At 46.8% G+C, this 144,179-nt stretch overlaps 2 protein-coding genes across 2 annotated transcripts; both read left to right on the top strand.

The window, feature by feature from the left end:
- The first annotated feature begins 68,620 nt into the window (after positions 1-68,620).
- Positions 68,621-133,240, top strand: LOC135376210 (uncharacterized). The gene is made up of 9 exons (XM_064608811.1): positions 68,621-68,720; positions 70,278-70,322; positions 70,811-70,855; positions 85,105-85,248; positions 96,194-96,394; positions 99,876-100,023; positions 129,163-129,272; positions 132,626-132,730; positions 133,024-133,240. The coding sequence occupies exons 1-5, from the start codon at positions 68,621-68,623 to the stop codon at positions 96,268-96,270; spliced, it is 411 nt and encodes a 136-aa protein (XP_064464881.1). The 3' UTR covers positions 96,271-96,394; positions 99,876-100,023; positions 129,163-129,272; positions 132,626-132,730; positions 133,024-133,240.
- LOC135376209 (uncharacterized) lies at positions 96,346-128,865 on the top strand. Its single transcript, XM_064608810.1, has 5 exons — positions 96,346-96,394; positions 118,653-118,726; positions 127,150-127,959; positions 128,096-128,377; positions 128,500-128,865. The coding sequence occupies exons 1-5, from the start codon at positions 96,346-96,348 to the stop codon at positions 128,863-128,865; spliced, it is 1,581 nt and encodes a 526-aa protein (XP_064464880.1).
- Positions 133,241-144,179: the final 10,939 nt, after the last annotated feature.

Genomic DNA, 144,179 nt, shown 5'->3' with positions numbered 1-144,179 from the left:
ATACTTCAGTGGAATTGCCGAGGTCTTTTTTCTAACGTGGATGACGTTAACGACTTGTTTGAGGAACACAATGCAACTTGTTTCTGTCTGCAAGAAACCTACTTAAATCCAGAAAATTTCAACCCCTTTCGTAGGTGCAATATATTTCGAAAAGATCGTGTAGGCAGAACACGTTCGTCGGGTGGTGTAGCTATTGCCCTTCCTCGCTCTGTACTTGCAATGAATATTCCGCTAACAACAGACCTAGAAGCTGTTGCTGTCCGTGTGTGTCTTGAACAGACTATCACTGTCTGTTCATTATATCTTCCTTCTTCAACTTCCGTCGGTCAGAGAGAGTTTGAAAAGTTAATTGACCAGCTCCGTCAGCCCATGATGATTTTAGGCGACCTCAATGCGCATAATCCCTTGTGGGGCAGCGCAAAGGTTGACAGCCGTGGAAAAATGATTGAGAGAGTTCTCTTTCAAGGTCACTTTGCCTCCTAAACACAGGGTCAACAACCTACCTAAACTCTGCAACACAATCCTTCTCTGCTATTGACATCTCTCTTTGCAGTCCTTCCCTTTTTTCCTCTTTAGATTGGAGAGTGGATCATGACCCGCGTGGTAGCGACCACTTCCCGATTGTTGTCACATTTCGTGGCCCCACCAACAACATTGCAACACGCCCGCCTCGGTGGAAACTACAAGAGGCAGACTGGGACCTCTTCACCAAAGAGGCCAATATCTTGACCCAATCTTTTCAACATCTTCATGTTGACGAAGCAAACACTAATTACAAATACTATTATAAATGCTGCTCAGCAGTCAATTCCACAAACAAAAGGTAACCTTCCAAGACGTCCAAAACCATGGTGGACGAGTGACTGTGAGAAGACTCGCAAGCAACAAAATCGGGCGTGGGGTATTTTCAGGAGATACCCCACAAGCACAAACTTACTTCTTTTCAAGAAAGCTCTTGCAAAGGCACGTTGGACAAGACGTCAAGCCAAGAAAGATTCTTGGAATAATTTTGTGTCATCCCTGAACTCAAGCACCCCTTCTAAAATAATATGGGACTGGGTGAGAAAAATTAAGGGTGACTATATCGGTTTTTCTATTCCTTTACTGCAGGTAAACGGTACTGTTTGTCAGAACATGGAGGAGCAAGCCAATGTTCTCGGTGAACACTTTGCAAATGTGTCAAGCTCTTGACATTACGCTGATAACTTCTTGAGGGTTAAACATCATGCCGAAAAACGGAACATTTCAAGTGGTACAGGAGATAGGTGTGCCTATAACCAGCCCTTTACAATGCAGGAATTGCTCAGAGCCTTGTGCTGCCGTAGAGTAGCAGCACTTGCCCCTGATCGTATCACTTACTCTATGCTCAGTCATTTATCGATTACCTCTTTAGGAAGCCTTCTTGAATATTTCAATCATGTCTGGCGAGAAGGATCCTTGCCTACCAGCTGGAAAATGGCGACCATCATCCCTATTCTCAAACCTGGCAAAGAAGCTTCGGATCCAGCGAGCTATAGGCCTATTGTCTTCACCAGCTGCCTTGGAAAAACCTTCGAGCGCATGGTCAATGCCCGGCTTATGTACTACCTGGAGGAAAATCAATGCCTTGACCAGTACCAATGTGGGTTCAGATCCTCCCGTTCTACCTCAGATCATCCCCTGCGCTTAGAGACTACCATACGAGAAGCATTTATTAGGAGGCAACACTGTGTTTCCATATTTTTCGATCTTGAAAACGCCTACGATACAACGTGGCGATATGGCATTCTACGAGACCTGCACTCCCTGGGAATACGCGGCTGGTTGTTTCGTTGTATCTCCAACTTCCTTCAAGGACGTATGTCCAGAGTCCAACTGGGAGCTACACTGTCTCGCCCATTCGTGCAGGAGAATGGGGTCCCACAAGGCTCCGTTCTCAGCGTTACACTGTTTATAGTGAAAGTGAATTCCATTGCGAGCGTTATTCCGCCATCAATCAAGTATTCCTTGTACGTTGATGATTTGCAAACGTCCTGCTCAGCTTCAAGTCTGGCTGTTTGTGAGTGACAGCTTCAACTGACTCTTAACAAGTTAGACAAGTGGTCGTGTGAAAACGGCTTTAAGTTTTCACCTTGCAAGACGGTCTGTATTCATTTTACAAGAATTAGCACTCACTCACTCAAAATGAGCGGCCAGGATATTGCCGTTCGGGATGAACACAAGTTCCAGGGAGTAACTTTTGATATAAAGCTCACCTTCTCAGCGCATATCAAGAACTTAAAAGCAAAGGGCCTCAAGTCTTTAAATATCTTAAAAATCCTGTCGCACAGGTCTTGGGGTGCTGATCGTGAGACCCTACATCGCATATATACGAGCACTGTGCGCTCCAAGTTAGTCTATGCATGTTTTGTTTATAGGTCAGCACGGCCTTCTGCCTTAAAATGTCTGGATACAGTGCACCACCTCGGCTTAAGGTTGGTGCTTGGAGCTTTCAGGACTTCCCCAGTTCAAAGTCTCTATGTTGAAGCATGGTCTCTAGAAAGGCGACGCTTCTATCTTGCAGTGTCGTATGGGCTGAGGGTCAGAGGGTATCCTGAACACCCCGCTTTACCCTGTGTGGAGGGCACCCGTTTTGAACGGTTGTTTATTAACAAGCCCAGTGCTGTTGTGCCTTTCAGTCTGCGGTTACAACGCGACACCGAACACTACGGTTTTCTGAGCTACAACTTGCCTTCTTTGCAATGCAGCAAAATGCTCCCTCCCTGGCAACCTGCTATAGTATGCGATATTTCATTGGTGAAGTTCAACAAACGGGAAAGACCTGCTGTTGAAATACAGCACGAATTTGAACTTCTCAAGGAGAGCTTCGGTGACTACACTGAAATTTACACCGATGCATCCAAGACCAGTTCAGCGGTATCATGTGCCATGGTGTTTGGTGACTGCACAAAATCCCATTGTCTTAGCAGTGTCTTGTCCATTTTCAGTGCAGAGATGTACGCCATTGTGGTGGCACTCAACCATGTCTTACAAATGCGCATAATATCTTCAGTTATATATACGGACTCGCTTAGTGCCGTGCATGCAATTAATACTAGGAAAACTCACAAAAATCTTCTTGTGAGGCGTGCACAATACATAGCGAGTATCGTACAGGGTAGAGGTTACACCTAGGTTACCTAGGTTACCTAGCCATGTCGGCATAAGTGGGAACCAGAAAGCTGACCGCGCAGCAGCCTCTGCCCAGGGAAGCAATGTCACACCTTTTGAAGTTCCCTTATGTGATCTAGTCCGTCAGTTAAAGCGAGACATTAATAAAAAATGGCAGGACTTCTCGGAAACAAGTTGCACACCGTAAAACCGCACATAGGAAAGTGCGTGCAACACTTTCAGAGCCGACTGCACGAAGTTTTGTTTAGTCGGCTCAGATTGGGTCATACTTTCTTGACCCATATGCATTTGTTACAAGAAGAGGACCCACCAGCGTGCACAGAGTGTGGAGCTGACCTCTCCATTTTGCATTTACTTATTAACTGTCCTTTTCTCGTTTGTGCCATTAAAACCATAATCTCTCTCTCTCTCTCTTTTTCTCGAGGTACATCGCCAACGCCATTTTTCTTTCCTTTATGAACGCTGTGTACCTCTCTATCCAGCATTGCTGCTGGGTGATGAGGCTCACGTTCCGTTTGAGAATGTTTTTAAGTTTTTCAGAGATGTAGGGATCATTAATGAGTTGTAGTATCACAGTTCCCCTTTTATGCAGAGATTTACACACCCTTTGAATACTTGAATATTTCTTTGTCCTTTTAAGACAATCAGTATATTTTTAAATTAAATCTATTTTACACATCAGAGTTTTGACGCATTATGATCTTTGTTGTCGTTGCGCTACTAAACTCCCAATCATCATCATCATCATGAGCTGTGGCCTATGGCCGCTCTATGGCCTTTGTTGCCTTTGTGCCATTAAACACATAATCAATCAATCAATCAATCAATGAGCTGTGTGACAGTGTATAATAGAATACATCCTGTGTTTGCATATGCATAAAAATTATGCATGTGTAGCATATAATGTGTATATGTTGTAGATGTTAGGTATTATATATTTGTTATTTTGTACTGTTTGAGCTAAATGTCGACACTTGAGCTGTTTGAGCATAGTGCCCACACCCTTGGTCGAGCCTGCACAGCTGAGGACTCTGTCCAGGTGGCAAATGGTAGTTATTTCACGAAGAAAGCAAATTTGCGCCAGAAGAGCAGTTTATATGAAATAGTATCAATTACTTGTCGTTTTTGTAATTGCAAAATATAGGGCATGCCACGTGACTACTGGGGCTTCTTGGTGCCTTTCAGTTACCTCAACTGTGTGAGGTGACTTCAGGTGACCTCAGTGACTTCAGACTTATGTAACACAATAATATAAGGTGACAATGACGCAGGCAAAGTGGTGTCGTTGGATTGTGTCCACCCCTCTCGGGATTAGGGATGTATTGCACAGTATTGGAAACATGGTTGAACAATAAATGTGTTAAACAACAAACAGTTATCAAAAGTATATACGATGTACATAATACGCTGCAGTTGAGTTTTTCTAGGCACGGTGGGTGTTAATGCTAAATGTTCAGATTTACGACGAGCTCGACATTGAATACCTCATAAAACATACATTCTTGCGTGAAACATATCCTTAGGTAAACAAGTCCCTAGGAAAGGAAGGAAATACAGTCAGCCCGTTCGGTCTGTAGACCAAGCAATGCAGAGTAAATCAGAATCGCTTGAAGGCGTGAAGCTGCTTTGAATAATAATAGTAATGGTGACGAAGAACACTGGTTGAAACAAAGTAAAACAAAACATTAGACCACCCAGTCTTCTACGACAATTCGTGCAAACAAATCGAGCAACAAAGGGGGGCATGTTCCAAATATCTGTCGCACTTCACAACGCACTTGTTGTCCCATTGCCAACATATACATATAACTGCAACGCCAAGCAACCACCAGACATCTTCCTCTGGTCAAGGCTGTACAACGAATACAACGTTGCGGTTAATCGCTAGAGTCCTACGTTTCGCGTCAGCAGAAACCTCATAGCCACGGACCGAGTTGGGTGCTTGGGTTCTGTGATGGTTGTGGGCACACCTGAGAAAAGGAAGAAGCTCGGGGGGGGGGGGGGAACGTAGAAGGTGTGACGTAACGGGCACGGACGGAGGTGCACGGGGGATTTTGTTCTGGAAGCAAAGCATTCCTGGCTGACGGTCGGCATCGTCTTGGGGGTCCTACCGCCTGGCTCTGGGTTTCAACGTCCACCTGGTCCTGGGTTCCTGGTGCTGGCTGCGGGTCTGCCCTACCAGGTTCTGGCTGCTGGTGTGCTCCACCGGGTTCTTGCCTCTGGCTCTGGGTTGCGTGGTTGCTGGCGTTGCGAGGTCCGCCCCCGAGGGTTACCCATGCTCACAGTAAAGTTTCTGATTACAACCTCGTTTGACTCTGTCTCATGCTGGCTTCTATCCGAACTACCCTGAGGGCTCTGGCGGTCACGTCCAGTGTAGGCACTGTGAATTGACCAGGTGTCACGTAGGTTGACTCACAGTCTGCCGCATCACAGGTTCCTTGTTGTGAACAGCCGCCGAGCAGAAGACGATGTCATTCCTTGAAAGGGTATAGCTCACATGTCATACCTGCCAGCACAAGTATAGCAAGCGATTCACACACGAAAAGCGTGTTATCCGAACGCCTTCAACGAACGAAGAGAAACTTCAGCCCTCAGACGCGACCAGAGACAACACAGAAACGTCCTGCGATCATCCTCGGGATGTCAACCCCGGATGACGATGACATCCTCACGAAGTCATCAACTGGTCCTCCCAGTATTTCCTCAGTGTTAAAGTGGGACTCCCGGTCACGTCACCTGCACATGCTCAGGGTGTCAACCTGGAACACTCGCAGGACCTTGTGAGGGCGACTTCACCTGCACCCACCTCTCCTTATTTGTGCTGCTTATAACCCTGAATAGTGTGTCTTTTTTATTGAATACAAAGCGTTTCACAGAGAGAGTAATAAAAGGAAACCCCAAGCTGTCTTCGTGGTACTTGCGAACACAAGTACCATGAAGACAGCCTCCGGTTTCCTTTTATATAAATGATACGAAACCACACGCAGTGATAACTTCAGTTTTCCAATATATCTTGAGTAACTTCCGCAATCCATAACGGACAACGAGGGCAGCGGCTTAAAAAGAAAGCAGAGATATATGAAAGACTAAAAAAAAATATTGTCACTGGCACTAAGTCCGACAAACCCATTCCGAAAGGTACTAGAATTCTCTTCGGAAGTCACAACAGATAGTATTTATTGCTTATAAGTTATAACCGCGACGATCCGTAAATTCGAGAGTCCTGCTCGCCTGCGACACAAAACGAAGCGTGAGCTGTCCATGTTTCTTTCGATTACGCAAAGAAAGAATACTCAAAGTGAGGAATTGATCGAAGTTTTAGGTCTGCATCAATTGCTTTGAGACACTCAGGTAGGACATTTGAAAATCAAGAGCAGTGCGACAGAATCGCGGCTTTCTCTCCTTTCCACGAGAAATGCTCCAGGTATCATAGACAGTCATCCTTTTTGGAGGCAGAGAATTTTACGGTGGACCACCCTTTATTTCAGAAAGAAGTCAGTCAGGTCCCAGGATCGGCCCAAAAAACAAAGTGTGTTTATTGAGTCTGAGCAGTTAAACTAAAAGTAATATTTATCGTCCCGCAGGCTACCCACAGGGACGGGCACAGGACGTACCTGAATGACTCTTCACTGACAGTCCGAGAGTGTTATCCTCAGGGCGTTATGGGGATAACCGCGAAGGACGAGGACACGATGACACTGTGGGGACATCCTGAGGACCGCGTGTGTTCTTGGGGTTGTGACCATGTAGGGAGGACGAGCAGGCGCCAACGCAACGCCGCTAACTTTATGCGATGCCGGTGACGTAACGGGGGCCAAAAAAAGAGCCCTACAACTATCCAATCAGCAGGAGAATTAGCGCGGGAGAGGAGGAACGCAGAAGAGGCACTTCAAGCGCGCGCTTCTCACAGAATGGAGCGATTTCACCCGGAAAAATTCTGGCATATTAGTTTCTCGACGGCAAGAATAGTTTCCAGCAAAAAAGAAAAAAAAACTATGAGGTTTCGGGAAATTTCATAGTCCCTTTAAGGCCAACTGTTGCCGATACCTCATCACTTTTGATCCGTGGAAAGCTCGGGGCGTACACAGTTTTGGACAATTTTGAATAAGTATCACGAAATGCGCACGCCTCCCGTTCTCAACAAATCAGGATGATAAACTGCGTTTACGATATATCGACTGAACGCCTGAGGTCGACTAATCCTAGAGGTCGAATGGCACTCAGGCCATTAGCTTAGTGGAAGAGCTGGATAAGTTGCATGATTGGTTCCAGTCGACAGCTGTCGTCTATAAGCTACCTCATCCTAGTGACTTGTTTTCGCTGTGTCGGCTTCCCTTTTAAGTCCATATGCGGCGGTTTACATGGAGAGGAGCAATTGACTTCTCTAGTCCAGTCGACTTTTCTCGCCTTCATGTAAACGCACCTATAGTTGGCTAGGAATGTGCTATGCAGTGAAGTTCATTTTTAAGAGCGTAGAATGTGATCCTAAAGAACGCACCAAACGGAATTTGGAGGAACGGTGATAACAACGCGATAACGGCAAGGGAGCCTACATACATCCGACTTCAGTGTGGTGATACGTCCAGCCGATGTCCCTCTTGCGGCCGCCATGTTGGTCCCCTGCTTTGTCAGAATCGTCAAAAGTATTGCCGAGATGAAATTCACCGCATGGCACGCTGCTAACCAACCATCATTGCCTTCTCCTATTTGTCGAAAATGGGAAGCGTGTATGTCGTTTTGTTTTAGATTATGTGGGGCATTATGATGATGCGGATTATGTGCGGTATTATGTGGGTATTATTTGGTGATTAAGTGTCACCAAAAAAAGGCGTACACCTCTCGTTTTAACAAATCAGGGCAGATAACGAGATTGTGGTTGACTGAGAGCGTGGTATACGGTGAAGTTAGTTGGTTTCTAAGAGTAAGAGAGTATGCTCGCAATACCACGCCGTCTAGGGAATGGGGACCAAGGTGGCCGGCGGCATCATGTGGTGTGTGAAAGATTGACACCACCCTAAGACGGAACCGCTGATGTAGGCACCCTAGATCACGCAGGAAATGAGACACATATGGAGCCATTTTTTATTTCTAACGCGAGCGATCCGCGTCCAGTCCTTAACCTTGACTAAGAACGCCTGGGCACGGGTTCGTCGGTATATTTTGTCGCTACCACCCCAAGAACACATTGTCATCCTTGGGCTCAGGAGGGTCAAATCTGATTCTCCGATTGTCCTCAATGTGTCAGTTTAGCGCTATACCGCGTCCCCATAGTATAATCAGAATGTCCACAGGCCATCCTTAAGGACAATTTTAGGACAGTGTGATAGCACATCAGCGACAACCTCTAGATTCCTTTTTACTGTACCCTATTTGTTTTTGTCAGAGACGAGTACATTCTATTTCACTGTGTCTAGCTGTTCGTTTTTCCCCAACGGACAATGAACAGGGCTCAATAAAAAGGAAGAGGGAAAATATAAAAGATCAACAACAGCAAAAAAGAAAAAGAAAGGAAAACAAATGAGAGTGAGAAATTCTCTTCGGAAGGTACCGAAGCTCCTTTCCATCCGCTGCACTTCGACGAAGCAAAGTGCTAGCAAGATCTGTCAACAAGGCCGCTCGTGAGATTATCGAGGCATAAAGAATAAACTCTTCACGGCAGGCCTAGCGTGTTACGAACAGTGTCTCCTATGAGTTCCGTGCGCCGTTTTTTCATGCCGCAGCATAAGACTTAAACCCCTACGATACCCGTTTCCTACAGAATCCAAGCGCACAGATGTTGGCAGACAAAACAAACACACTTCGCACACGGCATGACGCACGGAGCCCAGGGAAAGCCGCAGAGAGTTCCTTTGATTTGAATATCATTGAGCCTACCGCCACTTGCCTTCACACGTGGAAAGACCACGACCTACTGCATTTTATAACGACCGTGCCATAATCGGCAACCCCTATGAGAAGCCCGTCCGTACGATCCGCTAGGGGCTCTACTTGTCTGCCCGCGAGATCTACATCATGATTGCACAATGGGAATTTGAATTTTGAAGGTGCAGAAACCGTAGCAGACGATAGTCTCCTATGAAAACACCTAGAATGACGATGATAATCAACTTCTGAAATAGGCTCTTCCATGGGACACCTACCGCTAGAAGTGCGAAGCATTGCTGAAATTGAGGGCGATTCGAGGAGTCCCGCCACCGCTATGTTCCAAATGCGGCGCTGGGAAGGGGTACATATGACATGGTCGTTACAATTTAGGAGGTCGTGGGAAAGGCTGTGGCCGAATGCGGCAGAATATCGATCATGGCGTCTCCCGGACTTGGATGTTGAGAGAGGGTCTTGCGTCCGTACAACTCCTTTTCTCCCTCTCTCTCTGATTTTTTTTTTCTAGCCTTTCTATTACGATTTGTATGTTCATTTGAGAACAGTCCAATGAGACCATTCAACATTCACAGAGGAGAAGCTGAGAGTGCGCGCCAAAGGCTACCTACTGACCTACTTCATGGTGTATTGAAAGTGCGAACCAGGTATAAAACAGAACCGCAATGCATGCTCAGAGTCAATCATTCCTACACTTCCAAAACTGAGCTTCACCTCATTGCACGGTGTGCGCCGATCACTACCACGAATGATAGGGTGATCGCTTCTGATTTGAAGGGAGAGAAGGGCGTATGCCTTCTTCTAGCAATCAGGCAATTCATATTGCTACAAAAGGCGTACGCCCACTTCGCTCTTCGAATCGGAAGCAGTAACCCTACAGTACTGTGAGGTGGATGGTGCGGTGAGTTCAGTGGTGATGAGAATTTGCTATGAGGTAAACTCCTGCTCAGGTAGCGCACAGTTACCCCTCTGGTTCAACAACAGCAACAAGAACTGTATTTTATGATCATGGATGGGGAATTACACCACCATCAAAATAAACTTCACCACATAGCACGCTCTTAGCCAACCGTCATCCCGAATGAGAACGTTCTGTCCCTTGATTTGATGAATAGGGGATCGTACGCCATTTTTGTGGGAATTATGAACTGCATAATGCTACAAATATGACGTACATCTCCCGTTTTCAGCAAATGAGGTGAAGAATGATGCCAGTTCAGACGGTGCTTAGCTAAGGGCGTGCTATGTGGCGAAGTCCGTTGCTAAGAGTGAGCCAATTATTGTTGCTGAGATTCTGTAACATGACACAGCATGACACATGTGAGCATGTAAAAGCTGGAAACCCTGCGCATTCTTGTGCTTGTGGCAGCAATGCAGTTATGTTGCCAACAACATAATCGAAAACAAAAATACGCTAAAAATGCATAACGCTGAATAACAACCATTGTGCAGGACATTGCCCATTGCATTGAAATATGCCACTAATCTATGGAACGCCCTGGGCATAAGCGTTTTTGTGACAATTAACGTGACCACACAAGTGCCACAAGACCAGGTACACTTCTACAACAAGTAATGGCAAAGAACGGCTGTGCTCCAAACAGAAGGAAATAGAGCAAGCCCCAGAAAAATAGGGCTGAGCTAGCACGTATAAATTGTTATCGTTGGCGCGTTCTGAACGTCGTGAAACGCCACAGTCTGCAGATTTCAAAGAAGGCGTTGCGATTTTGACGTTTAACGAACCGCAAACGAGCGGAACACACAAGTTGACCCGATATCCGTAGCTTAGCCCACAGGTTCTTGTACCAATGAACACTAAAGTGACAAAGATACGCACGACTGGCATTGAAACCTGCTGTCCGGATTTATTCCACAGCATCACCGATTACCAAGCCCGTATAGCAGTGCTTACTACTAGGCAGCTTACTAAGCAACCGTACGGTATCGTATAATGACTACGATACGTTGGAAGAGCAGAACATCTTAACACGCTCAGAATCAATCTGCACACGACACCATTCGTTCTCGTGTCCTCACGTTTGAACGCTTACATAATATCCACATTGATAAGGCGTCAAAACAAATCTCGTACGAAATTGACATCGTTCGGAGTGACGAATCGCTCTTGCAAACTACGAAATTCGCAGACGAATACTCAGTTATAAATGGAGATCACGGTCGCTGTCACGAAGCACGCTCACTAATGAGACAGATGAACCGAAGAAGGGAACGAGCCTTTTTTTCTTCCTTGTCAATTTCAACGGTGTGCCCGTGTCTCCCCCAACGGTTCACGCCCACCATTCACGGTTCACGGTCCGTAATTACACCGTGATTCTGAATAATTCTTCATGCATAATGCTTCATACTTTCTGCATTCAACAATGAGAGGTCTACGCCCTTTTGTTTGTGAAATCGTAAATTGCCATAGTAAACAATGCCTTCTCCGAGTAACAAAATTAAGAAAAAAAAGAACAGCAAGAAGGGGGAAAAAGTACCATTCCGTCGAATTTTGAGAACTGCACCGGGAATAAGTCTAGGTGACGCGAGCTCCATGCCACGGGTAGCGCCTGGTAGCTGCCGCTACCCGTAAATTTTTATCTTCACCGCGCTGAACGCTTTTTATCACCTGTTTTCTCCCACTGCGGCCAGAATGAAGCAACCGAACACTTTTTGCTCATCTGCTCTCATTTTGGCCTACTGTGCCTCCAGGCACATGCCCCTTTGCGTTTAATTGGATGTCCGCTAACATCACTGCTGCTAGCATCACTCATCCCATACGGCGCCTTGTATCCCAGGCGAACATTTTTTTTTCAACTGGCGCTAGTTGAACGGTTATCGATCAGGGACAAGTTCGATCAAGTGGAACAAGTTGGCCCAACTGGTTCTATAACCAGTCCTAGTGACAAGTGGTACCAGTTGAAACTGGGACCAGCTGCAAATCTGATTGCTGAGAAGGAACCGGTTGAAGTGGTCTCTGTACGATAACACAGCATAGCTGATACCAGCCCAACTGGCATGTAACCGGTGGCTCTATGCAGGATTGCTGTTCCCAACAATAGGCAGGTCCAAGTCAAAAGAACGGTACCACAAAAATACATTTCGTTTGTAGTCAAATATTACACATATTCTGATGTACATGTTGAACAACTATATAACGGAACTAAATGATCGCAGCTGAGGAATTACAATGTTACATAAAATGCATCACACCTCCTGTTTGGTTGGTCGCTTGTTTGATTGCCTTGTGGACGTCTGGAATCGTGTGACCAGCAGAGTATTTGAGATGTTCCTAATAGCACACAATAATAAACGTTTCTGGAAAGTTGAAAAGGCTTAAGTAAATACTCATATATCTGCAACATGTAATCGTAGTGTGTGTCTGGACAGCCACTCAATTCGAGCACTCGTGGCCCCAGCAGGCATGCGAATCTGTGCAGTAGCTGTGCATTTCAAGTGAGAGATTTGCGTGCTTTCCGGGGCGACCAGTACTCTGGATCGAGAGCAATCCGTGTTTTTTCGGTGTGAAGGATCCGAAACACGAGGAAGGATGAATATATTCCTTACCAATATAACCTTACGAAAACAAGTTCATATTCAAAGCACACACACATATATATATACAGGGTGTCCCACCGAAAAAGGGCCAGGGGCTAAAAAAAAGACCGAGTGCTGAACACAAATGGAACCAATTGTACGTGTTTAGCAGTTGTGTGGTCTATCCAAAAATATTTTTTCATCGCCCCTTGTTAATTAGCGGTAATTAATTTTCTAACTTTTCAATTATAAAAGCTACGAAGTTGTCTGAATGAGAACATCTGATCTCTTCGGTCGCTTGATACCAAAGCCGTTTTCAGAACAAAAATCCGTTCGATAGATCGTTCACAAAAAATTCGTGAAGGAACACCATTTTTTTCTTTATTTTGTTCGTTGCGCATCTCTAGAGGCGCGTCTTTCCTTCACCCCAAAAAGGAGACTACGAAAGAGCACACTATCGCCTCTTGCGTCCTGGAAAAAGATTAAAAGAAAACAGAAATAGCAACCCAAGATAAGGGCAGTTGCGATAGAGTCACCACATACATTTCTTTTTGTTTTGTTTCCGCAAGTTAAAACTCATCTTCGACGCATGAGGCGGCACTGTGCTCTTTCACTCTTTCACATTGGGAATGAAAGAAATACGCGTCTTCGAGGATGCGCAATGAACAAAATAAAGAAAAAAAAAAGGTGTTCCTTCACGAATTTTTTGTGAACGATCTATCGAACGCATTTTTGTTCTGAAAACGGCTTTGGTATCAGCCGACCGAAGAGATCAGATGTTCTTATTGAGACAACCTCGTAGCTTTTATAATTGAAAAGTTAGAAAATTAATTACCGCTAATTAATTAACAAGGGGCGATGAAAAAATATTTTTGGATAGACCACACAACTGCTAAACACGTACAATTGGTTCCATTTGTGTCCAGCACTCCGTCTTTTTTTTTTAGCCCCTGGCCCTTTTTCGGTGGGACACCCTGTATATATATGTGGCTTGAATATGAACTTGCTTTGGCAAAGTTAGCGTAAACCGGATGTTATTCGTGAAATTGCACGCTTGCAGGTGCCACGAATGTGACGCAGAAGAAAGAGAAGACGTTTCCGTGGAAGTAAAATTTCTAAACAGTCCGTCTTTTGATGAAATGATCGAAGGAAGATATCGGGTCGGGACAACGCGCTAGGGAACACGTTGGCAATTGATGTTCCGAGGCTGGAACACGTAGAAAGGACAAATACATACAAAGCCTCAAGTGCTTAAGAAATTAATGGTGAAAAAGGAAGTCATTGAAAAGCACAGGGGCGGCATCCAATGTATTGCTCCGTAGACGAAAGCGTGCTGGGCGAACGCAATGCATCCTGGACAGGTCCTGGTGCACGTCAAAGCAACCGTCAAGGCACACGTGACCCTAGAGATGGCAGCACCCGTGACCGGCGGCCAAACCGTTTGTAAACAATGCGGTTGTTTTTTCTGGACGACGTTTTGGATGTTTTTCGATCACGGTAATTATTTTTATCCGAGAATCTCGCAGTAAAAAGCTCAGTTTTACACATAAAGCCTCGTATTGTTGACAACTTGCAAAGGTGTGATGACGACCGCGCCTTAAGACTTACCGAGACGATGTGATGCACTTAAACTAAGGTGAAATGGACTACCACACCCAGCAAACATTGTCACAAAAGGTTGTCAAGTCTTGACTTCGTCATGCTAAAGAATGGGACCACAAGAGAACAAGGGAGGAGCCTTCATAGTCTTGTCAACAAAGCAACTAGCAAGTAACATTTCCACCCATTAAGCTAAGACAAGTCATGAAAACATCACAGATGGTCTTGCAAGATGAATAGAGGGCTCAGCAGACATCTGCTACATTGACTTACAAGCTAGCTTTTTATGTACCGCCTTTTGCGAACAAATGTGTATGGATAGCATTGATAGGAGACCTGGAAATATGGTCGTCAAGCCCTATCACGAAAGCAAGCGCACAGTATCAAATTTCTGCAATTTTATTTAGAAGTGAAGTTAGATGTCTGCTTAGATCTGTCTTCATTACACACATCATATTGATAGCTGCAGCACAAATGTGCAGTCGTCTCCCTGTATCTTAGCGTCAGAATTGCGTTACGGGATGTCTGCTGGCCATATATACCGGGCGGTCCACCAACCGTACGGCGGTCCACCAAAAAATATAGGCAGCAGAAAGACATGCGGTCGAAAGTATTTTTCTCCCAAGAACTTTTTCTACGTGTTTGTAATAGTTTTGTTTAATTTCAATTCACAAAAATTAAATTTCGTGAATTGGACTTCAAAACTTGTCAAGTCTGTAGCCTTTTCTTTTCTTTTTTTTTTTACGGAAATAGGTTTCGCGTGGTCATCACAGCACGAAATCTGTCTAATGCAACATCATTTGCAGAAATAAATTTCCTGAAAATTTGAGGAAATAAGCCCTCGGCTCCACCCACTTTATTTCATGAGTCATAGCTGTCTTATCAGGGCTGGGCTTCTCACCCTTCCCTCCTATGTGGCGTGTCGATTCACCTCCTTTCGTCACGCTTTGACGTTCAGACTAGTGCTGAAAAAAAGTGGGTGGTGCCGAAGGCTTATTTCTACCAGTTTCAGGCGAAATTATTTCAGCTATTGCTGTTGCATTACGGGACAGAATTCAGAGTCACCACGAGTAACCTATTTCCATATAAAAGGAAGGCTACTTTGTCTTGATAAATTTTGAACTTCAGGTTAAGAAATTCAATTTGCATTAATTAAAATTAAATCAAACTTGCAAGCACGTGGGAAGATGAGACAATTGATGTTCTGAGGCTGGAACACATATAAGGGACAAATACATACAAAGCATCAAGTGCCTATTTCATGTGCATCTTTCACCATCTGCATCTTTCACCATCTTTCAACACATGGGAAGAGTTCTTGGGAGAAAAATACTTTTGACCGCATATCTTTCATTGCCTATATTTTTATTGTGAATATTTATCACGGTTGAGGACTGTCCTGTATATCAAGTGCAAAACCGGCATCCATAGTGCCTGTGTAGCTTGCCCGCTTATTTTTAATGAAAAGCAAACCGTTCGTGTGTCTTTCTCTAAAAAGGATGATTATGCGTTTTTCCTGCCTACGTTAAGTCTGCTTGTAAGAGCAGTTTAACTTTGCTAAATGAACGCGTTAGCCAAATATAAATTGTTTGCAGTAGCAACGGGCTACGTGGTCATTAGATCTGACTTTTATAGCAGGTAACACATGTAAAAGTTTTCAGTTTTGTATAAATATGGCTATTTTTGTTATACTCATTTCTGTGCATATTACTTATACCTCTTGCTTAACTTTCTGTGACTCTTGTGGTGTAAAGAATTTTAGAACCGCCAAGTGTTTAGACTGTACTGTCATTTTACATTTTTAATTGCACGAGAATGACGTGCATATCTCTTGACTGTGATATAATGTGCCCATGGTTTTGTACTGCGGAGCATTTTTGGAAGTCCTAAACTCATAAGTTGTACTTTTTCTTTTCTTTTTTTCAGTGCACGAATGCCCTGCACATATCTTGACTGTGATGTTATGAGTGGCCGCGTTTGTATTGTTAAGAATTTTGCTCAAAACTCCAGAAGCTGCAAAGTGTGTGGTTCGCTATCTTGACTGTGATATGGTGAGCTTTTATTTATTTTGTAATGCACAAATGTGCACTGATCTTGACTGTCATACATGACGAGTGCCTGTATTTTTGTTTGCGGGGATTCGCCTTTTAATTGCACAAGTATGCTGTACAGATATTTAATGTTGTATAAAGTAAGTAGCGACTTTTGTACTTTGAAGAATTTGTGAGCCTGGAAAAACGTTGAAAATGAACACTGCATTTCACTGCATGCATATCCGCATTTGTAGCGTTTAAAAATATGTTGTTTCCTACGGTGTTTTTCCATATGATACATGCTGTTACATTAAATTGCGATACAAAATTGAATACGTCTCTGTTAAGGCTGATAATCCTGCTAAAACAGCTCTGGGTGTATGTGCTCTAACAGTCCCGTACGTGTCCCTGCTATGACCTCAGGACTTCCACAGGATACTAAAACTGCGGCCACGCGGAGCTGCACAGGACATCCTGTACACGTCAACTCCCCAAAATGGTCATATCCTGTGGACGTCCGGATCTCCACCTCAGGTTGGCTTTTTGCTGCTCTCCCAACCGCAAGGAAATAAAATTGAAATTGAATTGAATTTAAAAAAATTGGTTTTCCACGGGACATCCGTAGGAGAGCATTGTTCTATCTGGGACGCGGCCAGACGCACCTCGCAGTGATAAGCTAACCGGTTGGGTAACTGGACGCGGTGTGCCAGTTGAGATTTCGCAAGTCACGAGGCGTGAAGAGTGTGGTAGAGAGACATATTCGAACCGAAAAGAAGTGGAAGATGACGACCTTAGTGCCAATAAGTCTTCGTCATGACCTTGTGCCGCTGCTATGTCGTCCATGATTGGGATGGCAGGGTGCGTGAGGGCTTCGATACAAATGCGAGAGCGCGCGTCTGCAGCAGGCTCATCTTTAGCGCTGGCATGACGCATGGCGGACGTAAACTCCGAGAAGAATGACAAATGGCGTATTTCACGTGGTAAATGATTGGCAGAGTTGGAAGCAATGGCGAAAGTTAGTGGCTTGTTGTCCGTGCATATGAAAAAAATTGCTGTTGATGGCAAAAGGCTGTCTTCCGAAAGTACTGTACCGTGTCTGTGCAGGTTTCAGTTTTTGAAAAAAGAAGAAAATAGGCTGCCAGACGCAGTTCGATTGTTGCTGTAGGACAACACCCATAGCTATGTGGGATGCGCCCACCATCAAGCACGTGGGGGCGTCAGGAACGGGGTGCACGAGGAGCAAAGTGTGAGCCTAGGCGTCCTTGATGTCTGCGAAAGCTTCGGATGCTGAAGTGACCCATGGAGAACAGGAGAGCAGAGCTTCCAAACTGTGAATGATGGATTCACAGTGTGGAAGGAATCGCCTGTAGAAGTTGATCAATCCGAGAAACTCACGGAGCTTTCGCTTCGTAGCGGGCTGAGGAAATTTGCGGATAACGTCCACCTTCGTGTCTAGGGTTCGAATGCCTTGAGGTGTTACGCGATGTCCACGAAAATTGAGTTCGGGAACACCAGACTAACACTTGGCTGGGTTGACTACAATACCGAAGTGGTCGGGTCGTTGGAACAGCTCACGTAGGTGTGCCTTGTGCCACTTTATACTCGCTCTGGCTATCAACAGGGCGTTCAATTATGCAAAGCAAAATGGGAGACCTCTACAACTTCGTCTATGAAGCGCTGGAATATCTGAGTGGCATTTCGTAATCCAAAAGACAGGCGCAGATACTCGAACAACCCGAAAGGAGTTGTAATGGCTGTCAGAAACATGTACAGGAAAGGAACTGACGACAGTTCACTTGACAAGTTCAAGCCGAAAGCCCAACAGCGTCACCAATAGGCTCACGTTGCGGGTCAGCGAGTCACACCAGCCGCAATTGCACGCATGCCAATGCTACCTGCCACAAGAAGGGACACATCCAGCGAGCATGTCGTAGCGATAAAAGTAGGCGATACTACGGAAACAAGGGAGAATCCATGCGGACACTAAATGTCACTAACGCCGAAGGTTTTATCATGTACGAACTTGGCTCACCTATCAGCAGCCCGATTCTGGCGACAGTTTGCTTAGTAAGGATGTGCGATGGAAGTGGGATGAGTCTGGTTCGTTAGCGTCCCAGAAAATCAAGAAATTGGTGTCAGAAGCACCATTGGTCCAGTACGACTCTGCTCCACCGTTTTAGGACTTACATGCGACGTATCAATGTATGATGTTGGGGCTGTTCTGTCACATGTCTACCCGGATGGCACTATACACACAGTTGCGTACGCATCTCGTACTTTAACGGCCACAGTAGCATGTTCCAGCCAGCCTGAGAAAGAAGCATTGGCAATTGTCTTTAGAGTAAAGAAGTTGCACTTCTTCGTTTATGGCCGCAAATTTGTTTTGATTACAGATCATAAGCCGTTGCAAACGATCCTATAGGCGCAAAGACGGCTATTTCAGCAATTGCAGCCACACGTCCCCAGAGGTGGGCAGCCCTACTGATGGCGTACCAGTACAACTTACAGTGTAAGAAGTCGGAAGAAAACTTCGATGCAGACTTTTCGAGTTTTTCAAGACTACCTCTCGAGTGCCAAGAATCGCACGAAGAACAAGAACAGTTTTCTCTCTTTCGTCTGGACTCCCTTCCTGTCAAGAGCCATGACATTGCTCGCGAGACAGCGAAAGACCCTGTACTGGGGAAAGTGGTGGAGTACACGCGGAAAGGATGGCCGCCCAAAGTCTCCGACGAGAATCCATCAGCGTTTTCAGACGTTTTGAGATAAGTGTTCACTAAGGTTGCCCCATGTATGGTATCAGGGTAGTGGTACGGAAAAAGCTGCAAGATTTTGTCCTAGAACTGCATCAGGGATTCAGTGATTGTCCGAACTAAAGAAATCGCTCCGAGCTACGTCTGCTGGCCATCGATCGACACGGACCTGGAGCAAAGAGTTCGCGTGTGCCAAGCGTGTCAACTCCAAAGAAGCTTGCCATATTCAGCACCTCTACAGCCCTGACCAACGCGCCCTTGGCAAAGAATTCACTTGGACTTCGCTGGGCCTGTCAGATCCACTATGTTCCTAGTAGTAGTCAACGCGCACTCGAAGTGGCCGGGGGTATGTGCACAGTTATGTTGCACCAATAAACAGTTCGTTCCAAGCTTTTGGTTGCGGCGCCTGAGATGGGAGAAGAATTATTTTACAGCTCGGAAGAAGAAGAGAGCTCGTTCAGCCGCAACTTCTACTTGCGAGTGCCTTCCTCCTTCCTTACCTATAGGATGACGTGCTCTAGCCGGCTGACTCGTCGCTAGCTCTTTACCACACCCACAACACCATTTCCTGCCCTGGCCGACCGAACGTCCTTTGTGGCTAGCGACCACTGCCACCCTGGCTGAAGAAGAAGAAAAGTGGGTAACGGCCACTGCCCCGAGGCAGAAGAAGAAGAAGAGATCATCGAACGACGAACTGTGCATTTCTGAACACCCGGCGTTGTGAAGGAACCAGTTAGTTGGAATCGTGAGTAGAAATGTCATAATGCTCAGCTTTTCTTTGCCTTGTCTATCGTCTATGTTCTTTCTATTTGCTTGTCTATGTCTTCACTCGCTGCGTGTGAGAACGGCTGGAAACTTCGGAATTTGGGTGCGTTAAACGTACAATGCAAGAATGTTGGTGCTTTCCTGGAGCAGCTTGATGCACTATGCTACACTTCAGTGCAAAATCAAAATCAGTGGGGCAGTGTTTTAGAACTAGCCCCAGCTGTTGACTCAGATTTCCGGTGGCGCACGATGGCACATTTATGCGTGCGAAACCTGCAGGAAAATTGTGGAAGCCATACTCAGCTTAAAAAATAAACGGAACAACCAAAACGTCGGCTTCCGTGCATCAGAATAGGGCAACATGGTGGGAAACAGGGTGTATGTGAAAGGGCAACGTGGTGGACGTAGGAGAGTTGTGTTGAGTCCCGCTAGGGGAGCTATCGGTGCCTAAATCGAAACGATGTCCCACATGGATGCTCATCGGCAGCACCCCTAGCGGTGCCTGCACATAACTCTCGTGAGACCGAAATGCACTACCATGCACTGTCATGACCGCCCTATTCTAATGCATGAAAGCTCATGTTTTCGCGCTCTGGTTATTTTTTTACACTGAGTATGGCTTCCAGAATTTTTTTGTAGCTTTCGCACGCATAAATACACCGTCGTGCGCCACCGGAAGTTCCTCGGCTAAGTAGACAACGAGTTTACATGTAAAAATGCGGGTCACGTTTTTCTGCACACACCCTCAATGGGACTAATTTCCGCCATATTTAGTCAGGCACTGTCTGATGCCCGCACCGCCTAGTGGGTGCCTGCGGGGGGGGGGGGGGGGCGCACACCACCCAATCTGTGTAACCTAGCCTGACCTAATCCATGCCTCATACCTTTCACAACATTACCCATCCGAAGCCGTTAGGCTTAGCGTGGCCGTGTTTTTCTGTGCTTCAGATGGTGTTAATGAAATGCATGTAAAAAAGGTTCCAGACCACATCATTTTATAATTCTTATATTTTTAGAATCGGTATATGGGCTTCTCTCCCTTCCATGTTTTATTTCACTTTTAAACACACTCACGAACTTTTAAAAGCCACCAGTCCCAGTGCTATAGTACAGCCGTTGACTCGGATGTAGTGCTAAAGAGGAGCTAATTAGTAACGAAATTAAACAGGAATCACCTTCGTATATTGCGAGTCGCCATCTAGGACCTTCCGATCTCACCCGAGGCAGTCTCGACGCCCGCACCGCCCCGTGCGTGCCTGGGGGACTCCCTGCCCCCAACCAATCTGTAGAACCTAACCCAGACTAACCTCGCTAAGGTGAGGTGATTTAGCCCACTTCTACGACCCTACCTCTTGTAAGATGCCATGTTTCCAATCCGTTAGGCTTAGCATTCCCGTGTTTCTCCTGCGCTAAAAGTGAATCACATGGCGTTGTTGAAATGCGTATATATATATAAAAAAAAAACTTCTAGTCCACAGAATTCTTATATTTGGAGGTGCAGTATGACATTTTTCCTCTTCTATGCAATATTTACCTTCCTAACCCTTTCACTAATTTTTAAAAACGAGTGGTCCCGATACGATAGAGTCAACTCTATTGTGGAAAGCAGGATACTGGGAATTGGAATATTAGTACCCCACCGTACGCTACTAGTACTATTTTGACACTCAGAATCTGTCGTGTTAGCTGGAGAAGTTGTTAAATGTACTTTACATATTCCGTAGCCATCGGCGACTCAGTTTGTGCGAGTGCTCCCACATATTCTAAGAGAGCGCTCCCACGGAGGTTACAGAAAGGTCCACAGACTATGATCCAGCGACACTATGCTCTGGCCAAGGCAAAGGCAAGTCTACGTCCAGAATGTCGCTGAACAGATGGGCCCTTATTTGTTGTGTTTCACATATGATTTACGTATGCTCTGTTACTGCAATTGTTTTATAGCAAGCGATTGCTATATCCCAAGACCGTTATTTAAAAGTTCGTCTCTTAAGCCTGGTTCGCGCTATTCCACTGTGCGTCCGTCTGCGAACCGACGCTGGTCACTTCGAAAGGACGCATTGGTTCGCAGGGTTCAATTTTTGGACGGAGCGACGCGAGAAATGCTGGTCGTTGCCCCCGTAACCGTGCGTCTGGGCTCTTTTTCTTCTTGGTCTTCTTTTACTTCACTTCACTTCGCGTATTTAGCTGGAAGCTGTTTCTCGTAACGCAGCGTCCCAAAAGTTCGGACGTATGTACACTGCGACGGTACGTCTCCGCGCATGAGAGAAAGAAAATGTTGCAGAATGAGAAAGCGGCAAAAGGGATATTCGCAGACAGCCCACGACACTACAGTGAAAGATGAAGCAACGTGGTCCTGACGAGTGTAAGGCCCTTCTACTAGCACGAAGGGAAAGGGAAGAGCTGAGGGATAGCGCGAAAGGATCACCCGTACTCATAGCGTATTAGAAAGCCATGCGTCCGCGAAACAGAAATTGGGAATTATTAATGTATTGAAGCGCGGTAGAGCCCAACTGATGTAGAGCTGATGCACGGCACAGAAATTGTTTCCACGCTAAGCTATCCAATGTCGCTGCTTGACCATCGAGATGATGTAACAAATTCCAAATATTAACTTCAAACACCTGCGGGTTCCGAGCCCATAAAAAACGTACCCTCTATGGCAGCGCTTCGGGAGTGGTGTTTACCGGAGAAGCAAGCTGAAATTTTAAGGACGCTTTCTAGAAGGCCTACTGAACAAAACGCATGGTCTACTGAACACGACTTGGGAAAGGAAAGTGTAAAGCCAATCAGAAACTTCTTATATAAATTTGTGAGCCCTTTTCGGCGTCGGGAAAGTGGCGCCCCCATCGCGCGGCAGTAGCCGCAGTAGCCCCCTCCCGCATTTACGGTTGGGTCGCCGCGGGAGGGAGACCCCCACGCCTAGCTGTGCGTGGCTCTCCCGTGTCTGGGGAAAAGGGGACCCTGGCGGTTGAGTGGCCCCGGAGGATGTTTAGGACCCTTAAGGCCCCTCCGGGAAAGCAACACACCGCTTTGGCCCCAGCTTCCCATAGTCGGGTGGTCCTGGATGGCCCGGCCAGGGCTATGCAGCTTAGTCGCTGCGGCGGCAAGGGTCAACCTCGTGCAGAGCTACGCGCCTGCGCCTGGGTATAGTGTGAGGGCACGTGCCACCGTGCGGAGCACGGTCCCCTGGTTGGGCTCGGTAGTGGGCGGCACGGCCTCCGCACTGAATCACACACACAACACACATGGCAAACAAACCCCTTAAAAACCCCCATGATCGGCGCCTGAAGAGGCGCTGCACCGAAGATAATCCAGCAACCGAGTTTTTCTACCAGAAACAGCCAGCATGGTTCCCTAGAGTCCTTGTCATACACGCAGATGAATCGATCAAGTCACTGTCAAAGCTGTCTCCATTTGCAACTGCTAAAGTTCTGGAACAGACGATTGGCAAAAATTACACTGCTCGAAAGCTCCGCTCTGGTGACATCCAGGTGGAGGTCCAAGAAAAGGAACAGAGCGTGTCCCTCCAGTCCCTGAAGGCAATTGCCGACATACCTGTCACGGTCACTCCGCACAAGACACTCAACATCGTAAAAGGCGTCATTTCAGAGGACGAGCTCCTGATGTGCTCTGACTCTGAAATTGAGGAGGGTCTCAGAGAGAGCATGGAGTGGTCAGTGCACGGAGCATAATTATGCGTAGAGACGGCAACGAAATAACAACAAAACATGTCGTACTATCATTCCAACTTCACACTCTTCCATCTACAATACATGCTGGCTACCTCAACTGTAATGTACGGCACTACGTTCCGAACCCAAGGCGCTGTTTTAAATGCCAGCGCTTTGGACATGGCTCACAGACATGCCGTGGACAAACAACATGTGCAAAGTGTGCGGGGAAAGACCATGAGTCGCCAACATGTGAAAATGCCGTGAAATGCATGAACTGTAGTGGCAGCCACCCAGCATACTCCAGGTCCTGCCCACAGTTTAAGGACGAAAAGGAAATCCTGAAAGTTGAGCAGAATCTTTCTTATACTGCAGCGAAGGCACAGGTGGCATTTTATAGAAAGGGCTGGTACTCCGAGGTTATGCGCAGGGGAGTGGCGCCACCTCGGAAATCTGTGGAGTCCCCACACAACACTCCCAACACAAACGTTGGGGACACAGCTCATGTGTCTCCCAAGGGAAACGTGGCCTGCCCCAATCAGGCTGGCAATACCTCTTCCGAAAGGAATGGGGGCGGTGAGGGCTCGGTCCAAACCGTACCCCAGTCGATGGATGTCGATGACTGCTGCACGCCGTAGAAGTCATCGCCAACCCCTCAGAATTCCGCAGATCAACAGAAGGGGAAACAGCCGGGTCGAGGTAGAGGACATTCGCAGAAGGTGCCACCGAAGGCACCTCCAGCCGGGGTACAAGCGCCCTAAGTACACCAAACATGCTGAATACGCAAAATATTTTCATGCAGTGGAACTGCAGGGGAGTGCTTCCAAATGTTGATGATGTGCATGACCTCCTGGAGGCGCACAGGCCAATTGGCGTCTGCCTCCAAGAGACGTATTTGAACTCTGGACACACAAATCCGTTCCAACACTACCAAATGTTTAGGAGGGATCGCCCGGTGGTTTCGCGATCCTCAGGTGGAGTGGCGATTCTAGCATCCCGGTCTGTTGCTGCAGTTGAGGTGCCGTTGACAACAAGATTGGAAGCTGTGGCTGTTCGATTGAATCTCTCTACACCACTTATGCTCTGCTCAATATATCTTCCTCCTGCAGCAGATGTGCAGCGACAGGATATCGAAGATCTCTTAGACCAGCTGGCAGCCCCATTCCTCATTATGGGGGATTTTAATGCACACAGCCGTTTGTGGGGATGTTCAGATTTGGACTCGAGGGGCAGACTTCTAGAGGATTTACTCCTCCGCCACTCCATCACACTCCTGAACACAACACAACCAACATACTGCAGCACATCAACACGGACATTCTCTGCATTGGACCTTTCCATCTGTAGTGCGACCATTGCACAAGATCTGCAGTGGCACGTGATCCAAAACCCCTATGGCAGTGACCATTTTCCAACTTGGGTCGAGTATCAGTGTGATGATGCTGTGCTGTGTACGCGAAAACCCCGCTGGAGGCTGCAGGATGCGAACTGGGCGGTGTTCATCGTGCTGGCCGACCTGACCCTACACAACACTGACAACATGAGTATCGACGAGGCCAACGAATTCATAACAAACACGATAATACATGCTGCTACACAATCCATATCCAAGACGTCGTCATCTCTGCCCAAGCCTCCAAAGCCTTGGTGGAATGACGACTGTAAACGGACGCGCAAGGAACAACAAAAGGCGTGGGCTCGTTTGCGTCGATACCCGACAGTTGACAACATGATCCAATACAAAAGGAAGCGTGCTGCAGCCAAACGCACAAGGGAGGAGGCCAAGCGCAACTCGTGGGAGGAGTTTGTGGGTACATTGAACTCGCGAACTCCAGCCAAAGTTGTGTGCGTATCAATAAGATCTCCGGGAAATACAAAGGGTATACAGTGCCTTGTCTTTCACAGAATGGCGTTCCCTGTACGGCCTTGGAGGAACAGGCTAACGTACTTGGTGGACACTTTGAACACGTGTCTAGCTCCTCGCATTACAGCCAGCGTTTCCTGTCACACAAAACTGCTGCTGAAAAACGCATCATTAAACAACCTAAACAAGATACAGCACCTTACAATGTACCCTTCAACGCACATGAACTTCAGAGAGGCTTACAGGCAAGAAAGAACACTGCACCTGGCCCTGACGGCATACACTATGACATGTTGCGGCATTTAACACCCCAGTCGCAACAAATCTTACTCCACTTTTTTAACCGTGTGTGGAGAGAAGGAACTCTTACGTTGTTCTGGAAGCTAGCCGAAGTGGTTCCGGTTCTCAAGCCAGGGAAAGACCCGTCTGCTGCTATTACTTATCGCCCCATCGCATTAACCAGCTGCCTTGGGAAGACTTTCGAGCGCATGGTAAATGCAAGGCTCGTATATGTTTTGGAAGAGGCAGGCATCTTTGACAAACGCCAAAGTGGTTTTCGTTCGGGCCGAAGCACCCAGGACAACCTACTCCTCCTAGAATCACAAATCAGAGCGGCTTTCGTTCGAGGGCAGTTCTGCGTATCCGTGTTTTTTGATCTCGAAACGGCGTACGATACCACATGGCGTTTCGGGATTCTGCAAGATCTACACGCATGTGGTATCACAGGGTACATGTACAGGTGCATCGATAATTTCCTCAGAGATAGAAAGTTTCGTGTCCGTAAGGGCTCAACTTTGTCTGACATCTTTGTACAAGAGAACGGGGTTCCACAGAGGTCTGTGCTGAGCGTTACGCTGTTCGTTGTGAAAATCAACACGATAGCGAGAGCCATCCCACCTGGCGTCCAGTACGTAGACGATGTCCAGGTTTCCTACACAGCATCAAGTCTTTCGACAGCTGAGAGACATGTGCAGCTCACGATCAACCGTCTTTCTAAGTGGGCTGATGAAAACGGCTTCAGGTTTTCCGCGCAAAAGACAGCGTGTGTTGTCTTTACTAGGAAGCGAGGCATATTTGCTGAGCCCCCGCTGCTCCTCGGTGGCAACACACTACCAGTTTCTGATGAGCAAAAATTTCTGGGGGTGGTGTTTGACAAGAAGCTGTCTTTCGTGCCACACATAAACTATATAAAACAGAAGTGCCTGAAATCCTCCAACAAGTTTTGTCCCATCGATCGTGGGGAGCCGACACAGTCACACTGTTGCGGGTCTATGACTCGGTTGTGCGATCAGTAATTGAGTACGGGAGTGTCGTGTATGGCTCGGCGCGGCCTTCGGCATTAAAGGTGTTGGACCCCATCCACCACGAAGGCATCCGACTCGCCACCGGTGCCTTCCGGACGTCCCCTGTGAAGAGTTTGTATGTTGAGGGCAATGAATGGTCGCTCGAGAGACGGAGACCATTTGAACATGTGAAGGCTGCGCTAAAGTACAGATGCCAGTGCGATGACCCAGTTGTACACTGCAGTGTAAACCCTGCTCTGGAGCGACTCTTTCTTGCAAAGCCCTCTGGTGTACCCTCGTTTCCGCTTCGCGTGCAGGCGGCGAGTTCCCGTCATGGGATTCAGTCCCTTTGGCGTTCCCCTGCAGCAGGCAGTCCTCGATGCTGCGCCTTGGCAGAGACATCTCATACAATCCAATTTAAAGATGACACAGTTTGACAAACAATCCATTGCACACACTGTCATTCTCCAGGAATTCCTGGAGATTCACCGTAACTTCGGGAACCACCATGCAATCTACACTGATGGGACCAAAGTAAGCAATGGTGTGGCGGCCGTTGACCTTGAAGGTGATTCTATTATGACGGCACGCCTGAACACGAACGCCACAGTTTTCACCGCAGAGCTTTACGCGATTCTCCTGGCTCTGCGGCACATTCAACAAAACGACCTTCAAAATTCAGTAATTTATTCCAATTCGCTAAGCTATGTGCGTGCGCTGCTTTCATGCTATGACAGCAAGAATCACCTCGTCAAGCGAGTACGAGCGCTTGCGACCCAACTTTGTTCCCGAGGCTTTTGAATCTGTCTCTGCTGGGTCCCCAGCCACACCGGGATCCCGGGGAATGAACGATCCGACCGTGAGGCTCGGCGAGCGTTGGCACAAGAGTCACCTCTAGGACTACCCTACCAAGACATCCTGCCAGTGTTAAAGAGAGCTGTCTACACACAGTGGCAGCAGGAGTGGGACATGGAAGAAAATAACAAGCTACACCTCACACGGCCACACGTCCCCCCCCCCCCCCCCCCGCATCGGACTGAACACATCAACAGATCATCCGAAGTTCTTTACGCGAGATTGAGGATTGGGCACACATGGCTCACGCATCACCACCTACTCAGAGGTCAGGATCCGCCAGCTTGTGCGCACTGCGGTGACAGCTTGACTGTCTTGCACGTACAGGCATCCTGCCTCACTTCGAACACCAACGCCAACAGTATTTCACCGCATTCTACAGATACCATGTCCCACTCCACCCGACCCTTCTACTGGCTGACACTCCTCTTGTGCCGTTTGATAATGTCATCCAATTTTTGACCATGTGTGGATTACATAGTCAGATGTAGATGTTAAGTATTGCTCCGCTTTTATCCAATATCACCGAACTCCTCATGTAAATATCTCATCCTGGATCACCTCATCGCTCACACTTGTAGATACTCACTTGTTATCGTCCGCCGAGCACGTTAGCCTGTTCACCCTCCTCTCACCTTTCTTATCCTGGTCCATCTCATCGCTCATACCTGTAGATAGCTTTTAACTACCACACACTCTCACATCATCTCTCACACACTCACCGTAGTTTTGGCGCTCTATGGCCTTTGTTATATATAATACCATTATATATAACAATACCATAAGGCGCTCTATACCATAATATATATATATATATCCCCTTTTCCGAGTGACATAGATTCCTTCTAAAGTGCATATTTCAGTGAGAATTTTTAAAAGCGGTAAGAGGCCAGAAAGACTTGCTTCGCATGGAACTGAAGAGAACACCATATGTATGTGGAGAGAATAAATAGAACCTTTTAGAACTTTGGTGCTTAGTAAAAAAAAAAAAAAAAAAATATCGGTGGCGTACTTGCGACGAAGGCTTCGCAGCGCGGTCACCAAGTAGCAGAGCTTCTTGCTCCTGCTGACCTCGAAAAACGGTAGTATAAAACTGAGGTTCAAAATGCTCTTTATGCTTAACATAGTCGTCTGAGCCAGTTAAATGAACATCAAAATATGATACGCTGACCTCTTCAATGTCGGAGCTTGAAGAGGTCCCAAGCTCGCCTTTTGCCCTTTTATTTTGCAGCTAAATAGATTGTTCGTGGCTACTAGTGATCGGAAAAAGAAGGTCGGGTGGAAGTGTCGCAAACGGCGTGGTGTGTGCTTGGAAAACCGATGGCTGTCCTGTCGTAGTAACTGAATTGCGAGACGATCCTGGATTGCGAGCTTGGCTAATGTGAACTTTGTGGAAAAACCCGTGTTTCCACAACCTCGGTGCGTCAGTCCGTCCGTTCCGCGCCGATGAAGACACAGCAAGCAAAAGGTTCAAACCACAAAACAAGGATTTATTCCATACCTTTGACAAACAAGCCACCCACACCGCCAACCACGGAAGCCCAGGAAGATCTTTCCCTCCCGTCTGCACTGTTGCTTTTGTCTCACTCCCGCCACGCCCCCTCTCCTACGTCGCTCACACGTTCGCCACCTTGTGGCGAATAAACAAAAACGAAAGAAAGAGGTGCCTACAACTTACACCACAAACATCCGCTCCACCTGTTTCGAACTAATGAAGAATCCATCTTGTCTTCTGATATTTGGCTTAGTTACAGCACGGTCGGTCTTGCCGCAGTTCATTTGACCGTTCGATCAGTATTAAATAAACTTGATGAATCGCATTCTTTTTCGATGAATTCAGTTTCTCATTCACCTCAATAATGGTCTATGAAACGTGTCACAAAGAATCTTGGAAAATTTTGTACTTCCTCCTTATCGGCACTTCTCCCTATCACTTAAGAGAAGGGGCGTGCCCCTTCAAAGTGCTGATGAGATAAGTAAGATTATATTTGAATGTTTTATTATTACAGCACACTATGAAGTTATCTGTGCCCAAAGTGGCAAATATCCCAAGCAGCACAATGTACTGAAAGTCGGGTGGGTGGAAGGCCTTGAACAGACTCCTGAAGCTAAAGAACATTGATAAGACACATACCATCCACCCCTATTGCACTCGACTTTCGGTACATTGTGCTGCTTGGAATGTTTTAGAATGTCATATCGTCCGCAAAATTGACACCTATCTCTGCTAGTCATGTAATTCGAGAAGGTTTTCGCATATGTATCTGAAAATAATTATGTTATGATCATGAGTGGTGATTTCAACGTTCACCTTTTAGAATAATCAAGTGATGCACGTCTATTAAGCAACACAGTTTTTTGTTAGGAATTCCAGAATTGTATTTCTAATGTTGCACGTATATAACTGCCTCCCCTGCAACACTGCCAGGCGTTGTGATTACAAACTGACTACTTGCCCATTATCAACGGCACGATAGCATGTGATATAAGTTATCACTTAAGTGCTCGAGTAACATGAAGCGTCCTAACAGGTATTGACTGATCAGTTGTATACAGTCAACAACGCCCTGAGTCAGCATATGAGGCATGTATTAACTTAATTAAACAAACGTATCGTGAATATTTTCCTTGTCGTTCCGTATGCATTCCCAAGAGAGCACGGAAGCAATGGCTTACTCAGAGGTTAATATGAGGTGATTCGAAAAAAAGTACCTTTTATACAAAAATTCCTTAAATGTAGGAACGAAGATCCTCTACAAGTATTCAAATCATTTCGTAACCAGTTGACCGCAGAACTGACGTGCTCCAAGGTATATGACATGATTTTCAACGAGACTTGCATGAATAAGCCGAATGTGTTATGGCAGAGGCGGGGCAATGTAATTTGCAGCAATATAGAAAGTCCTGCTCCGCAAAGAATTGAAATAGATGGGAAAATTATATTGGAAGAAGCAAACTGCTTCAACGATTTGCACCACTAAGTGATTCTAGTTCCTACGCAGCCATATGGTAGAAAGTAAATGTGATGACTCTGCATATCTTGTTTCAACAGATTCGAGTACCCTATATGTGTTCGTGAACTTTCGTAGTCAGGATATTGGCGGATTGCAAATCAAACCGATTAAACATGCAATTGATATAATTGCAACGCCATTAAAACATATTTATAATCTGTGTCTCTTAGAGGGCGCATTCCCACGTCAGATGCAGAAGGCTAAAGTAATATCAATATACAAGGGTGGTGACAAAAATTCATACCTATAGACCTATATCGGCATTACCCGTGTTTTCCCGCCATACGAGGAAAGTTACAAAGTTTCTATTGTGATGGTTCAAAAAATCAAATGCTTTGGTAAAGTCTACACCTAGTGTTAATAATTTATTTTAAAATTACGAACTGCTATTTGTTTTTCAGTCAATAAGGCCAGTTCTCTGCACTCTGACTCTGTCATAAGTAAATTTGTGATAGTCATTAGCGAATATCGTGAATTGATAAGTGAGATAGTGAACGTAGCCGTCTGGGGGTGTATTTTCCTGTGCATTTTCCGTGGACAGCTATCACGGTCAGAGTGGGAATCCATACCATTGTCATGCTGCTGCTTGCAACTTCAGGGCCTCCCACACTGCAGTTCGCTACAATATAAAAGTTGCAATGCAACTCATTCAACCCATATCTGCAAACCATTACGCGCAATTTAAAATTATCCTTGTGTTTTCTTAGCAGTTCGATGATTGCTACTGCATTACACATCGTTCCATCAGCAGGCAGACCGCTTACGCTCACGCTTTTGACGGTTTTCGCAGGGCGTGCGACGCCGAGCGAAGAGTGCCGCTTTTTCACACCACATTTGCTCCATGGAGGTGGCTTCATCCTGCGCCTACCAGGTAAGTGATAACACGCTGTTCTGTATTATAGCATTGTATGTGGTACTTCAACCCAAGGCAGCCTAGGTTCATTGCCACACATTTTTGTTCCAACTTTGTGTGGAATATGAAGATACCGATGTTAGGCATTATGACAAAACAGTCCAGGACAGTTCTGCCGGACGACGATTTCAGTCACGCTTAAGGGTAGCGTTAGTGTTGAGCACGTTTGGTGTAACGTACCCACAAAGGCGGACTAAAGAACCCAAGCTCAGCACACTCCGCAAACTCTTCTTTGCTGCGCGTTGTTGGTTGGACTAAAAGAAACATAATGCAGCCAGAGAAGACTAAACTACATTCGGGTCATAGGACTTCATACTTCGCTTTGTTTCTTCGATCACAAGCAATGTAGCTGGTGCTTTACCTTGGTTTTGAGTGTTTGAAGGTTGACCACCGTGATCAGAGATGCTGTTGCCCATTTTCTCTGAAATGCAACACTCCGCTCGTGCCCAACGGAACAGTTTGACATGGCGCTCCGCTGAGCGCAATCCAACACCAATAACTAACACCAACCCTTTACTTTCCCATATACGGTGCATTTGAGAAAAATGCAGCACACATTTAGTGGATTTTACATGAACCGCAGAGCAGCTCTGTTGGACTAAAAGAAACATAATGCAGCCAGAGAAGACTAAATTACAGAGTGTTTCAAGTCATAAGACTTCATACTTTAGCTTTGTTTCTTCGATCACAAGCAATGTAGCTGGTGCTTTACCTTGGTTTTCAGTGTTTGAAGGTTGACCACCGTGATCAGAGATGCTGTTGCCTAGAGTCACTAAATAAGCTACGCTTCAGAGTATCGACACTGAGCCGCCATGTTGTTTCGGATTACCTCCAGCGCCATCCATTTAGCACTCTTCGAAGTGTTGTCTTCTTCCACTGCTGAACTTCACCTTCTTCTATTTCTGCTGCCAAAATAGAGGTGGGGCTGGAGGTCATCCGAAACAACATGGCGGCTCAGTGTCGATACTCTGAAGCGTAGCTTATTTAGTGACTCTACTGTTGCCCATTTTCTCTGCAATGCAATACTCCGCTCGTGCCCAACGCCACCGTTTGACATGGCGCTCCGGTGAGCGCAATCCAACACCAATAACTAACACCAACCCTTTACTTTCCCATATACGGTGCATTTGAGAAAAATGCAGCACACATTTAGTGGATTTTACATGAACCGCAGAGCAGCTCTGTTAGACTAAAAGAAACATAATGCAGCCAGAGAAGACTAAATTACAGAGTGTTTCAAGGCATAAGACTTCATACTTTAGCTTTGTTTCTTCGATCACAGGCAATGTAGCTGGTGCTTTACCTTGGTTTTGAGTGTTTGAAGGTTGACCACCGTGATCAGAGATGCTGTTGCCCATTTTCTCTGAAATGCAACACTCCGCTCGTGCCCAACGGAACAGTTTGACATGGCGCTCCGCTGAGCGCAATCCAACACCAATAACTAACACCAACCCTTTACTTTCCCATATACGGTGCATTTGAGAAAAATGCAGCACACATTTAGTGGATTTTACATGAACCGCAGAGCAGCTCTGTTGGACTAAAAGAAACATAATGCAGCCAGAGGAGACTAAATTACAGAGTGTTTCAAGTCATAAGACTTCATACTTTAGCTTTGTTTCTTCGATCACAAGCAATGTAGCTGGTGCTTTACCTTGGTTTTCAGTGTTTGAAGGTTGACCACCGTGATCAGAGATGCTGTTGCCTAGAGTCACTAAATAAGCTACGCTTCAGAGTATCGACACTGAGCCGCCATGTTGTTTCGGATTACCTCCAGCGCCATCCATTTAGCACTCTTCGAAGTGTTGTCTTCTTCCACTGCTGAACTTCACCTTCTTCTATTTCTGCTGCCAAAATAGAGGTGGGGCTGGAGGTCATCCGAAACAACATGGCGGCTCAGTGTCGATACTCTGAAGCGTAGCTTATTTAGTGACTCTACTGTTGCCCATTTTCTCTGCAATGCAATACTCCGCTCGTGCCCAACGCCACCGTTTGACATGGCGCTCCGGTGAGCGCAATCCAACACCAATAACTAACACCAACCCTTTACTTTCCCATATACGGTGCATTTGAGAAAAATGCAGCACACATTTAGTGGATTTTACATGAACCGCAGAGCAGCTCTGTTAGACTAAAAGAAACATAATGCAGCCAGAGAAGACTAAATTACAGAGTGTTTCAAGGCATAAGACTTCATACTTTAGCTTTGTTTCTTCGATCACAGGCAATGTAGCTGGTGCTTTACCTTGGTTTTGAGTGTTTGAAGGTTGACCACCGTGATCAGAGATGCTGTTGCCCATTTTCTCTGAAATGCAACACTCCGCTCGTGCCCAACGGAACAGTTTGACATGGCGCTCCGCTGAGCGCAATCCAACACCAATAACTAACACCAACCCTTTACTTTCCCGTATACGGTGCATTTGAGAAAAACGAAGCACACATTTAGTGGATTTTACATGAACCGCAGAGCAGCTCTGTTAGACAAAAAGAAACATAATGCAGCCAGAGAAGACTAAATTAGTGTTTCAAGTCATAAGACTTCATACTTTAGCTTTGTTTCTTCGATCACAAGCAATGTAGCTGGTGCTTTACCTTGGTTTTGAGTGTTTGAAGGTTGACCACCGTGATCAGAGATGCTGTTGCCCATTTTCTCTGAAATGCAACACTCCGCTCGTGCCCAACGGAACAGTTTGACATGGCGCTCCGCTGAGCGCAATCCAACACCAATAACTAACACCAACCCTTTACTTTCCCATATACGGTGCATTTGAGAAAAATGCAGCACACATTTAGTGGATTTTACATGAACCGCAGAGCAGCTCTGTTAGACTAAAAGAAACATAATGCAGCCAGAGAAGACTAAATTACAGAGTGTTTCAAGTCATAAGACTTCATACTTTAGCTTTGTTTCTTCGATCACAAGCAATGTAGCTGGTGCTTTACCTTGGTTTTGAGTGTTTGAAGGTTGACCACCGTGATCAGAGATGCTGTTGCCCATTTTCTCTGAAATGCAACACTCCGCTCGTGCACAACGTAACAGTTTGACATGGCGCTCCGCTGAGCGCAATCCAACACCAATAACTAACACCAACCCTTTACTTTCCCATATACGGTGCATTTGAGAAAAATGCAGCACACATTTAGTGGCTTTTACATGAACCGCAGAGCAGCTCTGTTGGACTAAAAGAAACATAATGCATTCAGAGAAGACTAAATTACAGAGTATTTCAAGTCATAAGACTTCATACTTTAGCTTTGTTTCTTCGATCACAAGCAATGTAGCTGGTGCTTTACCTTGGTTTTGAGTGTTTGAAGGTTGACCACCGTGATCAGAGATGCTGTTGCCCATTTTCTCTGAAATGCAACACTCCGCTCGTGCCCAACGGAACAGTTTGACATGGCGCTCCGCTGAGCGCAATCCAACACCAATAACTAACACCAACCCTTTACTTTCCCATATACGGTGCATTTGAGAAAAATGAAGCACACATTTAGTGGATTTTACATGAACCGCAGAGCAGCCCTGTTAGACTAAAAGAAACATAATGCAGCCAGAGAAGACTAAATTAGAGAGTGTTTCAAGTCATAAGACTTCATACTTTAGCTTTGTTTCTTCGATCACAAGCAATGTAGCTGGTGCTTTACCTTGGTTTTGAGTGTTTGAAGGTTGACCACCGTGATCAGAGATGCTGTTGCCCATTTTCTCTGAAATGCAACACTCCGCTCGTGCCCAACGGAACAGTTTGACATGGCGCTCCGCTGAGCGCAATCCAACACCAATAACTAACACCAACCCTTTACTTTCCCATATACGGTGCATTTGAGAAAAATGAAGCACACATTTAGTGGATTTTACATGAACCGCAGAGCAGCCCTGTTAGACTAAAAGAAACATAATGCAGCCAAAGAAGACTAAATTAGAGAGTGTTTCAAGTCATAAGACTTCATACTTTAGCTTTGTTTCTTCGATCACAAGCAATGTAGCTGGTGCTTTACCTTGGTTTTGAGTGTTTGAAGGTTGACCACCGTGATCAGAGATGCTGTTGCCCATTTTCTCTGAAATGCAACACTCCGCTCGTGCCCAACGGAACAGTTTGACATGGCGCTCCGCTGAGCGCAATCCAACACCAATAACTAACACCAACCCTTTACTTTCCCATATACGGTGCATTTGAGAAAAATGAAGCACACATTTAGTGGATTTCACCTGAACCGCAGAGCAGCTCTGTTAGACTAAAAGAAACATAATGCATCGAGAGAAGACTAAATTACAGAGTATTTCAAGTCATAAGACTTCATACTTTAGCTTTGTTTCTTCGATCACAAGCAATGTAGCTGGTGCTTTACCTTGGTTTTGAGTGTTTGAAGGTTGACCACCGTGATCAGAGATGCTGTTGCCCATTTTCTCTGAAATGCAACACTCCGCTCGTGCCCAACGGAACAGTTTGACATGGCGCTCCGCTGAGCGCAATCCAACACCAATAACTAACACCAACCCTTTACTTTCCCATATACGGTGCATTTGAGAAAAATGAAGCACACATTTAGTGGATTTTACATGAACCGCAGAGCAGCCCTGTTAGACTAAAAGAAACATAATGCAGCCAGAGAAGACTAAATTAGAGAGTGTTTCAAGTCATAAGACTTCATACTTTAGCTTTGTTTCTTCGATCACAAGCAATGTAGCTGGTGCTTTACCTCGGTTTTGAGTGTTTGAAGGTTGACCACCGTGATCAGAGATGCTGTTGCCCATTTTCTCTGAAATGCAACACTCCGCTCGTGCACAACGTAACAGTTTGACATGGCGCTCCGCTGAGCGCAATCCAACACCAATAACTAACACCAACCCTTTACTTTCCCATATACGGTGCATTTGAGAAAAATGCAGCACACATTTAGTGGCTTTTACATGAACCGCAGAGCAGCTCTGTTGGACTAAAAGAAACATAATGCATTCAGAGAAGACTAAATTACAGAGTATTTCAAGTCATAAGACTTCATACTTTAGCTTTGTTTCTTCGATCACAAGCAATGTAGCTGGAGCTTTACCTTGGTTTTGAGTGTTTGAAGGTTGACCACCGTGATCAGAGATGCTGTTGCCCATTTTCTCTGAAATGCAACACTCCGCTCGTGCCCAACGGAACAGTTTGACATGGCGCTCCGCTGAGCGCAATCCAACACCAATAACTAACACCAACCCTTTACTTTCCCATATACGGTGCATTTGAGAAAAATGAAGCACACATTTAGTGGATTTTACATGAACCGCAGAGCAGCCCTGTTAGACTAAAAGAAACATAATGCAGCCAGAGAAGACTAAATTAGAGAGTGTTTCAAGTCATAAGACTTCATACTTTAGCTTTGTTTCTTCGATCACAAGCAATGTAGCTGGTGCTTTACCTTGGTTTTGAGTGTTTGAAGGTTGACCACCGTGATCAGAGATGCTGTTGCCCATTTTCTCTGAAATGCAACACTCCGCTCGTGCCCAACGGAACAGTTTGACATGGCGCTCCGCTGAGCGCAATGCAACGCCAATAACTAACACCAACCCTTTACTTTCCTATATACGGTGCATTTGAGAAAAATGAAGCACACATTTAGTGGATTTCACCTGAACCGCAGAGCAGCTCTGTTAGACTAAAAGAAACATAATGCATCCAGAGAAGACTAAATTACAGAGTATTTCAAGTCATAAGACTTCATACTTTAGCTTTGTTTCTTCGATCACAAGCAATGTAGCTGGTGCTTTACCTTGGTTTTCTGTGTTTGAAGGTTGACCATCGTGATCAGAGATGCTGTTGCCTGTTTTCTCTGAAATGCAAAAACTTCTGCTCATGTTTCAACAGAAAGCAGTGCGTCTTTCACTCGAATTAATTCTGTCTCACTTTATGTATAACCGCCGCAACAAGTACGTTTCGTAAATGGACATTATTATCTTCACCTTTCAAGGGCCCGCAACTTCCTCTCTGGGAAACTGGACCTCAGGTGAGTAACAGACTTGCAATATATAATTTCCATATTCACATCGGCCCTGACGGCGGCATGTCGAACGCCGTATCCCCACCCCACCCTCTCATATCGGTAGAATAAGGGTGGTGGGTCGTTCGGCTCCGCATAAGTCGACCAGCGTACCAAGGTGAATGTCGGTGAATTTCATGGTTTCATGGAAAGACACTTCTGCTAATGTTTCAATAGAAGGCAGTGCGTCTTTCGCTCGAATTAATTTTGTCTCACCTTATGTATAACCGCCGCAACAAGTAAGTTTCGTAATAGCCTGATCGGTGTGCTGCTCGGTTTTAGAAAGGAGGCTGTGGCGGTAACAGCTGACATCCAGCGAATGTTTTATTCCTTCTTCGTACGTGAAGACGACAGACTACCTGCGCTTCTTGTGGTTCCGAGACAACGACACTAGCAAGGATATCATTGAATACAGGATGTGTGTACATGCGTTTGGCAACACATGCTCCCCCTCATGCGCACCGCACAGGGGGGAGAGCAGGACTTTGGAGCGGACGTTCGACACTTTATCGAAAGAGACTTCTATGTCGACGACGGCCTCAAGCCCTTACCGACCGAAGAGGAGGCTATTGACTTACTCAAAGGGACACAGCACATGCTGAAAGGAGCAAACATGCGACTTCACAAGATAGCCTCTATCGAGGGCGCCTTCCCATCCGGTGACTATGCCACGGGCATTAAAGACATGGACTTCGACGGAGGTCACGTACCGATGCAGCAGAGCCTTGGACTAAACTGGGACCTGAAGGCACCGTTCACCTTCAAAGTGCCCGTAAAAGACACTCCGAATTCTCGACGCGGCGTACTATCCACTATGAAAAGCCTATACGACACCCATAGGATTGACAGCCCCAGTGACGGTACAAGGTAGGCGGTTGCTGAGAGATATTTCTTATCCTGAGAATGGGATGCCACTCTCGACCTGAATGACAACTGGCGAACGTGGCGAGACTCATTACTGTCTCTCTCCGGCGCTCGTCGACGGGAAATCTGCGCCTTCTGCGATGCCTCAGAACAGGCAATCGCCGCTGTGGCTTGCATCAGAGCCACAGATGCTGATGGAATGCAACACGTGGGTTTTGTGTTCGGAAAAGCAAAGCTAGCACCACGCCCCTAACAGACCATTCCAAGACTTGCCGCACTGCTCGCCGTCGATATCGCTGAGTTTGTCGTCAGCGACATCGATTCTGCACGGGCAGCAAAGTTGTGCTCGGATACATCTTCAATCAATCGAGGCGTTTCTACGTCTATGTCAGGCAACCGTGTGAACCGCATACGAGGATCTACGAAGCCCGAACAATGGCATTACGTTCCCACTAGAGCTGTCGCTGCAGATGCTTTGGCTAGCACGACTTGGCTCACAGGACCGAAATTTCTTCGGAAAGATGGCCTTTGTTGCCTTTGTGTCATTAAAACCATAATCTCTCTCTCTCTCTCTCTTCGGGAGCAGAAGCAGCAGAAGCAGCACTCTCGTATCGGAAACGGACCCGTATTGTTCTGCTGAGAGGAGACCGCCGTTCCATTCTGCGACGCCTAGTGACACCCCTGGCTTCCCGCCAACGGACAACCGACATTCTTCCCCCCTCTATGTTGAACAGAGTTGATCCCACGGTCGCTTTCCGCATGCCACGAAACACCTCTCGTCAAGATGCTGCATTAATCCACCGAATGCTCCTCGATGTGGCCTTTACAGCTCAGTGGCGTTACCGCTTGAGGCAAGTTGACTCTCCCACCTGCTGCCACTGTGGTGCTCCTGAGGATCTGGAGCACATTCTTCTTCATTGCCGTCACTACGAACCTTCCCGAACCACACTCTCCGAGTCTCTTCGTCAGCTGGACTCTCGCCCTTTCTCCCTCTCGAAATTGCTTGGTCCCTGGCCCAATCCAGCCCAGCAACGCTCTGCGCTCAAAGCTCTTCTGACATTTCTGGACACCATCGGACTTCGATCGTTATTGTGAAGGGGCTCGTTATTTTATTCCCCCCATTCCATCCAGCAATGGGGTAGAGTATCGCCTGTGGCGATGAAACTCCCCACTCTCCAAGGTCGAAAATAAAGTTGTTGTTGTTTCGCTTCGGGAAAGTACGGACGCGCAGAGGAAGGGCACAGCCTTCCTGCTTTTTGAACCAGACCAGCACAAGGAAATCCGTCCTCAAGTGGCTGTCTCGGCAGCTCGCGTAGGAAATCAACAACTGGGGGTTCACCGCTTCGAGCGCTTTTCGAGATGGGCATCTGCTGGTCGTGGCATGCTTGGTGCATACCGCTCGTTCCTTTCATAACCCTTTGGCTGATTGTCACGGGTGGCATTAGTGCAGGAAACCTCGAAGCGCGGATGAGCTGAACGAGGCGAAGAAAGTCATCCTTCGCTGCGTCCAACACGAAGAATTTCCAGAAGCAGTTACGAGTCCCCGTGCGGACGCAGCTCAACAAAGTCGCATTTCGTCCAGCAACCCTTTGCGCAAACTCGACCCGACTCGAAAATCAGGGCCTGTTGAGAGTTCGTGGACGCCTACAAAACTCCGACCTCGACGATTCGGATCACTCGGATCAATCGGATCACAATCGGAGATCACTAAAGGGTAGTACACGCTTCTAGGACTCGAACTCGTGCCAGAAGCACAATGGAGCAATGTAATCCGGATTACTCTTTCCTGCTTTGGTGCCACTGGTATCATCCGCATACTGCATATCACTAAAGGGTAGTACACGTTTATAGGAATCGAACTCGTGCCAGGAACACAATGGAGCAATGTAATCCGGATTACTCTTTCCTGCTTTGATGCCACTGGTACCATCCGCATACCGCAGATCACTAAAGCGTAGTACACGCTTCTAGGAATCGAACTCGTGCCAGAAGCACAATGGAGCAATGCAATCCGAATTACTCTTTCCTGCTTTGATGCCACTGGTGCCATCCGCATACCGCAGATCACTAAAGCGTAGTACACGCTTCTAGGAATCGAACTCGTGCCAGAAGCACAATAGAGCAATGTAATCCGAATTACTCTTTCCTGCTTTGATGCCACTGGTATCATCCGCATACCGCAGATCACTAAAGCGTAGTACACGCTTCTAGGAATCGAACTCGTGCCAGAAGCACAATGGAGCAATGCAATCCGAATTACTCTTTTCTGCTTTGATGCCACTGGTGCCATCCGCATACCGCAGATCACTAAAGCGTAGTACACGCTTCTAGGAATCGAACTCGTGCCAGAAGCACAATGGAGCAATGCAATCCGAATTACTCTTTCCTGCTTTGATGCCACTGGTGCCATCCGCATACCGCAGATCACTAAAGCGTAGTACACGCTTCTAGGAATCGAACTCGTGCCAGAAGCACAATAGAGCAATGTAATCCGGATTACTCTTTCCTGCTTTGGTGCCACTGGTATCATCCGCATACTGCATATCACTAAAGGGTAGTACACGCTTATAGGAATCGAACTCGTGCCAGGAACACAATGGAGCAATGTAATCCGGATTACTCTTTCCTGCTTTGATGCCACTGGTACCATCCGCATACCGCAGATCACTAAAGCGTAGTACACGCTTCTAGGAATCGAACTCGTGCCAGAAGCACAATGGAGCAATGCAATCCGAATTACTCTTTCCTGCTTTGATGCCACTGGTGCCATCCGCATACCGCAGATCACTAAAGCGTAGTACACGCTTCTAGGACTCGAACTCGTGCCAGAAGCACAATGGAGCAATGTAATCCGGATTACTCTTTCCTGCTTTGGTGCCACTGGTATCATCCGCATACTGCATATCACTAAAGGGTAGTACACGCTTATAGGAATCGAACTCGTGCCAGGAACACAATGGAGCAATGTAATCCGGATTACTCTTTCCTGCTTTGATGCCACTGGTACCATCCGCATACCGCAGATCACTAAAGCGTAGTACACGCTTCTAGGAATCGAACTCGTGCCAGAAGCACAATGGAGCAATGCAATCCGAATTACTCTTTCCTGCTTTGATGCCACTGGTGCCATCCGCATACCGCAGATCACTAAAGCGTAGTACACGCTTCTAGGAATCGAACTCGTGCCAGAAGCACAATAGAGCAATGTAATCCGGACTACTATTTCCTGCTTTGGTGCCACTGGTATCATCCGCATACCGCAGATCACTAAAGCGTAGTACACGCTTCTAGGAATCGAACTCGTGCCAGAAGCACAATGGAGCAATGCAATCCGAATTACTCTTTCCTGCTTTGATGCCACTGGTGCCATCCGCATACCGCAGATCACTAAAGCGTAGTACACGCTTCTAGGAATCGAACTCGTGCCAGAAGCACAATGGAGCAATGCAATCCGAATTACTCTTTCCTGCTTTGATGCCACTGGTGCCATCCGCATACCGCAGATCACTAAAGCGTAGTACACGCTTCTAGGAATCGAACTCGTGCCAGAAGCACAATAGAGCAATGTAATCCGGATTACTCTTTCCTGCTTTGGTGCCACTGGTATCATCCGCATACTGCATATCACTAAAGGGTAGTACACGCTTATAGGAATCGAACTCGTGCCAGGAACACAATGGAGCAATGTAATCCGGATTACTCTTTCCTGCTTTGATGCCACTGGTACCATCCGCATACCGCAGATCACTAAAGCGTAGTACACGCTTCTAGGAATCGAACTCGTGCCAGAAGCACAATGGAGCAATGCAATCCGAATTACTCTTTCCTGCTTTGATGCCACTGGTGCCATCCGCATACCGCAGATCACTAAAGCGTAGTACACGCTTCTAGGACTCGAACTCGTGCCAGAAGCACAATGGAGCAATGTAATCCGGATTACTCTTTCCTGCTTTGGTGCCACTGGTATCATCCGCATACTGCATATCACTAAAGGGTAGTACACGCTTATAGGAATCGAACTCGTGCCAGGAACACAATGGAGCAATGTAATCCGGATTACTCTTTCCTGCTTTGATGCCACTGGTACCATCCGCATACCGCAGATCACTAAAGCGTAGTACACGCTTCTAGGAATCGAACTCGTGCCAGAAGCACAATGGAGCAATGCAATCCGAATTACTCTTTCCTGCTTTGATGCCACTGGTGCCATCCGCATACCGCAGATCACTAAAGCGTAGTACACGCTTCTAGGAATCGAACTCGTGCCAGAAGCACAATAGAGCAATGTAATCCGGACTACTATTTCCTGCTTTGGTGCCACTGGTATCATCCGCATACCGCAGATCACTAAAGGGTAGTACACGCTTCTAGGAATCGAACTCGTGCCAGAAGCACAATGCAGCAATGTAAGCCGGATTACTCTTTCCTGCTTTGGTGACACTGGTATCACCGCATGCCGCAGAACACTAAAGGGTAGTACACGCTTCTAGGAATCGAACTCGTGCCAGAAGCACAATGGATCAATGTAATCCGGATTACTCTTTCCTGCTTTGGTGCCACTGCTATCATCCGCATACCGCAGAACACTAAACGGTAGTACACGCTTCTAGGAATCGAAATCGTGCCAGAAGCACAATGGAGCGATGTAATCCGGATTACTCTTTCCTGCTTTGGTACCACGGGAACGACCAGCATATTGCAGATACGACAGGATTTCACGAATTCCGGACGATTCACACGGTTTCAGGAATGCAATTAAATCTCTCCCAGAAGCACAATAGAGCAATGTAATATGGATTACTTTTTACTGATTTGGTGGCAGTGGTATCACCGGAATATTTTCGATCAAAGGGGCGGTGCACACGCTTTTATGGTTGGTTCCTTTAAAGTTCTGGTTCGAGGTTGCTGGTTAGGTTCATGTTCGTATTCAGCGCAACCAAAATAACGGTTTGAACTCTTATTAATTGGATCGAACCGGATTACGTGTGCTATGCTTACCAGTGTACCATGTGAAAGGTAACACAAGGTTGTCCCTCGTTCTCTTACACGCTAGCCTCTACACTTCATAGGTACAAAGAATGATGCAGTTCATAGGAGATCATCCTTTACTGAACCGAAAAGTGCTGGGAAGTGGCGTACAGGATACAATTGAACTCCACTGCAAAAAGCTATCGCCAATTTCTAAAGAAAAAAGAGAGAGAGAGAGCTCCCGTCTTCTGGTTCGGCGGTTGACGTTGAGCTGGTGTCAGAGCTCGACGTTCTGCTCCATGCTCTGGACCGCAGGCCAACCTAGGGATTCGGTGTAGAAGACTGATTGTGCGTTGAACGGTTAGGATGAGGCTGCGCAAGGGGGTGAACACATCACCGCCATCTTCTGCCACGGAGCGCCTAACCAGCGCCTCCTCTATACTGTGGAATGCCTGTCGGATTGCGACAACGGCGAGTTCCAGCCCTCTCCCAAACCTCCTAGCACCTACGCCGACACTCTCCGCATGGGGCGCCACAGGCTGACACTTCCTTCCTTGACATTCGGCCGTCGGGTACTAGCGTTTGTATCGTCTGTATGCCGTGCTAAATCCAGAAAAATCGTGTCTGTGTGTTTGCTCTACGAAGTTATTTTCACTTGTGGATGCTACCTCGGGAAAAAGGCGAGAATGCGGTACTGCCTCGTGCCGTTCTGTACTTCGAGTGCGAAGGAGGAGGAGCCCGGCGTCTCGTTTCACGAGGTGCCCGCTGATGTCGACCTACGAAGCAAGTGGCTAAAGGTCATATCGCGTAAGAACTGGGTGCCGAACTCTACGTCGAACTATTCTGTAGTATGTAGCAAACATTTTGCAGCAAGTGACTTCAAGGAAAACACCAAAACCCGCCAGCTAAAGAAAGGAGCCGTCCCTTCGATTTTCCCTGGATATCCTGCATATCTGCAACCGGTTCCACATGTTGAACGTGATGACAAGAGCATCAGGAAGCGAAAGCGTGTTCCGTCTACTACAGACGCACGTTGCACTAAGCCCGGCCCACTTGTGAGTGACACAGCACGAAATGACTTTTGCAGTGAACAGCTGGAGAGAACGCCTGTCAGTGCAGTGAACAGTAATCCGACGACCACTGTCACGGCGACTCCGATTTCAGCCATTGAAGCAAACAGAGTGCAGAGGACGACTTCTCCAGTGAGCTGGAGGGGACAATGCCTGCCAGTGCACCAGCCAGTGATCAGGCAACCAGTCTCATGACAACTCTGCCCACTGAAACAGAAACCAGATTTGCCCCTCAGAAGAGCAAATTTGCTGAGGTACCCCATTCCACGTCAGCGGGTGCTGGCGGCAGCAGCGCTGGGTGTAAACTCCAGTCACCTCACGCATTGAGAGCTTTTGGCACACAGACTTCGTCACTTTATACCTCAACCTCATATTTTGACAGGAAAAGGCTGTTCCAGAAAGAAAGAAATCTACGAGCCCACATTCAGCACCTTGAACAAACCGTGGACAAATATAAGTCGGAGCTGAGGAAGTTAAAGGAGGACTGCTATGTCAGCTCGTTTCTCAGTGTCGTGAATGATGCTGCAGACAAGAATGTTCGTGCTACCCTCCTTCTAGACCAAGTTGTGAATTACAGCAAAAAGCGGCCAACTTGGTCAGAAACAACTGTGCGTCACTGTGTCATTCTAAGAACCTTGTCATCCAAAGGCTACGAATATATAAGAGACGAACTCTTCAAGATGCCATCGAGGACAACATTACAGAAGTACACAGGGACTACATATGGTGAAATCGGTTTTAGCCCCTTGGTCCAAAGCAGGTTGCAAGCCGAAGTACAAAGTTTGACATCAACACAGTCAAAAATGTGTAGCCTTGTTGTTGATGAGATGTGGATAAAAGAAAAGTTGGAGTACCACAAGCAGCGTGACACTTTTCTGGGTGATGTGGACATGAGCACGGACTTGGCACACATCCACAGATCCACGGACGACAGCCTTGCCAATTCTCTTTTGTGCTTCCTGCTGTGTGGCTTATCCACAAAATTCAAGATTCCGGTGGGGTATTTCTTTACCCGCGGCTGTAGTGGTGCGCAGCTAGCAGAAACAACAACTCATGTGATAAACAAAGTGGAAGAGTGTGGATTCGAAGTCGTGCGACTAGTATCGGACAATCATAAGATAAATGTCAACGCCATGGACATCTTGTCTGGTGGGCATGCGAGGCACTGTGTTCCCCATCCAGTTGATGCAAGTCGAAAACTGTTTCTAGCGTTCGACCAGAGTCATATAATCAAGAACGTACGCTCCCAGATGCTTTCCAAAGACTTCGGTGCAAATGGACAGATATCCTCACAGTACATCAAGGAACTATACAAAATGCAGAAACAGTCAATCGTCAAGCCAGTGAGATTTTTAACGAGAAAGCATCTGTATCCTTCCAACATAGAAAAGATGAATGTCCGGACAGCTGTGCAGATATTGTCCCCACAAGTGACGGCTGCACTAAGCTATATGAAGGACCAGGCTGGGCACACCTGTGATGTACTCTTTTCATCTGCTAGGCCAACCATTGAATTTATGAAAATCATGTGCAGGTGGTTCGTGCTTCAGGACGTGAGCAACTGCACCCAGAACATCCACCAAAAATACCCAGACACAAAAGAGTTCAGGGATATGAACGACCCAAGGTTGTTGTGGTTGGAGACCACATTTCTTGATTATGTGGAAAAGCTGAGGTGTGAAAGTTCACAAAACAATTTCTTCACCAAAGAGACACACCATGCTCTGGTATTTACAACACTTTCCAATGTAGCGCTAGATCCGTTTGCTCCTGACTCAGAAGCACTTCGCCTTCGTGCTAACAAGAAAATTTTCAAGTGACCCGATAGAAGCTCTGTTTGGATTTCTACGTCGCACAGCTGGGTGCAATGATGCCATGGATGTAAAGACGGTACTCTGTGGAATTGAGAAAATGCTAAAAGCTGGAATTGTGGCATCTTCTGAAGAGAGTAATGTGAAGAGCTCTGAGAGTTTTCATAGCACAACAACGGTCTCATACTGCAGCAGCAGAACCAGCACACCACAGGACTTCAGCAAGCACCTGCATGACGCTAATGAAATGCTGAGGGAGCTGGCTCTTTCAACTGTGCCCTATCTCCCTAATCCCACTGTTGCCAGTATTGCCTATATAGGCGGTTATGTTGCTCGTGTCATATCCGAAAAACTTCCCTGTGAGAACTGTATTGCACTAATGCAAAAGCCGAATGCAAATGCTGCTGTAGACGGGCTGATTGCTCACCAGGACAGAGGAGGCCTACTGTACCCCACTCAAGAGCTCGTCCGTGTTCTAATGGACCTGAAACGATACACGGACATTCTCCTACAACGTAGGGAAAAAATCGAGAAACCTCTATTAACTGGAGTCAGAAATGCAGTCGACGTGCTCATGGATCTCCCAGTCCTCATGTGCGAGAACAGAGACAAAGACCACAGGAAGATTCTTCTTGAGATGCTGTGCACGAAATTTATGCGCCCTCTTATGTCAAACTACGCGATTGACTTCAAAGACAGAAGCAGTATCGTCAAAATGTATACGCACAAACCACTTTCGCGCAAGCCCTTGAAGCTCTGAGGCTGAAGTGCAGTCATGCTCGCTTTGGTCGCATTAAAATTGTTTTGGAATTCTTTAGGAACTGGCATGCCTAATTTACTTGCATGCGCAGTCTAATATCACGATGTGCTTGCATGAGCCATGCTTGTTTTTTTTTGCTGGAAGAACCTTCGTATGTCAAGTGACGCGACGACACGATGATGCCGGAATTTTCTCCATGACGCAGCAAATAAAATGCATGTCTTACCCTGCAACTGAAATATGTCCGTTACGTATTTTTAAGCTCTACACATATCGGACGGAGGCTCAACTCAAACTTGAATGCGGACCGCGTATAGTTCCTCAACACTGCCCGCGAGCACGAATGAGATTGGCACCCCTGGCGTATAGCCAACGTAAATACGTGATACGTGCATCTACATGCTATAGTCAACGTCTCTTGTACGTTGACAATCGACCATTGACCAGGTACAATTTCCACATTGGTTAAGAGCTAGAATGTTGTATACAACGTTGTTCAACATCAGACAACATTCTCTGTTGACTACAAAGTTCACGGTAATGGTTCAGAAAGTAGTTTTGTAAGAGAATTCTCCATGTAACCTTGCACCTGCGACTGCGAATGACGGTCACATGTGCTTGACACTAGATGAGGATGCTAGATGACCTGGACAACCTCTTCCAGGGGACATGCCCACGATTCTCTCTAATCATTGTGCTTCCGTTTCAGATTATTAGACTTATCGTTGAAGACATCCGATTGGGTTAGTGCTTATGCAATATCTCATCCAGATGCGAAAGGCGTTCTTGCGTGGGAAATGCTATCCCGCTCCCCAATGTCCTGCGACTGGACTTGCTTCGTGCCACAAGACACATTGGAAGTGCCAGGCAGTCATTATTACTGCGCGAATTGTACAACACAAGAGGTCCCTGAAAGAAAACGAGTGAAGAAACGTGACCTACGCTTGAGATGTCCTCTCCCTTTTCCTCTTCCTCTTTCCGTTCTTAAAAAAAAAAAAAAATCGCGCAATAACAGACGTTGGATTTGCGTTATGCGCCACGGCTCTCGCATCACTATAGAACGTAGCGCTAGAATCGGTCAGTTTACTTCTGTTTGTGATTCTAGACACGAAGAAAACCTCCACGACAGCACTGGGTAAGTGACTGAGCTTCCACACAAAAACCATGACTTATTTCATTACTCTGCATCTTTAACCCGGAATCTTGCATGAGAAAACCTCCATCAAGGCAGAATCACATGAAACGCTCCGTGAGAACGGCGCGCAGGATATGCGAAGCTTCAATACGCAGGGCGAACAGGGTTGCCAGATGCCAAGCTGGTCTCTCGCCAAAAATTCACAAAAAAATTCACAAAATAGCCCAAATATAGCCAAATCACGCCAACGCATAAAAGAAAAAAAAAGAAAAGCCAAAATATCCAAAAGTTCACAAACCGGGAGAATGTACACCATAAGATTGGGGGAAGCATGCAACTTCTCCTGGAATATGGATACATAAGTTCGCTTTTAAACTTGTTCAGGTAGGATTCGGATGGCATAGTCTTTTCAGCAACGTCCCATGCCGCGGACTAATACGAGACGAAACGTCCCGTATTAAATGTTATTCTATGTTGTGTTAAGTCGCTGGTAAATGTTTTCTTCCGATGTTCTAAAGTGGAACAAACAAACCGCAATATATGTATTGAATCAGATATGATGCACCACGTATAGAACTTTATTGCTTATGTAAATAAAGGTCACTTTCAACGACTCCAAGCCCGAGGCAGCATGATATCAAGTGCAGGTCCCATATACAAGCGGCAGCTTTGCGCAAAGGTGCTCCCATGCTCGCCACATTGCGGGTTGCTAACGTGAAGCTGGGAACCTGTCCTTGAAGTTAACAACTCGCGTTGCCGCGGACCCAGCAAATTTTAACTAAACTGTGTTACTAAACAGACCTGTACATGGTCAGTCTTTAATATTCCAACAGCATTAGTTTTGGGGCGTTTATTAATGGAACATCAGCGAGCCCAAGGCACTACGTACTCTCTCCAGTTCGCACAACTTATTTAAACTCAGCAAGTTCAGAAGAAGAATACAGTCGCTCGGGAACTGTTTCCTTTGAACTTGGAAATTCTGATTGTACAGGAACAAAAGCTGCGTTGCAGTATCACCACCTGTGTCCGTCACAGAATTACCGAATTCCGAAAAAAGGATTCCGACTTTTCTTCGTATCTGCTCATATCTATTCTGCTGCCCATTAACACGCCCGACCTGGAAGCGCCAAAGGATCATTACTTTATTCAGTCTTGACAGACGGCAGTGCATTAATGTGTGCCGGGACACCAATGCAGAAACGAGGGTGACAGTCGTCGTGTGGTCGCGTGCTGTCATCCGAGCGCATGGCATGAAACGCTGGTATAGCCCAAAAATCGCCAAATAGCCAAGATGAAAAACACCCCGCCAACTGTCACAAAAAGTAACCTAACTTGGCGGTTTATAGCCCAATCTGGCAACCCTGAGAGCGAACCACAGGGCGCTTCGGGTCGGTTTCGTACAGCCGGAGCGATTCCAAAATTTAGCCAAAACTATCATCACGAGTACTGGGCACGTATACAACCGTACGAGCTTCATTCTGAATAATCAAGTGGTTTTGTAGGAATTTGTCGAAACGTGCCGTAATGGCGGACGGCGAAACCTGCGCTTCGAATCTCATCCAATGTCACGCACGACTTCGGCCTGCGGGTATGGCAAAAGGACCGTGCGCTAAGCCATCTCCTTTGCCCTACAAATAGGCCCACTCAGACATTTCCGCCGGCGGAGAATGTAGCTGCATTGACGATAATGCGGCGCATAATCCAACACGTGGAACCTAAGTCACGTGTTTTCTTTCCGCGTGTATTTAAGGCGGTTTTTAAATTACGTCATCAGCGACTCCCAAGGAAGCATCCTGTTGTCCAAGGAGTCTCCTAAGCAGTGTTATATGTATCGTCGTTGCAAGTAACACGGTTACAGTAATCGATACTTTTTCTATATCGGAGTGCGTATAGCGATACTTTTTTAAACCGGTATCGTAAAAGTATTTCCGTTGCAAATTATGGTAACGCGATTTCTGTATCGTTACCAATACCGATACTTTTTAATGCCCCGCTCCATAGTGCCGACCACATTTCTCACTCTTATTCATTGTCAATAGTCCGTCTAGCCCTCGACAAGAAACCTGTGGATACGCCTACGTGCGCTGCAACAGGAATTATGGAATTGTATCAAACATATGTTCACTGTTTTCCTTTGTAACTGAAGGAAATAACCACGCCGTGTTCAACAAGAGTGTTGAGGTCAACGAACACAGGTCAAGTTTTTGACAGGGCGCTCTGGATCCCACTCCTAATCTGCAGTGTCGTACTGAGTCACGCTCACATATACTGTGGTATTGCTAAGGGGGTGCAACACCCTCCTGGCTCAATGGCATTCCTCATGCATTTTTCAAACCCCATAACTCCGCAAGGAATTGCTCAATCTGCATAAAGTAGGTCTTGAATTGGAGATCACAATGGGTTCTAGTACTTAATGGTGCCAGAAATTTATCTTTTGTGTTGGAAATTTCCTTGCAGACGTCGGAAATTGCGTTTCATGCTTCGTTCATATTTGTTGGCTGGTCACAAAATAAATAGACCTAATGTGATAATTTTATTCCCATTAAGTACTAGAAAAATGTCGCTAAAATCAATAAGTCCCGAAAGAATTTGTTTATGTCGAAGCATAGAGTTGCTACACGGATTCTTGTGAGCAGTGGTTAGCGAATGCCGACTCGCTGGGATTTTGGCTGTGCGCGGTGGTGCCATCTATCTGCATGCCACACAAGTCTGCACAAGTGAAAAAAAAAAACCGGATGAATTGTCACAATCTGTCTTTTCGCATGTGATAATAAATGGAGTGTGGACGCGCAGCTGTCGCTCGTTATCTCGGAATCCTTCGTTCCGTGGTTGTGTTGTGCCTGCCAGTCATGGTTTTACGCATAGCAGGAAACCTGCCTGCGGAAAACGGAAGAGACGCAAAGAACAAGCCCTGAAATTCGACAAGAGAAGGCATCTGGATAATCTTTAAGTAGTACCAGACTCTCACGAATCAAGCAATCTTTCATCGAGAGCTAGCAGAAGCGACAGAACGCAAGACGTGTCTGCAGGAACGTCCGGAAACGGACCCTGTGTTGTTCAAGGACGAAGCATGTGGACAATATGCACTTGTTCAACTAATTTCAAGCTCTGAGCATCCACGGCCCATTCAACTGCACACTTGCTGTCATGAAGGTAACGTCAGAGAACAGAAATGGATTGCGGAATTTGCATTAATTTGGATTGCCAAATTAGGCTGCAATGCAAAATGTGCTTGCTGGAGGCCGTTACAGCTACTGAGGGCCAACCAGATAGCACGTCAGATCGTATGGACGTGAACAGAGTAGCTGTATCCAATGTGCTATCCACTGGGGCTAGGTATACTTTGAGCGGTTCTATAATGATTAGCTCCATCCAGAGTTTGTTGGCCCACGCGTACCACGCAGTATGCCGACCAGGGACCCTGACTACAAGAAGAAACACAACACGCAGGATAGGTCTTCGTAGTGCAACCATTTCGTCAGACTGTGTATATTCATACTGTTGTGCATGGTATATACACTATAATTCCCTTTCCGTCACAGCGTTCTGCATTGCTGTGCTTGCAGTTGACCCCAATGTGGCCTTCATCGTATAATCCAAGTTATCGGACCCAGTGGCCGAAGCCTCTGCTCCGCCTGCGGTGTCAGGACGAACATGAGCACATTCCCGTGGAGCGTGGACAGCGTCACACTGAGGGAGACTGTACCCTAGCTGACTTATCATTATCACAGGAAGCTTAATTCATGTATGTTTGTGTGTCCGTGGTGCTCCTGGTGTCCAATGGGTACCGTTTATTGTGGAAGCTTATCTCTTGTATTTATCTTTAGACTGCCCCCCGAACCCTTGTGCGAACAAACTCAGTTCAGCCACAGGTGTCTCCGATTCTCATAATCAATCTTCGTTCGTTTTTTTATCTACACATATTTGAGCTATTCTTATTCGGTATGCCGCTTAACTGAAATATGCGCATCCTGCACAACGCTGTAGTTGGTCAGCTTATTGCCCAATCCCGTTTGTGTGCGTCGGTCGCATCCTGTTATAGACAACACTCAAACGTTACGTTGTCTTGAATTGTCCTTGTGGATTAGGACGTGCTGATTAGGGATGCGTGAGTTTCAGTGAAATAATACAGCGTTCACATGCCTGCTTAGCTAAGCAAGCATGTATACGCTGTGTTAAACGCGTGTGTTGAAACCTCTGTTGAAACGCTGTGTGTTGAAAAGAAAACTAGTTTTCTTTTCATGGGGTAAAATACTACAGGGAACGGTTACACTAATGTGCCACAGGTGACAGTTCGGTGCAACAGGTACAGTTTCGATGTTCTGCATTCTGTGTACTAAAACATCTGGCAGCGAACAGTTTGGCTGACAGTTAAAACATTGGTGTAGAACGTGGCCTAGAACTTGGTATAGAACTTCGCGTACGCCCGATCGCCCTTCTCCGCGTGAGGGAACGGAGAGACTTGTTGCAAGCACGATGGCCGGTGGTCAGTGTCCGCGTCTCATTGGTCACAATTTGTGCACTGAGCTCACCTTAGAAATTCCAGTGCACAACTGTTAATGCATGCCACCTCGTTACAAAAGCATCTGGCTATCAAGTTATCCGGTTGTTACAGCCTACCCTTGATGTCCACCAATGGCGACCACCAACCTGTCCGACGCCCCCGCACGCTGTACAATCCACCACAAGCACTGTACCGCTGGCACTGTGCCGTGAAGATAACTGCCGCCACTGTCATATGCAGCTTCATTCCCTTCTTTTTAGACTTTGTGTACAAATATGAGTGTCGAACTTGTGGCGTCGGCGTAAATCAGTCGACAACAGCACTGTCAACTATACTGAGACATCCATCACTGCTCAGGTGATCAGATGCCGTCAAAACTGAGAATGAACGCCAAGTAAGACCGCACTGCCGACTACAGTAGTATACGACCTGTGTTAAACTACGACAATGAGAAACTACGGCACCCCTGCCCTGAGCCTGCGCGTATTTTTCCCCGCGCGGCGCGTGTGCGGAGGGTTGTCCGCGCGCTTATAACATGCAGACACATGCGAAGAAGGGTCATACACAAAAAGTACCCGTGAAAATACATTTATTAATGCCAATAGTAATGCCAATTTACATGCAAGTATAGACATGCAAAGGATAGCCATAGACAAAAAGTACAAGTGAAAATATATTTATTAAAATCAATAGTGCAAGGATTTATGCTGTGACTGTGTGTGGTGGAGGGAAACCCATGCTTTCTCATGCCCATGCTTTGTGCCCAAACCCATGCTTTGTCACTCAAAGGGTTGGGGACTATATACCTTCGTCCAGCAAACAGGGCGCTCTCGAGGTCAGATAAGATAGTTCAAAGGCGATATATTTTATTGTGCAGCGCAAATAGATGTCGATGTTATTCGCGGGGATCACTATCTTTTCGCATCCTTTCCTTGAAACGGAAATCTTTCGTCAAAGTGGTTGACAAGTCGAATAAGTTTGTACAGATCCGATATTGTTATTGAACATGTAGAGAAAGTCCAAATTATTAAATAGTAGCACTCAATCAAAAACGAGAAACAAATTTAATAACATCAAGTTTTGTAATATCTTGCAGCAGAAAGTTCTATGTAGATGAACCACACGGAAAAATCAAATGTGAAACACAACTCAGAAATATGAGGCATTCCCAACTCGGAGATTATCTCAATCGAGTGGGCAATTGAAACAAGTACGACACAATTAATACATCATGCATACATAATGTCCAACTCATAGAATATCAGTCGAACCTGAAACAAAACAATAATTAATTGAGACAAATCATTTCTAAGCAAGCAGCGTGAATACACCGTAGAATCTGTACTGAAACTTGTCATTTTCAATGAATAAACATGATCAACTAGTGGATTCAAGCGACCCCCAACACCAACATCAAGTTAGGGAGGGACGGGCTCTAGTATGGCCTTGTGCATACAATCATTGAAAGCGCACATTTTTTCTTACTCATCACATCTTTTTATAAATCATTTTCCATAATTCTCATGGCATGTGGATATTAATAACATTCTAAAAAAATTTAATCAATAAAATGAGCATGATTTTAATTAAGTGTAGACGCGCACTTGAAAACAGAAGAGACAACTGTTCTACATTGAAAAGATGGACAGATTTTGTACTCGCTACCATAAGTCATGGGAAGGTGTGATAAAACACTGCTTCGAAAAGGAAGAGCCGCGAAACGATTCCATTATCGCTGCATCTCAATACGTCCTAGACATGGTCGTATTCGGAGATATGGTACAAACTACACAACTGAAGATGCAAAAATGTATATGCCGAATGTACAATACTCATAAAAATATCTGCACATCAACGTCGGAAAAATGAGGAAAGAAGTCGACCCAGGCTGAAAAATGTGAGCTGGTAAGCGCGCACGCAGCCCTCCGGCCACGCGCCATCCACCGGTAAGCGCCTCCACCCGAGCGCCGCCCGCCGGGTACGGGAAAAAATACGCGACCCAAGCCGGCTAAGGCTCAAAAATGTCGAAAGAGGTCGGCCCAGGCTGAAAAATGTGAGAGGGTAAGCGCGCACGCAGCCCTCCACCCGCCGATAACCACGCGGACAACCCTCCGCACACATGCCGCGCGGGGAAAAATACGCGCAGGGCTCAGGGCAGGGGTGCCGTAGTTTCTCATTGTCGTAGTTTAACACAGGTCGTATACTACTGACTACACAACTTGGCTCGTCTTTACCGATCGCACTGAACCAAAATACAGCATTATATGTGCCAGCGTCAAAGCACCGTGATATCGCAGAACAGTCCACAATAATTTTATAGGACAGTGCCCTGATAATCTGGGGCTGACGATACTGCAGTAATTTTGCTGTTCACGAAATGATCCCGACGATTCCGAATACACAGAAGCACATGTGAGCTTGCCGTGAATTTCATGAAGTCATTGGAGCACCCGCAAGCCATACCACTTGATTGCTTTCTCAATAGGCCAGCAACTGTTTTTCAAATTAATATACGTAGATCGTCAGCGCAATCAGCTACTGTTCTTTCTTTTTCTTCTTCTCTTTTTCGTGTTTCTCCGCGGTTCCACAACGAGTGTTGGAAACATTTGGTGTGTTCGCGAGGTTCGGTTGAATGAAATTGTCGATCCGTCTGCTATCACACGCACAAATAACAGATAAGACGCGGACGCCGTTCTCAAGGTGATAAAGGGAAGCTAGAGGTCGAAGGTAAAAGAATAAGCAAGAGGAAAAGAGTGCCTTGTAATCCTTTCCGCTGATATGGTGGATCAGTCGCGTAATGTAACATGTAACCGTCTGTTTTGAGGCTTTGTTTGTATCTGTCCCTTCTATGTCGTTCCAGCCTCAGAACATCAGTTTATCTCTTTTCTCTTGTTCTCTATGTAACCGTCTGCCGCCGTAGTACCTGGAACCTCCGCAGTGAACGCTAGGTAATCAATTAGATCGTCCTATGCTCCATCTATTGAGCGGAATTGACGACACGCGGATCAGATTTCTTGGTCATTGGACTGCACGGTATGTGTGAGCCTGACACCAACGTAATTGTCACACTGGCCTCTGTCAGCCGTCGGAGAGACCATTGCCTAAGACGATGGCCGAAGACGACTTCGAGTCAAGCATAACGTGTCCGAGCTACATACGAAATATGCTGTCTTTTTACTGCAAAGCTGTTCACGTTAACAATATTTTTATGTTGCAAAATCTTCGTATTTCAAACAAAATTAACGCGCGAAATATCACGTTACTTTTTTTAGCAACTATAGCAGTACTCCGTTACTTTAACAAAGAAGTGTCGATACCGGTATTTCGATAATTGTCACTAAAGCAACGAGTATCGGTATATCGCGATACCATATTGCGCTAACGGGTACAACACTGCCCCCAAGGAAGTATTCCGAGTCTGACACTCTTTCAGATGGTGAATGCCGGCCTACAATCGATTTCGAAACATGATCACTGTGTAGCGGGGAGTATAATGGAAGCCCGCGTAATATATTTTTCGTAATTTTTCGAAGCTGTAATGCGACCGCGCGCGTCGATGGCCAGTGACTGCCCATTTACGATGGCTGGGGTTGTTCTGCTAGTTTCAACTTGTCCCTGAGCATTAACATAGTTGTTCTAAACCACCTTGTGTAGGGCACCGCTTAGAATATGCGCTTTTGCTTGAGAACTGATAGAAAATATACGAGAGTTGCCCCCCGTGGACCCCACTCACTCTGAAGGTCGTCTGCTCTCGCAGGTGCACTAGCTTGCGCAAAAGCAGACGATTCCTGTATGTTATTACGGACGACGGGCGACGTTGCCGTTCTTATTGTTGCCAACACAAATCGCGGCATGCTCTGCAATCTTTATCAATTTAATTCGGTTATTTAATAACCTTGACATGCTTTGTCGGGCAAATTTGCAGTATTCCATTTTCAATAATGGGCATTCGAATGGTACACTTCCTAAAGGGGCAGGGGTACTAGACCGTCCCTTTCACGGGACGACGTTCTCCTCAATGCGCGTAATAAACGAGCTGTAGAACCGGCTGCTGTTTATGCGTCACTCTTTTACGGGCTGTGAAATTCAGAACGATATTTTACTTGCGGATATGATGGGGCAAAACACAGACACGTTGTCTTTCCCGTACTCTCCATGCCCATATTGTTCTGCATCATCAAGATGAAATTCAGAAACCCTTTGACGGTCCCTTCCACGTACAGAAGACCGGTTCTGAACGCGCAGTGTTGTGTGTGTGCGTTCTCTTCTGTCCTGTTATGTCCGCTATATTAGGCAGCGGCGATTGCTAAGGCTTACACACCGGTCCCCGGGGCTCTCTCGGAAACAATTAGTCGCCGCATTCAGGACCCGGTGGTCATGTCCGAAAGGTTACAGGGTATGCCTGTCATTCTCCTGCAATAACCAGAGCTACCTCTTCTGCGTAAAACGACTGGCTCACTGATATGGTGTCTGACGAAATTCGGATTCAGAGAGCGCGCCGTGAGATCCTCGTATCATGCGAGAGAATTCTTCCAGCTTTCGCAAGTGGCCGTACGGGCAACTGTAGCGGCAAATTTGGTTCTGTTAATGTCGCGCAGAGCAGAATAAATGTTCCCTCAAGCACGCCAGAATACCGTGTAAGACATAACATAATTAAAAAGTAAGGTAAGAAAACCCATGAAAGTAGACACCAATAACTTTTCGAATTACTTGTACATAACACATCATTCGTGTTGCTACATGAAAGTAGTTTTCGATTCCGCCACTGTTTGTGTACGAAGCAAGGGACGCCTGTACGAAACGTACACGGCAGATCACAATTTCATTTTTTATTGTCCTCTGGAGCTATACCGGCTGTTAAATCCACGGGCTAAATAATTCGCGGACGGATGCAGGAACTTTTTTCCTCGCAAGTATCTGTCCCATTCTACCTACAACCTGCGCAGCGTGTGAATAAGTAGAGGAGCTCATTAGTTAAATAAATACAAATCCACCCTCCCCCCCAAATAAAAAGAGACATAGCTTATAAAGCAGGGCCTTGTCGGCATTAAAATGGGTGCTACGCCTTTCGGGACATTCAGTTCCGCTGAAGCAGGTCATCTGTTGCAGTAATTAATTTGTTTCGGTTCACATATTTTTGTCGTGGATGGTCGCAGTGAAGCGCAAAAGGAGGCTCTTCCACTTCGTACACCAATGAATTAGTCGACAAAATAAATGCGTCCGAAACGTAACCGTAACAACCGAAACGTAAACCGAAACAAATTAATTACAGCAACAAATGACCTGCTTCGGTGGCAGATTTTTTTCTCTAAAAGTTGTGAATGCCCCCTACTCATTCAGACGTCCCGCAGCCACGTAAAAAAATGTTCGCGAAATATTTATCCCGGGGATTTATCCCGGGGTTTTGTTACAATACCCTGAACGAACATTTCGTGCTTGTCTTCTAGAGCCGGCAATTGCCGACGCTTGCTCGGAAACTGTGCATGGTACGTATGCTCGTTTGCATGTCTACCACCAAACCATGAAACTATGCGTGACAAACTGTTTGAGATTATCTGCCTCAAACATACGACACGGAAGAATCCGCGGTTCTCCATGCTCGTTCTCCGTGCTTCTTGCGTACTGCATGGAGACACTGCTACTGGACCGCTCATATTCTCGCTCTCGTTGGTCCTGTTGCTAGCTAATGCAGACTGGGAAATAACTCGCGCCTTGTCTGCACAGAGGGCACCCCTTCCACTTACGCTCCAACATGCTCTTTCACTCTTATAAATAAACTTCAATGAACCTAAAAGTAAGGAAAATGGGCTACCATGTTGGGGAAGAAGCCCCGCATAATTTACGCTGGCGGAATACGTCCATCTCTTGGCGTTATGACGACGGAAATATGTCGGCAAGCGACAAAACGACATGTAAACAAGTCACATGACCTCAAAGTGCGTGGGTGCAAAGGGGGTTTGCGACAAACCCTGTGGTTACGCCCATTGGCCGTGTTGCACCTAGACGCAATTGGGCCTCGTTCATGCCCACACTACTTCGTTTGTCGATCTCTTATTATATTGTAATTTTGCTACCATCTTTGTCATAATGCAAACATGGTGGCGGCGGCGACATGCAGTATCTCGGCGGCCGCGCTTTACGAAATAGCCGCACAGTGGCGACCTATCTTCCTTTGTTCTACGTTGATTCAACCGTATTGGCAATTACTTCGGTATACCGCCAAGAAAACTGGTAGACACAATTACAGTGAAGTCCTCTAAGGCTGTAACATGTTGAACATGAGAGAACTGACGTTTTGAGGCTGGAACAACATAGAAAGGACAAATCCATCGTAACATGTTGCGCGTCTGAACTCAAGAAAAAAAATTAATGAAACGTCAATCCGTGTGATTGTCTGTTGAGGCTGGGATAACCCGTGTTTCCTTTATGGCTTCAGTTACTGTTCCCTGAATTCTGTTTCAGTTTTTTTGCAATAACAAATACAGATCCTCGAAGCCGCAAGAACAAATTTCCGAAATTATAATAGCCTATTTGACCGATATAAAACTGTATCCACGCTTGTATGCGACACGGATCGAGGAGAATATCGTGCGAGTATGGAAGGCCAACAAAACCAGAGAGCGGCTCATTCATGGCGGACGGTGCGATACTGATGTTGTTCTACTTACGGCGCATGCTCTGCTTTTCATGAGCTTACAACTACACGTTTGTGTGCCGGCTTATGCGGTGCCACATACCGCTTCAATGTACACTGACCGCAACACTTTTCTTTCAGCCACAATGGCGGACGCCTCAACTTCCACGGAGGGTAGTAAGTACGCTAGATTGCTTCTGTCGCAAAACGGTGTGAGCATACGAAGAAAGCACTATTTTTTTCTTTCTTTTTTTTTCAGATAAAGTTCGCCGAGAGAGGAAGTTGAGAAGTTGGTAAGCAAGACTTCATGCCACTGGGGTCAGGAGCTGAGCTTTGCCGTATAACACACCCTTAGTATCTCATAAGCAGGGTTGTTAAAGTTACTTTTCAAAAGTAACTAAGTTACACTTCCAGATACTCAGCTTCAAAAGTAATTAAGTTACAGTTAGAGTTACTGACAGGAAAAAATACTGAGATACAGTTATAAATACCTTGGAAAAGTATCCGACTACGGGTGGAGTTACTTTTTGCAATTCTGTACGCAGACCATATCTTTCGCCTTTGGCTCATGATAGGTGTCACTCTAGAGCCACAGAGACAACCCTTCTTGGGTAATCGTACATAATTGCAGGCAAAAAATTGAAAGGAACCTCTAAACTGGGGGTAACCGAGACAGGGACGGGTGAGACGCTCAGAAACTTCATCTTCGGCTCACAGCGGAGACACTTCAGCTCAAGATTCCCGTTCTCCTTCATTATGATGACTTTAAAGTGCTCTCAATATTGTGGCCACGCTCTGACAGAACGGAGGCGACTTTGCTCGGCGGGCTACTCGTAGCTACAGGCGTCCGCGCCCAAGGTGGCGTCGACGCCTTCAAACTCGGCCATTCTCTTCATTACCGACAAGGCTCCCGTGGCGAGGAACAAAGAATGTCACTTGCGAGCGCGAGGGCATGAGCACGTGCAGGAAGGGCGAGGAGGAGTGGAGCTCGTGCCTGGTGTCGGCAAGGGAGCCTCGACGAGTTTCTGCTGCTTCTCATGCGCATGGAGGATCCCTATAGTGTCGGCGCACCCTTCGCGCCACCTCCTGCTCGGCGACGGTGTTGCGTCGTGTTTACTCAGAAAATACTCAAAAAGACAGATACAAGTTACTGAAAAAGTAATTAATGTACAGTTAGAAGTGCGTGTTTGAAAATGTATCTAATATTTCCTCAAGATACATAAAAAGTATCTAAGTACACGTACTCAGATATTTTTACTCAGTTACTTAACAACCCTGCTCACAAGTGTCACAAAAAGGCGTGCGTCTCCCATTTTCAACAAGTCAGCGGAGAGAAGGATGTCACTCGGATTTGTAGTTGGCTAGGAGTGTGTTATTTGGTGGTGTTCATTTTTATGAGTGAAGGGTAAAGTGGTGCAAGGCGAGACAAATTTGCAATCGAACGTGAAATTTTTATTTTCCGAACTAGACATGGACACGTTCTGAGTGGTTTAGAACTTCTGACCTGCAAAAGCAGAACAGACGAAGCGGTCTAAAATACGCACACAACAAGAAATTCAATGTAAATAAACAATACAATGTCAATATCAATACACTGTCAATACATACAATACAATGCCATTGTCATTGCCATTGCCATTGTGTCATCTCCCCCAAACCTCGGGGGAAGATGAGACACGCCCTGGTAACCCAAGCAGTTAAGCCCGTGGGCCCCTACACAACCCTCCCTGATGAACAACCTCACATGATGTGCAATACAACCATACAGCACCCGGTGCTATTTTGCCCCGCCGTCCTTTGCAAACAAGACAATGCCAGTCTGTGTCGCTGGTCGTCGCTTCTGTGTGCACTTCTGCTTTGCTCAAGATGTATTTGAAAACAGGAAAATCTTCTGGAAAATGCCGAGTCAATATGATAAAAAAAGAAATCGTTTAGGAACAAGCAAAAAGCCACCTAATAGTTGACTTAACCGTCTCTGAATTGCATTAAATTTAATTTGCATTCAATGAAAATAACGCTAAATGGTCCCGTGTTGCCTGTTGCATATTATCGGATGCCTAAATTTTTCTGTTCAACACAGAATAACCTATATTCTGCATATATATCGTGTAAGTGGCCGGGACCCATCCGCGTAGAATGACGTCACGCGGACCTGCTCTGGCCTTGGCGGTATAACTTTTGCCCACTTTTCCCCCTTATACTTCCGAAAATCTTACTCTGTACGCTTCTTTCAGGGCCTGCCTTTTGCTGGTACTTCTGATTGGCGCAGCGCTTATTTGTGAGTATTTACTAGAGGCCCAGTAAGAATCTGTCCACTTACACTCGGTTTTTGATTTCTTGAGAGGGACTTGCTGTGCGTCTCATATACTCTGTGCGACTACTAGCTATGCGGCTACTACTAGTTGTACAAGCTATGCGGCGCATTGTCGGTAGAAAAAAGGCGTACGCCTTCCGTTGTCGACCATTTTGAAGAGGTGTCCCCACTATATCCCGTGTAATCACACGGTGTCGGTGGTGTGTCTACACTGGGTGATGTGAAACCAGTGTCGGTTTCGCCAAGACGGGCTAAAAAAGTGCAGTCTGGCAAATTCCTGGCGTTCGGCGCGCCACCTGAACATGCGACACTGCTACGCTTTGACCAATCGAACACTAACTCCTCTGGATCTGCAAAACAAGTGGCCACGCATTTTCGACCAACCGTAGTTGCCATATACCACTGTATTTACCATACAGGGTGTTTCATTTAAATCCCTGGTCTGAATAATCCGCGAACGGGTGCAACAGTTCAACTCTGTACCGCCTAAAGGCTGCGTACTATCGGAATGAGTGCCATGAGTGCTCGTTAATTAATACAAAATTTAAACCCGTGAAAAAACAGGGCTCCATTTGGCACTGAAATTGGTATTACACGTTTACGCATTTTCATTTTCTTCATTTGTTTTCCACGAAACTAATTAGTATTAAATGAGCACCCCTCGCTCATTCACACTTGACTCAGTTTGCAGGCAGTCTGGAAGAGGTACTTGTAAAGAAAGGTTCTTCGATTGTTGCAGCCGTTCGCGAATTAAAGGGACGGTAAATGACTTTTCGATGGCAATTGCTCACAGACACACGAAAGGAGGTTCCAAAGCCAGCCCACAGAGTGACAGTAGAAAAAGAAGCAGTTCCTAAAATAGGGAAAGCACTATCCCAGCGAAAGTCACACTCGATAAGCCATGCCCCTGTTCTTCCTTTCTCCGATGCTGTGGTGGGCTGGGTTTCGAAACTCCTTTCGTCGGACCGACAAAGATTGCGCTTAAAAATTCACTTTGCGCTGTCCTGTGGGAGCTCCGTAGAGCATGATGTTCGGGTATATTTTTTCCGGATGGCTAGCTCCTGAATATCACTGTCAATTATCATTAATCTGTGTATTAATCTGTAAATTATTCTGTCTCGTTTTAGCGGATTATCTCGCAATCCCATAAGAGGTTCACCAACTTCCAACTCAAGGGGGTACCACTTGGCCTAATGTATGTTGAGTCACTTACACATCGCCCACTGATCAGTGTCACGTGACGAAAGGTGGTGGTCCACCGGAGTGATGCCAAAAGCCACCTTCGCATCTTCACATAGCTTTACACATAAATTTGAGGCTTTGTATGTATTTGTCCCTTCTGGTTGTTCCAGCCTCAGAACATCAGTTCTCTCGTGTTCAACATTTTCCGCTTGCGTCGATCCCTGTCGTATGAATGTGTATATGAGTGAGCAAAACTGTAAAAGTGAAAGGAGGATGCGTGAGAGAGAGTGACTGGTTTGTTCCTTCAGATGACGCACCCTGGAAGTCGCTGAGAAGGCGTGCTAGCTTAGCTCAATTGGTAAAGCCCTGGACCGGAAATACAGAAGATGTGGGTTCGAGTCCTACAGCTAGCTAACCTTTTCAGTGACTTTCATCTTTCACCCAAAAACCTGTCTCTTTTCTTTTTTCATTCCATGTCCAATTCCTTGAGTCCTCACGAGACACAGACACGAGAGTCCTCACGAGACACCTCACAGTGTCCCTGCTAGTGATTCTCCAAAGTGGTAGCAGGACCATTTCCGTATCCAGTCTGTATGGAAACTTATCCTTGTTTTACGTTGAATATTCATCTATCCATCTATTATATTCTCGATAATTACTTATTTGGTTTTATTAGTGGTATTGCAGACACTTTCGTTTGCAAATGTAAAGGGTCCTCGTTTCGTACAACGTAAGGTCGTCGTCGGACGACCCCATTTATTTCTTGCACACGTCACTGTAGGAGCGGAGCATGTAAATAGCGGCCACTTGTCGATAGTACCGTTTCGCCTTATGAAAGTGCACCCGCAGCGCTCTTTTTGCCTAACGCACTCATCCCTCCCGCATCCTGAGTCCGATAATACGGATTAGGCGAAATGGAAATAGGCGAAAAGGCATGTAACCGACATGTTAACACTCAACCCCTGACACCGAATTCAAATGTGAGCTAGTATGGGCTCATGAACACACTGACGTGATATGAGCGCTTCCTGTCTTACGTTGAGAAACGTTCAAGAAACGTAATGCCTTTGTGAGGCCCTTGAGGAATGCACATAAATAAATACATCAATGATGATAAGGCCTTATTCTACGCAGAGGCATGATATTTGATGCGTACTTATGGGATGGCATTGAAAGGGGCTTTTTCAAAGTAGATCAGACCTTGATTTTCACATTTGCTGCAGGTGCAATGACATGAAAGGAATACCTTTGCTTATCACGTTGACAACCTCCTGCCACTTGTTCGAATGGATACTGAGAGTAGCTGCCTTCAGAAGGGGATCCTAGTCGCGATGCTTACGACCAAGTGCCCAAGCCCTGAAATTTTGGATGGTGTACCATTGCACACACATGTTTGTATGCAAACAAAAAACTGTGCAACAAAGGTACACCTTTACAGCCTGTGTACGTGACGGAAGGGCGAATTGTGCGGACAACACATCGCCTATTCCCTTAGACAAAGATACCCATTCTATAAACAATAGTGTAAGTTGAGAATCTCATGCCGGTTATCGTTCGATCCAGCCGCTGTATCAAAGAAACGAAGCGCAGCTGACACTGTTCCCGACGTGCGCAAAAATCGGGGAAGAGTGCATGTTTTGTGATGCAGCGTCATCCAGCGTCGTCACTGTCTACAGCCATAGAGTATACGTATGTGCTCGTGAGCCTCTTGCGGCGAGCGGTGGCTACAGACACACCTGCAACGTTTGTACAATTTAGAATTCAGAAGCGGTGTCACGATCAGGATCAGGAAACTCATAAAAGTGCGCATTTGTCGATGAGTTAATCATTCATTTCCACTGGCTGGCCATCGTTGTTGTGGCAAAGGGCCAGCTGCGTTAAGGTCATCGACGTCTCCTAATTCAGTCGGTCTGGCCTGATGAACTCATCTTCACCGCTCAGTGATATCGACCTGTCACTACCGCCAAATTCGCTGTCAGACATTGCGACGTGGCGCATGGCAACTTCCAATTGCAAACAACTCTTTCGTTATTCGGTCGCCCCAGCCTTCCACCGTGGTCACCACGATGTCACTCCCGTCGTTGCATGAGAGGGAGTTAATCGAGCTGCAGCTTCCAGCGTCTGCTATTACGGCATATTTCTGTACATTTTTCGAAAACCACGTCGTTGTTTTGGATGCAACTTTCGCGACTATGTTCCTGTAGCACCCGTGATATAGCTTCCGCTAAGTTTCGGAATCAGTCGATCTGTGCAAGACCATCCCTTAACTGGAACATCCTTTATAGCGCGCTTGTAGCCAATCATTCGGGGGCGGGGGGTTGTAGGCATTTTCGTGGCTCCTTTGTAAAGGGAAACCCTGTTCCACGGTCCCAGCAAGCTCAACGCAGCCTATACTGTGGAATGCGTTGTAGAGATTCCACGAATTATTTTTTTCACTCTTTCAGGCATCTTCATCTTCACTCGGGATGGGAGTATACCCGTGTACCGTAAGTATTTGTTATTCGATGGTTTGGCAGACCGTTGATAACGTGGCTAGCCTCTCACCGTATCAATCGGAACCAATCAGTGGATAAGATTCTGAGTCACGCACGAGTGCGATTGGTTCCGATAGAAACGATAACTTTATCAACGGTATACTAAAACTCACTATTTACTACAGGGCCCCGATAACGCTCGGAATGCTCGCAGAAGAACGCGTAGTGAATCACGGGCCGAACTGATGTGCAGTTAACGCACGTTATGGGATAACATGTTGAAGATGAGGCCCCAGGGCGTTCGTTTCTTTCGTCCTCCCTTAAAGCTGTGAAGGGTACACGGATAGAGTGTTCGGCGGCATCAGATGGATCGAGATCCTTTCGAAGAGAGCATACAACTACAACATTGCTAATTAGCCTTCAGTTTCAAAATCTGGGAGAAAAGCGCAGATTGCCTTCTGTTTCGCGTGCGCCCCTATTCAAACAATTTTTTTAGGTATTTCGTCGTAGAGTAGTGACATATTCTCTCCGTAAGGATGTCCTCCTGACAGCAAGTAATACGTGAAAACGAGCACACTGTAGCTTTGCCTCTGTGCGTAAGCTAATGTCTTACTAGAGATTACTAATTACCTTCTCATCGACTTCTCTGAGCTGCCAAAGATTCGCAGTCGAGTGCAACTGCCAAAACCGGGGCTGCTGGTAACATTCCGAACTTGTTGCCTGCACTGTTTGCAAGTAATTCGTAGCGATCTATATTTATTGCTCCGCTTTTGGGCTCTTTTGCATTAATTGATTATGCCTTAATTGATTAATACTTAAGGGGTGTACATCATACACCTGTTTTCAACCAGCCCTCACGATGTCATTCTGTTCCCGTATTGTCAATCTACATCGACGAATTCTGCACGAGACTGGTTGCTAATGATGTCAGACAATCAATGAAAAACGGACGCTTTGTGGGCGAGACTTCTCTTAGTATATATGCTTGATGATGAGGTGATGATGAGGTGATGATGATATAGGTGCTCTGCTCGCGGAAAGACAGTATAACTGCTTCGGGGAGTTTGTTGGATGTGTGCGCAGTATTTGGCGTTGAGCGCGTTTGCTGTGAAACCGGATGTTATTTTGTCACCAAAACAAAAGCGGTGAAAACTGCATGTTTACAATTCAGAGATCAACACTGCAGATTCAGTTGAATAGCATGCCACTGAGTCTCGCATTAGGCCCTTGCTCTAACACATCTAATATGTCTGCAAATATTTTACAAGTCCTTGTCGTTCATCCACCTGCTTGAGCTCCTCTAGCCCCAGTGAGTTTTGAATAAGTGCAGAATAGTAGAACCTAAATAGCGTGTGGTCGAATGAGTGAACTGCTATCCCCGCCTCCTACATGTGTAGTGTCATGTGTGCGTATGTCACACATATTGAAGTAGTGTATGGCAATTTCATATTACTGCGTATTACAACCTGAAGTCTTCGAGGTAAGAATAGGGTAAATATTAAACATGTGCTCTAAATTTCGGAAGACCTTCCTGTCTGCTAAATTCGGGAGCAGGTTCATTTACTCGAACTAGTTATGTACCGATTTAGTACAAACAGTGATGCAACTGCATTTCCTGCAAAACAACTTAGTGTGCACCCTACAAACGTCTCAGCGAGGTCAATTTCACCAAAAAGAGGCATCCCTCAATTCGGGTTGCCAATTCGAGGAAGAATCCGTTCAGCCGTCAAACATTAGGATCAATGCAAACCACAAAGTTCTACTACTGATGTAACGCCTTGTTAGTCGACAGCAGGCAAACGCACGAACCGTGTGTGAAACAAGGAAAAGGGTGTAGGGTTCTCCACGAACCTTATGTGTTTCCTGGCTGTTGCTCTTCTTCGATGCATTTGTGCATATTTTTTAAGTGTGATAATTCCTAAAATGTATTCGTTCTTTCTTTAGCCCCCGGGCCATATACAGGCAAAGTACACCTTATGTCAATCTCGTTGTATTCAGGGGCGTCAGATGTGGTCTGCTTTATAGCATTTATATGATAAGGCTACATGCCGCGTTTGGAATCAGTGCCGTGTTAGTGACTCATACGATCGCGTGTTGACGTAAACTCCCGATAGCACCTTGGGGCACTATCGCGAAGACATCGCGAAAAGTCTTCTGAAATGGGTTTCTTTAGTGCGCTTCATTGCGAGCTTAGCAAGTAAGTGCACTGGCCATCGTTGCAGCAAGCCTTAAACAATGTTCATCTCTACCTTTCGCGACTTCATAGTCAGATGTTAAGTATTGCTCCGCTTTTATCCGATATCACCGAACTCCTCATGTAAATATCTCATCCTGGATCACCTCATTGCTCACACTTGTAGATACTCTCTTGTTATCGTCCGCCAAGCACGTTAGCCTGTTCACCCTCCTCTCTTTCTTATCCTGGTCCATCTCATCGCTTATACCTGTAGATAGCTTTTAACACACTGTCACATCATCTCTCCCATAAGCATCTCTCACACACTCACTGTAGTTTTGGCGCTCGGCCTTTGTTGCCTTTGTGCCATTAAAACCATAATCTCTTTCTCTCTCTCTTTCGCGACTTGGAATGGCCCTTTCGCCCGAAAAGTGCGTCGAGTTCCCTTTCACTCATGCTATCTATAATTTCACTCTTTGGGTGGGTGCAAAAAAAGTTCGAACCTGTGCGTTCCCATCACTTCCTTGGTGTAGCACTGGACTCGAACCTGCGCTGAGCTCGCCAGATTAAGCACCTTGAAACGAAAGTGCAGCGATGGCTTCGTGAAATACAATATCTTTCTGTCTTGGGCTGGAACTGTGATCAACGCTCGCTTCTAGCCATTCACGCGGCTTTGGTGAGCGCGACTGTGCTTTACAGCCTCCCACTCTTGCACACAGTGTCTATAACATCATTAAATTTCGGACCCAGCCTTCGTCGCTGCCTTTGAGTTCCAAGAATGGCTGAAACAAGCAAGCCCTACCTGAAGCTGGTGAACTCCCGGTGGAGGTCTTCCATGAGTGGGAAATGGCTCGACAATTCCTACGTTTGCGTGCGCACATACCCCGTCACCCACTCTTCAGGAAAATTCGATACCGTCCTGAAAGTGATTTCCATCGCGTCGCGCAGAGGACACGCCAGACACTCGGTGATTTCATATCTAAGGACGTCACATCGTCGACCGCACACTGGTCCCTGCCTGTGCCACCCACCTTTGCACGTCTTCCGGACCTCCGGGACCGCAGAGATAAGGTTCCCCATCAAGTCCTTCGAGCCCAGTTTTATGCTCCCGTAGACGCGAAGCTTTCTACCTCTGGCGCCGCATACACCGATGGCGCATCTAAAATGGCAAGTCCGCGTCGGCTTTCATCGCCCCATCCGAAGCCGTAGTTGACGGTCGTCGCCTTTCGCATGAAACCTCATCCACAGCTGTGGAACTTTATGCCACACTCTTCTTTCTCCAGCGCATCGTTCAATTTACCGCATGGAATTGGGTGGTATTCACTGACTCAACATCTGCCCTGCATGCAATTGAAAATTCTGGCATCCGAGGTTCCTCCGCACCGTTGGTTATGGATGTGTAATGGCTTACAAACTCGCCTACAAGGCAGGGCACAGGCTCGTTCTCCAGGGGTTCCAGCCCATTGCAGTGTCGAAGGCAAATAACAGGCTGACAGTAGCCGGTAGTTCGCCGAAGCAGCTCTCTCGTCTCGGACACAGACGCGGACTGCTGAGAGGAGATCAACGGTCCGTGCTTCGTCGCCTCGTGACTCCTCTGGCTACTCCCCAGCGGACCGCTGACATCCCCCACCCCCCACCCCGTCATGCTGAGCAGAGTTGATCCAGCGTTGGCTTTCCGCATGCCTGCACATATCTCTCGTCAAGATGACACATTAGTTTATCGAATGTGCCTCGATGTGGCCTTCACAGCACCTCTTGAGACAAGTTGCCTCTTCCCACGGCAAGCATCGCGCTGCTGTTGAAGATCTAGAGCACATTTTGCTCCATTGCCCACTCTACGAACCTTCACGAACCTTCCATAACGAGCTCGACTCCTGCCCCCTCTCGCTCACGAAATTGCTTGGTCCTGGCCACATCCAGCGCTCCAACGCTCTGCCCTCAAGGCACTTCCCTAAGAACACATTGTCATGCCTGAGATATCGGACGGCTATCACACCTGGACTGGCAGGACGTCCGCGGGAGGTCGAAATTGGTCCTCAGGGTACCCCCCTTTCATTGGTTAAAATGGGACTCTGACATGTTCTTACGATGTGTCCTTTTTGGTTGTTCCTAGGAGGTCATCAAGGACCGATGTAGGAGACTGTGATGACACAGCAGAGACATAGTCTAGCATCGTTTTATTTTAACTCATTTCTTTTCATCAAACCACACCGTGGTGCGCTGCTACCTATACGGCAATGCTTTTCGCGCGAGATATGTAGCCGGAAGAACAGTAACAGTCGTCGTAATGTGGCTCGATTCGATCGTTAAAAGGTTTCCAGTGCAGTAGTAGCCTCAAAAGTTCTTGCGAACGTCTGTCTTATGTCCATCCCCAGACGAGGAACAGGGAACCGTTAGAGAACCCTATGTGATTGTCATGTGGCATCATACATATTGTCCACACAACAGCCTCTCGAGCCGCTCAAGGAATAGAACAGACACGCGATTGTACCCAGTAATGGTCGTGCATTGCAAGGAATTAGCTGCGTAATGCGGTCTGGCTGGGCGGGCTTACGGTGACATGTTGTTGTTGAATATGGGTTTAGGAGCCAAGACAAGAGCTGCTTGCGGGACCGACTTCAAGGATAGAGCAAAGTTGTTAGCACTTTCGACCGAAGATTAAGTTTATAATTCCAAAGTTGCAGCAAACTGCTCGATATACTTGCCAGTGTACATTTGAGGGCGATGTGATCGGTTTGTTTGTCATCACAGCAATACTTAAACGGAACTTAAAGACAATCACAATCTCGACCAGATAAAATCACCGGCGATCCTTGCAAAGGCAGCTAAGCAGCCATCATGTGCAGGGGCGGATCTAGGATTTTCCCGTGGGTGGGTCCGCTATAGACAAGTGCCACGTGCGTACTGGGATTTGCCCATTGAACCGCATCTTCAAGTCTGGGATTTGGAGGGTGTAGACCCCTAGACACCCCTAGATCCGCGCCTGGTCATGTGGTCGGGAGACATAAGCCAAATGAATCCTTCAGGTGGACTGAAATCGATTGATTGTTCTTCCGCAGGAACGACTAGCACCCCTGAAAACGACGATCTGAGTCAGTCGCACGGTAAGTGCTTCAGGCATTGTTCCTTGACGTACCGACCTGCAGAGGGGATGGGGGTACGCAGTGGCATCGGAACTATTTTTCGAATAAGGGAGGCGGGGAAAGAAAAGTTGCAGCAAACTGCTAGATATACTTGGCAGTGGACATTTGAGGGCGATGTGATCGGTTTGTTTGTCATCAAAGCAATACTTAAACGCAACCTATAGACAATCACAATCACGACCATATAAAATCACCGGCGATCCTTGCAAAGGCAGCTAAGCTGCCATCATGTGCAGGGGCGGATCTAGGATTTTCCCGTGGGTGGGTCCGCTATGGACAAGTGCCACGTGCGTACTGGGATTTGCCCATTGAACCGCATCTTCAAGTCTGGGATTTGGAGGGTGTAGACCCCTAGACACCCCTAGATCCGCGCCTGGTCATGTGGTCGGGAGACATAAGCCAAATGGATCCTTCAGGTGGACTGAAATCGATCGATTGTTCTTCCGCAGCAACGACTACCACCTCCGAACACGGGGACCTGAGTACGTCGCACGGTAAGTGCTTCAGGCATTGTACCTGGACGTACCGACCTGCAGAGGAATGGGGGTACGCAGTGGCATCGGAACTATTTTTCGACTAAGGGAGCGGGAAAAAATTCTACCATAAGCATCATCATCATCATTTATTTTCCTTGACCTCTCATGCATGCAATACAGGGGCGGTACACAAATTGAAAACGTGCTCCAGGCAAATTACGACATGTGCATAATTGTACAGCACACCTGAACTAACATTACAGAAGTAATGTGTATGAATATGTCAGTGAGCAGATGATGTTAATGTAATTATCAACATAATTTGCATATCTTTTGTACATATTTCACAAACAAGGAAATAGATCAACGAACGCCATTAGCCGCGAGAACGCGGGCTTTTTCTGTGGGCTTTTTCCAGTCAAGGATATTTCTGTCCGGTAAACTTGTTGCCGATGCGGCAGCCCAACAATGGAAGATTCAACAGAAGGAGCATGAAATGTATGTCTACGCGGGAGCCGCGGCGCAGCACGACCGTAGGACGCGAAATCAAACGAAAATCTAACTATATTCCCCGGGGCTGGAAGCGAACATCGTCTGATCCTCAATCCTTTTGCCTCTTGCAATTAAACCTAGCTTTCCTGACGCGGTCTGGAGCTCAGCAAGAGCCTATCGTAGTAAGCTAGCACTGCAACGAGGACTGATAGGGGAGAAAAAAACAAATACTGTGCTAGACTTCCAACAACATGATATTTTATTGACACCGAAACATGTTCCTTTTATGATTGCCTCCGTTGTAATCATCCACGTGTCACATTCCAGTCTACACATCAAATCCCTTTGTCCCACTTCTCCAGGAACATTGCCTGGCTGACGCATAGCGACCCCGTGACGTTAATCGTTGGAAGTCTAGCGCAGTGTTTGTCTTCTCCCCTTTCAGTCCTCGTTGCAGTGCTAGTTTACTACGATGGATCTATAGCAAATGGCAAAAAATAGCAAATTCTAAAAACACTCTACGCTCAAGAAACTTAAAATGAACTCGTCACTCAGGCTTCCCCACAAGATGCACAAAAATGATCTCTGCTTCTTAAAATCACAATCGCCAGCTACCCAACAAGTTGTACAAATCCTTAAACTCAAAATTGCCAGGCAAGCAACCTAACTGAACCATTTTTACGTCAGTCTCGTCAACTTCACTTAGCTGCAGGGGTGGGGAAGTGCGAATCTTCTTCGAAGAGGCCTGAGACGTCTTCTTGTCGGCTGGGTATCTTCTGGAATTTTTCACGACGTCACAGCGTGGCACACAACACTTGCACACGTCCCAAAAATAATCTAACTGCACTGTACTGCAATCTGCACTTGACACTTCAGGCCGATTGTGGCGCCAACACCGCTGCTATTGCCGCCTCCACTATTCCCAAACTTCCCCGGCGGACAGACCACTGCTATCCCCCTCGCGTTTACATTCAGCCGTCTTCTAGACCAACCACGGGGCGAGTCTCTCAAGTTCATCCAGCAATCCATTATAAAACCTCGTTAAACGGGGCTCTCACAAGCCACTCCACGGAACATCCCTCTTTTCTTCGGCAGGAAAAAGTCACGACTCCACTGTCGCAAAACCCAACTATAGTGCGAAAAACACACGGACACAGAAGGGAACAAACTGGCGCTTTCTTTCAACACTTGGAAAAATGTACATGGATACATAAGGCCACACAGAACCCACAAAAACCTGCCGTCACACTTCATTCCGCCAGAGAAATGAGGCTTGCCTATCATGGAATGATATCTCCTTTCCGGATAGGTTGGTCGACGGCGTCGCCACACATTCATCACCCAACTTATCAATTGCGTTTTTTGCCTCCATTTTCTCCCGTGTCAATCGACAAGACCTTGACACGCAGATCGTGTCTGAAACCCTCGGTGCACACCCACCTGACTTGCAGTGGAGTGCCAACAATCCTTCTCTTTTGTTGTCCACATTATATGAATGCTCTTTTAGTCTTTCATTGACGTAATACTTCCCGCACGACAGCGGGATCTTATAGACTACATTTGTTGTACACTGTAATGGCAGGTTCCTATGTTTAATAGTACACGTACCAACAACAGCATCATCGACAGGCTTCATCCCGAACAATTTTTTCAACTTATCTGGAGTTGAAAAAATCACATCCACATCCGATCGAACGGAGAGCACGGACCTGACATACATTTTTGAAACGGCGCAAGAATACGAGACATAATGACACGTAACCGCCGCCCCACCGAACATCAAGCACTTCATACTCCACGTAGGGATGAACGAGAAAGGGACATCAAATGGTCGACAGCACAACACCTCATCCAGGAATTCGAAGTACTAGTGTCCTCCATCACAAACAACAGACCAGGCGCTGAGATAGTACTGTGGCGGCTCGTGGACAACGATGAAGACGTGCTTCCGCCGTGACCATCTGCCCGCCGGGACATTCCATCATCGCCGGTCAGGACTCGTGTGGAGGAAGACCATCGTCCTCAACATTTGGTGACAGGAATAAAGAACACCACTTTCGGCGTAATTCGGCCCCTCCCCATCCCAACGGCCAGCGAATCACTCCGGAAGCCATCACTGAACGCACGGTGCATAGTTCCTCCGAGAACTCGCTAGGCGGTGACGCTCTTCGCTCAGCATTCAAGACCTGGCATATCACGAGGCCGCTCCAGCACCACATCACTCTCACCACGCCATGGTCACTCTCTCTGCCTTCCACAATGGTTCTGGTCTTCGACAACCCAGTAGCCAACCATCTTATGGCAGGCAAGAGGCCCCGGGACCACAATTCCACCCGGGGCACGAACGGAGGCCACAATGAGTCCTACTCCCGGCCTCTCCGTGCTCCAAGACGGTCCTCCCCGGCAATTCACAGGCGACAACCATCAGAGCTAACTGCTCACGTACCGGTCGCGGTACTGTCGCCCTCTCGCCCATGCCACTTCGACCCGCGCCTGGACGCCCGGTGAGCACTTGCTCGCGCAATTCATTTCGCTGCTACAACACTTGAACAAAACTCCCATCCGTCCCTGTTCCACGTGTCGCCATTCTCTCTCCTCTTCACGTATCGACGCGACCCTCAACCGCGAGATCTACACCGCTCCGCGTTTGAGGGGGGTAGTAATGTGGCGGCCCGTGGACGACGATGAAGATGTGCTTCCGCTGGCGCGCGCCACAGCTCCTGCCAACCAGTTCTACCGGCACCGTCCTAGTATGGCGGGCTTCCAGCCCGCCATAGTCCTAGCGTGAGGCCACGACCATCTGCTCGCTGGGACGTTCCATCATCACCTGCTAGGACTCGTGTGGAGGAAAACCATCGTCCTCTACAGTACTGACAGCGACACTTCCCTGACGACAGAACAAACACGAGCACACACACACCAGCACACATGACTATAAGAGTTCAACAGGAAGGAACATGCTGTCAACAACCACCTCGTCCACATGCGTCAGGCACACGCCAACGTTATGGTTTTCACGCACGCAGCTTTCGCTCGGGACGGCATCCACGCAAACAACGCAGGCGTACGAGCTATGGCACACAACTTCAAACACCTAATGGTCCATAGATTCCGTCCTGCACTGACAAAAGCTCAAACACAACATCCTCAACCAGCTCACACTTTAAGTGCCAGCATCGCAAACCCCCTGAACACTCGATGGCATCAAAGGGGACCACAACGACCACTGCACCCACGCATATACACACAGCAAACGACAACACTCCAACAACAACCCGCGGACACACAAAGTTCACACAAACTACAAACACAGACAAATTACATCGAGGAACACAGCGAGTCTCCACAGCCACCGACGCCAGACTCTTAGCTTCGTACCCTTATAGTAAAGGCAAAAAAAAAATGCCAATAACTCTATTTAGAACTGTTAAATTGTTCCCTTTCGTTTGTTTTGAATAAAAGCTACGGTGTACCTCTTAAAATATCACGATTACCTTCAGGGTTACGGTCCCTTTTACAAAGTGTAACCCTTATGTAGAGGCTTGTGTGTAGTCTTATGGAATTATCACGTTACCTTTCTGTTAAGGTTACTGTTGCCTTGAATTCCGTACCCTCTGCTTAGAGGCTCTATCGTAGCCTTAAGGAAGTATATTCCCGTTACCTTTATGTTAAGGATACGGTGCCTGACAAAAGTTCAAAGGACGCCTGGTCGGCGTACTTTTTCTTCAGCGTGACAGTGCCGCCGCTGACACGTGAGGACAAGTAGAAAGCAGAAGCAGTAACGGATTGTTCTTCTGCTTTCCACTTCTCCTGTCATGTAGACGACCACAGTATCACGCTGAAGAAAAATTGCGCCGATTTCGTGTCCCGTAATCATGTGTCGGGTACCGTACCTCAATTTCTGGGACCAGGTCGCTAGTAAATGCAGCTCATAAATACTGATTTGTGAGACTGATGCGATTAAGACCTCTAGTTAGCCACAAAATGACTAACAATAACAGCACGTCAGGTCCATCTCAGACGTCAGCGTTTGTGACTGGCTTTCAATAGGGACCTGTGTAACGTGGTGATGACGTTGATGTCGGTATACACAGACCACAAGAAATGGCAGACAGTATTTTTTTTCCTTACCTATACTTACAACCATTTTTCGGTACAAAATCTCAAAACAGTCTTTGGAGCGGCTCCGCCACACACAGAAGGCTCAAGTGACACTCAAGTCACTCAACTAACAGAATAACCATCCGAATAAATTTGAAAGCGTCCTCAGAGCGAAATAAATTTTGAAGGCGATGCTCAACTTTAAAGGCTGTTTTACTTTCCTAACTAAACTTAAAAGAAAAATTCGTAGTTCGGGATTCTATCACACGCAATGAATCTCGCTTTCGCTATAGTGGCCCGAAGAGATGGAAAGCGCTGGGGGCGAGGTCTGGACAGTGAGGGGGATGTGGCAGCAACTCCCAGCCATGTTCCGTGTCGTGAGATGCGCAGTATGCGGGCGTGCATTGTCCTGTAGAAGGAGGACTCCTTTGGTGTGAAGCCCGGCCGCTTATGCTTCAGCGCCTTATGCACATCCCTGAGAACCTGGCAGTAATATGCACTATTGATGGTGGTACCACTGGGCAGAAAATCAACATGAACGCCAGCCCCGAAAACCGTGTTTGTCCCAGAAAACCGTGGCCATTACCTTACCCGCAGACGAGGTGCTTCGGAACTTCTCGAGAGCTGGCGAGCCGGATGCTTCCACTGTTTTGATGTGCGTTGAGACTCAGGAGTCAAATGGTGCACCCACGTTTCATCGCACGTGATGATCACTTGATCGCCGATCAAGGAACAGCTGTCCTTCAGTGTCGAAACGGTGCCTTAGCTCTTGGGAGATTTCCAGTCTTCTCTGCCGGTCAAACACGGCGAGCTGCCTCGGAACCCAATGGGCACTAACTTTCATAAGCTGGAGGTGTTCTTTTCAATGTTCCCACAAAAAGGTCCGTCTTTCGAGCCAGTTCGAGACATGTTATCCGTCGGTCCTTGAGGATCAGGCGTTCCATAAGTTTTCTCCACAAGTGATGTTCTCATGAACTCAGACCCTGGACTCTGAGCCGCCCGGCCGGGATCCTCTTGCACTGTTGTACGGTCGTCTCGGAACCGTTTGCACCACTCAAATGCTTTGCTGCGGCTAAGTGTATCCTGGCCATACTGAGTCTGAAGTCTTCTGTGAATTTCAGATGTCTTTGTGCCTTCATTCACGAGAAACTTCATAACAATTCGCTGTTCGATGTGCGCGCTCACCTCGTTGTTGCCGTCTTGTCCAGCACGTGTCTTCTGTTTTGTGCAAACTTTGGACCACCGCATGGTGAACGCGGAGGCCTGTCGCGTGTGGAAATGACGAAAAAGAAGTAACGCGAACCATTTGTACACTCAGGAGACAGAAAGGCCCGGTTTGACTTAAACAGCCATCGTAGAAGGACAACGAATTTCACTGAAACTCACCTGAAGCAATTTTCAAGCTGATACATTGTATCCAATTATGTATTTCCAATGTCCGATATTAAAGCATATTCTAAAAAGCATTTCTACTAAAGCATATTCGTAAAGGAAAAATACTTACAAACCGCAATGGATTTCTGTCCTATTTAATGGCACAGCATCAGATCAAGGTTATTCAAATAATATTAAAGAAGTAACCGTGCAAATTATCAGTCAAACGGTGAAGCTGGCTGCAGTACACTACAATGTGTCACATGTAACAATATTAGTATACCTCAGTGTTTCCAAAACTGACACATGAACCTTAGGGAGGCCGCAATGTGCGAGCGGGGGTTACACCACATGGGGAAAAGAGAAAGCAGATGAAGTGAACGCAATATGCGACAAAACCAAGGAAACTATCTCACTGCTACTGCAATGTATTGAAGTTGTTTTACAAGAATGTTCAAAAAAGTTCAGTTCAGCGCACAAACACCCGGGAACCGAGCTAATGTACAGCAACGCTTTCCATCGAGTCCGTCGCATTATTTCTGTTTCACGACGAGAACCCCGAACCTACAGCATACGTCACTCCCCGGACTTTCGCTCAAGGATCCCGCCACGCCATGTTTCGTCCGCAAGTCTCATCAGAGACAGTTTTCCTTTCATTCTTTTACCGCAGAATGAAAATGAACACCGGTTTAAAAAGTAGTACGTAAAAGACGATGAAAAAACGAAATTCACCCGAACGGGTACTGTATTCCAATTATTCTACGTGATAATGTATGTGCATACCTACTAGCGGACAAGGCTGCCGTGATACAATATATAAACTTTGGACGAGTGTTCCGAGGTCTGATTCTGCTGCAGGTAAACGTCGAGATACGCTGGCGCCAAAAATAATATTCTCAGGCTGAGAGCTCAGCTGCTTTCACATGTACCTGTTCTACCTGTATCAGCACGGTCAATGATACAGGTAGAACGATGTGAAAGCAGCGGAGCTCTCAGCCTGAGAATATTATTTTTGCGCCAGCGTATCTCGACGTTTACGTGCAGCAGAATCAGACCTGAAAACACTCGTCCAAAGTTTATATATTGTATCACGGAAGCCTTCTGATGCATGGGCGCCGTTACGCGGTCAATGATAATGCTGAGTGCAGATGATGGGCAGTACTTGCAGTATTAAGAACACAACTGTACTTCAAGTACTCTTCTCCATAGGGAAGCGAGAGTTCCCCATTCTTTTGCTGCTGTGAGTCTGAACCGCTGTTTTTATACCAGCTAGTTATTGAATCTACGTTGCATTAGTGTCAGCGTGCTGAGCGGTTGAGTCGTTGAACGTTGAGCTGGAATTGGAATTTGTGGGATCTGTGGCCCACAAACCCGGGGTGGTTCCGTGTTCGACCCGCCGTAACGCCGAAGAACACAAACAAAGTAATTAACAAAGAGACATAAGGTTTATTTCCTTACGACGTACGGATCAACTCGACTGTTCCGCTGCTGCCTCCAGACTAGCCACTGCCTCCCTCGCTTCCTTGGTCTTAAATGCGCACTGCCTGCTTCGGGTGAGCTGATAACGCAGGTGCCGGTGCCGCCACGCCCCCATGAATCACGACACTTGCGTGACTTGCGATAAGCGTTCCGACAGGGTGATGGCGTCCCACATCTCCCCCTCCTCAAAACTCCGTTGGGTCGGGGATGTCCAGCAAAATATCTTCGGCGTTGCGTACTCCGACATTTGGCGCTAGCAGCTGGGGGCGTACCGGTGAATGCAGAGGACAGCCGCGGTCAAGTTTTGTGGTGCCGGCAGCCCCCCACAGCTCTCGCAAAATCTGTATCAAAATCCGTGTTACTGCGCATGGAGCAATCCGTGCCTCTCTATTGGCCGGGCGCCACAAGAGTGTCCGGATTGGTTGCCGGAATTTGAAAACGGCACTTCGCACTTCCTCGCCTGCGTGCTGCGTACTCCCTCGGCGGTTTCATTTGAAATTTGAACGGCGGACGCCGGGTTGGCGGTGCCTTTCGTTGGGAGGCAAGCGCGTTCGCCGTCTTATCCGTGTGTTATGGTTGTGTACTGTCCCTCGATACAAGCATCGGCCTACGAACAGCCAATCGGATTTCAAAGTGAAGTGTTGTCGTGAATTCTGGCTCGATGAACATGTTCGAGCGCCGTCAGATCTGCATAGCGGTGACAAGAAAATAGGATTCATGAAGCAGCAGCATTTAATGTTTGACGTGTAGCAGGCAAGGACATGATAATCAAGAGCTTGTGCGCAAGTATGTGACAGGTGTTCGTTGCTGGGAATAAGCTGTGTTGATATGCGTGTTTTGCAAGTTTGAACTTTGTTCCAGTGTGCTAGGAAGTGCTATACGCAATGGATTCTACGCTCAGTGCATGTAAATGCGTCAACCTGCCGACTGTGTCAGTATAATAACTTAAATAAATTTCTGTTCATTACGACACTTTTCGCAGTTGTTTGGGGATCACGGAATAACTTTACGGCGTGCATGAAAGCTAGTAGACTTAGAGGTCAGGTGTAGCCGGTACAGGCCAGTATGGAAAGCAGAAGTCAGCAACAGCCAGAACCGGTCGGGTTGCGAGCCGGACGGAAAGACTTCTGATTAGAGGATTGAGGGAGCAATCGCTGCATTCTCATTGGTCATGTGCCCAGTGTTGTGTGAATTTACCTATACTATGGGCTCTATGGGGAGTTGGTGAGAGCTGGTGCCGGCGAGTCCTCGGCTGGAGAGGCACCGTGAAGTGTCCCCGACGGAGGATGCTGCTGCTGTAGACGCTGGGAATGAAGAACGCCGGAGCAGTGGGTTGACGGGTGGATGAGTGCATGGTACTCCGCACACGGAGCACAGGTGCTGCGGTTGCCGAGAAGTTTTCCTTGACGAAGATGCTGACGTAGACTGACTGTACCCAGACAACACGAAACTTTGTAGGGACATCCCAAACAGGTCCCAACATCCGCAGTCCCACAGGCGATGTATCTCGTACATTGGTAGGATGTGCGTTTGAAACGCAGCATTTGAAATCCGCGAAATCGCCTTGTGGATGCCAAATTGGGACGTTCGGCAATGACCAGTACGGAAAGCGGCGGGAAGGAGGTCACTCGAGCGTCCATTATTGTGATGCGAGTCTGCGAGTCTGCTACGGAACTGTCGTTAGCAATAGCAAGCAAAAGTAAGTATATTTAAACCTTCCGCACTCTTGAACTGCACTGTCATGTGACTACTATTGCATGTTCAGGCCCATCGTGACTACGTCAGTCAGATGCAGCTGAGATGCACGCTTCCCCATCTAGTGTTCCTCCGCGTGCTAACTTTGAAGAGTGGCCGAGGTTGTGGGCGCTTGCATCGTCTGTGTCACATATGTAGGTCTGACAAAACTGTTGAAATTGCTGAGGACGCAGCGGTCATTTATCGATCTCCCAGCTTGTGCAAGGACGTTGCTACGAACCCCACGCGTTGCATCCGGTGTGGAAGGAATGGAAGATGGAAAATATTGCCATTTCGGTTTGGTTAGATACGAAATTGCGATAATTATGAACGTCAATGGACTTCCACTGACAAAAGACCAGTTTTGGCCTATACTCTGCCACATCATGTTTGAGAGCAGGTTTCGCGTTCTTGTAATACATCTCCCATTTGTGGCACCGTTGCATATTCACCTGTACATTTAACTCCCTTTGTATATGGTTGTCTTGCAGTGAGGCGCATTCGCTCCATCTCTACTTCTGCTCTTCCTTCGGCTGCCCAGACCAGAAGCACAGTTGAACTGCGCCACATCCTGTACCAGGAACATTCCAGTTTAACTATTTTGTTTTGTTAGTTTGGACCCTTGTTTGTTGTTTCGTTCGGATAATTTCCTTCCACACTCACCGAATTTTTGTTTGAATTTTTTATATAGTCTACGGGTTTGTGGTAGGTCTTGCATTTATAACATTGTTGCATATTCACCTGTACATTTCGTTTCCTCTGTATGAATAGCGAGTTTTAGTGCATCGTACGTTACCGCATTTGCGTACGCCAGAGGTAGCGTTGCTGGTTCTGTGCACGCGCAAAATATAGACAGAGCTTCGCGCATTGCGCAGAACCACCACGCTATTCCTTATCTACGCAGGGGCGATAGCGTACGGTGCATTAAAACTCTCTATTGAATTGCAGTCAGCCGTACTCGCCATACATCCACCTCTGCCTCTGCTTCCGCTCCTTCATCAGCTATCCAAACCAGAAATGCGCCTCTACGAGGTAACATAATAAAATTTCAGGTAAAATTTTCAGTACCTGTCGTAACTTACAACATCCTATTTGAACTTTTGTACTGCCTTTTCTTACTGCAAGTTGCATTATCAACGTCCGACGCTGTGGTGTGATGCAGAAGGGATTTCATGAATGTTGCAGTTGCATACTATAATGCCTATACTTGCTTATAATGAGCTTAAACTTCTGCTACATTACCATTTGACCCCTTTCGGGTTGGGAACCTCTTTACAGTTTTTACAGAGGGCAGTTTTAACAATCTATTTGGAGCTTTAAATATCTTTAGAAGCGGCAGCTGCTATCCCCTGATTTGGATTTTTTAGTGTTTACAGGGAACAGTTATAACCCCGTACAAGTGTTTGCATTTGCTCGAACTGTGATATTTTATTAGCTTGATAGTATTAATAGTGAACATGCTGGATGATGACAACTGTAATCCAAAGAAACAATAAAATTTTTTCATGTTTACTCAAGGTGTGTGCATGTTACTTGCAGTGCTTATAATACATTATATAGCTTAAAAAGTGGAAAGAACAGCACTAAAAGGGGGACGGGACGAGGGGGAGGGGCTTCTCAGCGATATCCCATTCATGTCTGATGCACATCCCTCGGGGACATCCACAGGATCTCCCTGAAACATTTCTCGGTGTCTCATTTTTTCATTTTTGGGACAAGTTTAGGCTGTGTTTGGAACATGCCTGGGATGTCCGCAACATCCCCAATGTGACATCCCAGTAACGTTTATCGGACCATTTCGTGTTGTCTGGGTAGCTGTCCGTGGTCCTACGGCTACGAGGGGCCGCAGGACGGCGGGTAGAGAAATGCCGCATCTCCATAAAAAACAAAGAAAACATCACCTTGGAGGCTTACGGGGGCGAAGGTTATAACGAGGGAACCCCAGTAACCCGCCCAGGGATGTCCTATCTTCAGTGGGTTGAGACTCCGTGTCGATGGGATGTTGAAAAGGTTGGGATCGCGACGAACTTGTGCCGGAGTCCTCTTGCCCTTCGTCCTTGCTTCGTTCGGCGAAGGGCTTCTCTCGCGGACCGATGGGACGGGACTTACCGGGTGAGTGCGACTTATAGACTTGAACTTCGTCCTGCTCCAAGATGCGATCGATGAATTCCTTGAGGTCTGTGATGCGAACTGGTCCGGACACTTCGCTTGTACTGCAACGTTCAAGTCTATAAGTCGCGCTCACCCGGTAAGTCCCGTCCCATCGGTCCGCGAGAGAAGCCCTTCGCCGCGTCGCTAAGTGGATGCGTCCACCTCAGGACTACGTCTCCTACGCGGTATGTTACCTGGCGTCGATCCTTGTTGTACTGGGATGATTGGTCCAGTCGTGCGCCCACAAGATTCTCACGTGCACAACGAACTGCAGTTGAGAGACGGTTGCGAATGTCTTCCGCATATCGTGCATACGGGCGACGGGGTTGTTCCCTCAGTGTTCGTAGCGTGTTTTCGAGTGGAAATACTGTTTCCCGTCCAAAATTGAACTCAGTAGACCTCTTTTCTGTCGTACGAGTGGCGAAGCCAATCTCTGTTAGACGCGCGCCCCAATCCTTATGCCTGGTGGTAAGCGTTACCATCATCATTTTGATATTCCTATTGAACCGCTCAGTTATGTTTTCCTGAGGGTGATAGGGGGACGTCTTCTTATGTCGAATACTCAATGCCGAGCATGTGCCGATGAACACCTTACTTGTAAAGTACGAGGTGTTATCCGTGATAAGCTGGTCCGGGAATCCGAACCGCGAAAAGATATCGAGCAGTCGATCCCAGATCCAAGCTGACACCAACTTACGCAGGGGATAGAGCTCAACCCACTTCGTGAAGTGATCTGTAATGAATAACAGGTATTGGTTACCACGAGGACTTCTGGGGTATGGCCCCATTACGTCACATGCGACTATCTGCCAAGGCTCCTGACTGACAATCGGTTGCAGCAATCCTGGCGGCTGTCCGCCCCTAGGTTTCGACTTCTGACACACTGGACAGCTGCGAGTAAACCGCAAAACATACTGTCTCATGAAGAAGACCGAGAGACACGGACACAGAAGACGACACACGTACCTCACCAGAAGACCATCCTCGCTCAGCTTATAGGAGTCGAACCTCTCTTCAGCGTCTCCGGCGTCCGCTGGGCCCGTTGGCTTCAGCCACATTACTACATGCTGACTGAGTCTGTCCGTCCTCTGCGCTTCCACGATGTCCTTCCGGCTGACGATGTGTCCCCACGCCAGCTCTCTGTCCGTTCCGGCTTGTCCAACAGCGGCTACGAGCTCCTGCGTGGTAACGACGTCCTCCAGGTGCAGAGGTGCTCGGGACAGCGCAGCTGCCACTTTGTTAGAGGTCCCCCTCCGATATTCGATCGAAGTCGTACCGTTGCAACGTCAGACTCCAACGTGCACGTCTTCCGGCGGTATTTTTCAATCTACTCAGCCAGGCGAGTGCCTGATGGTCAGTCTGGATTGCAAATTTCGCACCATCCAGATGCATGTCAAACTTATTCAGTGCGAACATGATAGCTAGGCACTCTTCTTCGTCACGGTGTAATTTCGTTCAGGTGATGTCAGCGTGCGGCTTGCAAATGCCACAGGCCGAAGTTCACCATCGTGCTGTTGTAACAACACTGCGCCCAGTCCATAATCGCTCGCGTCTGTCTGCATTACAAATGGGCGATTAAAGTAGCACAGAAGTCATTTTTAACACCGAGTTTTCTTCCTATAAAACTGTTAAGTTTGCCAGTAAGATGCACCATGCGAAGTAATTTACACCACAGAGTCATAATTATCGCAGAAATTGAATTTAAAATACGCCGCAAAAAGCGACCGTGCGCAACGGTGGTGAAGAGCAGTACCAGCCTGTGATCTGCCTGGAACCTCGCGCTGACACTATAAGGAGAACGCTCCCTGATTGGCCTAGAGAAATGTTGTTTGCTACTCCGCTGTCGTCTGCTACTCGGCTGTTCGGGGTTCTGATAAAGCCTTTCTCCGGTTTGAACATATATTTTGCGCTGTTGCGAAGATGAACCCGAACCGTATCAATATGCCTGAACATGAACCCGAACTGAGCAAAAGAAAAACATTGTTCCGATCGCTGGTTTTTATGTACGAAATGCAATAGTATGGCAGCACATACCTCCCTCCCATACATCCCTCCCACACACACAAGAAAAGACAAGGAAAGTAGAAAGAAATTGTGGCACTCACCACCCCGGTACAATTCATTTCCCGCGTTCTGTTACCTGTTCTGTTGTGTTCTGTTTCCCGTACCTGTTTACTGATACAAGAGCAATGACTTAGTAACATCTAAGATCTAACACTAACATCTGCTAACATCTTTCCCGAAAATCGACAAGGACATAGTGCAGTAAACGTTCACAGGCACTATCATCAAATATAGCTCGAACCGGCCTTCTCGTGATGTCACTGAATGAACTGAATGTCGTCTATGCTGTAATACACACTCTATGTTCACTCATCGCACACACCTTGTTATAACTTGCTCAGAGACTGGCCGTCATTGAAAACTGAAAACCAAAACGAAAAATTTGGGGGTTGCGCGTACAAGGCGGTGCTGGAGGTGGTGGTGACAGAAAGAAACCTAAAGTAGCCAAAAAGGCCTAACACAACTGAATGTTCCAAATAACACCGAGGAGGAAATACCTCGCGCACTTGGGGGGCTGTTTTCCTTTCTTCAGTTTCGGTTTCGTATTTGAATGCGGCTCAATCCGCTGTGTAAATCTCACTTCCGATCCGTCACAGTTCACATTAGGTCTGAATCATTTAGCGAGCCGGTAACCGCTTAAATTTATTTCGATTCAGTTTCAGTTCGGTTCCGGTTTAGCGGCATTGTGTTCGGGTTCAGTTTTGGTTGCAATCCCTGATAAGAACGGAGTACGGGAAACATATTGTAGTGGTTGTGACAATTTTGTATGTGTGCGTTTTGCTATCTAGTACAATGCTATCTCATTTCATATGTGCCAACTGCCAAAGTGCATTTTGAATCTAGTTTTTACGCTTACGTTTTGTGTTTTACAGGTGAACCCGACCTACGTGCTACCAATTCGAAGAACGACACCTCAGACACCTCGAGCTCATTCAGCACAACGTCGACGTCGTCCAGCACAACGTCGACGTCGACCACAACGACATCGACGAACCCGCCACCGCCAACAAGTGCCCGTAAGTATCAGGCTTGCAATGTACTGTTGCGAGGAGACAAAGTACGCAACTGCTCAGCAGGAGAACCAGAGCTCGCGAGATTTCGATTTGTCTTGCACGCGCGCTTCGGCGCTAGTGGCCCTGACGATATTGCCGCCACAGTGCTCCCCCCTGGAGATGTGTGGTAGTTAAAAGCTATCTACAGGTATGAGCGATGAGATGGACCAGGATAAGAAAGGTGAGAGGAGGGTGAACAGGCTAACGTGCTTGGCGGACGATATCTACAAGTATCTACAAGTGTGAGCGATGAGGTGATCCAGGATGAGATATTTACATGAGGAGTTCGGTGATATTGGATAAAAGCGGAGCAATACTTAACATCTACATCTGACTATGTAATCCACACATGGTCAAAAATTCACACTCTTGCATCATCTCTCCCATAAGCATCTCTCACACACTCACCGTACACTCTAAATCCGACACCCGATATGTACCGCATGAAAGAGGACCCGCACCTGGGCCAGGCGGTACACATGAGGTGCAGTCCTCAACCAGCAGGTACAGTCCGCGACCACTGCGAAATTCAAACGGTACAAGGGCTCCGAGACCCATCCGTACCGGCTAGGTACCTTTTAAGCGCGATCTATAGCAGCTGTACCTCATGTGTACCGCGTGTTTCCGGCGCATGAGTACGAACGCCTTCTCACGATATCCATGCGCTGCAAAAATATTTCGTGTGATTCCGAATACCAGTCTATAAATTCCCTTATGCAGCAGTGCCGTAATGGATAAGCACTATCATTCTGTCAAAGAAGTGCAATAACTAGAACCCATGACCGTGAGGGATCGCATGTTTGGGAAGAATTCGTTTCTTGCAACCGCTGCAAATCAGTTTGTTTTGAAACGTCGGGGAGCGAGGACGAGTCTGCTCGGTCTTCGAAGAAATTCGTTCGACGCGTTCAAGATTGAAGTCATTTAAGGTGCGTATTATATCTCTGAAGTAATTATTCGTCTTCACGACGCATTTTCGTTCATATTCGCTCTGATTCCCAGTGGTCCTGATCACCGGCAGGCTGGACACGACGACTGAGGGACGGAGACAACGAACTTTGTGCTTCATGCACGAACGTTGATGCGTGAATTAGAGGAGCCGAGAGTGCATTTTACACCTGGATTACACAAGCAAGTAGGCATGTTTTTCAGGCAAGCTATTTCGGTTGTTGGATTTTTTTTACATTGTATTTTCTCCTAGGTTACGTCAAGCGATGTCGTAAATGGGTGAGTCAATCGTCTACTGTGGTTGGAGTTACGTTCTGCTGAAGAAACGGAAGTTGGGGAAGAACAGCTATCCAAAGGTGTGGAAGAGATAAAGAAGCGTGACCACAGAGCAGCTGCAGTGGTGAAGGAGAGACGCAGTGGTCATCGTTCATCCATATACGTTGTGCCCCGTGTGTTCGGCGTTTGTGCATCATGACAATGCACGCTCGCGATGGACAAGCATCAATCCTGAAATGGATATAATTTTCGAATAAAGGTATTTGTTTGTGATATTTATCGTGCAGCGTAGCTTCCTGGGGTTGTTAATATATGGTGGAGGAGGGGAACCACCCTGACGGGTAGGCCTAAATCGCTGCGCGCTATCCGTTACATGTACCGCATGTGAGGGCGCATGTACCTCTTAATTTTAAGAGGTACATTTTTTAAAAAATGTACCTCTTGGCCAAGCGGTACTTAACCGTTACATATGCGTTACCTGATTTAGAGTGTAGTTTTGGCGCTCTATGGCCTTTGTTGCCCTTTGTGCCATTAAAACCATAATCTCTCTCTCCCTGGAGAGTGACTGGTGGACGAGTGATATCTCAATAGGGTGGAGAACCAGGCGACGTGACGGGTTGTAGACGTTGGAGGAGGCGGATAAGAAGTGGGGAGGGAAACAGCAAGGACAGACATCGAGTGGATGAGTTGGCTATCGATGTAGGCTGTTTTCAGGCGCTCGGTTGTCACGATGTCCTCGTGACCATTAATGCAGCACTGGGCCGATGTGGACTGGGTCGTCGAAGGACTTTGTAAGGGCCGGTGTGGGTACCTTGCGGGTTGCGTCAGTCCGGACTAAGACAACTCCAGGTCCGGGTGTTGGTCGGTCTTGGAATAGTGTGAGGGTCGAGTAGAAGCTGGTCGGAGGGCGTTCATTGTACTGCGCAGACGAGAAACTTAGTCCGAAGTAGCGAAGGGTGGTTTGTTAGCTCGGGAAGACACAAGCTCAGCGGGAAGTCAGGCGGTAGAAAACTCGAAGGGACCAGGCGTGTATGTCGCTGGGTCTTGTCGCTTGTCGTGTATGTCTGCGTCATTAGAATATTAGCGTCGCCACTGGCGGCGGCATGTCGAACGTCGCAACCCCAGTGAATTAGAAGAGTACAGGTCGTTCGGTTTCGGAGTAGGGTTGCCACACTCTTAGAAATGAACTTCACCGCATAGCACGCTCCTAGCCAACCATAATCTCATGTGATACCGTTTTCAGCAAATATACGATATCATTCGAGATTATGGTTGGCTAGGAGCGTGCTATGCGGCGAAGTTCATTTTTAAGAGTGCACTTTATCCGACGGCCGTGGAGTGTTAGCGCAACGCAGTGGGCTGGCGGACATAGACCTATGAATCGATACGATTTATGGTATTTTTTTTACCGGACCTTCAGTTATCTCACGCAACAAACGACCGGGTGTCAGGCAGAAACCGAGTAGAAGTCTGTGACAGCCGGGTCCCGCTGAAAGGCGAGATAAGGAGGAAGGCCTCTAATTGGACGACTGGAATGCGTAACGTTGCATTGTTAGTGGTCCTATCAATTTCATTGGCATTGTGCCCTATGCTGTGCGAGCTCCCTCAAACTAGGCGTTCTATGATGAGCTGTTACTGCCACAGAGACCCTCATGTTTTGCCCTGTGCTGGATTGGACGAAGTGGGTTGTGAACGACCGTACGAAAGCGCGAGTCGCCCGGATTGTACCTTCACCCGGAACCCCCCACGTAGACCTTGGATTCCGGACTGTTGAAATCCGAGCAACCGTACTCCAGAGAGGTCGACGGAGCATTTGGCAGAAAGAGGCCAGGGGGCGCTGTAAGTGGGGGCGCTGCTGACATGGGAGGGCGGGATAACGTTCGTTTCCGTTGCACCATTAGCTTTTTTCTTCCTTCTACAAATTTTGTCATCTCCATATTTATGTTTGCTATTTGTGCTGTGCGCTCGTGTTTTGAAAGCAACCTCGGTGATAAACTGCTAGGAACGCGGTTGTGTGCAGATCGCCTTCAACTCTTGGATGAAACCCAGATCAGTAACCCAAGAAAACCAAGAGAGATCGGTATAGGGATCGCCATACCGCGATTTAATTACTGCGAATCGGCATGCGTTTCAAATTGATATTCGTTTATGCGGAAATAAAACCATCACCATTTAATACGAAGTAGACCTGAGGGAACTGAATTCTATTTCCTTCGGACAGAGGCCGAGTCACGTGATGAGGAGTACTAAGTGAGCCGTACTGGTACTTTTATTCGGCATTTTCCTATCACGTACTACCTAACTGGTTCACGACAGAAAAATAGGAAAATACGGAAAGGCAATTTGTCTCGAACGAGCATTCTTTTAGGAGCCCAGCCATTGTGAACAAGCTTGAAGTGTCTGCGGGTTATTATCAGAACTAGGGATGGGCTAACCGAATCCGCGAATCCTTCACAGGGATTCGAGATTCGGAAATCGGAATCCCGGTGCCCAAAACGTTGAATCGAATCCACCAGCTGGTACGTTGCTCTTGGCTCTAATTTAAGTCACATATAACATGGTAAACAACACATGTAAACAACAACAACAGCACGTTAAATTACATTTAGGAAGAAATATACGGGTATGTTTGCTCTTGAAAGTGAACTATTATTTAATTTGTTTCTCGTTAAACAAAGATATCAAATTCTGCTTCAAAGCACCAGAAGTGTTTTTCCCTTGGCTTTCTAACTACTTTTTTTCAAGGATCCCAAAGATCAGAGATTCGCAAGATTCATAGGTTCGCAGAACCTTCATTGGGTTCGGATACGGATTGGATTGAATCCACCCCATCTCTAATCAGAACCAATACATTCAGGTTGTTCTAGGTGTCTCCCGGTGCTACTAGACACACAACACAGCTAATTGCTTGCATTGCATGTAAATGAGAATTATGCATCTGATTCAGTTCATATTCACGAGTAAGTAGTTAACTGGCAGGGCTCCATCGCGCTTGCAAGAAAGCCCTCCAGTCAAACCAAACATGACCTACCGAATAGTGTGATGCAAACTAAATTGGTGCAATGTGGCATTCTGTACTGTATTGGAAGAAACAGTCTCGTTCAGCCGGGCTAATGCGCACGAGGGCTATCAACGAACTCGTATTCACGGAATTTCTCTAAACGTTGCGTAATATCAGACGACGAAACCTTCACTCTCAAGCAACGTCACGCATGACATTGGTCTCCGGGTAAGTCGCTCATTGGCTGAGCTAAGAATAAAATGGCTGTTTGCAGTTACCGCAGTTGTTATGGCAGTTGCAGCTCGCAGAAGGATTGTGGGTTGTCATCCTCATGAGCTCCCATTTGTTCGCGAAGTGGGGACAGCTCCAGATGTAACAAGAACTGCAACCACAGACATCAGACAGATCTCCACCACGAGCCGTTGATGCAGACCGTGCACTAACTATGGGGTTGACTGAAAATGCGGCGCGTAATCGGCTACGCGTCTCTTTCACACGTTTTCTTTCCGCGAGCACATAATGTGGATTTTTAATAAACACGCGCTCTTTCTCCACGTACGTCGACGTAGTTTTTGGTTGGTTTCGGCTGCATGCGACCGTCAATGACGACGACTTGTGGGTTGGGTTGGCCTACAGCTACCACCAATTAGGCTGCGAGTTCACACGTCCCCGCAGTCTCTTTTGAAAGTCGTCCACTCATCCAATCACCCGCAGGGTGATGAAGCCATTTTGTTATTGTTGCGGTATGCTGTGCAATCTTTATCAGTATGTTTATTTTCAACTCTACGAGACACATATTAAACGGTTTGAAGCAGTTTTCGTGTGCTATGCCAATCAGTGTACCACATGTGAGAGGTAATTTCAGGTTCCGATGGCTTGCTCCTCTTTCCTTCCTCTCGCTCCGTAGCGTTTACACTTCATAGCTACTAGGAACAATGCAGCTCATTCTTTACTGTACCAAAAAAAAGTGCTGGGAAATGCGTACAACATACAAAAGGCCTCTGGCCGTGCTGCTTGCGGATGTCACGATTACAATTTCCGACGCCTTCACACTGGGACTCTGAATGAAGCAGCAAAGGCATCACTGCAAAGAGTTGCTAGGTGTAGGGTAGCACACCTTTTTTGTTTGTTTGCTTACCCCTCGGGTCGGGTACGGGATGTCGTGAACTTTTTGGAGGTGAGGACGCAGGAACTCACCACTTTTTGGTTTATCAATTCTGCGAGGCGCACCATGCTCGTCAATGAATTCCTCAAGAAACCTGATGACATATTGCTCGGCTCGGCACTGCTTACTTCCACCCTCGGGTAGGCATGTATAACCGGCCAAACTTCGTGATGTTGTCGACAAGAACAAACAGCACATTGCTCTTCAATGAACTTCTCACAAATGGACCTAAGTGGTCCATATGGAAGATCGCTATCGGCTTCTGCCCTGCCAGAATACAATTGAGAAGTCCTTGAGCTTTGCCGCATGGAGCCTTAAGGAAGAGACATTCCAGCTATTGCCGCGTATGTTGCTTGACGGACGAAACCATTTTAGAGAATCAGAATTCCTGTCGGATACGCGCGACAGTCTTGCCCGTAGAAAAATGCCCCCAATATAGCGATTCTTTACCACAATGAACTTTCGGATTCTTTTTTTTTTCCATTCCATCCTCGCGTTGCCATCCTCGTGCTGATAGTGGAGAAGGTAATTGTTTCAGCTTGAAGGCTCTCACATCCTACCGTTCAATCGATGGTCGTTAGTCTTTTGCAGTATTTATTCTCATCTTGCACTAAAATGCAAAAATAACTTGCTCTCAAATGAAACTCATGTTTCAGTTAGTATAATATAAGCAAAATTGCAGAGATACCGTTTAGGAGAAAAACGCAGTGAAAATAGACAATCTTAGGCGACAACAAATGAGATCCACCGAGGAAGCGACGATTGGCGGCATCCAATGAGACAGCAATGAGGCCGCAGGACAAGCGCGTGTGGCCGTGAGGATTTGGAACGGGTCCGATCGTAGTGTTCCGTATGGGCGCGGCATGATGCGCACTGCTCGATGATGCCTGTGCAAAGCAAGCACAATAGTCCACATTCCGCGCAGCGGATCACAACTCATATATTCGATATATGAGCTCTATAACCCGGTCAACGGGTTACGCCGTTGACCGGGAGTGCGAACAAAGACCAAAAACGTCACCTCAATTCTGAAGGGACCCTCGAAGAAGGGACCCTCGATCTTCGTGAAGGAATACGGCTTTCTGAAACAGTGGTGTTCCTTGTCAGCGCTGTTTCGGCATCTACCGACGTCATGATTGTCGTCTATTGAAATCTGCCTGAGCCTTCAAAAGCTTGTGGAGAGGCGCGCCAATCGTAGCGTAGTGCTGCACAAATATCCGAAAAAGGCTGTCAATACGAGGAACCTCCACAGTTTAGTGCGTAGGCAGTAGTGGTTCCTTAAGTGCTGCCTGCTTTCGCTTTTCCGGCCCTTTATTTGTGAGTACAAAACCTAGACACTCCACCTCAGTTTTCGCAAACTTGCGACGGTCGTGCATCCAATCTCTACTTGGATTGGTGATGGCTGCTTGTTGTGAACTGACTGACTCACCAAGATCCTGAATGTCGATCAAGTTTACGTGGTTGATGCTGATGTCGCAAGTCTTGGCATTCATGATACGAAGGCTTGTCACAGGTAATCCACCTCATCTTCCCCGGGTAAAAGAAGGCTGTTTTGTTCCGAAAAATCTGAAACAAGTAGACCCATTGGACAGCCCATTGGATTGCCCTCGAGCTTCGCTGTCTCGTCGGTGGACAGCCACCCGTTCACAGTCACTCCCGCAGTGTTTTGATTGAGGGAAATCTCACTCATTCAACAACACGGTTGTGCCTTTGTTCCGCTGTACCACGACGTGTGGTGAATCCATGACGTTCGTTCCCACGATGACCTCAGCGCCAGAGAAAGCGTTGCCTGGAACCACCTGCATGTGCAGCCCTGTGATGATGATCCAAATAAGCCTCAATCTTTCCGAGCGTTACGCCAGTTCCTCCCGCAAGTTTCTTTCCGGTGAAGCCTGCCACTTTACCCACCTGCGTTGCAGAGAGGGCTGATCTGAGCACCAGTGTCCAAGAGAACAGTTGTCGGCTCGCCATTCCAACACATTCACCATCTTTACCGCTTACAACGATTCAGACTTCGTGTTGGTTTCCGCATGTGACTCCTATGGATGAAGCAAGCATGCGGAAAGCCTCATTTAGTACTCCAGGTGGACATTTTGAGGCAACATGCATGTTCTTCGGAAGTATTTTCTCTTCGTTCAGGACAAGCCTTTCTCCCATCTCCTTGCTTTCCACAGCGTGTGCACGTCTTCTTTCGTCGTGAATTTGACATCGCGATTTCGACGTCGTGTTTGTGTAACATTTTGAAGATTTTCAATGCATAGATGCATGCGTATTTTTGGAGTTTTAGTGCTTATTTATCCGCACTAGTGGTCGAACTTACTTGGAGGTGTCATCGTCCGTTCGTGGCGACGCCTGAGCTGTTTTTGAAAATTGCGTAGGCTCTCTTCCTTGTCATTCTCGCCATTCTTCTCACATTTGTGAAACATGAGTGAAACCTGTGAAACGTGAGTATCGTTAGATGACACTAGCATGTCGCTGAGACAAAATGGCTTCTGCAATCGATCACCAGCAAAAGCAACCCCTATCGGGCTTGCATGCCAGTTGTGCCAGCTGCATCCTCGCTGTGCGTGTAACTTTGTATGTGGGGACGATCCTCGACGGCGGAGATATACAGTGTAATGCTGTTATGTGTACAGAAATACGCGCATAGTCGTTGTGGGGTTCAGTGTGCAAACAGTTTCGCGCCTGCCTGTGCTCAAGTTTGCCAGTGCAGAAAATAACCAGGAGACTCAAATGCATGTGCGATTAACGTATCCGTGGCGTCATTAAGGCTCATTGCCAACTCCTGGTGAAAGCATGTTGAAGAAAATGTGCACCACGTAACACTAGTAATGGTATTCGCGGCACTTGCAGCTTGTCACCACATAATTGGCACTACACACACCTTGTAAGTGGAAGTGTACTCCAATTGTCTATGAAGCCAACTAATGAACACTTCCAACAGAACAAACGTTTATTGTCCTTAACTTCCACTAAGGCTGCGTTAAAGTTGATCGAGGCCAATTGACATGCTAGGACAAGCGAACCAAATGTAGAATATATGAGTGTAGAATATACGAGTTGTGAACCGAACCTGAACCCTTACTTTTGACGGAACCGAAACAGAACAGGAATTTTCATGGGACTGTTGAACGCGAACCGGAGCAGAAGCGGAACAAAAAATAATAGCGGTAACCGGTTCGCAACGAAACTATTCGGAAAGAAGTGTCTGGTCTCCACTCTTCATATCACGGATTTCGTAAATTTTCATCGAGCAGTCAAACGAGTACGTACAGTAAGTATGCTCTCAGCGTCTTTTTTAACACGTTGAAGCGCAGTTGTCCTTGTAAGCGCCGCGGTTTGCGCCTGACGAACGTGCTGCTGAGTCAGCTGTTCAGAAAGGGGCGCGGACGCTTGTCAAATGTCGGGTTTCCAAGCAAACAACGTGGCTGTCCTTTGCCACCAATTTCTGTAGTTTCTGAAGGTGAGTGGTCATCGTCCACCGAATGAAGGAGGAATGGAGTAGGCCAGTTGTGTAGCTCGATAAGACGAATATGTGGTTATGCAGAAATTGAGAAGGAGCATACCCAGAGCGGTGTCTGTATGATTGGTGATGGTTTGAAAAATGCTTACTGCCTTTACAGCCACATTGTGTTTTGGGTTAACTGGTACACTGCTGTTAGGTCGGACACAGCGAGGTTGGTAGACTTATCTTCGACATGCTTCAGTACGGTTTAGTACCGTCGTGTATGTAAAATGCTGGCTATCTTACTTTGCTGGCACTGTGCGTGTGAGAAATGCGATTTTGGGAATAGACAGTAGCTATTTGCACATCCATTTCTTCTTTCTCCCATTGCAGCCACAGTACGCATTCCCTAAAACGAGCACGTTGAAGCGGTTCGCGAACCAGTTCGGGGCTGCAAACTGGTTCGATTTTTGGCGCGGCCGAGCCAAAACTGCGCCGGAACGAAATTCAAGCGAACCGAACCGAACCTGTATTAGAGAGTTTTAGCAGACCGTTGACAACGGTGGCTTGCGTCGAACCGTATCAACCGGATCCAATCAGTGGATAAGATTCTGAGTCACGCGCGACTACGATTGGTTCCGATAGACACGATAATCTTATCAACGGTATACTAAAACTCACTAATGTCTGTAAAGCGTAGTGTCGGTGGAGAGGGGCACTATCTCTCTCGTGATGTGATTTATCTCATTGGAAGGAACACAGGAACCTTGGTCCATAGAACATGATAAGCCCAGATTCTTTTGAAGAGGCTGCATGTTGTCGTTTGAGAGCTTCCTTTATTGTATCGTAATAATGAAAATTAATTCGTACGCTGCAGTACAAATATCACCTTATCCGGAAACCTTGCAATAGGAGTCAACTATGAAGTCAACTATCATGTCTGTCACGAATTTTTGAACGAAGGACTATTGTGCAAGTCCATGTAACTTGTAACATTTTTGCAAAACATTGAAATCGTTGTTATAAACTGTTTTGCATGCAACGCAATACGAACAGAAGGAGAAAAAGGACAAGGTGCTACCTCCTTCCTTGACTCTAGCACCATGTTCTATTCCTCCTTCTGTCAGTGTCCGTGTCACTGAATTTTTCTGCAAAATTCAGTGGAAACCGTTGTGGCCACCCACAATCTGTTATCAGCGGGAATGTATTGTGAAGCCGAAACAAACAAACATCAGGAAATTGATTCATTGGTTGACTGATTTTTAAAAGAAAAAAATGGAGATGTTAGTCTCGAGCCACTCGGGACTGGTTACGCGTTATGTGGAAATTAGAATAGTGCAATAGAGCTAGTGTATTGTAGAAGGAGAATAGGAGACACAATACACAGAGGACAACATGTACGATTAAGTAATAATTACGACTTAGTAGTAGTAGTTGTTGTTGTCGTTATTATTAGTAGTAGTAATAAGTACGGTTAAGTAGTAAGTTAAGTAGTACGATTAAGTGGTGACTATACATCTAGTTCGCCTCACTTTTATTTCTAGACAGATGCCACTGTATACCAAGGTAGAAATTTGGGGTACTTCGTACATAGCCATGAGTAAAACTTGCAGCCAAAGAGAGGACGGAGACACAACAACACAACAGCGGGAGCTGCAGTTCCCGCTGTTGTGTTGTTGTGTTGTGTCTCTGTCCTCTCTTTGGCTGCAAGTTTTCACTCATGGCCACTGTATAGTAGGTTCTTTGAGGTGGCGCTGGCACAATCACGGGTTGTCTCGAATAACATGCGTTGCATGTGTCTAGTACCACTGCTCTACGGAAATAGGTGTCCGGCTTCCTTGCAATATGCAGGCGGTATGGAGCTGTGGCCCGTTATGATTATGAAAAAATGAAGCACGCGAGCTGGTGAAGATGATGCATAATGTAAAACCCCCGAGACTAGGGAACACGAAGGGACAGACACAAACAGGAAATCTCAAAAAGAGAAGACTTCGTGTTCCCTAGTCTCAGGGTTTTACATTATGCACCGTCATGATTGTTGCAAGCGGATGTGAAGTGTGTACACGTTGTTTTCCAGCGTACAAGCCAGGAGACTTTCTTCTGTGTTCCATCACATCCGGCATGGCAGACCATCTCCCTAAAGATGGCTTGTGAAACATCATCTCACGACTAACACCAGCGTAATGTTTTCTAGCAACAGTGTAATTGCGTTCAACCGCATCAGAAGATATGTTGCTGCGTCAAGGAGAACTCAATGCGGGCTGCACTTCGAGTTCAAGTGAGTCCTCCAATTATGCTTTATTCTTGCAAGGATTCCCCGGGCACTTGCCTCATGGTAGTATGAAACTACATATGCGAACGCGTTTTCCATGGCAGCTCACCTAGATTTGTACCGTGCAATCAAGTTGCTGGCACGTTGCCTGGTGCCGACAGAGCTCCGGGGGGTCAGCTACAGCTGCTGACCCCTGCTGCTGCTGTATGGCATTCATTGCAGATTGGTCGGAGGTTGGAGGTGTGAAAAGTTGGCAACTTCTATAGTTACCACCTAGGTTAGCATAGGGTGGTAACAGCAGTTATCGTATAATCAAATTGCGATAAGCGGCCGTACGTCCCCCTCGCTCACCTAATCGGGTACAGGTGCCAACATTTAGGCACAACGTATGGGGCAACTATTACTTCCGAAAAGGTGTAGCTGCTCCATCCTATTTTGTAAGAGTACAGAAGCAGTTTGTACACACGGGTGCAGTCGTATTTGTGACATATTTTTCAGTGATATCTCAATTCAGGCTTCAAGCGATCACTGCACCCAAAAGTTGGCCCTTGGTCTAGGAAACAACAGGTCGAAAAGCAATACAGTGCTAGAATAAAGTGCAATGCAATGCGAGAAAATAGCGACGACGCGTGACCCGTGTGTACAGTGCATGGCTAAAAACTAGAGACGATATTGTAATGTTTGATATTCGCCCTGCATGGTCACTGCAGCCTTCATCTCCATCGCTAATTCGGGAGGCACCATCCTGGTACGGAACTATTTTATGGTAGTGTGAAACTCCATGCGAACGCGTTTTCCGTGGCAGCACGCCTAGATTTGTAACGTGCCATCACGTTAATGCATTCACTGCCTGCTTCGAACCCGCAAGCTAGTACCGCTTTGAACTTTGGCACTTGCTGATAACGAAGGAGAAAATCTCCAAGCTGTTCCGATTCCTTCTCTCTCGGCCAGGTCGGTCATGTCTGCGAAAACGAAACGTTCCCTCCTCCCTTCCTCGTTCCTGTAATCTCCCAACATGCGCCGCGCGTACAAGGAGCACTGGGAACACTATCGGGGCATGTCTGTCTGCTCTGTCTGAAGCAATTCTGTGCTATTTGCCATAGATTGAGAAGTTACCCGTCAAAAAGAACTCGTTACAAGTTAAGTTACCGTTTGCAAAATGTAACTAAGTTAATAACGAAGTTCTTTAACGTGAAATGTAACTCGCAGTTACTGAGTTACTTAAAAAAAAAGAACGAGTTACTTCCAAGTTACTCAGGACACAAAATAGCATTACGCAGGTGCAGCGCGCGTGAGCAGTTGGGTTAGACCTTTATTTGCCTGCGGAGGAGTGCAATACTCTTAGATCGCTTTAGTTTATGTTCAACAATAGACATCTCCCTGTTTGTAAAAAAATGACGTCATAGTGTTCGACAGCGCCAAAATTTGGTGCTTTGGTTCGAAGCTAGAGGTGAACAAGGTTGCGCCCGAAAGCCACGGTCATGAGGGGATTACGACATGGTCCCTTAAATGGACGCGACCCTCGGTCCTACTTTTCTTTCAATGGGAGACAGCGAGCAAGTGCCCGTTCGTGGAACCCAGCCCTCCTTCCGATTTGTTTTGGTTTCAGTCTGTCTACCAATGTCATGATGATGTTTCTCTGGTAGAGGTCTATTCGAACGCTCTGCATCTTACCCCCTGTGGGCGCACAATGGTTCAGCTTTATTTCAATGGCAGCGGTTCTTACTTCCTGAATAAAATACTGTCATTGATTGAATATTTATGCTTGTTACGCTACATCGCCTTTCGGCATAGAGTAGCGGGGTGCAAAAACGAAAGATGAACATAAACATAACATTACAGCAATCACAGCAATATGACACGCGTCAAAGCTGAGAAAACCAAACTAAAACTGATACACTTAACCCAATCAGTACTCGTCGCATTATTAAAACTAAAATATGTCTCTTGTATGAGTGTCAAAGAGGAGAGAAGTTTAGTCTATGAACTTTCCTCTACACTGTAATTCCAGTCGTATATAGTTTTCGAAAAACATGAATGCCTAAAAGCGTCTGTTTTGCGATGATAGGGCCTCAACTTCCTGTGCTGGTCTAATCTTGGTGAGATAAACGTAGGAGGGCTCAGATACAAATCCTTTGAAATACCAGTCCTGTCATTTACGATATCACCCCAAAACTAAGTCGCAGTTGCCCTCTTCTCAACGATAAGGTATCCTACCCCAACTTAGCCTTTAATTAAGTCACTATTTCGGGCACTCATACAGTTAAATACCATTCTTGCAGCTATGTTTTGGACCCTTTCAAGTATTTGAATCAATGTAACTTCGTGAGGATCCCATACTGTACAGGCGTATTCTAAAATCGGCCTGATTGTAGGATAAGAATCGCTTTTGGCCTTGAAATTAGCCTGCCTGATGTTGGGATAAACAAATATATCATTATCACGTTTTATCACGAATATCACGTTTTATGACAAAAAATGCCATGAAGGAACCGGAGAGAAAGAAAGAAAATATGTGGATGTGAGTGAAAAGCGAGTTAAAAGTAACTTGGAACTTAACTTACGTTACTTTGGCAAAGTTACCTGAAAAAGGAACGAGTTCCTCTGAAAGTTACCACGGCGCAAAAGTGCCGCGCTAAGTTACAAGTTACCAAAAAAAGGAACTTAGTTACAGTAACGAGTTACCTCGAACTTTTGCAGATTGGAAGACTTCCAGTCGGTGGTTTCCCACGTCCCGGGGTCAATACAAAGCCACCTAGGCAGCAGAAGGCCTGCGTACTCTTTCAATTCACGTCATGCTCCTGGACCGAGTGTCGCTGAGAAGCCATCTCACTGAAAATGTATGGCAGCCGGTCGAGGTGCTTGACGGTATCGAAAGAGTGCACAGCCCTTGTTATCCAGGTGGCATTGGTCAAGGCCACTCCACGGAGCACCGCTGACTGCTCCTTAGAGATGGATAGATTTGACCGGAGCTACGGTGTCACGTGGCATCTGGTTTCTGCTATTGGTTACTGCACTTATCTTTCATCCGCTTTCGGTGACATAGTGGAAGCTCCTACTTGTACGGTGCTGGACAAAAGCTTACGAAAACGCTCCTGTGTATTCCCTCCTCAGAGTGACAAGCTAGCAGCGAATGGGGACCGTACGGATTTGCAAACAGGACTGGGTTACCTAGTCCGTACAATCCCGTTCCCTGCTAGCATGTCGCTTTGAGGAAAGAATGCGGCGGATCGTGTTCCGTAAGCTTTTGTCCAGCACTGTACTTCGCTTGCGCCCGGTCGTGTGCGAGCGCCCCCCCCCGCTCATTCTAACGCGTGATACAGATCGTGTGCTGTTGGCCGGAGCGGGGCACTCTATGCAGTTGCCTGATTGTTCCGAATAGCTGCACCCGCACCCAGGGTCAGTGACCACTTTCGAGTTTTCTATGCCAAAAAGAAGCATCTCAATGTCCGTACACTCACTTTCTCACTGCTTACTGCATTCGCAGCACTATCGTCGAGCACCGAAATAACATCGGAAGTTCATCAACGCTCCAAGCCATTACAGAGATCGGTGCGCCCTTGTCCGGCGTCCTCGCTGCCGAAGTGGGATCAAACTGGGATGAGCGTAGCGAAGCCACGAGTGTCTTGCTTCGCGTAAGTTGTAGTTGGAACAGTTTAGGGTCGCGTATTACGATGCCCCCGTCAATGTAGGCATTGAACGTCTTCGTCAAGCGCGTTATTCCACATATTCTGCGGAAAGCACTTCTAAAAATGGTATGCGCGAAAAGTCCGGAATTCCCACTCAGAGTTGCCTTCCAAGAAGAAACTACACACACACACAGACAAAAATGTTTCGCAAAATTCGTTTTTTTTAGTCAAAAACGTCGAATTCGGAACTGCTAGCTTCCGGTTGAGACGGCCTTTCTGTGCTTAACCTCTTCCGGTGATGTAATTGGCATTGCCGCCGAGATTCACCACACTGGTTCCTATCCGACACGTAACGAAATCATGAACGCAGACGTCTCACTGTTCGGCAGCATACTCCATTGACGTCGGTCCAGTTACACGTATTTCAGGCACCCATTATTCCGACGGCACCTTCAGTACAGCGGCATTTTTTTTCAGACACCACTTTCAATGTGCAATATATAAATACTAAACGACAGCATGGAAGACAGATGTCTAACAACATTGTCACTCTGAGGATTGCTGATGCATATTCGTGCAGCACTGTGTTGCAAACCATATATACATCCCAGGTAGGGTAAGATGGGACAAGATTATACAGAAATTTGCAGTTGAATATGAACTGAGTATGGAATATGCCCCCCCCCAAAAAAAAAAAACAAAAAAAAACCTGGCCACAGGTCTAGAGCTTCCGATCTGTAAATCGTAACCGACGCAGCCGGTTGTAAAATAAACACACAAAAAGGACAAGAAATTTAAAAATGCAGATTGTCTCATCTTGCCCGAACACTCGTGACAAGACGAGTCATCGCGTGCACTAAGATGTGACACGCCTCGGTAATGAGCTACAGAAATTACTTTTTGCTCTCCAAGCACCTACACAGCTCCCTTGAGCTCCAGGACCACATAGTGTGCAATAAAACCACACAGAACCGGGTGCTATTTCTTGCTCCACCGTCCTTTGCACGCCAGGCACCGCCAGTCTGGAGTGTCGCTGGTTGCTCGCTTTTGAGTGCTGTGAAATACTGTAGGCGATATGCAAAAAAGAAATATCTGAGGAGCATGCATAAAACTACCTAGTCGCGTCTTGCACAGTGCATACAGTCGGATTCATTATGTTTTCTGTGAAACACCGGGTAACTAGGAATGTGCACATTCTGCATGTATCTATATGAATGAAAAGAAATAAGATATCTATTTACATTGACAGAATAGTCCTGATAACGCTGCTGCACAGATCACAAAAAAAGAGTACAGAAAATCGCGCCGTTTTGCAGGCCGTTACATTTCAAGCCTGCGCAATAGTACTCAATAAATCCGCAATAAAGCAGACATGCAGAGCCATCTATGAGTAAAGTGGCAATCGCATGGAACAACGTGTCTCTGCGACAGGAGACGTCGAATACATAATGTCGCGGCTTGCCCTGTGTCTCGTCTTGCTCCAGCTTACCCAACATCCTGGCGAAATCTCAAATTGTCACTGTCAGGTTATGTAGAAAGTACAACCATGCCACCGCCAGATTCCTACTGTCTACACATCCCAGAATCAGAATGGCTATTTGGATGTTCAGGGGATATCTTCCACCGCTCCACCAAGATTATGGCGGTAATGTAAAAGTAATGCATATGCTATATGAGTCCGATAGGAGGAATGCGCAACGAAGTGAACCTGTACAGGAGTGCTTTTGAAGGGGTGTGGACAATTGCTCGCCATGAATGCGCGCATACAAAATGCGATTTCAAAACATTGTCGACCAATCGAAGCTCGCGCAGAGTTTCAGCCAATGTGGTTGCAACACGGTGTGTGGGCGCAGTGGTACATAATCTACAGCCGCATCCGCGGGTACTTGAGAGGGCTGATTTCTGCTCTGGCAGTGGAAGAGGACAACTTTTCGAATAACGCTCCATAGATGACGCTGGAGGTCATACGAAAACAACATGCCGCTCCAACTCGCCATCTTGCCTCATTGTCGATCAGGGTTACGGAGTTGGCACTCCGGAGTTGGAATGATTTCGAAATCATTTCAGATTTATCATAGCCTGGAATGGAATTTGAATGGAATGACGGAAACTCTTCTAGGAATGGAATTCGAATGGAATGGTCTGGGCGCTCCGGTGATAGTTTTGATTTCAATCCCGTGGTTTCTGCCGTTCACAGACGCACAGCACCTGCACACGGTCAAGAGCGGAGAAATATTGAATATTCGGCGTGCACCTTCATTTCAAAAATAAGAATACAGGGAAGCTCTCCGCGGTCCCCCAGAATTGCGCGCAGCTCCAGCAGACGGGAGTATTTTCCACAGCTTGGCATATTATGACAGCACAGCAAAGGACCAATTTCCAGAACCTCATGTTTGTGAACCGGAACACACGATATCAGCAAGATTGCTCACATGCGCAAATAAAAAAAAAGTTTCTCATCGCAATTAATACTGTATCGACGTTGTTGTGATGTTAGGAACCTCCCCGCAGCTTGTCTTGATGTGCTTTTTCCGTGCTGGGTATTGATAACTTCCTCTAACAATGCTGGGCTCCTTATTTTTTGTTTTTATTGGTGGAATTAAAAGTATGGGATTGGGTTGCCTAGACATTCCAGGAATGGGAATTGACCATGCCTTTCCATTCCGACGAATCGAAAGGAATGGAATTATAACAAATCTCCATTCCTGGGAATGGGATTGGAATGGAATGGGTGACCCCATTCAGCAACCCTGGTGTCGATACTCTGAAGCCTAGCTTATTTAGTGGCTCTAGTTGACCGAGCCTTACCGTAGCCGGCGTCTCGTGCGTCGCAGTTGCTCGCTTGGCGTGCTAAAAAAAGGTGACAACCAGTAGAAACGAACTCCGAAACAATAAATTAAACTATAAACGGTAAGCACCGCCCTGAACACTAGTGTATAGGAGCAACGCTGAACCCAATTATGCCGACCGTCGCTTTGTTACCCACTGTGCTGTCCAGACTTGCCGTCCTGCGCCCTTTTGGGGAAGTCGCCCGGGGCGGTTGCCCCTCTCTTCGCGCTCGAAACGGCTCCGGGCATAAGCCTTTTCAACCTGTCAGGTGACAGAACGATGTTATTCGGGATTCTGAGCGTGCTATATGCGGTGAGTGTGGAGGTTGCAGTGGATGCGCTGTGCAGAAAACACATACCAATGTTAACGCAGCTCACACCGCACGCAAAATCATTAGTGACAATTAGTGACAGTTACCACCTTACAGCTTCAGTTGTCATTCCGTGCTTGTAAGTGACGTACGTGTTGAATCAAAGTAGAAGGAACGAAAAGAGATGGAGGGTGATAGACCACGAATTGTCTCCGGAAAGTATCAGTATATATCTACGACTTATGACAGGTTTCACTGGCTGCGAAGAGGAAATTGGAGTTCACATCCAATATACACACGCGAACTTTTCCGGACCAGGCGTGTCGTTGTTGCCGACTGCGGGATCACAAAATAAATAAATAAATAAAAACGAAAAGAGGAAACAACGAACAACTCTGCACGAAAATGAATACTGTTATGAATAAGCAAACAATGTATCTGAACACCAGAACGCACGTGTCACAAACGTTCGTAGGCCACAGTGAGTGAATGGTTGCGACGTCAGGAGCAACTAGCACAACCAGCATTAATGACATAATTACAGTACCGCAACGCAGGGATTTTCCTACACCCCCCCAGAGGGGGTGTACACCCTCCCTGCATTTTTGCAACCCCCACCCCCTGAAATTTCTCAGGTGACCTCACGCAGCTCAGCTACCAACACGTTTTGGTAGTGAGCCCGGCGCAGCGAATTACATCCGTATTGTCAAACTTGGGCTGTAGGACCAGTCATGCAGATGATCGTACCATGCATTTGTCTAAAATCATTTGTAAGTGATTGTTCAATGCATATATTGCGTGCATATAGGAGCAAAAATGCGTGCGGGCTTGCAAACTCAATGTGCATCATCAAGAACCATTTGCGCAAGGTATTCTGCTTTTTTTCGTCTAAGGTTTTCACCGTCGGTTGCTAGGTATTCATTGAGCTTCGTGAGATAAGGTGCTAGTCTTTTTTTTTTTTTTGTCGGTCGTGTGACTATGCATCTTAATGTTGAAATGCCGTTCCTAATGAATATGTATTATACTGTACTGTGTTCTAACGTAACGTGTTGTATGTATGTATGTATTATATGAATATGTATTATACTGTATGAATATGTATTGTATTGAAATGAATATGTATTATACTGTACTGTGTTCTAACGTAACGTGTTATGTACAAATAAAACGGGAAAGCTGTGCAGATATGTCACCATTGTGCCACGATTCTTTGCGTATCTAAGAAAAATTCCGTAAGTGCAACCTTCACCAAACATACCCCCCCCCCACCCCCAGGATCAGTAATTCAGTGTCGACATTAGCCATTTACGACAATCTGCCACAATCTAAATCAGAAGCATTCAAATGCAACGAAACTATCCGCTAGTGTGTGCGAGCTCAACGGTCGGAGTCTCCGAAAGTACGCGTAAAGGCTCATTCCACATGCGTTTTCAAAAGCGGCGCCGCCTCAGCGTTCGCGGCGCAGCCGAGAGGAGCCGGTCACATATGCATTTGCCGCCAGCGTACAAACGCGTTTCGTTGGTGAGCCAAGCGTCTCGCGTTTTGCGCCGCCGCGAACTCGAAACGCTTTCAAAAAACGCATGTGTGAGTCCAGCTTAAAGCTCAGCTACGCCGATTTTCGAGTGTTACAGAATGGAATGGTACTCACACGATGTGTTCATAAGGGAACTCTGATTATGTTGCAAAATATTTATCCCAAACTCCTCGCGGTTTTCCGAAAAAGTGAATTTTTAGTTTCACTGACATCCCGTCTTGTGGCCCGCAAACCTTGTGTCGATGACACATTCGTGGTCTGCCCGCGCTCCGGCTTGGCATGACTTTTGGCTTGGATTCTTCCGCCAAGCCTGCAAGTTTCTACTACCGAGCCGTCTGCTGCGCAGATTCACATTGGGGAAGTGATAAACAGTTCGCTATTAGGGAGCCAGTATATTTCTGGACTTCACTAAACCCACGAGGAACGTGAGTTTTGCTTCCTTCGACTCCAAAGCATTTGCTAGGCCAGTACAGACTTCCTGGTGTGATTCGTGTTCTGTGCTGCGTGCCGAGAATGCGTGAGCGTTTTGCTCCCGTCTGCAAGAACACTTCAGCATGCAGTTCCAATGTTTCAAACCACAATTTTCCCAAAGGCGAAAGAGAAATCTATTGACTGCAACAATCGGTTACAACTCCGACTGGGTGCCACCTTCGAAAGGAGCGATTTGATATGTTCATCTGGCTCATACGAATGTTACGGAAGCAATGCGCAACTTGTTTCACAAGAAGCCGAAGATGTCTGCGAACCTTATCTGCAGCAGGAGATTGCAGGGGCAGGACTAGGCAGCAGATAAAGGTAAGACGCGTAATGTTAGACAAGTCAGTCATGCGGTGCAATTTGCATCACGTAGAAGAGAAAAATACGCTATCTGTCGGTTACTGCTTCATCCTTTAGAGATTACGCCCCAGCGGGTGTATTATCAGTACAGATTTGGAATTGCCTTATTTGTTAAATGATTTCGCAGGCATTCTGGCACCACCGAAAAGCTTGCACTCCACGTCTCAACTATCACCGTCTTGGTTTCAAGCTGAAGGCTGTCACCAGTGCCAACCAGACGCCCCTACAAAGTTCATCTTTTTTGTTGACGGAACAGTGACACCTGGTACTGAGACATTTCATTTTCTGATTAATCAAGTGCATTCCATCACTTGTGCTCGACTTCTTGTATTCGTATACCCTTGCTGTTGCTCGCTAGCTTAGAGCAACCATACCTGAGGTGCCAGCGCTTTCAGAGTACATTTAAGCAGTATCATCGCATCATATGCACGGCAGCAAATCTTGTGTATTTTGAGTAAGGTATAAATTCGATGTGGGCTCAGCTGTTGTATTTTGGTCACAAGTAAGGTGTTTTTCCAGAGCGCTCAAGAGCAGTTCAATCAGTTTCATGTGTGCAACAGCACACACTTTTTCTCAGTTTTGACTAAGGTAAATCGAAATCTTCCAGTTGATGTCTTTCGGTCATAAATTATGTTTTTCGAGACATTCGAGACAGCATCATGTGTGCAACAGTACATACTTTTTCTGAGGTGAAGTAAGGTAAATCTGTCCGCCGTGGTGTTCTGGCAGTGCAGCAGAAGCTTGTGTTGCATTCAAGTGGTATCATGTATACAAAAACTTGTTTTATGCCTTTCTGTAGCTGCTGTACTAATATTGTGAGTACAGAGGCATTCCTGCAGAACATATCGGAGCATCATGTGTGCTATTGTTTGTATCATCTGCAGCAGTATATTGATAATGTTAATTATTCAATGACTTCAGCTACCATTTACATTCTTACTTCCAGGTAAACCTGTCACGCAGATGCCCTACCCCTTGGTATGCATAGTTCAAGATTGTACCGAAACAATCCACCTGGAGCATTATTCTTCAATTAGCAGTGGCATTACTATCACAACACACCACATACTGCATGTCTATGGTGCGTGTACAATGCATCAAACCTATTCTCAGGTACAGGCCAGCTGGTACGCAATTACAACATGAAACAACCGACACAGAAACCGTAAAGTCATGCCTTTTCCTCCGCGCCTCGGGTTTCATGTTATTATCCTCACATGCAGCTCAATTCGCCTGTGCTGTGCAGCATGAGCAAAAGCATATATTGTTTGTGGTCACATGACACCCGCGGTGCAGCCGAAGCGTCTCCTACTTATAGAGGTGTCAGAGTTACAGAATATGATGGCAAAAAAAGATTGGAAGAGATCACAGCTGTGAGAAATGTCCCCCTACTTCAATTTAAGGTCCTTAGTGGTACCTGGTGGTTGTGCCTGGTAGTGGTACCTCTACCCACTCTTCACTGATAATTATTACTGATTTTAGTATATTCAATTCCGTTCAGATTCTACTCAATGGCATTACCTCTGGAGCTTTTCGAGGCAGCAAGGACTTGTCTCTGAAGCGTCAGCCTACTTCTCATAGCTTTGGTGCAGTGCTCGTTCAAAGGCTCTAGACAAACTGAAGACAAGTGCTCACATAAAGAATTACAATGCAGACTGACAGCACTTGTTGTTGGACTCTAAAAACTAAAGCAACAAAATGCTGTGACCAGTATAGGGAAAAAAGGGGCAAAAGTCAAGGCCACTGGCTCATTTTGGGTCTTTTTGGTGCAAAGATGGGCCGATATTGAGGTAATTTGGCCAGGGTTTTGTCCGACTTTGCAGGGAAAACCCTCTCCTACTTCCAAGATAGGAAGGTGTCCGACATAGAGAATTTCGTCCCCATGTAGTTTCAATGGGAGCCTGCCCGTGCAATGAAATCATGGGGAGTTCTCCGAGGTAGGGAGGTGTCCGACTTGAAGGTTTTACTGCACTATAGAGCATTCTACATCATGTAATCTAACAGTTGTTCACGTTTGGATATTTTAACCATGGAATTTACCCTGCATGCACCATACCATGTTTAAACACGAACAACTGCTAGAGAGCAGCATGTACTGTTTCCGTATAGCACTTATGGCTTGCGTCCTGTGATCGGAAACAGTGATGTCTTTTTTCTGCTACAACCAGTAAACTACAGTTAAGTATTAGAAATACTGTGTCATACCATAAAGCACTATGGAAAATGGCAGTTTGAAAAACTGGAGAAGACTGTCATTAGAATGGGGGACATGTTCTACGGTGAAATTTTTTACAGTGTGTGCTGTACCACGTAATGCACTGCAGGCCTACCACAGCATGGTAACGCTCTGAATACTGATTTGCTCAAAAAAGGAATTTGTGCATTTCTTGTACTAACTTCCCCTTATGCAAAGTTGTAGAAAAATGTTTTCAGCTAATGGGTAGGGAGAGGACATTATTCTGGAGTCTCGTTGACCTACAATGTGTCGTGTGTGAAGGTCATTTTGAAGCGTGTAGGTGGTAAAAGACTGTGTTCCCACATTCTTGGCAGTGTTGACTAATAACCATAATGAACTAGAGAGTACATTTGTTGCTTCATATATTTGTGTCATGGCAAAGTATGTAGAGATACATCTGTCTCAACATGCAGGTGCCAAAACTGCTCTTTGTGCCTAAAATATGACAAATACTTGTCTGTTCAACACCACTAATCATGTGCCGGCCTCCATGACATGTCTGACATTCCAAAGTGATTAACATGTCCCATAGATGTGTGCAATGCTGAAGATGATTGTGTACCTTCTATGGATTCTTGTTTCAAGAAAAGTACTGTGTGATTTGCTAACAGCACCTAGCTGTACCTTCACAATTCTACAAAAAAATATGTCAAGTTTCCGGAAGCAAACATCATGAAGGTTCATAGCGAAAAACCCTGAGACGAGGGATAGGAAGGGACATACAGAATGTCTCAACATAGCGTGTTTATGTCCCTTCTTGTATCTCCTCTTCAGGTCTCGCCATCATGGACACTATCACCAGCTCGCTTGCTGTTGAACCGTTCTTTCAACGATAAGGGTCACTTTCATGGACTGGATGGCAGCCAACATGCTGTCAATAAAAAGAATAATGGAAGGAGCTCAATATAATCCTTAGGCTGTGTGTGGTCATTGCTTTCTGACAAATGGTGACTTAGAATTTCAGGACAGTGCCTGCAGTGGTAGTATTCTTGTGTTCTCACCCTTGATGCCCATTGTGTATCATCGGTCACCTGTAATCTGCTAATATGCACATAGCTAAAACAAAGTATATTTGTATTTCTTTGAATACAGTTGGTACAGCACATTGTTTTTTACATGTTCTATGGAAAATATAAATAAAAAATTCTCTACTCTGCAAGTCTCCTGTTAGCTCTACAGAGCAGCTTCGAATTTCACTAGAAGCCACGTGTGAAACCTAGACCAAACTAGTGGTGAGGGTCCATATAGGTCATAGATAGATACTATTATAATTATTATTATTAGATCATAGGTCAGGCTTAGGTCCTGGTTGGTAGCAACGCATTAGAATCGTATTAAAAATTGGTGCAGGAGGTGACCAACATAACTAAGTACACCAACTGACTCTCACAAATTTTGTGGTGTTATACTTTTGAAACAACATTAATACGACGCAGTGGTCTTTTCTCCTTTGTTCCTTTTAACCTAGAAATATCAGGTCTTCGGCATCACCAGCCTTAGTTAGTTTCATATTTGTTTCTCTGGACAAACAAGCCCGCTTCTCCATTTTGATAAGAGTCTTTCAGCTTTGACAGGGCATTTGTGGACAAGGAAAACATTTGGACTACTGTGTATTTTGCTATGAAGTGCACCGTACAAGGCAGAGGACACCATCAACCATTTCCACCAAGGTTATTAAATTTGTGATAAAGTACATATACATTTTGTCACTGACTAATTTGGTGGCAAAGTTACTTGAGTGGCAGTAGTGCAAGTTTAAGCACATGTTTAAAAAAATAGGATATGGGAAGTGCTGAGTGGTTGAACATGTGGAGTACCCAATATAATAATTGGGGGTTTACGTCGCGAGACAACTGAGTGTGGAATACACAGCAAAGTGTAATCTTCCTTATTCTGGCAATGTTAGCATGGTTCAAGAAGTGGGAAATGTTGCACTACCCTTAATAACATCTGTTGGGCCCAGCAAACAGGATACACATACCCTGATCTGAAGACACTATGCCTAACTCAAAAGCAATATGAGATCGACCCGTACATGTTTATTTGCGAAACTATTATGAATGAAATATGGCCTGTGTGGTATAGAACAATGCACACACTCAAGTAAACATGCAAAAAATACGTATAAGGGCTCTCGTCCTACATGCCGCGATGCGCTCTACGAGATAAACAACACACTACAAAACTACATCCAACACTTTTTGTGCGGGGCAACTCTAATGAGCACTTTCATATAACCGACGAATGGTTCAACGAGTGCAGTTCGAGTGGTGACGATACATTCCTACGTCGTTCATTGCAGTCGCGCTATGATGATGCACAATATATGTATCTCGTGTAACAAGCCTGGCAATCGCACGATGTGCATGGGCAGAAATACGGCCTTCTTTCTTTGAAGACCAGTCCTCTGCAGGTATATGCTCAAACGATCACAAAGTCTCACGTTGTTGCTCAATCGCTCCCATTCCTGTACTTGTAGTAAAAGCAGCAAACGGGTTGACGTGAATGGCAGCTGAACGGTTGAACTGCGAAGTTCTCGAGCACATAATCACAATTTCACGCCGAAAATGATGTTGAGGTGAGTTCGCGGTTGTTGTTTCCATCGTTCAATAGTTCTCGGGATTACCTCGGACGAAACGCTCATCGTAGCCGGCGGCCATAACTGGATTTCCTCGCAAACGGGAGAAGACGCCAGGGAAGTCAGAGAAAGCCACAGCTTTCATCCAATCAGACGCACGATTCTCTATCTACGTAGATGGAGCAGGTTTATCCCATCTACGTCACAAAAATGGCTGCGCCCATGGCTTGTTTTGGTTTCTTTGATGAATTATTTTTGTAATAGGAAGACAAAATTGAGAAACGAAGGTGCGTTTCGGGGGCAGTTGGATGTGCTCGTTCTGAATATCACAACCGTTTTAACACATGGGGAAATCGGCGTAGCTGACCTTTAAAGCGGCGCTCCGGACCTCCGGAGGGTATTCAGACTCCATTCGATTGTGCTCCACACGTATATCATCCACGTAAAATAGAAAGGGTGAAAGCTTCCCCGTTTTAGAGAAAACGAATTAAATCCCATGGTTAACCCATATCCGGTTTCGGTTTCTCCGTGACGTCACGTCGCTGTTCGTGACGTCATAATTGTGTAAGACGACACAACAACACCCGGCGCTTGTTTGAGGTGCACAAATTGAGATTTTCAGGTGAGACTTTACCCAGTTGGGATTGGCGATTTGTTTACTAACTTATTCCTAACTATGTAGCTTCTAACATTTTCTATGCGGGTCTGCTGTAACTCTGAAAGACGCGCCTGACAAATGTTTATGATGTGTAGGCCAAATCTGTGACGAGGACGAGGTACTGCACCGAGCTTTTATCCAGGGTGGTGAATACTGCATAGCTGCCCCAACTGTTTTGGGGGTTCGGTCTCCGCAAACCCGAAAAATGACACGGACGTTGTGTTTTCGTTCTTGTTCTCACGAAGCACTAAGGAACACATATGCTTCATCGCTCAACATACACCGCCATGTATGCTGTAACCAGTCACTGTTAATAAAAAGTAGGAATGCTATTCGTATTGAAAGTTGAATGTACGGAAACCGAGAACGGCGACGCACAAAGAACACACAGCCCGCCGAGAGGAGCCGAGCAGACGTCACAAAGGCCGGAAGAGAACGCTCCTAGCGTGACGACTATCCAAGTGCGGCTTTCAGTCGGGGGCAAAATATGTAAGTTGAAAATTACATTACAAATTCTAGGAGCCGAATCATAAACGAAATATTTTGCATGGTGGCTCGGAAAGAATAAGGAATCGTCTGATGAGGCCTATGTACTTCACATCTAGGGGTCCAGACTGTCCCTTTAAAGCGTCCTCATGCAGCTTTTGTCACTAAATTCTATATATTCGCCGACCCATTTCGCTTCGTGACATTTCTGGTGGAGGTGCACCTCCACCAGAAATGTCACGAAGCGAAATGGTTCGGCGAGTCGTCGAATCAACAGCGAACGGTTTATTAGACTACTTGGTAGCAAAACACAAGAGTGATAGCTCTCTGAACACAACTAGGTCCAAAGAATGAATGCTCCAGCTTGGGGTGCACAAGCATTTAAGCGTCGCGCCGAAAAGTCTAGAAACAGCACGTGCGTTTGCCAGAGAGCAGGCGACGTGTCTGGAAGCTTCTTGCTTCTTCTTCAGCATGCGCCGGGATGAGATGTACCGTTTCGTGCTTGCCCAGGAAGTTTCGCGATGATGATTCGTGGCATTGCCCCCTCCGTAGACGGGGCATCGTCTCCATGCCGTTTGTTGTCCTTTTTTTTTTTTTTTTCATGTTGTTTCCTTCCAGCCAGTCTTCAGCGCTACCTGCTGTAGTACGGCTTGAGTCGAACGACGTGAACTATTTCAGTCCTCGGGGGTCGTCGAGAGGGAACGCTGCCCTCAGGTACCACTTCGTAATCCAGGTCTCCAATGCGTCGAAGTACTTTGTAGGGACCGAAGTACCGCTTCAGTAGCTTCTCGCTCAGGCCTCGTCGTTGAATCGGCGTCCAAACCCATACCAAGTCGCCTGGACTGAAGCGTACGTCTCGTCGGCGCAAATTGTATCTTCTTTCATCGACGCGTTGTTGTTGACCAATCCGTAGTCTGGCCAGCTGGCGGGCTTCTTCTGCTCGCTGTGTGAAATCCAGAGCGTCGTTTTCCACATCACTGGGTTCGTGGGGCAGCATCGCGTCCAGCATAGTCGATGCGTCATGGCCGAGTGCAAGGCGGAACGGTGTGAATCCCGTTGTTTCCTGGACAGCCGTGTTATAGGCGAACGTGACGTAAGGCAGTATTTCGTCCCATGTCTTGTGCTCGACGTCGACGTACATCGATATCATGTCGGCAAGGGTTTTCTTTAGGCGTTCAGTGAGCCCGTTCGTCTGCGGATGGTGCGCCGTTGTCCTCCGGTGAGTGGTGTGGCTGAGTCGAAGGATTTCTTGTGTTAGCCTGCTTGTAAATGCCGTTCCCCTATCGGTGATTAAGGCGGTCGGAGCTCCGTGCCGTAGTACGATGTTTTCGATGAAGAACTTCGCCACTTCTGTTGCTGTGCCCTGTGGAAGTGCCTTAGTCTCAGCATAGCGTGTCAGGTAGTCGGTGGCGACGATTATCCAACGATTTCCGGAAGACGAACGTGGAAAGGGCCCGAGTGGATCCATCCCAATCTGCTCGAACGGCGCCGACGGCGGTGCGATTGGCTGAAGGTACCCAGAAGGTCGTACCGGCGGCGTTTTTCGTCGTTGGCATTCCCGGCACGTCCTTACGTAGTGGTGTACGGTCTTGGCCAGTTTTGGCCAGTAGTACTTTTCCCTTATACGGGCCAGTGTCCGGCTATATCCCAAATGACCTGATGACGGTTCGTCGTGGCAGGATTCAAGAATCTCGATGCGCATGTCCCCAGGCACAACGAGAAGCCACGTAGCGCCTTGTGGTGCGTGGTTTTCTTTGTAGAGAACACCATTACGTAGAGAAAAACTTGGAAGTGATCTTCTGACGATGGGAGGAACATTGTCGGCGCGGCCCTGCAGATAGTCGACGAGTGTCTTTAATTCGGGGTCGTTATACTGCTTGGTAGACATGGTAGTCGCGCTCATTAGACCGAGGAAAGCGTCGTCGTCCTCGAGGCTGTTGTCCTGTCGCTGGAGTGGTGCTCGGGACAGGCAGTCGGCGTCGTTGTGTTTTCTTTCTGACTTGTAAGTGACGGTTACGTCATACTCCTGTAATCGGAGGCTCCATCTCGCTAGGCGTCCTGAGGCGTCCCTTAAACCAGCCAGCCAGCACAGAGAATGGTGGTCTGTTACCACCTTGAACGGCCGTCCGTACAGGTAGGGGCGCAACTTTGTGATGGCCCATATGAGTGTAAGGCACTCTTTTTCGGTCGTCGAATAGTTCTTCTCTGCCTTGGTTAGCGTCCTGCTTGCGTAAGCGATGACACGTTCGACGCCGTCGTGAAGTTGAACGAGCACGGCTCCTAGACCATCGTTGCTTGCCTCGGTGTGTATTTCTGTTTCGGCGTTTGGATCGAAGTGTGCAAGCACGGGTGCGGTCTGTAGACGCGTCTTCAATTCATCAAACGCCTGTTGCTGGGCTTCACTCCAGAGAAACGTGGATCCGTCCTTCGTGAGGGCATTCAGGGGTGACGCAATTCTTGAAAAGTTCGGAATGAACCGCCGGTAGTAGGCGCAAAGGCCAAGAAAGCTTCGAACGTCTTTCACGTTAGAAGGAACACGGTAATTTGCGATGGCCGCCGTCTTCTCGGGGTCGGGGCGTACGCCGTCGCTGCTCACGAGATGGCCGAGAAATCTGAGTTCCTCGTGGCCGAATCGACACTTCTGAGGTTTCAACGTCAGCCCTGCAGTTCTGATAGCCTCGAGGACTTGCTTTAGTCGTTCAACATGTTCTTCGAATGTTCTTGCGAAGACGACAACATCGTCGAGGTACACCAGGCAGGTTTGCCACTTCAACCCGGCGAGAACTGTATCCATAACACGCTGGAACGTCGCTGGTGCTGTGCAAAGGCCGAAAGGCATAACCTTGAATTCGTAAAGTCCATCCGGAGTGACGAATGCAGCCTTCTCACGGTCCCGTTCGTCGACTTCAATTTGCCAGTACCCCGTCGAGCGTGTCATCGATGCGCGGTAACGTGTAGACGTCCTTCTTCGTTATCTCATTGAGTTCCCGGTAGTCGACGCAGAACCTGAGTGTTCCGTCCTTCTTCTTCACTAGTACCACCGGCGATGCCCACGGACTGGTCGACGGCTGGATAATGTCATCTCTTAGCATCTCTTCTACTTGCGTTCGGATCGTTTCTCGCTCTTTGCAGGAGACCCGGTACGGCATGCGGTGAATTGGACGGGCCTTTTCGTCGACGATGATGCGGTGCTTCGCAATAGGCGTTTGTCTTACTTTCGACGATGCAGCGAAGCAGTCACTGAAATCGTTGAGCATCTGGAGAAGGGTTTGCTTTTGAGTTGTATTGAGTTGAGGGTTTACGTCGTAATGTTCGGCCTCGTGTTCCGTGGTGACCGCGATGCGAGCAGTGTCCATCAGGCAAACATCCGTGGTGGAGTATTGGTCTACGATGATGGCTATCTTCCTGCCGTTCGCCAGGTGTTGTGGCTCCGGGCGAAAATTTGTGACCAGGAGTTCGAATATTCCGTTTCTTACGGGCACAATTCCTCTTGCTATCCGAATTCCTCGTTCGAGGAGAAGTTGCCTTCAGCCAACGAACAGCCAGTCGGTGCTCTCTCGCACGTAGCGGTCACAAGGACCGACGACAAGGGAGGCAGGTTGACGTGCTGAGTCGTCACGGCGGTTCCGTCCGTGTTTGCGCGTTTCTCCGGGGTTATTCGTGCCCACCACTTGTCTTCTGCTGTTTCCGGCGTTTTAAAAGAGATGGCTCCATTTGTGAAGTCGATGATTGCTTCGTTTTCGACTAGAAAGTCCATTCCGAGTATTACATTCCGTGGGCAGTTCGGCAAGACGGCAAAGCTGACGACGTACTGGATGTCACGTACTTGTATGACTGCCGTGCATCGGCCAGTCGGTGTTACGACGTGTCCACCAGCAGTGCCGATGTTAGGCTCATCCCACTTCGTTTGCACCTTGCGAAGCTTCTTAGCCAACCTACCACTTATAACAGAGTCGTCGGCTGCGGTATCGATTAACGCAATCATCTCATGGCCGTCGATGAGTATTTTCAGGTTATTGGTAATTTTTCGAGCGTCGTGTTGGTGCTGCGTTGCTCTTCGTCGAGTTGGAGGAATTGTAACTTGTCGTCGGTCCGCAGCTTCACCTCCCGGAGCTGCAGTCTTCAGTTTTCCCGGTTAGGGCTGCTCCACACAGGTCGTCTTGCCGGTGACGGTGAACGTGCTCTTCCTGGCGACCTGCTGCGCTGGGGGACGCTCGGGGACAGGTCGCGTCGCGAGCCAGCAGAAGCATTCTGCTGCCGTAGATAGTCTTCAATTGCGGCGGGGCGACTACCGCGCTGGGGGCGGGGGGCGGAAAACCGGGTGGAAAACCGCGAAGGCCAAGTCGTCGGTAGGGACATCGGCGATAGACGCGGTTGGCCTCTCCGCAATGGTAGCAGAGCGGTCTGAAGTCGGGAGTCCGCCAAACGTCCGTTTTGCGAAACGGCTGAGAGTGTGGCGGGACGCTCGGAGTAGGTTGGACAGGCCGAGGAGGCGTCCAACGGTTTCCGTAGTGCGATGGACGAGCAGGTGGCACCTGTCTCACAGCGGCGGCGTAGGTTGGTCTCGGTACTTCGGCGTCGGGGTTGGTGGTTGACGATGTCTGGAAGCTCGTCCTTGATGATCGCACCGATCGAAGACAAAGGGTCTTGAGCCTTCTCAGGACAGAGGAGAGCTCGTACTTCTTCGCGTACCACCTCTCGAATCAGCTGTCTGAGCGATCCGACGTCGAGGCCAGCGGTCGCGGAGAAAGCCTCGTAGCCCTGGTGTCGTTCGTTGACGGTAGCGCGAGAGAGCAGGCGAGAGAGCAGGGTCCTCTCAATGCGGACAGCTTCGTCCAGAAAAGCGTCGGTCGTGGCGGGTGGATCCCGGGACAGGGTGCGAAAAATTTCTTCTTTTACGCCCCTCATGAGTCGCTGAACCTTCTTCTCCTCGGATGCTTTGGGGTCAGCTCGCCGGAAGAGACGCAGCACATCTTCGACGAAGCCTGTAACGCTGGATCCGTCTCTGGAGCAGATGTTCAGCGCGTTCAGCTCGTTGTTGAAAAGCGAACGCCTCGCGGAGTTTGCTTTTGAAGACGTCCCAGGACGTGAGCGAAGTCTCACGGTTCTTGAACCATGTCTTCGGGGTGCCTTCCAGGGAGAAATAGACGTTGACGAGCTTCTGGTCGTCACTCCAATTGTTGAACTTGGCGATCCGCTCATAGTGGTCGACCCAATCGTCCACGTCGTCGTAATACTCCCCACTGAATGTCTTCGGCGACCGTGCAGGGGCTATGGGCGTGGCAACAGGTTGCGCCACTTGGGTACTGGTCTCCGCAGTCATCTTCTTCTTGCGTTTAGGGGGTCCTAATGGACCGAATTCTGCAAGCAGACCAAGCTGTCTTCTGCTTTGTCGCAGTTGGTCTTCCAGGCCGTTGGACAAGGAATGCCCCGCACCTCCACCAGAAATGTCACGAAGCGAAATGGGTCGGCGAGCCGTCGAATCAACAGCGAACGGTTTATTAGACTACTTGGTAGCAAAACACAAGAGTGATAGCTCTCTGAACACAACTGAGTCCAAAGAATGAATGCTCCAGCTTGGAGCGCACAAGCATTTAAGCGTCCCGCCGAAAAGTCTAGAAACAGCACGTGCGTTTGCCAGAGAGCAGGCGATGTGTCTGGAAGCTTCTTGCTTCTTCTTCAGCATGCGCCGGGATGAGATGTACCGTTTCGTGCTTGCCCTGGAAGTTTCGCGATGATGATTCCTGGCAATATTCTATACCTTTCAGTTCATTGTACCTTTTGCGCTAATGGGAAATACTATACGGGACTATACTTGCCATTGGCCAGCGCCTCCTGTGTGGCAAAAATGGTGGCAAGTGTGCGGGAAGAATGACAGTTTGTGATTGTTTCTACGAGCCTTACTTGGAAAAGAGCTTGGAAGCACTTTTTTTCCAGACTGAGGACTACACTCTTAAAAACCGCACCGCACGCACGCACCGCATAGCACGCTCATAGGTAACCACCATCTGGAATGATATCGTTATCTGTCCTGATTTGTTGAAAACGGGAGGCGTACACCTTTTTTGTGACATTTATAAACAGCACAAGTGTCACAAAAAAGGCGTACGCCTCCCGTTTTACACAAATCAGGGCAGATGACGATATCATTCGAGATGGTGGTTGGCGTGGAGCGTGCTATGCGGTGAAGTGTACATGTGCACACGAATAACAGTGAATATATGTGAAGTGGCAAGTGAAGTGGCAATGGAAAAATGCTAGACTCTACCATCATTGTGCCTCTTTAACTTTTCCACATTTCTGTCTCACTAGAAAAGACATTTGTGTATGGTTTGGCAGTCAAGTAAATATCTTTATTACAATTTTTCCATCAATCAAAAATGTTGGGACCTGGTGCAAATATAGATGTCAACAAGGAAAGTACTTACAAATTATTCCTATGTATCGCAGATATGACTCTCTTCGTACCTCAGCACAGTACAGTTTCAAAATTAACACACTGCACAACATCAACAATCTTATCATCATCAAGTATCTTAAAGTATCTTAGTATCTTAAAAGGGGGAATCACATACCTCCAATAATAGGAATAGGCTGCGCAATCAAAGCTACAAAAAAGCAATGTAGTCCAAGCTCCAAGAAACATCTTCCGTTGCCGTTGTGAGGTGTGCTACTATGTACAGTTCATGCATGAAACATGTTACCTCACTGCATTGCATCCATGAGAGCACTAGAACAGGCAGGTTTCCAGGTTGCTGTTTTCGTGTTTTTCTATGCTCTTTTTGTTTTTGTTTTTTGCAATAGCAAGCATGGCCATAGTGAAACACAAGCAGCCAAAGACAGGATGAGACAGCTCCAATGTGACTGCTAGCTCTAAACTGATATTTATTAGCAGACTCTGGAATATACACATATATGCTGCTCAACAAATGACAATTTAACCAACAGAATAACAGACAAGAGACAGGGTGAAGCCAAACCGAGACTCTTTATTTTTCGCAAAAGTAAAAAGAAGTTACAGGCGAGAAATTAGTTTTATTTTTCAACGTAATCTCCAGCTGGCACTAATGCACTTGTCCCAGCGTTTCACAAAGGCTTCGATGCCAGCAGCGTACAAATCCTTGTAGCAGCCATGATCGGACCGCATTCCTGACCTCGTCGTTGCAGCTGAAGTGGCGGCCCCCAAAGAACGCCTTCAGTGGCCCGAAGAGATGGAGATCGCTAAGGGCGAGGTGTGGAGGGTAAGGAGGATGTGGCAGTAACTCCCAGCCAAGTTCCTGTAAGGTTTGTGTTGTGAGCTGCGCGGTATGCGGTCGTGCATTGTTGTGTAGGAGGAGGACTCTTTTTGTGATGAGGCCCGGCCGCTTTTGCTTCAGCGCCTTATGCACATCCCTGAGAACCTGGCAGTAATATGCACTATTAATAGTGGGTCCGCGGGGCAGAAAATCAACATGAACAACGCCAGCCTTGCCCCAGAAAACCGCGGCCATAACCTTACCCGCAGACGGGGTGCTTCGGAATTTCTTGGGAGCTGGCGAGCCCGGATGCTTCCACTTTTGTGATCCGCGTTTGGACTCGGGAGTGAAATGGTGCACCCACGTTTCATCGCTCGTGATGATCCGATCAAAGAATGACTGCCCTTCAGTGTCGAAACCGTACCTTAGCTCTTAAGAGATTTCCAGTCTTCTGTGCCGGTCAAACACGGAGAGCGGTCAAACGCTTTGCTGCGGTTAAGTGATTCGTGGCCATACTGAGCCTGAAGTCTTCTGTGAATTTCAGATGACTTTACGCCTTCATTCACGAGAAACTTCATTACAATTCGCTGTTCGATGTGCGCGCTCACCTCGTTGTCGGCCATCTTGTCCAGCACGTGTTTTCTGTTTTGCACAAACTTTGGACCACCATGTGGGGAACGCGGAGGCTTGTCCCGGTTTTACTTGAACACCCCTCGTATATTCCCCCTCCCATCATTCTATTTCACAGGCAGCCCTATAGTATCATTCCGAGTGTGCCCGTGTGTCTCCTTTGAGATAACGTATCTCGGACAGAAGCAAATCCAACACAGCGGACTGCTTTCACATGCAACTGTCTTGGATTTCTCTAACCACTTGCTTAAATGCAGCCTTGATCTCTGTGTTCTGGAATTTAGGCAGCATCCAGAGTCCCTGCAATGTGTTGCCAAGTTTCTGGAGGGCATCAAAAGTCTGTCCTTGGCTGCCTGTTTCACTATGGCTCTCAGATACAAACTACCCCATTTCAACGCAGTACGAAACACAGATTTATAAATAGCATCTGTTAATTGCACTGCACGTACCCCCCAATGAGCGTATCCCCCCGTAACGGGCACGTACCCCCAAATAAAGGATTACGGTGGATACTACATCTTGTGCGATAATGCCAGGAACACAAGAAAGCTAGATTTGAAACCACTCTTACGTCGTAGTAGTAGTATTTGTGTGAAGCTACGCAATTCATGTCCTGTCCTGCCCATATGTTTCATCTGACAGCGTGATGATCCCCTGAAAAGCAATTCTTGGCTGGAACTACTGGTTCTGAAACCTATCCCTGACATGTGTAGCATCAGGGAGGGAAACCAACGACAGTGGTAGAAAAGACAAACACACACGAGCTATGTTAGAACTCATTGTGTAACAGCTGATCTTGCACATGAACATAAACATGAATGAACATGTCCCAAATTAATACAACAATGCTGACGCAGTACGCCAGCGAAAGCTGAGAACATGGCAGTTTCCTTCCTGCATTCATCCACTGCCATTTACCCCACTATATGATAGCATTACGCGCTCGTTTGACAGAACTTGAAAAAGATTACATAGCACACGATAAAAGTAGAGTGAACATATTGTGCAGCTTTCCTTTCACGCTTAATGACCGCAGCAGTAATGCATGAAGACCACTGCTAAATGTACAGTTCCTCCTCTGCTCAGCGGAATAACGTGGGGCTCTTATAAGGTACCTTTATAAGCTTCACTGCGTGGAGGGTACAGCCAATAGACGGTTCAGAGTATAAGAACGTTACGCACAGTATCAGGTACGCGAAACATCAGGTACAGTGTTTAACGTTACATGTCGTATGAGGTACGTGTGTCGTATCAGGTACAGTATTCAGCAGTTTCATTCCGTATGGTACGCTGTACCGTACTTGCAGAGTACTAAAAGGAAAGGTATATCCTTTGACCGGTAGATTGTCCGGTACATTTCATAGAACCTAAATACACGAGGCACAAATATGTAATGGATGGAATTTTATTGCACTATCGCACTTTCCATTTCAAGACTGTGCACAACAGTCTTCCCTGCGTACTTGCTGCCTTCGATTGAAGCAATGCATTGTTCCTGGTTTTGATAGAATATCTGACCTTGAGCTTCAGAAGGAAATGCCCACGCATAGGTGTTGGTGTGAGAAGTCCATGGAGAGGTTCGATAGTACGTGTGGAATGGAAGCGCAAAAGCGTCAGTTTTGATGTTAACATTGCCTTTAGTTTGAGTGAAAACACTGGACGAACACACAGACTCACGAACCTGCAATGAAGCTGTAGTAATAAGTGCATAGGAGACAAGGTAAAAATAACGTGTCTCATCGGGAGTACGAACCGGTAGCGTCGATAACTGTTCCAGGGAACGCGCGTGCTTGCAACGTTGAAAGCTATGTCGACGTTGCTTGGAGCTTTGACACGTGCGTGTCGTGTCTAGAACCAGGAGGGCTTCGCCACCTGGCGACTGTCAGTAGGTGAAGTCCGGGAATGCTGTGTCAAGTCTGGGTGGTGTCATCGAGTTAGGGAGGGGGCGTTGTCAGGACTCCATCTCAAACGAAAAAAAAAAAAAGAAAAGGACACCTAAATAGACATCCAAATAGTTCACAAGATATGATAAGGTATGATTCCCGTTGTTGTCGGGTTGTAAGGTATGATTCCCGAGATCGATCGGTTGTGAAGAAAAATTGATAAGTCTTGAATGGCCGTGCTCGCAGAAATGGCACGAAACTGGAAGATTTGGTGTTTCGTCACACCCGATCGGTGGTTATTGAATCGAATTCTAAAAGACGTTTTAGTATGTACTGTGATTGGCAAGTAGAAGTTGGGGATTTGCAATCTACATCAGCGTTGATTTTGGCGTAAAACCGAATTTTGAGCTCTTGTCTGATTGGGTCGTTTGCAATAATTTACAAATCTAGCATCTCAGACCGTTGCATTGGTGGCAGCCTCTTAAGTGAATTTTCTGGTTCCGGCTACTACTGAGCGATCTAGGTGCGTGCACTCTTGTAGCTGGCACGCGGCGGTTCAGGGAAAATTTCCTTTGTGCGTTTGGACTGAAATGGGATGCTTTCTTAGCGATTCGGTATATGATTAACATGTGGGATATTTCTAGCGAATGTTACGGTTCAGTTTAAGGTACCATTTGATAGGTTTTTCAAATTTTGCCAGCCTTGTCTACACTCTAAATCTGGTACCTTCTAGTAAAGGGACCCTCTATTTCAGAAGTTACCCTGTAACCTATGGGCAATACCCTCTATAGACGTTACGCAGATCACCTATACATAGAGGTTACTGTCTCGTAAAAGCTACTCCGACGTAAAAGTTACAGTTGCACAGGCATGACTGTCTCTAAGACTCCAGCCACTGCACAGACGCTACAGAACAAATGGTGATCAAAATGAGCTCTCATCAGTGCAGAACGCATACTGTCATTCGCAACATATAGCTCTAATATACGTAATTCATCTAAAGGCATCCAGTGGCGAAAAGCGAGTGATCACTACATCTACAGATTCGCATGCACAACAAATGAAATAAATAATTTCAACTGGAGCATATGTATTTAATTTTCAAACCTGGAACTACAGCTGAGGCGAGAGCACGAGGACGTCACAATACCAACACTCCAACTGTGGTGAACGACATTCGTTTCAAGGAGGCCTACTCTTTACAGTCCTCACGTTCTAGCAACTCCCTCTCCAGTGCGCCGAAAACATTCCTTTCTGATATGTCGGAATGACACATCAGCGACGCGGCTATGGTTAGTCAGAAGCAAATGAAGTAGAACACAAGGATGACGAAGGACTAAGCAAATAGCGGACGCAGCACACACACACGTACACACTGTGTTGAATCGTTGAACCGTGTTGAAGAGCGAGACTGTGCTGCGATTAGTGTTCCTAGACTGTCCAGCAAAAAACGTAACTACGTAAACTTTGTAGTGAACATACCAAGTTCCAGAATTTTGAACACGATCCGCAGTTCGTACAGACGCAGAGACACAATAACGTAACGCACATTGATCCGAAACTCTCGTACTGAATGATTGAATGTGCGGCTTGAACGACAACACAGCAGTACCTTTTATACAGGTTACCTTGCAATTCAAACGCGGAATTCGTTTAGAAATTACAACATTCCTATAAAGGGTACATTTATAAGTTACGACGATTGGATTTCCGTTGATCTCTGAAGTAACCTCTGTTGCTCCTCCAGTGTCATGTTACAAGTCGCGTTTATCCTCTAAATAGAGGTAACGAACACGTAACCTCTACGATATTTGGAAAAATCTACGTCTATATAAAAGTTACACATTGCTGAAAGTTACAATAAAGGGTACCGAGTTAAGAGTGTAGTGCATCTTCGGCTAGGTCGGGAGGGAATTGACGGTCTTGAAAAGTTTGTTTTTGTTGGATAAGATTAGGTCAGCTTGGTTTGGGCATATTTTCCCGTATTTCACAGCCTCACTGCAGAGAATAGCCAATTTTGTGTGACGTCGGTGGCAACTGTTGAAGGACAAATACTGTTGGGAATTTGTGGGCTTGCGACAAAGCTTAGTTAACACCATCAGTTAATTTAACTTGCACATCCAGGAACTTAATAGTGATGGCAGAATATGAATGAGTGAACTTAAGTTCTTCGTTTTCGGGTTTTATGATTTTTCAAATTCGGGAGGGAAAAGTTGAGAATTCGGGGAGAAATCAGGCGTTATCATTCCTGTTTGATATGTCACCGGGGGATTTTCGGGTGAAACGAAAGGCATATAAAACAAGCCACTGCTGCGACACTGGGACAAGAAACAATCTTTATATTTGCACTCGGAACTGTGATAGTGAATGACCGCGGTATTCAGACACTTGCCAGAGCTCAACAAAAGCTCGTTTTTGACTCCTGCAGGAGGGAACAATAAAAGGAGGACAAATACGTTGTCAAAAGTAGCTCTCTTCGCTGACTTTTCCGGTTTACCGAAAACGACAAGTTGTTGGACCGAATTCTTGAACTATCGTGAAAAATCAAGTTTATTCCTAAAACGATGAACTCTATGTATAAGATACATGGATCATATGGGGATTCCGTGCACTTTGCAAAGGCCGCCTCTGTTGCAGAAATGGCGTCTAATGTAACTAAAGGCAAGAAGGGGATGGTTGAAATTGACATAGCACTTCCAGAAAGTGCGTGGCGTAGATCAACGTCAATCTTTTACCACACATTTCGAACCTGTGGCTTAAACATCCTCTGTTCCCCGTCATAGCGAAATCATCACGTTTCCATTCTTCGAGGTGGATATGACGACGGAACAAATTATGCGGGGCTTTAATGGTGAAACTAATTAGGATGCACAATGTGCCGCGCGTGTTTGCTGCAGTGCAGATGCTTCTCAATCATTTACCACAATTTTCGGACCTGTGGGGTATACGCCCTTTGTTCAGTAATCAAACCAATCAATGAATAGAAAGGAAGCACAAAGAGGAACGAGAGGGCATTTCTGAAGGATCCACCAATGGCTCTTCCTAAATTTTGGTACAGACGGGCTCATCGGAGGGCATTGTCTTGCCGGCAAATAGCGGCAGGTGGCGCGTCCATACGGTCATTTTTCAAGATTTTCCCGAGCTGCCATCTTTCGGGAGTTCCGACGATGCAGCTAGAAAAGGAAGCGAATAATCGAATTCGTCGAAAGAAACAATGCCTATGCAACTGCACAGAATGTTTCACGTCACCAGAGGAGGTTTCAGTTGGAGGGTTTCAACTCTGAAAACTGACGACCAAGGATAACTGCAGACTCAACAAAAACCAAAATAGGAACAAAAATAGTCGAAAAAAATCACGCCCTGGCCTGACGGTTTTGTACTTGATCACAACCCAAATCAATACGCAAAGCATTTAATTTAACCTGTTTGATTGTCGCATAAAAGCGCGCGCGGATGGTGCAACGAGAGGAGGAAGTGATCTGACTCTTGTTTTACCTTTGACATTGATGCTGGTGACGACCGTCTTATCACAAAGAAAACAAAAGACCGCCTCATCACAACAAGGCAAAACAAATGAAGGCACGAGCACTTCCTCCTGTTACCGAACGTGTTGTCATGCGCGCTTTTTTGCGACATTGGATTGTAGATTCAAAACCACGCAGGGACACAGGGAGAAAGACACTCGCTCGTGTGTCTTTCTGTCTGTGTTCGTGTGTAGTTGCGCTTTTGAAACTACAATGGAATACCTACAAGCCCAACACTCTACCCTTCTACAAAGCAGGCGGGGCTAAAGCAGGCGGGGCTAAAGCAGGCCTAAAGCATTATTTTTAGCTTTTTCATTAGCTTTTTTTCGACTATTTCCGTTGCTATACTATGCGTACTTGGCTACGGCTTTCCGTGGAGGACTTGAAATTTCTGCAGCAAAAAAGTGAGGTTGGTAGTTCAATTCCCTCCATTAAAAATTGTCCGAAGCCTTCCCAAGTGGTGACAAGTTTCCAGGATGTAATTGCCAAATAGCCACAATGCTCCGGCGATTACCCTATTAGCATAAGGACAATGAGAAAGTGAACACAAGTGAAATTTTTTTATCACCTTGTACATCACAAGCGATATACATTAGATATACATATATGAGATTATAAACAGTATACATTGTCAGCACCGGCGCACCGAATTGCACGCATAGCACGTTGTGCGCCAACCACTGACAGAAATGATTTTGATTTTAAGAGAAAGACGTACGCCTTTTTGTTGCAATTATCATATATCCAAATTGCTACAAAAAGGCCTACGCACCCGTCGCTCTTCGAATCGGAAACTGTAACAATACGAGCAGTGCCAATGGTTTGCGTACGACGTAATATGTAGTGAAGTTCTGCTCTGAGAGCGTAGGTGAGAAACACACACGCATCTTTCAGAGGGATATTTTCGTAATATATTACGGGCCACCATATTGTACCCTTATCGCTGCCTCGTCATTTGCGCAAAAGACGCGCTATCCCGCCGTATTTTTACCTCTAAAAGTAAAGGGTATAGTATAGCCCTGGGTAGGGTAACCAAGGATTGACACGGTCGCAGAGCGTCGCGTAATACCGGAATCAAGATCAAAAGTATGCCGAAAAACAATGAAATTCTCAAATATGCTCCTGCGCTCCATGTGCGCGGTGTACTAATAAATTGGGTTTTTAAGTCGCGAGACAACTGAGATCATGAGCGACGCCACAGCGGTCGGTCTGTGGATTGCTTTTGCCCACCTGAGGGTTCTTTAACGTGCCATAAAGCTCATCACACGGCACCCCATATTTAACGTGCGCGGTATACTGGTTGTGTGACTATTTCGTCTAGAGGCAGAAATTTGAGAGTACTGCACCAACAAAGTACACATGAAACCGTCATACGCGTTATTTACGAGTAAGTTCGTTTACGGATTGATTACGTCATGGAAACAGAAAACGCTTGCTATGTGAAAGTCTGGGCCAAGATCGGGGGCCTGACCTGCTAGGATAGAGTTGCCAAGTAAAATATCGTAACCACACTCGACTTGTCAGCTCGCTAAAATTCGTACACTGAATTCTCGCTAGCCCACCTGCCGAGCTGTGTAAGTCTGGATCTTCACATCGGATCTACCGCACCGGCTAACATATACAGGAACAATAAAACTTTACGTTTCGGATCAAATGAAGGCCCCATCATCAGAATCAGCCAACTTGGTCTGCACTAACCGATTTAAATAGGGTTAAAAATGGGTAAATTGGTCAAACAGGTTCGTGCCTACCAGGTTGCCTCATTCTGAGGATGGGGCACGCGTAGACCCGCATATATTAGCCGATATGTTTGAATTATTAAAGATGACAATTCCCGGCCTCTGAACAATATTCAGTACTCGGAAGTATAGGTACGCTTGCAATCGACGGATGCCGGCGGTTGTGACTGCGAATTGTATGCTATCCTCAATATTTCGCCCACCGAGGATTCGCAGAATGTGGAGTTGAATAAAAAGCACGCGCCCTCTGCTAGAATCGGCGAGACCGTACATCTCCCGTGTCCACTGAACGTAGTCTGCAAGCAGATGGGTGTATGGTGACTGCCGACGACGAAGCCGGTGAACTGGCGTCGCCCACGCAGCGCGCCTGAGGTGGAGATCTCCGCCGACGGAATCTTCCCCATTCTACAAAAAGTGCGGGCAATCAAGGAGTTTCCTCTACCAACCTCTGTCCGCCAGCTACGCCGTTTCCTTGGGCTCGTCAATTTTTATAGACGTTTCGTTCCGTCCGCCGCGGTACTTCTTCGACCCCTCGAAGAATTGCCGAAAACCAAACTAGCTTCCTCACCCGCGGCACCCTCACCCTGGAACGAAGACCTGTGAGCCGCCTTCGACTCCGTCAAGGATGCCTTGGCTTCCGCTACAATGCTTAGCCATCCCCGGCACGACGCTCCCACGTCCCTAACGACTCGGATAACGCTATTGGCGCGGCTCAGCAGCAAGAGGTCAACGGCGTCCACGTGCCGCTCGTGTTCCTCTCACGCAAGCTCAGCCCCACGGAGTATAGTGCCTTCGGGAAGTATAGTGCCTCCGTCGCGACGTACTCTGCGGTGCGCCATTTTCGTCATTCCTTGGAGGGCAGAAGTTTTACCGTTTCAACCGACCATAAGCCACTTGTCGATGCTTTCTCATCCGCCAGCACAAAGTACAGCCCTCGCGAGATTAAGCACCTCGCTTATATCTCTGAATTCACCACTGACATCCGCCATATCAAAGGGCCCAGTAATGCTGTAGAGGACGCCTTGAGTCGTGTTCACGCTGTGACCAGAGCGACAGTCCTCAGCGCCGACGCCATCGCCCATGCACAATCTGAAGACTCTGAGATCGCCCACCTTCGTAGCGGTCATTCAACAAGCCTCAAACTTGCCAAAGATTTGCCCGTGCCTGGCTGCCCGCGGCCCGTCCTGTGCGACACGACCAATGCCGCGCTACGTCCAGTAATTCTCGCTGCCTTGCGGAAGATTGGTTTTGACTCCTTCCATGGCCTCGCACACCTTGGAGTCCGCGCCTCTACGGCATTGGTTCTTCAATGGTTTGTTTGGCCCGGAGCACGACAGGACATCCGTCGTTGGGTCCGCACATGCAGTCCTTGCCAGCTGAGCAAATGCCACAGGCACACCGTGTCTCCTCTTGCCACCTTTCTGCCTCCCAGCTCCATGTTCAGCAAGGTCCACCTTGACATTGTCAGGCCTCTACCCTCACCGCAGGGCCACCGTTATCTGTTGACCTGTGTCGACAGGTTCACCCGCCTGGCCTGAAGCCTCTGTCATGAAAGACTCGACTGCCGAGGCCGTTGCGTACACGCTCCTGTCCACCTAGATTTCGTGCTTTGGCGTCCCAGAGGATGTCATCACAGATAGGGGACCACAGCTTGAGAGCCACCTCTTCGCAGCTTTCCTGCGCCTCATCGAGACCGAGCGTATACGCACTTCCGCGTACCGTCCGGCATGCAACGGCCTGGTGGAGCGTTTCCACCGTTACCTCAAGCAAGCCGTGATGGCCCACGGTGACCGTGTGAGCTGGACGGATAGCCTGCCGTCCATCCTCTTGGGCATCCGTGCGACAGCTAATGTCGATCTTTGCTGTTCGTCGACGGAGCTGGTATATGGGACCCCTCTTCGCCTGCCCGCTGACGTCTTTGCACCTTCATCCGTTCCCTGCACGGACCGCTTGGACGGTCTGCTTTCCTCGCCAGCCTCAGACAAGCTTTCGCAACGCTTCAGTTCACTCCGACCCGAGCAGTAGCATCACCAGCTCCCTTCGTGCCCTCTGAATTGTCGTCGACGCCCGACGTCTTCCTTCGGACGGACCGCCTTCGTCGCGCGCTTGAGCCTCCGTATTCCGGTCCTTACAAGGTTCTCCGCCGTTCACGCAAATCGTTTGTGATCGACGACTACGGTCGGCCTGAATCTGTCTCCATCGACAGGCTGAAGCCTGCCTTCATCGACAACGCTCCTCGCGTTTGTACCCTCTCCGGACCCAGCTTTCCAGCATCTCCTACGTCCGTGCCAGTGAAGCACGTCACCTGGACAGATTCCGTACCCCATGCTAACCGCGATGCTAACCCTCCTGTACCGTCGATGCTCTGAGCGGGGGGTAGCTGTGGTGATTGCCGACGACGAAGCCGGTCAGCTGGCGCCGCCCACGCAGCGCGCCTGAGTGCGAGACCGTGCAGAATAAATCATTCCTTCGTTATTGGGCTTGATGGTCGGACCTGTCTTTCTTACCTTTAGCTGGGATAGCTTCCCACAGGTGATGGGGTGACCAAGCCTGACTCGACCTTGTGCATTTGTCGCCATGTGACTAAAAGCGTGCACTGCGTCTCAGTCGCTGAGCCATGGTAACGAAGGATGGCGTGCACTACTAATGGTAGGTCTCCCTTTCAGGTGCTGCAGAGCCAACTACAGAGCACGGACGGGCCAGCCATCGGAGTGACTGCACAAGGCGCGTCCGGCAAAAGGAAAGATGTCCTTGGAGTCCTTTCACATCTTTTGAAGTGAGCAAAGGTGCACTGTTAGATAAACGAGGTTGCTCCAGAGGAAAAACGTTGGAATCGTATGGTGTCTGGTAGTGATACTGCATGCTTAACTTACCCCAGCTTCAAGAACGAAAGTCTGAATGGGTGTGTTCCAAAGTTTCGCCCGGTGACTGGTGCACCAACTTCTCTCCTATAGTGTTGAACACCTTTACTGGACGGTCGTGTCTGCCATCTTCCCTTCCTTAAAGCCGAAGGAGGAACATAATCTCTTTGTAGAAATCCTTGCGCCACGATTTTGGTGGCAAGCAAGTTCCCAGGCATCACACCAGATGGCCCCACCGCCATGTCGATACGTGCGAAAGAGAGAGAGAGAACAACAAAATACTAGCGCCGGGTAAAAATAGCAACACTACAACAAGTCTAAACATGTGAGATCACATACAAAACACTGCTCATCTGGAGAGAAAAGGCTTAAGGTGAGCGCTGAGCTGGGAATCGGGGTGCTTAGGCCTAACCGCAGTGCTTGGCCTCATGTTGATCTACGTGGAACACAGGAAAAGTATTAGCTGCGGGTAAAAATGCAATACAACACTGCTAATCAAATCTAAACACGGGATGGTGCATACACTGGTAATGTGGGGAAAAGGCTTCAGACGAGCGAAGAGCTAGGTAGAAGTGCGTCAAGACCAGACACATCGGGAGAAGGCCTAACGGCTACGGCAAATCACTCACCTTTCCCCCGAGGCGAGCGCGTCCGCTCTCATCGACAGCCAAGGCTCAACTAACGTGGCGGAGCGACCGACCGCACGTCTTCTCTCCACGAGAGCCAGCGCACGACTGACGCAAGGGCTGTTCTACGGGTGGCGGGTACGGGAAGCGCGCGCGCGCTCCTAGCTTACTCTGCGCCGACGCGCGCTCCTAGCGCCACTTGCGGCGACCACGAGTGAGAAGTAACATAACCGTACCTGCGAGAGGCTTATTTTAGGCGACAGGCGAGAGGCGGTTTATTTTAGGAGAATATCTTTAACCGTGTATTTTTTAAGCGGATTATTCTTGAATGTTTTATTCTTAAACGTTTATTCTTCATGGTGGATTTCGGGGACCCCCCGGGTGGTCCCCGAAATCCACCATTTAGAATAAACGCTTAAGAATAAAACATTCAAGAATAATCCGCTTAAAAAATACACTGTTAAAAATATATCCCCTAAAATAAACCGATTACTATCCCCGCTTAGAGATCACCGTTTAATAATCCACCGTTAAAAATAAACTGTTCCAAATCCCCTCACCATCTAGCACGGAGGCGGAATGATTGCAATTTGCGCCGGGTTAGATCAGGTTATGTTAGGTTAGCTTAGGTTAGTTTGGGGTAGTTTAGGCTAGTCTGGTCCTGTGAGGTTAGTTTAAGCCGCTTGCTTGTAGTTCACCTTGATTTGGGCCATACCACATGACTCTAGCAACTGTAGGGTGGATTTGGGGGATTCTGAAACGATTTATTTTTAACGATATATTCTTAACCGTAGATTCCTTAGCGTTTTTATTTAAACGGGGATATTTCGGCGATTATTTTAATGCGTTGATTTTTAAGCGTATATTCTGGGAGACATATTTTTAACAGTGGGTACTTACGCGTTTATTTTTGAAAGATTATTGTTAGTGGTTTCAAACGGGATACACCCCTTCCTCCTGAATAAAGTCACACATCTACCTTAAATTATTTCAATGGGGCATTACATGAGGGAGGGAATTACAGTACAGGAACAACAAGAAGAACAACAACATATATTTACAGCGAGACACACTCATGAATAACAAACCCGTAAAGATGAACCCGTATACCTGCTAGGCACACTGATAAACAAGAAACAAAAGAAACACGATATTTATAGTTAGACACACTCATAAAAAGCAAGATAATCGATATCTGTAAAATAATCTGCATAAACAGTTACTTATATCTGGAGAAAATGCAAAATTTGACGTTTGAAAGCAGTTACATCGTGAGTGATGACTAGCGGTAATGGAAGACCGCTCTATTCAGTGGTGCATAGAGCTAAAAAATGAGCGAGAAAAATGTGTGGTGAGCGAGAAAAATGTGTGAGAAAGGTTCATCTTTTAAGGGGTGATCCAGTCGCGGGAACATACAGCTATGTACAGCTGGTAACAAAAAATTCGGTCTCAATAAACTGGTATGAAAGAATTTATGATAGACAGAGCCTATTAGATTTCCTGCGTGTCTCGACGTAAGGAAGGTCAATGGATTGTTTAATAGCTGTAACACCTGAAGGATAATGAATGTCCAACGCGTGTAGCGCGGAAACCAAGAACAAGACCTGAGGCATAGGAAAGCGTGAGCTCTGCATGTTCTCAAGAAGGCCGAGCCCCAACTGGTGCCAGTGCGACGATGGCCTATAAGGCTGACACCACGGTTGCTTGACGGGGAACTCTGTTAGAGTCGTAAAACGCGCTACAATTTCCTTGTAGTAGTGATCTCGTATCGGCAGAGTGGCTTGATAGAGACAGGTTCGTGCCTGAACTGCAGATTATCCAATATGTGTAGCGCTGAACCCAAGGACAAGACCTGAAGCATACGAAAGCGTGAGCCCTTCGTGTTTTCATGAAGGCCGTACCCCAACTGGTGCCAGTGCGACGATAGCTTAAAGGCTGACAACACAGTTGCTTGACAAGCAACTTGGTTGTAGAACGGCGATAATTTGCTCGTCGTAGTGATCCCGCATCGGCATAGTGGCTTAATAGAGACAGGTTTGTGCCTCGAAGTAGAGATTGTCCTACACGTGTAGCGCGGAAACCAAGAACACGATCTGAAGCAACTGTGCCAACTGGTGCCGACGTGACCATGGCTTATAATGCTGACAGCACAATCGCTTGACGGGGAACTCTGCTAGAGTCGTAGAACCGACGACAATTATTTTGAGAACGCGAGAAAACTGGGGACGCGACAAAACACTTCTCGACAAAGCGCTCGATGTACCTCTTCTTTCGTCAAACTCTCTGTCCCAGGATGCCCTATGCAAAATAAATTGCACTAATCCCTACAGGATCAACGTTGAGGGTTGAATAACTCACTGAATGAATAATTGCTAGTTGTACGCTGTGTGTTGTAGTTGTTCCATGTGTTCCATCGTGACTATTGAGGATATCACTCCCATTATCACTTAATACTGGCGCACAGGGAGTTTCTTTCTATTCGGTTCGTTTCTTTTTAATGTAAGATGCACAAAATAGGTGCACAAAAAGCAATGAAGCTACACTTAATCATCCAATGTAATGACTACTCCACATGACATCTTTTCTTTCTCGCTACAACTTGAATATTTAGATGTACAATGTACAATTACTTTTGATTTCAGTGGTGCAAAGAGAAAAGAGTCCGCGTTACCGATGGTGTATACAGCCTGGCATGGGACGGTTTTACTGTGAAAGTGGCAGATGACCTGGTCACCATAAAAGCAAAGGTGAGGAGTACGGGGCATTGTTATTAGGACACCAATCTGCTACCAATCGTAGCAATGCTACTAGAACTGCAATGTTATGCATAAAAGATGGTTCTGTGTCACACGTTGGAAGACGTGGTGAAAGTGTATTGTCAAACCTACGGTGTAATACAATGCCATGCACAATCAGTAATGCCCTGTATTTCGGTGTGGTTATTTTGTTCGTTGACGACGTACTACTGTCACATGTTTACGGAGATGAGATTATACGCTGTTGTTTATCCCGCTTATCGTTACTTTTGTCTTCTTTAAAGGTTTGTGCGGCGAGATCAACTGGTTTTCAAGGACACTGGGCCGTTTTTGCCCTTGAGCGTGCAGACGACTATAGTTGCGGGCACTTGTCCTATACGGACATTCTTCGAAAAATGGACCAGTGCAGCCGAACAAAAAATATATAGTGACCCAAACCCATACTAGGCTGTCACATCATTGACTCACGAACGCCTCATTACCATACGTGAACGGCACGATATGACACATACGCATATGTTGGCAGGCTCGGAGAGGTGCAGCCCTTTGCTGTGCACACGTAAAAGCAATACTGGGCCTTAGTAGGCAATCCCGAAACACGATAAGCCATTCCTAATGTCACTTCGAAGTGGCGGTATGTATGTAACTGTATGGTGATGTAACTGATCCAAAATGCTTAAAAAGAAAAACGCACCATCCTCCTCAGCAGGTGACCCAGCTTACAGTGGTGGAGGAAGACCGCGGCTTTCCTGAGTGAGCCATTCTTAGCAGTAGGTGACAGGTTCCCTACATAAAATAATGGGAGAGGCTTGCTATGGGGATTGCTAGAGTTAGGAGAGGGTTGCGCCAACTCCAAGTTAGCGCAGTTTTTGGGTGGCACAGATCATGGCAGGTGTTATTTTTTTTTTCTCGCTGGTTAATTTCAACACAACTTGCTTGTTCCTATTAATGCATTGCACGGGTGTTCGCAGAGGACACTCAAGTAACCTAGCCAACACTAATTTGACGTTGCGCACGTTTCAATGAATATATCTCAAATGAAGTTTCAATGTGCCCTTCGTACGAAAATGTTGGAGCTGATCCACTAAGGTCATCAAGGTCTGAACAAGGGTAAGGCCAGAGCTCGGGAATCAGTGTGGTGGCCCGGAATCAATGACGATGCCTGCGCTCTTGTGGGTGATATTCGGAGAGCTGTGCCGCATCTGCTGGTCACATATGCGGATGGTATACAGCCAGTAACGCAGATAACACTACGACAAAAAACTCTAGGGATAAAGAGCACAGCACAGAACTTGTTCCTGTGGCCGCCACCCTAATTTCCTTTTCTCAGATACATTTCGAGTCGGAGAGCAACAGACTTTGCTTTTTGTCTTGAACGCGGCCATGCCAGTACGGGACAGCGGTTTCGGCCTTATTGGGCTTTCATCAGCCATCGCCACGTCTTGTGACGGCACCCGCTCAAATGATGCCTGCCTGCGTAGTGAATGCCTGAATGGTACAACGAGAAAAAAAAAGGGCCAAAAAAGTGTTGGTTGTCCTGGTATGAGCTGCCCCGGTGTAAACTGTCTTGTTTGTATGAGTTCTCCAGTCGAGTTTTCAATGCCGCGTAAGCTGGGGCTTAAATCAGGGTACCTGAAAAAAAAAAGGCAAAATAGGATATAGGGTTTGCTCGCCCCGTTGAGGCAAGCGATCTCAGAAGAGAAAATGCTCGATTGCTTCGCAAGATATGTCATGTTTAGAAATCCGATACCACTAATTCGCCGATCAGGAGCTGCAGGAGCTCAGTTCATAGATCTGGACGGCTAATTAGTGATGTTGAGTTTTCTTTTCGGGCTTTTGTTATTACTGTATTCAGTATGCACGTACACTTCTGCGCTTTCCTATCCGCTCCCTGGACAAAGCGTCTTCGAGCTTCGCCGAAGATGCGGACCCACTTGCGTAAACGCCGGAACGCGGAACGCGGAAAACAAGAAGCTGAGTCAGGAATCAGTCTCATCGAAACCAATCCTGACGAATAAAAATTATTTGTTATTTACCACTGTGCTCCGCCTCAATGCATTCGTTGACGGTAAGGAGGAGGACAAGGAGGGTGGAAGTGTCGGGTGTGGTAGGTCCCCATCAAGAATATTCCCGGCGAAAACGTCCCCAAAGAAAAGGTAAGTATGAACTCCAGCCAAACCACAGAACTACGTCATCAAGGTCGTATGACGTCACTCAAGGCCGCAGCCGCTCCGCCCTCATCAGTCAGGTCATCATGACCTCACTGCATAAGACAGTTTCCCAAGCAGCACAATACACTGGAAGTCGAGTGCAATGGGGGTCGAGTGCTCGGGTGATCAGTGATACAACATCATTGTTAACCAGTGATATCACATCATAGTTAAACCATATCATTGATAAGGTGTCTTGTTAGTTGTCAGTCAGTATTGGGCCATTGGCTCAACATGTACACAGGGGTCAGTATTGAAAATACAATAGTGAGGGTGACAAGTGTGAGGGCGTTAAGACAGATGGCGCCACGCAGTTGCTGTAGTATGCCACGTCCGCCGCGCTATAGTTCCTGTTCAATAGGTGGCACTACCTCCGCCGAATTTTAAATTTTCCGCCGCAGATTTTCTTGTCATATGGTCTAGCTTGTGTCTTGCTTGTCGTGTGGTCCGATTTTTGTATATGTTCAACAAATGGCGGTATGCTGAATGTTCATCCAATGGACATATCGTGCTGTTGCAATTTTTACATTTCCCGCCCATAGTCTCTGCTGCTGCAAATGGAGTCCTTTGTAAAACATTTGAGCGGTTTGGTTAACCAATTTACCAAATAAACCACACGCACACATGGATCCTCTCTCATTTGTAGACTCATCCGTGAAAATATTTGAGCAGTTTGGTTATAACCGTTCTGTCCACTTTCTTGAAAGCAATAAAATGTTAGACCGCGCTTTCAATGTGGGTTTCGTCGTAGCCGTCGTAGAAGGAAAAAAACTAATCTTGCGATTCAATAAATAATATGAGTGTTTGTCTGTGCCGCTGCCTTCTCCAGACAGGATGTGATGACGTCACGCACTTGCTCTGTTTGAGGTATCTGTAGCAATGCATTGACCGATATTGGAGAAAAAGTGCAGCAATAGAAAATGTGAGGTTGGACGATTGGTGTGCATTTTCCTGGACGGATTTACCATGAACATTGTTTTTTTTTAATAAGACGAGTGTGTGTGTCTGTGTTTAGAAATAGTTTGATGCTGGGGAGTGTGTTTTCTGCTTTTTCCCCCTTGTTGTCTGACAAACATGCGATTTTTCCTGGAGTGACAGTGCTCGTTGAGCAATATCCTGACATGCCCAGACCTGTTCTGTCATGCTTCCTTCCTTCTACATCTAGTCTGTCATGCTTCCTTCTACATGTAGTTCTGTATTTTTTTTTTTTTGTACAAGGAACATTCTTCTTGAAGTACTGTCATGATGATAGTGCTGCTCTGAATGGGAGTAAAGCTAGAACGATTCTTAATGATTTTGCGATTCAGAGTAACCGCCAGGGTGGCCAGATTGGGCTATAAACCGCCAAATTGGGCTACTTTTTGTAACAGTTGGCGGGGTGATTTTCATCTTGGCTATTTGGCTATTTTTGGGCAAGTTCAGGGTTTAACGCCAGATGCGATCGGACGACAGCACATGACCACACTATGATTGTCACCCCTCGTCACACCAAACTTTTTTAGGAGTAGAGGAGGTGGTGTCCCTCTACATGAGTCCTGACCGGCGATGATGGAATGTCCCAGCGGGCAGATGGTCGTGGCCTCACGCTAGGACGGTGCCGGTAGAACTGCCGTGCCAGCGCCGTAGCGCGTGGCAGCAGAGGCACGTCTTCGTCATCACACACGGGCCGCCACATCACTCCCCCCCTCAGACGCGGAGCGGTGTAGAGCTAGCGGTTGGGGTCCGCGTCGATACGTGAAGAGGAGGAAGACGGGCGACGGGTGGAACAGGGACGGCTGGTCTTGCGTCTTGTGCTGAGTTGGTAGAAGTGGCAGGATGAACGGTGCGGACAAGAGCTGGCCGGGAGGGTTCCAGGGGCGGGCCAAAGCGGAGAGCATGCATGTAGGCCGAAGTGATAAGAGTGGGGCGACAGAACCGCGACCGGTTCGTGAGCGTTGAGCTCGTAGTGTTGTCACCACGGAGAGTGCCGGGGAGGACCATCGTGAAGCACGTGGAGACCGGGAGTAAAACTCACTGTGGCCTCCGTGCGTGACCCCGGTGGAACGTTGGTCCCGGTGCCCCTTGACCGCAATTGGATGGACTGGACTGCCACTATGTTGCACAAAAGCCAGGTGGGAAGGCGAGGCGGGCAGGGTTCCTTGACCGCTGGCGTAGCAGATGCGGGTGGCGCGGTCGACAGCGGCGTACCGCGACCGATACAGGAGCGTGATGCTCGGGAAGGTGCCGCTGGTGGTAGCCCGAGGAGTGCCATCGTGAAGCGTGTGGCGACGTGATCTGGGTAGATGGGTAAGGTGGGTAGGACCATGGTGTGGCGCGGTCTGCGTTGCGATGAGTGGAGCCGCGGTGAATTGACGTCGTCGCCTAGCGGTTCCTCGGTAGAACGTTGCACCGTACCTTCGGAGGTGGGCTTGCAGTAATTTGGGATGGTGCTTGGCCGAATTATGCCGAACATGGTGTTCGTTGTTCGGGTCACCAAATGTCAGAGAAAGAGGTAGACTAGACACAGGTTGCCGTGAGAGCCAGGCTAGTCGAACTAGAGCCCGAGCTGGCCGAGCCAAAGGCTTTTATTACCCGCGCGCCTAGGTTATTAGTGCGCGGGAATGGTAATGGCGATGCCGCTACATGTGTACCATAACTCAACCCCCTAAATTGTCTAGGTGTAATGAAATGCACCTACCTCTCATGATGTGTTTCACAACACTTTCAAACTTTTGCACCTAAAAGTGTGTGAGTTATGGTACACCCATATTCCCTCCCGAAAGGGTATAACGTCAACTTAGTGTGTGTGGGGCTTGTTGGTGTACACTGGTAATCGGACGATACCTTATCTGATTTTTGGTGTAAATCAACAGCCCTAAGCAATGGCATAACTACATACATTCCCTGTCTTGCGAGCGTCTGCAAATTCGATAGCAACTTGATTATATACACAAAAAACACCGAAATCAGGAATTGCTTGCAGTATAAACTCGCAATCAAGACTGGTTTTGGTATGAAGGAAAATTAAGACTCGGCGTACACGCCATTCATATTCCACAACGATGTTAAGCATCTTACAATAAGGCAAAACACTCTTAGCACACCCTGAACACACCATTGTAGATGTGCACCCAATTCACATCCATCTATCAGCCTCGAAGGGCCATACCTTGACCATATATCACGTGACCATTCAATGAACATTCTTCACCTGAAATTCTGAATCTCTCGAATCTCTCTGAATCTCTCTGAATCTCTCGATCTGAAAATCTCGCTGAGCTCGTCGTATTTAGCCATTGGTGGTGTTACTTGTTAGGATATTTTGTTTTTTCCTGTATCATTTAGTAAGTGTCATTGTAAGTGTGTGTAGTAGTGTCAGTGTTTTTAGTGTCATTTAGTAAGACTTTGGACATTAAATGCTTAATTGCTATGCAATCAGCTTTCATGCATGGTGTTTTTCTGCTATACGTTTTCTGTTTCCCATGCAATCATTATAATAGAATAATGGAAATAATTGTGGGATAGTGATTTAATAAATAACAGGTTCCTTGTCTAGAGCGTACGCGTCCTTGAACCATGAAGCTGCATGCCTGGGTCATGCCGCGTCTCTATTGTTTCAGGTGGACCTTGTCGAGGGCAGTTGGGTTGGACATTAGTGGAAAAAAACAGTGTAGCCCAGAGACAATAGGATGACGTCACGACCAATGAGCAAGGCCTGCAGAAGGCGCAAGGATTCACTTCTCTCTTGGACACTGGTGTGTGTGGACGCGTCAATCCTCTTCTTAGCAATTGTGTGGGCCGTTACTGGAAAGGCGTAGCTTCGATGGGATTCAGTTTGCCCCTGACGGGGTATGGATGCGTGGTTCGTCACTGATGAATGGTTTGCGACGATTCAGGTGTTTTTTTTTTTGTCGAATGGATTTGTAATGAAGGAATGCAGTGCACGTGAAAATACTGCAATGGACCAAGAAGCACGCCAACATTGGTTCAATATTTAACACATATGGGCTGCCAATATTGCCAATATGGGCTGCCCATATTCGCAAGCCCATTTTGCGCCAATATTGCCAATATTTCTATGATAACACCGACGGGAAGTCCGTGTAAGCCTTTATCCGGTTTAATATCCACACCTTATATTACTTCTCCCTTATTTTTTGCCTTTTCATTTCTGCAGATATCATTGATCCGCGTTGCAAACGGTTACAAAAAAAAATATAAAAAAAACTGCATCGCCCCAAAAACGGATGAACGGAACTGCGAATGCCAAGGATCCCTCAGAAGCCTTCATTGGGATCGCAATATTCTATAAACCAATAATGTCCAACCCACTCCGAGTGTACAAAGGAGCGAAGCACTTTCGTGACGGTGACGGACATACGCCAGAGCAACTCACACCGCTGGCAGCAACTTGACAGCACCCAACTTTGCAGAAGAGCCATCCCATCCTATCGAACATGGTTTTTTACTTGACCTGCCACAATTCCGTTATCATTACAGCAACCAGCAACATTTTGGCATGTATGAAACATCCGATAGCGCTGTCGCGCATGAACATTAGTTGTAGGACGCGTGATTTCGCTCAAACGACCCGCTCGCTCTCAGTCGGCCCGACCGATTGGCATTGGCATCGCGAAGCAAGATGCGGCTGCTTCCATCACGGTGAGTGGAATTATAAAGTTGAAAGTTGAATGATGAAAGATCTTTCATCATCTTTCATGATAAAGTTGTTGAGTTCTAATAAATGTTACAATGGGATTGCCACGTATGTTTACTGTTTTGAACAATGTGTATCATCTACGGGAAGTTGTTGGATGTAACAACGTAGTGAATTAGGCATTTCACACGCTTCAACGTCCAATCTTGCCGTGCTGCTTGGACATTTGTGCAACACGGGTATCTGATGAATGTTAGTGTGATTGCCAAGTATGTTGAGTGTTTCGAACAATGTGTATCTTCTGCGGGAAGTTCTTGGATGTAACGACCGATTGAATTGGGCATTTCATACGCTTCGACGTCCAATCTTGCCGTGGTGCTCTGGCATTTGTGTGGCAAGGGTACGTACCATTTTCTGCATTTTCAGTCGATATGGGGTGTACGCGGGCTTGCCAGGATTTCCCTCATATTGGCTCAAACTGGGCAATATGGCACCCATATTGCAAGGATTTTCCCAATATCGGGAAAGCCTATTTATATATTTTCCCAATATTGGGAAAATCTTGGCGGAAACGGGTCTCATATTGAGCCCATATCGCCAATGACCAGAGGCCCAATATTGTGTGCTGCTTGGGGATGGTGAGTGTTTTTTTTACACTGTTCAAGTGTTTTTTATTTTCTTTTTCTAGCTGTGTTTGCTTTCCTCTGTTCCTCAGCAGTCGTGCGATATTTCCTCGTGTAACAGCGCTCGTTGACCTGCGCTGACGTGACCCGACCTGCATGCTTTCCTTTGTTGACGCATCTATCTTTGTATTTTTTTCTTTTCTGGATGGGAAAGATTCATGTGGATCATTCTTGTCTTGACGATGACGCTAGTGCTGCCGCACCCTTGATTTAAATCGGAATAGTGCTAGAACGATTCTTAATAATTTTGCGATTAAATTAGTTCAGAAAGTAACTGCAAAAGGGACAGATGCATGACTTTATAGAGGAGAAAAAAGCATTACGATTTAGTTATTCGCCTGGCTGTCGGATGGAATGGACGCGTTGTTCTGTGCTCCTCGTGATTGCCGTTGTGGTGGCTTGATTTGTTGTGTAACTAGTTCTTTCGCACGTGATAACTTCGTTTGCGATGTCGATCGAAGTCGCCCCGTTCCGTCAGTCGGCAGTCGGTCCGTTCCGCGCCATTTTCTATCTTCCGCAAAAGCTGCCTTAGGCCTTAGGAGTAGTGCTGGCATGATTCTGAACAACTTTTCTCATTAAACTAGTTGAGAAAGTAACCGCTAGGGGGTGCAGATGCGCGCCTTTATAAAGGAGAAAAAATTACGTGTCAGTTCTGTGCCTGGCTGTCGGATGGAGCAGTCGCATGGTTCCGCGCTCCCCGTGACTGCTGTTGTGGTGGGCTGTTTTGCTTCTGTGCCTAATTGGTTTTGTTGTTAGCTATTGATGGTTTGCATATTTACACTTGCTTTCACAGCGATTTACATTCCTCTGTATTATAAGTGTTTTTCTCCTTGCATGTCCAGAGCTGTCCTAACCTGCCGTGACATGATGACATCACAGCTTTGCAACTAGGTAGTCACCTGTCTCTGTGCTCCGTCGCGCAGTGATGGTCAGCGGCCGTTCCGAACCGCTTTCTTCAAGATGGCCTCATTGATCTTCAACTAAACTCCTTCTCTCCACTCTATTTCTATCTATATTTTATGTTCTATCTCTTTTATTTTTTTATCAGTTCAAGTAGCCGGCAACTCCGACAGTGGCCTGGACTTGAGTTCGATGATCCCCAATTAGTGTAATGACTCCCTTGAGGGTGCTGATTACTGTGGGGGTCCGAAATTGCTCTAATTGCTAATTAATGGCGTCCAGGCCTCTGTGTGAGTTTCCGGATACTTGATCTGACCATGTAGTACTATTCTCCAGCGTCCGAGTCACGTCATGAATTCAACAACACGTTCATTACGAAGTTAACTGGGCTGCCAAATGAATATGTGTACAACCAGATTTTCAACTTTTGATGTGCTTCATTCAGGACTGTTGAGTGGCATATAACCCTTATGAAAATTTATATTTCCTTTCTGTAAACTTATTGTTTCCTGTCTTGACAGTGTGCTGACTTTCACTTGTTGATCAAGTCAATAGGAATTGCTATTGACATCATTTTGACAATCTCTTAAACTACCTTATGTGTACCTTCTGAGGACAAGGTATATAGATGTCGTTGTTGACAGTTTGTGGACTTTCTATGCGCCTATGTAGCAAGTACTTATTTTAACCCCTTTTTGTTCTACGTAGAAGAATTCCGTAGTATTAGTTACTGCATTATCGCACAGTAATGTCCACAGAGGTCGACCTCAAGGGGGTACCGAGCATCCCAAAGGGGGGGGAGGTATGTATATAGAGGCATACTTGTGGACAAACATCAGTAGGAGACAAGCTGTATGGGTAATATCAGCAATTTCTGGGTATGTTGCAAAAAGTCGTGGGGTGTACACCACTCCTGGAAGGTGGAGAGGTTCGTGCCATCGGCTCTCTAAACAAATCGGTATTTGAATCTCAACTTATAATTAAATGTAGTAGATTGCATGCCACTTTGCCACCTCTTAGCTGCATATTAATACATTTTCGATGACTTTGAGAAGACGGTTCCTCGTATTATTTACAATTCAGTTCAGTGTACAATATATTTCCAATTTATACAACAACATACGCATGCGACAGGCTTACTGCACATTTTGATTCTTCGTCTCCATGCCTCGCCCTTGCCTCATCACGCAGGAGGCATCGCCATTAGCATAATCGGAATGGCGTTGGAACTAGTGATGGGCAAGTCAGTTAACATTGGTGAACTAATTCATTCAGTTCAGTTCACTACACTGAACTGCTTAAAATAATAGTTCGTTCGTTCACCTGTTCGCGATTTAACACTATCACGTGACATAGTGACGTCACGGCGCCACAAAATCGCTCTAAGGGTGGGTGCTATAAGAGGTCAGCCATCTTTTTATGCGTGACGCTATACATACTTGACAGAGAGGCTTCTGCTGCCACGCAGTGAATAATTTATGCAAGGGAAACCTACGAAAAAAAATCCTGGTTAGCAGCCACAGCGTAACAAAATAAATACGACCAGGAAAACTTTCGTGTTCATGTATTTCCTATGCGCTATATCGATGGATGGAGGCGAAAGTTTGCGTGGTCGTGTATATTTTGTGACACAGTGATTGGCAACCACATTTTTCCTTAGGTTTCTCTGGCATAAATTCTTTATTGGCAGAGGGAATCTTTGCTTCAAGGAGGTATCGTGTCTTGTACGAAAAGGTGACTGACCTTTTTGGGCACCCACCTTGTATGTGGGTCGACCAAGAAGATACAATAAGATGATCTAGCAATGTGGTTTTCAAAAGGCTCCAGCTCATCAGCATAGGAAACGTCATTTTGACGTCAGTTGTCACGTAGACTAGGCCGCAGTTTTTTTTTATGAGAAAAGCAATGCACACATCAATACTAATGCAAGATGATTTCGTCGTTCACTGTTATGATCACGTTTTTGTGATCACATATGTCTGCATGCTGCGAGCTTAAGAACATAGAAGTGTGACAGAGCGTACCTGCAGTTTCAACTCAATCGCAGTGGCTACATGCGAGCTCTCTGATACCAGCTGCCTGTCATTACTGATGTCATTACTGTCATCACTGCGCATCATACTTCACATATCACACTAAACAGCGACGTACCTGCTAACTTTACAATGCATGAGTGATCTGAAATAAAACGTACAACGTCTGGCGTTCTGGAGAATATTTGTGAAGTTTGCAGTGCCGCGAAAACAGCATGCCCACCCCACAGCTTGCAAGTCACGAGTTGCCCAGAAGTCAGAACAGAACGGCGCGAGCAGTTCAGAACGCGTTCAGCGCAAACAGTCCTGAACGCCTGTGGCCTAATTGTGTTGAAAGTACTCCGTTTATATAGTTCAATCGTCCAAAGTAGTTCACTTGCAGTTGTTGTAGTTCACTTCACATGACCGCTGGCTGTCCCCTCCCCGCGCCGCCCGTGCTGTCCCTTACACGCAAGCGCTGAGGATGAGCAACAGATCTGACGGGCAGCAGCAGGGCCAGCGAGCACATCAGACATCAGGACGACCCGCGGAGTGGTTTAGTTCACCCGATTCCTTCACACAGTTCACACCTTCAGTAGTGCACTTGAGCGCAGCGTCGCTGCCGTATACAGTCAAGGCCGGAGTGTTCCGCCCAATACGCGTACGCTCGTGGTGGTCCCCCGCCCCTCTCCTTGTGCGCATTCACATTGTTAGGTTTACAAAACGTTCCATATATGGCGCAGATGTCAGAAGCAGATGTACGAAGCGCATGTGCTGTGAGGTTCTGGGCATTTCTCTGCCTATGGCGAGGCCCAGTGAACTGAAGTGTTGAACTAATGTGTTGCTCGTTGGTGACCCAGTTCATTCAGTTCACCCGAACGACACGTTGAATTTGAAGGGTTCGATCACGAAAGACAGTCAGTTGGAACGGTTGTAGCATGTTTCAACTATCTCAGGATCTAAGCGTTCGCTAGTCAATTACAGAACAAAAGAGGATAT

The sequence above is a fragment of the Ornithodoros turicata genome, unplaced genomic scaffold (assembly GCF_037126465.1).
Source record: "Ornithodoros turicata isolate Travis unplaced genomic scaffold, ASM3712646v1 ctg00001056.1, whole genome shotgun sequence".
NCBI lineage: Eukaryota > Metazoa > Arthropoda > Arachnida > Ixodida > Argasidae > Ornithodoros > Ornithodoros turicata.
Note: the sequence above shows the minus strand (reverse complement) of the source record. Positions and strands in the feature narration are given on the sequence as shown.

Excerpts from the sequence above, each read along its gene's own strand:
- LOC135376209 (XM_064608810.1), top strand. The coding sequence starts at position 96,346 with ATGTTGCTGCGTCAAGGAGAACTCAATGCGGGCTGCACTTCGAGTTCA. Across the intron at positions 118,727-127,149 it reads CTAAGGGCGAGGTGTGGAGG|CCATCCCCGGCACGACGCTC; the intron begins GTAAGGAGGATG and ends TACAATGCTTAG. Across the intron at positions 128,378-128,499 it reads GCTGTTCGTCGACGGAGCTG|TTCACTCCGACCCGAGCAGT; the intron begins GTATATGGGACC and ends GCAACGCTTCAG.
- LOC135376210 (XM_064608811.1), top strand. The coding sequence starts at position 68,621 with ATGGCTTACAAACTCGCCTACAAGGCAGGGCACAGGCTCGTTCTCCAG. Across the intron at positions 70,323-70,810 it reads CGATCTGAGTCAGTCGCACG|CAACGACTACCACCTCCGAA; the intron begins GTAAGTGCTTCA and ends GTTCTTCCGCAG. Across the intron at positions 85,249-96,193 it reads GCCACCGCCAACAAGTGCCC|CGTACAAGCCAGGAGACTTT; the intron begins GTAAGTATCAGG and ends GTTGTTTTCCAG.